Here is a 123795-nt window from a genome sequence, read left to right as displayed (position 1 = left end):
TTTTATCTGAAATTCGAGTGATCCAAATCCGATTTTTAGTGGATTTGATTTCTTCAAGTATATCCAAATGTAAATATGGGTTAATGTCCTTTGACCCGAGTTGAATACAAGATTGGATATAGATCCATCCCTATGCCTGCCTATATCCAAATGACATTTTTTTTTTTTTTGTATGTTATATGTTATTTTTATTTTTTAATCTATCATTTATCAATTATGAGTATTAGGTGCAGTGGTGTAAGTTTCTTTTAAAAAGGGGAGAAGTCTTGAGTTCAAATTATATTTAAGCCACATTTTTTAATAAATTATTTTGTAATAGTTTGAAATTATTTTTACCCGAATCAATTAATTTGGTCGGATTCAATATGGATTTAATGAAAGTAAATAAAATCGGATATAGTTTGAACTAGTAGGATTTGTATTTCGACTTGAATTAAAATTTTGGATATGGATATGGGTAGACGCACATCCAGCTCTAACACAATCGATCTTAAGGCCTAGGTTTAGGGTTTTGTACCCAAGGGATCATCATGCCTTCCTTAGACCGAAGTCTAGTATTTAGAATCAAGGGTGGGTTTATCGGGTTTTTCACCTAAGGGATCATTATGCCACAAATATACATGTAATTTTACAATTCATCAAATTACAAGGTTTAAATCTAACATATGCTGAATATCAAGGGTGGGTTTAGGGTTTTGCACCCAAGGGATTACTATGCCCTGCTTAGGTCAGAGTTTGGTATTCTATCTCATTTGCCCAATTAAAATTTCACAAATATAAAGGTAGTTTTGTAAATAATAATTACAACATTCAAACATAAACATTTATACAATTTTCACAATCAATTTACATTTTTGTTCTATCTAATTTATTTATATAAATCGCATATGATCAAAATAAAATCATATCATTTGTCACTCAATTATTCAAAATTTTAATGTCAAGGATATTTAACAATTATTGAACAACAATAATTAAAATCTACATAATCGTAAAATAGAAAAGGTTACCATTCGACGAATACTAATGGCAACCCAACTTAAAATGATAAATCACCTGCTTAATTTCCGAACTTTATATCCTTAATTACAAAAAAAAACATCATTGATAATGTGCGTAAGGTGATTCAATTTGATCAATCATAGTCCAGACTAATTCTAAGAAATCTAATAATTTCAAATTACTTTAGTAAAATAATTTAGATCAGATTACTTGATCTCCAAAATTAGTAGCACAAAATCTAATAATACAAATTATCTTAAAGTAATTGTTTCTATAATCTTATTGTTTAGTAATCTACTTAGTAATCAAGGATCAATCTAATCCAAATATCATTTAAAATACTAGAAGTTGACAATATGCACCAAGAATTGTCAAAGAAAACATGTATTTAAAACAAGATAAAATCGAAACCTAATTAATTATTTTCCTAAGTCGAAGATCACATGCCCAAAATCCAAAATCCTTCTCTGCTTCTCCTCCTCTCTCTGTCCTCTGTTTTTTTTATATCTGAAGCAGCCCTTAACAACCCAATTATTATTTTTATTAATAAATTTTATTTTCTCTAATGTATTAAATTGAGCCATTCGACAAAGTTGATATTCCAAAGATGTTTTTGCATACCAAAATGCCCTATGTTCTTAATTTTTAATTTTTTCATAATTAAATAATATAACTGTAAGAGGTCTAAACGGCGGATAAGGTCTCAAATTAGGGGTTCAATCCTTTTCTTTGTTGCCCTAATTATTTATAAGAAAGTTCACTTGACCTTAGTCTTTTGTTATAGATTAATTAAGATGACTTAAATGGTCTTATGATTCATTTTGCACTATCTATAATAATCAATACTAATTAATATTATTAACTAATTTCAATTCTGCCCCTAGATTTCTTTTAAGAAATTTTAAAATTTAAAGTTGTCCTAGTTTCTCTAGGATTGCAACTTAAGTGGTCAAGACCCGAACCCACTAGGTTGAACATGACCTTGGGTCATGTCTAGGCATAGCTAGCTTGACTTCTGGCCCCAGGTTCGAGCAACAAAAAAAATGTTTGACTCAAATCGGGTTGGGCACAAGCATAGGTATCAACCAACCCAATTTGCTCGAACTTGAACTTAATAAAATTATAATTTAAAAATATTTCTTATGTTGGTTTCTTTCACACTCATAATTCATATTTCAATATATTTGCTTTTGTTTATCTATATATCAAGACTAATGTGTGATTATTTTCATTAGATAAATAATCAATCTTTGTTATTAATGCTTTATTTTAAATGTAATTCTATATTGTCATACAATGATTATGTTACAATTTTAAATATTTTTCTTTTATTAAAAATTATGATTATTAATAAAAATGATTATTTTAGTTAATCTTATTATTTTCTTTTCTCTTTACATTTTCTTATGATTTTATGTATATAAACTTTTGAAATACATTTTTTGAAAAAATAATTGTTAATTTTAAGTCTTTGACATGCCACTTATCTTTATATAAACCCTTACAAGTATTAAATTACTTAGTATTAATGAGGAATGTATTACCGACCAACTGGTACCTGAGGGTTCAGATTGAGAATAATTTGCCCGAGGTCGGATTGGGCAAGGATGCGGGTTGGTGTTGGTCAGGTTAGGTTTGGGTGCGGGTTGATCCCCAACTTGAGTGTATGACTTAAAACGATTGAATACGGTCCGGATATGAATATGTCCATATCTATATCCGAATTCATATCTAGAACCGATTGATTTAATTGATTTGGGTTGAATACTATCAAACCATTCAAGGTTATTTCAAATAAAATTTACTAAAATGTGGTCAAATGATGACTTGAATTCAAAACCTTTTCACTCCAGTCCAACTCAAAAAATTTATGTACATAAAAAAAGTTTATTTTTCACCCTAAAATTTTAATTTTAAATAGCCATCCATTTTCAAAACCTTGATTTCATACAAAATTACTTTTAGATTTCATGATAAAACTCCATTTGAAAATACAAAACTACATTTAGTTAATATTTTAAATCACAAAAACACCATTATCAAATATTAAATGATAAAATATGATATAAATTAGATTATTTATTTAAAATATATATAAACTTTGTTATTATCTTATGTACAAATTACTTTAATTAATATTTTAAATTACAAAAAGATCCTTAGAATATATTAATATTAAATGTTAAAATATGGTATAAAATATATTATTTATTTAAATTTTGTAGAATAATTAAAAAAATATACATTATACATAAATCCTAGTTTTTTAATGCACGTTCATTTGTACCTAAAATACCCCCATCACATGTCCTTTTCAGTTAGGATTTGAACATGAAATTAGTGTCTTATTGCAGTGTTATAGTGAGCTAATGAATAACGCCTTAAATAAAAATCAATAGAGCTTAATTAATTATTTAATTATATCACTAAAACTTAATCACAAGTGGACCCGTGCCGTGTGATTAAACACTGAATGGTAAAGCACTCGTATAAAATACAAATAGTGATGAGTTTTGTTGTTGTCCAGCTCAGCCAGACACCCCTCAAAAAGAAAAAAGTGATCTTAATTGTTCACATGGCAATCAAAGAAACATCGGTTGGACCAAAACTAAACCATCTTAATTTTGCATCAAAGTTGAATCGCAAAGTAATAGAAAAGGGCAGCTCTTGTTATTGAGAATCGAAGAAATTTGATTTTTATGCTGAGAATGCCATCTTGTGAAGTGGTATCCATGACGCCAGCTGGATGAACTGCACATTCAAATATATAAAATAATTATTAGATTTAATATTACAAAGAATAATACTGAAGTGACCTCAGATTGGAATCTCATATCGCACTTCTTGACATTAAAGTGTAGGAGAATCATAGATACTTTTCTTTGAGATACAAGTTAAATTTTTTTTATAATTCCTATCTACTTTCACGTCGAGAAATGCGATATGTGGTCACTCCAACACGACTCTATTGCAGAAGACACAATAGACTCACATAAGGATTATGAGTCAAACATGATAAATTGACAATGGTATCTTCTCCCCATCCAAAATCCAAAGATCCCAATTCCTAATTCCCCATTGCGAACCACGTGCCACAATTTTGGACCCATAGCAATCACAGGTTTTAGCTTTGGTGACCATGGATTGGTTCAAGTTCATGGAAAAAATTGATCTAATCGATGACACATGTGAAGAAAACAATGCTCCCATTCGTTGGTACCAAAGTTCTATGGGGGTTTTTATTTTTGGAAAAATCTTTTACTGGCAGACCCAACACAAGACACCTTCAAAGGGGCATCTCGCAGGGCAAGGATTCATACCACAAGAAATAATCGTCCCTAACGGTTCCATACATTTAAGGTGGGACCTACACATAATTCTAAGAAAGACTCCAATCAAATCACGTGGACCCACTTCTTAAGTAGCGCAATGTAGCACTCTCTAGAAAGATAGGGTTTTTTTAATGAAAAAAGGTGATCAACTTTTGAAAAATTTACAATTCTGGTTCATTGTTCATTTTAATTACCAAAACGTGAATGATAACGAAGTCAGAGGTTTTTAAAGTGACTAATTGAAAATAATCATTTTAAATATATGAATTGTCACTTTAAACCGGCGAAATAAGCACTTTAAAATTGTCGAATTCACCATCGTTCTGATTTTTTTTTCAAACGAAAACGTGAGCATTCACATTTTGGGTAATTAAAAGAAATTTGGAATCGTAAATAAGTCATTTTCTGCTCATGAAATGACGATTCACCCTAGAATATATTTCATTTACTAAATCTTACGAATAATTGAGAAACAAATAAAAATAGGGTGAATTACTATTTCGTGAGCTGAAAATAAATTATTTACGATTCCGGCTCATTATTTATTTTAATTATCGAAACGTGAACAATCACATTTCATTAAAAATATAATTCAAAACGAAGTAACTATTTCGTAAGTTTAAAGTCACAACTTTGGAGGTTTAAAATGAAATAGTCACTTTAAAAACCTTCAAATTTGTTATCGTTCGCATTTTGGTGAACCAGAATTATATATTCATCAAAAGTTTATCACTTTTACATAAATATCTCATAAAAATAAGTCAAATTACCTTGGGATACGACACTTCCATTACATGGTGAGGTGGTGGCGGCGATGATAATATTTGGATTAGAGGATTCCACACCTCGTTCATCACTTGAATCTAAGAGCACAATTTGAGGTGAGTAACAAGACCCACCACCCCATTCACATATGTCTCCTCCAAAGGGATCTTTCCTCGCTTTTCTTGAAATCTTCTGAATGTCATTGAAGCAAAAACTAATAACACTGTACATAAACAACCCCACGAGGGTGTAGAAATAGAAAGCCCTCCTCATACTTCAAATTTCCAGGCCTCTTCTTGTTTGGGTTTTTCTTAAAACCTTCCCTCTAATTTGTAGCTTTAAAGTGGAAAGAAAGAACAAGTCAAGGCTAGAAGATTAGATGAATCATTAACTGCTATAGGACTCTATTTATGTATACGTATTTATGATAGACATGTTATCTATAGGGGGCGTTCAATGGTCAACTTTTTGGCAAAACATTTTTCAAAACATGAGTTAGAGATTTTGGAATGGGCTGATTTTTGGTGAGGATGATCTCTACGATAAGGAGATCATCATCACCAAAAATCAGCCCATTCCAAAACTTCTAACCCCATCAAAAACAGTTTACAAAAAATGGACGGTCCATGATTTTTCAGCTTGTAAACATGGGTTAGAAGTTTTGGAATGGGCTGAGTTTTGGTGATGATGATCTCTACCGTGAGGAGATCATCATCACCAAAAATCAGCCCATTCCAAAACTTCTAACCCCATAAAAAATGGTTTACAAAAAATGGACAGTCCTCACCGTAGAGATCATCCTCACCAAAAATCAGCCCGTTCCAAAATCTCTAACCCATGTTTTGCCAAAATGTTTGTCAAAATGTTTGTTGCTGAATGGGACCATATATATATATATATATATATATATATAAATTTGTCTCTAAAATACTTTTATTTATTTTTATAAATGATGGCAATCAAAAAACCACTTGTTGAATAACCGAATCGAAATATTACATGATGAGATACATTTGTCCCATTTGTTCCCATTCCCTCATCTCCCTCCAATTCTCTCCACCTTTTTTCAATTTTTTGTTGATGACATTGTCTCTTGATCAGGCATTCTCATATACTAATTGAAAATGACCTAAATATCATTTTCTTCAACTTCTAATAAAAAAAATCTCTAAATTTCTTCTTAGAATCATTCATCTTCAAGTTCTTCAACTATACAGTTAACCATTATTTGCCCCCACTACAAGAAAATCCTGGCTCCGATCCTAATGTCGAGATTATAATTTGAGCGAAACCTTTGTTATGCTCGAAGAGTATCTCTAATTGGATTGTGATAAATAATTCACTAAATTAGAATGTAATAAGTAAAAGTTGGGATGTCAAAAGCAATTCTCTAAATCTTAAGATTATAGATGAAAAGCTTGAGTCAACTACCGAGCCATTCTTCCACACGCTTTTATAATCTTGTCAATGCATGTCATGACCGCTAAAATTCTTTAATTACGTGGAAATGATATTTCTATGGATGGTGCGCTACTTTCTCCAAAGAAACATACAAAGTCAATCAGACAAGCTCATTAATTTTTTATAATACCAAAATACCCTTAGTTTTCAATTTTCAAAGTGAATTTATTATTGTACTTTAACGCGTGACCTATTAATCTATCTAAACAAATTAGGGTGATTTGGACATGCCCAAAAAATCTGTTTTTTTTTTTAATACATTTTAGGTTGACTAGGAAGGCGTTCAAGTCGTTTTCCCTTGGTCAATGTAGAAAAATTGAACTCGAAGTCAAGGGATGCCTCCATAATTTTCAAAACATAGGGGTATATTTCTAATACTTGGCAAACATAGGGGGGCACGTCTAAATCACCCAACAAATAGCAAACACAGAACAATATGTAAGGTGCTGTTAACATGTGCCTTAGGGCACACATTAAGATGCATTGAATACACCTAAAAAGGATTTTTACTCCCTAAAATTCCCTCAAGAATATTTTTTCCTATCAAAATTACCCTTAAACACTTATTTCCAAGGTGTGTCTAATGCATCTTCATATGTGATAGTGACTAAATTAATTGTCCTTGACGACAATTGTTCTCGTAGCATCTGAATAGCCGATCAAGTCATCGACCTACACCCTTCCATAGTGAAATTTGGGCTTAGACCCAAAATTAAGTTGATAAGTGTGATATCATTACTATCAAAGATGTGTCCCAAATATTTGGGGATTGATTGAACGAATCTCATTCCTTCCTTCAATTTGATCTAATTTCATACCTTCAAATAATATTGGTGTCTTCCTATCCATTTTCAATTTTTTGAAGTCCATATTTTTAGTTTGTTCCACCTTAGAGGTTGGATAACATGCTGAACAGTTCATATTAACAAGTATGATCTAAGAATTCCAAGGCTGAGATGATTTGGGCGAGCCATCACAATCTCAGATGCAATTGAGCAAGATTGTCAACGTGATTCATTCATCACGTGACATGTTGAGTTAATAAAAAGTTGGCCTAAAGTAAACAATTAGGGCCTTGGGAGTTATATATATTGATAAAAATAATTAATTTTTAATGATTTGATTAATTATGATATGTATATGATATTATTATTGTTATTATTATTATTATTATTATTTTGATAATCGGGTATCCTTGTAGATGAGTGATTGGGTCTGTATCTGGGCTTTTCCCAGTCCATAGACCACGGTCTTATCCAATGATTAGTCTCGGGGCACGTGCAACTCCCACACATCACACGCATTGCGTAAGTGAGGGTACGACCTCGCGGGTGGCTCATGAGGAATTAAACATCTTGATGTAGTGGACATGGATGCCTATAGATGCATTTTTTTTCGAGATACGAGAAAAATGCATCTATGGACATGCATGCTCCACCATGTTAAGGTATCTGTTGAGGACACTCTAGCACGACTCATGTTTTTAAAGCATTGGCTGGGGAGCTGAGGAGAAATTTTTTTTAGGCATCCGAGATTTCAATGCATAACCTATTTTTACTTTAACAAAACTTTAAGACACTCCTATATTTTCAATTAATTACATGTCCCATTTGTTCCCATTCCCTCACCTCCCTCCAATTCCCCCACCCCCTTTTCAACTTTTGTTGATGACATGGTCTCATGACCAGGCATTCTCATATACTAATTGAAAATGACCTAAATATCATTTTCTTCAATTTCTAATAAAATCATTCATCTGTAAGTTCTTCAACCATATGGTTAACCATAATTTGCCCCCTCTACAAGAAAATCCTAGCTCTAACCCTAATGTTGAGATTATAATTTGAGCGAAACCTTTGTTATGCTCGAAGAGTATCTCTAATTGGATTGTGATAAATAATTCACGAAATTAGAATGTAATAAGTAAAAGTTGGGATGTCAAAAGCAATTCTCTAAATCTTAAGATTATAGATGAAAAGCTTGAGTCAACTACCGAGCCATTCTTCCACAGGCTTTTATAATCTTGTCAATGCATGTCATGACCGCTAAAATTCTTTAATTACGTGGAAATGATGTAGGCGTTTGGATAGGACTCTTTGGTTACTTCTGACTCTTGCAGGGAGTTAGAAGTCGTTTGGATGCGTTTTGATGAACAACTCCTTCGAAGAGTTACTCCGCGCAAGAGCAAGAAATTACTCTTTGTGAAGAAGTCGAGAAAACCTATTTCTCAAAACTCATCTTGCGGGGAGTCAAAATCTAACGGTTCGTTTTACCAAAATACCCTTAACTTTATTAATTTTCTATGAAAATATTCCTAATTCATTTGCCCTTAAATCAAATAAAAGAAATATTTATTAATATTAAAAAAAAAATTTAATTTTGAGTATAATGGATTTAAACACATTATATTAATATTTAATATTTAAAATATTATATTATATTATATTAGTATTTATTATATTATATTATATTAATATTTATAGTTAAACACATTATATTAATATTAATATTTAAAATATTATATATATTATATTAATATTTATAGTTAAAATGTCAAAAACAATATAGTTTGAAGGCATATTATGACACTAAAAGACAGTTTGTCAAATTTTTTTTTTAAAATTTTGAGTATAATGGATTTAAACACATTATATTAATATTTAATATTTAAAATATTATATTATATTATATCAATATTTATTATGTTATATTATATTAATATTTATAGTTAAAATGTCAAAAACAATATAGTTTGAAGGCATATTATGACATTAAAAGACAGTCTGTCAATTTTTTTTTTAATTTTAAGTATAATGGATTTAAACACATTATATTAATATTTAATATTTAAAATATTATATTATATTATATTAATATCTATAGTTAAAATGTCAAAAACAGTATAGTTTGAAGGCATATTATGACACTAAAAGACAGTCTGTCAATTTTTTTTTTAATATTATGTCATACTATGTCAAAAACAGTCTGTCAATTTTTTTTTAAAATTTTGAGTATAATGGATTTAAACATATTATATTAATATTTAATATTTAAAATATTATATTATATTATATTAATATTATATTATATTATATTAATATTTATTATATTATATTATATTAATATTATAGTTAAAATGTCAAAAACAGTATAGTTTGAAGGCATATTATGACACTAAAAGATAAAAAACAGTAACTGGTATAATATAAGGGTATTCTGGTCTTTTTTCTAGGAGTCATGAGAAGTCAGTATGGTTCCCAAACAGACTTCCAGCACAAAAGTACTTCTGTCAGTACTTCACAGAGTTGATTGCCAAACGCCCTTTCTACACAGAATTACTTTTCCAGCTCCTCCATAGAGTACTTCAGCTCCTGTTCTTTGGAAGAGTAGTTCTGCTCCTGATATCCAAACAGGCCCGATATTTCTATGGATGGTGCGCTACTTTCTCCAAAGAAACATACAAAGTCAATCAGACAAGCTCATTAATTTTTTATTATACCAAAATACCCTTAGTTTTCAATTTTCAAAGTGAATTTATTATTGTACTTTAACGCGTGACCTATTAATCTATCTTAACAAATTAGGGTGATTTGGACATGCCCAAAAAATCTGGGTTTTTTTTTTTTTTTTTTTTAATGTTAGGTTGACTAGGAAGGCGTTCAAGTATTTTTCCCTTGGTCAATGTAAAAAAATTGAACTCGAGGTCAAGGGATGCCTCCATAATTTTTAAAACATAGGGGTGTATTTCTAATACTTGGCAAACATAGGGGGGCACGACTAAATCACCCGACAAATAGCAAACACAGAACAATATGTAAGGTGCTGTTAACATGTGCCTAAGGGCACACATTAAGATGCATTGAATACACCTAAAACAGATTTTTACTCCCTAAAATTCCCTCAACAATATTTTTTCCTATCAAAATACCCTTAAATACTTATTTCCAAGGTGTGTCTAATGCATCTTCATATGTGATGGTGATTAAATTAATTGTCCTTTCCACAATTGGTCTCGTAGCATCCGAATAGCCGATCAAGTCAACGACCTACACCCTTCCATAGTGAAATTTGGGCTTAGACCCAAAATTAAGTTGATAAGTGTGATATCATTAGTATCAAAGATGTGTCCCAAATATTTGGGGATTGATTGAACGAAACTTATTCCTTCCTTCAATTTGATCTAATTTCATACCTTTAAATAATTTTGGTGTCTTCCTATCCATTTTCAATATTTTGAAGTCCATATTTTTAGTTTGTTCCACCTTCGAGGTTAGATAACATGGTGAACAGTTTATATTAACAAGTATGATTTAAGAATTCTGAGGCTGAGATGATTTGGGCGAGCCATCACAATCTCAGATGCAATCGAGCAAGATTGTCAACGTGATTCATTCATCACATGACATGTTGAGTTAATAAAAAGTTGGCCTAAAGTAAACAATTAGGGCCTTGGGAGTTATATTTATTGATAAAAATAATTAATTTTTAATGATTTGATTAATTATGATGTGTATATGATATTATTATTGTTATTATTATTATTATTATTTTGATAATCGGGTATCCCTGTAGACGAGTGATTGGGTCTGTATCTGGGCTTTACCCAGTCCAAAGACCACGATCTTATCCAATGATTAGTCTCGGGGCACATGCAACTCCCACACATCACACGCATTGAGTAAGTGAGGGTACAACCTCGTGGGTGGTTCATGAGAAATTAAACATCTTGATGTGGTGGCGCATACATGCCTATAGATGCATTTTTTCCGAGATACGAGAAAAATGCATCTATGGACATGCATGCTCCACCATGTTAAGGTATCCGTTGAGGACACTCTAGCACGACTCATGTTTTTAAAGCATTGGCTGGGAAAGTGAGGAGAAATTTTTTTTAGGCATCCGAGATTTCAATGCATAACCTATTCTTGCAGCAAGTTGTGGACTAAAGTCATGCAATGATTTTGATAAAAGCGAAGATATCCATATGAGTCAGGGCCTGTGTAGATGGCAAAAGTACTTCACGAAATAGCTGAAGTTCTCTGTAAAAGAGATGGAGAAGTACTCTAGGCATCATATGCATTTGGGAACCAAACTCTGCGAAATACTTTTGTGCTGGAATTGTATTTGGAACCATCTTGACTTCCAAAAAAAGTCCATAATTCCCTTATGTTTAATTTATTACTGTTTTTTGTCCTCTAACGTTATACTTGTAAACAAAATTCTATTAATTTTGAATAATAAAAGAATATAATTTAAAAGTAGAATTATTTTATTACTTATTTTACCTTTCCGGGAATATCAAAAAGCTTGTGTTTGAAAAAATGATTGTACTTTTAAACAAGTTTGTCATTTTATAAATTCAATACGCATCGTGCGAAGTGGGGATTAAGCGTTTAAGATGCTTTAGAGGCGCACATACGCATCATCACAAGGAGCATTGAGGAACTCCTTCCTATTTGTTATGTGTACTACAGAGGTTCGATCTAGACCATTCGATGAATGTTCGGGTTGATTGGTGGTTTGAAATGATTTATCGTGATCAATATGGTTTGATCATGCGATGTCTTGTCAAGGAAGTATGACTACGAGTCAAATAAATTTGGCTATGGGTCAACAAGATTTCTACAAGTGTTGGGTATTGGTGTCCACTTCAGAAGGGTATGACCATCCAACAAGAACCTTTAGATGATTATTAAAACAACAATCATGCTGATTTTTCAAAGAGATACATTCACTCTATAAATCTAGATTTTCACACTGAAAATTACATCTCGACGATTAGATGAAATGTTGATCTTAATGATTTGAGATAACAATGGCAACAATTTGACTCATTGATATCACTAATTAATTGGGGGGGAGGGGCCGTTTAGAAAGAAAAAAGTTTACCAAACGAGAGTTATAAAGAAATCCCTTCCAGAGGTTAATTTTTCCTAAAATTAATTTTTAACTGTTCAATTCCGGTATAGTAGATTAAAGTTATATCCAGAACAGAGATACTCGACCCCAATTCTACAACACACATGCAAGATATTGATGCAAATTAGGATTGTTCTCATAAAATTTTGGGTAAGCTAGGATTGTTCTTCCATTTACCCCCACATATGGGTTATTAACATGGAGATCAAAGGCATATATATACGATCATGAGTGGTCTGAAGTGTTTGATAAGTGGATAGAGAAATGATGGTCATATACATGTATATATCGAAACAAAGTGATTGATGGAGCGAATGTCAGCCAAAACGGAATGGTCGTTGTTGAAAGCCGAGGATGCAAGGGAGATTGGTATTTGAACTGTGAACATTTTGCTATAAAGAAGTGCAGAAGCTGGATTGCTGTTTTGATGATGATGCCATCACGTGCACTGGTATCTTCCATGGTATCAGCTAGATGAACTGAAAAAAAAAAAAAAAAAAATTCATGAATCAAGAGGCACGAAAAATTATTGAAGAATAGTGTTGTGTCATCAAGCCAACAAAAGCTTATGTATAGGTAGCCGGCCTTGGCTTATGCATGAGAAATTCGACTTCTCTTCGATTTTGGATTGCGAAAATCAAGTTAAAATTTTGATAAATGGAAAATATTGCACATGCTTTATATGCATATTATACGCCTAACTTCATTCGGAAATATGATGGCAATGGTGAAGGTGATGATATAGTGGTGATAATGAGAGCATGAATTTAAGTTATTTTTTATTTATTTATAAAAGAAGACAAAAGTCGAGGGTAAATCAATAATTTGAAAAATCAAGATGGTATCTCAAAAAAATGTAGAAGGGTATGTCATAATTTTAAAAAAAATGAGGATATGTGTTACACGTTACAACTTACAAGTTCACACTTTATAACATACAACACTACAATATTGTTTTTTCGCTGAATTTTGATGGCATGAATAGAGATATAAAGGGTGTACCGGTGTAGAAATAATTCATTGAGAATTTTTAGATGTAATACATTATTGATGGGCCTATATAGAAAATTACAAAGCTAAATGTGGTATAAATTCATATCTAATCGTAACTTTACTAATCTAATCCTAAAATCTACCTAGGGGTGGCAATGGGTTGGGTTGAGGTAAGGGTATTATGAAAATTTACCAAATCCAAATCCACTTAATAATCGTGTTAAAAACTTAAATCCAAACCCAACCCATTTATAAATAGGTATACCTGACCCAATTCATATATAACCTATTAAATAAAATTCTAATCTTTAATGAAAAAAATAAGTTCCATCTTCACCACCAAAAGTAAAATACCATTATTAAAAAATAAAGTCAAACAATCGTAAACTAAGCTCAATTGTCAAAAATAACTTTCTTTTGATCATATTTTTGGATGCCACAAGGTGATGTGATCAGAAAACTTTCCTTACTAATTTAGTAAGGAAAGCGTTTTTTCATTATCACATTAGACATAATAGCCTTACTTGATAAGATCTTAAATTTTACTGAGGATCATTTTTCCAATTTTTTTTATTTTTTATGGATAAGTTGGACTTGAACCCACAATCTCAAAGTTGTTTTGCAATGTGTCAAATCAATTGAGCTATGGGTCATTTTGCGAATATTAGTAATTAAACACTAGGTACCTCTATATTTTAATATAAAAAATGGAGTAAAAAGATAAAAATAAAAATAAAAATAAAAAATTTATTAAGAAAAATATTTTTTCTTTCGTAAACTAAAACTTAACCATTTATTAATTTAAAATATTTTAAAACACTCTTTATATTTTATAGAATTTGATAAAAAAAAATGTATTGTGAATTCTTTTAGGCTAAAAAAAATTGAGTAATTTAAAAAACCCTTAAATAATTGTAGATATATTTAAAATTACATGTTAATAACAAAATAACTAACCGGGTAATAAGCAGGTTGACATCCAGAACTCAAACTCAACCCATTTAATAATTATGTTAGATGGGTTGACACTATTATGACCCAAACCCAATTAGATTTGACTAAAACCACTAACTTTGTGTTGTTTTCGAGTCGTGTTGATATTACCACCCCTATATCTATCACAGCCTTTTAAACATCACCATTCTCATGTATCACATTATTGCATCATATACTCTAAGAGGGAGGATGTCTTAAAAATGAAGATTGTTTGGAGTTAGGTTCTAAGAACTCCACCTCTGTATTTGGTGTTTTAAAGACCAGTTGGAGATGCTCGAAGGATGCTAATTACCTTTACACCTTTTTTTTTTTCCCCCAAATTCACAATAATGAACTATTTTTCCCCCCAAAAAGTACCCACTAGCTGAATTTACATTTATACCCTCATTTTCAATCTTGAATAGGCCCTAAATATAAATTTGGCTTTGTTTTTTTATTTTTATTTTTTTATTTTATTTATAGATTCGCAACTAGATTAAAAAAAGTGAAATAACATATGTGACTGTAGTACCACCATTTTGGTAAACATAAATAAATACCGCAACCGGTTTGGTAAAAAAAAAAAAAAAGGTTAGGAACCTCTCTGATGGACTTTGCGTTTTTGGGGTTCCAGATGCAACGTAAATAAAATGAGTGGTCCAGAATTCAAATCAAAAGATAAAAAGAAAGAGTAAGAAATAAGCACGATTGAAACTGAAATTACCTTGGGCTCTGACCCATCCATGGATCCTATTTCCATCAAAAGATGTAATAGTGGTATTTGGATGACAAGATGTAAATAGTGATTGGTTACATGCCACACCATCCCATTTACAAGCATTCCCAAAGAAATGTTTCCTCTCTTTTACAAACTCATTGAACCAAAAGCCAGCAACAAAACTCGTAAACAACACCATAAGGGAATAAAGACATAATGCCCTCCTCATATTTTGAAATCTTCTTGCTTCGTTTCTTGAGTTTGCTATGGTTTTTAGTTTGCCTTGCCCACTAAACTATTTATTTATATGTGTAGTCTCAAGTCATAGTCTTAAAATTGATCAATTGACTTAGTCATCTCGACTTGATTGGGCTTTCGAGGTGACTTGTCCCCAAAACGTAATTGAATTAATTAACTGAGTCAACTCATTAAGTTGGCCGAGTTATAAAAGTAGGGTGTTAATGTCTTGATTCAATGGATATTTGAGTTGAGTTAAGTTGTCGAGTTTTAAAAGTAGGGTGTTAAATCTTAACTCTGACATCTAAGATGAAAGACGAGAGTCAATTACTGAGACATTTTTCCACACGCTTTTATAAATGAGTGGCGCTTACTTTGAAATTCTCTCTGTCAAGTGGGGAACGGATTAAATTGCAAAGTCCCTTCAGCATTTTTCTTTATGATTAAGGAACAATGCTGAAATCATGACATTAAAATCGACATGGATTCACACATTGTTGTGTATGAAGTCATGGATGCTTTTCATCGAGATACGAGTGAAAGCATTAATGGTTATGGGTGCACATCCACATTAACAATGTGTGAATTGATGTCGATTTTAATGTCACTCCAGCTCGACTCATAATTAAAGTATGAGTCGTACTACATTGACTTTCACGAAGCTAACGTATAGTAGTACACAGATAATCTTAAATTTCTTTCTTCGAGATACAAGTTAAAAAATCAATGATTCTCTAAGCACTGCCACGTCAGCACTGTGTTAAATGTTGTGTCCGATTAAGTCAGCCCAACATTCTTTAAATTATTGTAAAACTTGATTTGAATGTTCATCCAATTAACTCAATTAAAAAAATGAGCAAATCTACCTAAATGAGTCAACTAAAATTATTTGAGTTTATAAATAGATTTTAATACATGAAAAGTATTTATTTTTTATTTAAGTATTTATTTTTTATTTTGACAAAAATATTAATAACCAAAAAAATTGTCAAAGTTTTTTATTTGACTTGGTATGTTTTTAGATTAAACCATTTTGTAAAGTTGTTAAAAGGGTATTTCAAGTATTTTTTTTAAAGAAATCTTTAAAAGATATTTAATAGGTGAATATTTTATTAAGTGGGATTTAAATGGTCTGTATTTTTTTTTAGGGGACTAATTGGTACATATTCTCAATAAATAGTCCCTCACAGTCATTGTCCCAATTATATAATTTTAAGGAGAAATTTCCCTAGTCAATGCCTAGCCATGACCGCCAAAGTCCATAAATGGTGTGGAAATGTTATTTCTATGGACGGTGCATCACTTGCAGTGAAATAGACAAGCCACTCAACACAGAGCGTATTACATACGTTAACAAGTCTAACAAATGAATAAACACAGAATAATAAGTGATGAAAATGAGATTAATTGACACTAATCATCGTAGTGTCCGGATGGCTGATCGAGTCATCGATCTGAACCTTTCTATAGTGAAATTTGGGATTAGACTAGAAATCAAATTGATAACTGTACTATAATTAATATCAAAGTAGTGTCCCAAATATTTGGGGGATTGATTCTATGAATCTTATTACTTTATTCAATTCGATCTAACTTTGTACCTTCAATTAGTTTCTGTGCCTTCCTATCCATTTCAAAAAATTTCAAGTCAATGATTATTAAGTTTGTTCCACCTAAGAGGTTTGATGAACAGTTCATATTAACAGCCATGATTTAAGAATTCGAGGTTTGATGACGTGATGATCACGATCTCAGATGCAATCCAGCAAGATTGCTGAAGTGGATCATTCATCTAAAACTTGGCCTAAATAATTGGGGATTTAGGTATTATATTTGTTGATAAAAATAAGAGATATTTACAAAAAAGTGATCAACTTTTGATGAATTTACGATTCTGGCTCACTGTTCATTTTAGTTACCAAAACGTGAACGATAACGAAATTGGAGGTTTTTAGAATGATTATTTCCAATTAGTCACTTTAAACATACGAAATAGCCACTTTAAAACCACTGAATTCATTACTGTTTTGATTTTTTATTTATAACAAACGTGATCATTCACGTTTTTTATAATTAAAATGAACAGTTAGCCGGAATTTTAAATAACTCATTTTCAGCTCCCGAAATGGTAATTCACCCTAAAAAATAATTTTTTTTAACGATTTGAATAAATATGATATGTTTATGATGTTATTTAGTGACTAAACATCTTCTTATCCTCCTTTACTATATAAAGATAAATATATTTTAGTAAATAATTTAACTTGAGAAAAACTAATCATCATTAGAAGCTTGGGGCACAAGATGTTAGATAGTACATTTGTATTCAAATCTTTGCATTTTACCAAAAATTGGGAAAGCTAATCATGCATCGAATTTCCTTTACCTTTTCATCGGAGGGTTGTCAATGGGCTTCACTATTCTGGGCCTCAAATGAGTCAATCATAATTAGACCTTGAAATCCTAGCATGAACCCTTGTTAGCAATTTGGAATACGGAAAAAATTCGATTTGTGAAAATTTTGAGTTCTATTCGATTTTGGATTTCAAAAATCCGATCTAAAATTCGGCCAAAAATTTGATAAATGAAAAATATGCATCATATACTTCATACGAGTATTATCCGTTTTATTTAAAAAATTCGGACAATGTAGTGATGTTAATAGTAATGGTGATGATGAAATTGGTGATAGTGGTGGTGGTGATAAGATATTGAGGTTATTGTTTCATTGATTTTTAAAAGAAGATCAAAGTTAAGGGACAAATCAATTTGAAAAATTAAGGTGTAATCTCAAATAAATGTAGAGGGTCATGTCATTATTTTTTTAAAAATAAAAGAGACATTTGTCACGTAAAAATGTGGATTTTTCCAAAATTTTGAAGCATAACCGCTTCAAAGTCGATTTGTGTTACATGTCACAACTTACAAGTTTACACTTTGCAACATACAACAAGTTATAGTATAATTTTTTTTTTCATTGAATTTTATAAAAATTTGTAATAATCATGTTTTATTCTTTTCAAACTTAAAATCCGTGAATTATTTGGAATAATTCAATAATCCAGAGAATAATACTTTTACTGAAAAAATGAAAAATTCGTGAATTTCTCAAGAATTAAATAGGAGATTGCTAACAAGAGTATGAACCTGACCTGTCTATGGTAAGGTAGGGCCAAATTAAAACTTTATGTTCGAATGCGACACACCTATACGCGGGCCATTTTTTAGTTGGATTGTGAGGAATTTTTTCAGGCGTTGGACAGCTCAATGCATCACATCAAGTTATGGACTAAAAAGCCAAGCAGTGATTTTGATAAAGAGAAAATGTCAAAACGAGTTAGACTGTTTGTGCTTTTCAACCTTAGGTGTCATAGCAAGAAAACCCCACCACATATATGATCCTTCAATGAGATGCGACACACCACATTGTGTTAGTTTTAAAAAATTGGTCTGGACTTTGGACTCTATTCAACTATATACTCAATAGAGAGTCTCGAGTTATTATGTAAGGTAAGAAAAGTCTAAGAAAAGAAATGCTAGCCTCGAACAACATTGTGGATGAACATCAATTAAACATACGATTGAGGTTGAAAGATGTATAATGTGAAAGAATTTTTGGGTCTTCCATTCCTTGAGATTCACGAAGCACTTGATTTATTGATCTCGAACTTCGTATTGCAATAAATGATAACTCTGGTTTCCTTCTCCGATGATCCTTCTCTTCTAATCGTATTTTTCTTCAATTTTCACCTAAAAATACATTAGTATTGTCATGTCCCAGTATCAATATTATTTCTGAATTAACTGCTCATTGGGCCTAGGGTTTTGTTTTTGGGTTTTTATCCCAAAAAGTCTCGGTATTATGTAGGTTCGGTTTGCCCCTTATGAATACTTCAAGTACCGCACTCTTAGATGATGTGGGACTAAACCTCTCACTTCGTGTCGTGTTACCTCCAGAAACAGGTTACCATATTTACCCCCCTAGCAAGGCACACGCCCACGTGTGTACGAGACAATCCCTCCCACCACACAGGCATCAGACTCTGATATCATTTGTCATGCCCCGGCCCACAACAATACCAATATTGTCCCTAAGTTAACCGCCCACTGGACCCAGGATTTTATTATTGGACTTTTATCCCAAAAGGTCTCGGTACTATGTAGATTCGGTTTGGTTCTTATGAATACTTCAAGCAATGCACTCTTGGGTGATGTGGGACTAAACCTTTCACCCCGTGTCATGTTACCTCCAAAAACAGATTATCACAAGTATGGTGCCAGAAATAGGATTTTTGACAATCAAGTTAGAACTTTGTAAAAATTGCAGAGTAATAAAAAGAAAATTAGAGCAAGACATTCTTGAATGACTTATGCCTTTAGTTTGAGTGAGAGGAGCCTCATTATTTATAGAGTGGGCTTTTTAATGGGAGTAGTAAACTTAGTTATAACAACTTATCTATATTATTCAATATTTATAGTAATAAAAGCCCATGATGCTTTGATGACAATAAAAACTCACTCTTCATGATTCTTATGACCTACATGAGGAGTGACCTTAAATGCATAACTATTTAAACTTGGTGGTTACTTAGTTCCTAAGTTGACTCAATCGAGTTATGTAGATGCAACTCTTTTGGGCATTATGTATATTTACCTTATAAGGCTTGTGTTACCCGGGTAGCATTGTATGAATTGGTCCACAATGATTAACCAGACTTGTGTTATTATTTGATGAGATGATCCATGAGGTTGAATTACCTTGAGAATTCGATATTTGAGGTTAGTCAAGGTTGTTGAGCAATAGAGGGTTCGGCCAAGGGGGCAAACCATATGAGAGAACAAGGTGGCCGAACCACCTATAGTTTGCAACATGGTAGGAGGTCGGCCAAGGGGGTCATACCTCTTAATTTTTTAACATGGGTTGGATCGAATTTAAACGTGTCCAAATACCTGGATTTCATGACTTTACTAATCCCTATGAAAGGAATATTTTTGACTCCTACATTCAAGGTAATCTCTTGGGAAAAGAAAAACAAACAAAAACACATCCTTAGGATGTTGTATTAAATTCTAAAATATATGTTTTTCTTCCCATTTTATAATATCGTTTGAAGTTGTGCATCAAACATCATTTGAGATTATTAAATTCCTAACACCTAATTAATCAATAATTTTCATTGGATAATAATGGAGGACAAAAAAAATGAAAAATAGTCATGTAAAAAAATGATTTAGAAGTACAATTCAATTTTTGGAGAATATTTGAGATACCTCTTCTGTTTTCAAACTAATAACATGCCCTCGTTGACCTCAACTTTCTCTAATAAACTAGAGAAAAATGTTCTAAGTACTCTTGTTTTAATCATGTATCCAAAAAATGTTGCCTTTACTTCCAAGAATCATGACTATCTATAACATCTTCTATTCTATATATATATATATATATGTGGGTAGCGTTCAAGGGCAAACTTTTTGGCAAAACATTTTTCAAAACATGGGTTAGAGGTTTTGGAATGGGCTGATTTTTGGTGAGGATGATCTCTACGGTGAGGAGATCATCCTCACCAAAAATCAGCCAATTCCAAAACTTCTAGCCCCAGTTTACAAGTTGAAAAATCGTGAACCGTCCATTTTTTGTAAACCATTTTTGATGGGGTTAGAAGTTTTGGAATGGGCTGATTTTTGGTGATGATGATCTCCTCACCGTAGAGATCATCCTCACCAAAAATCAGCCCATTCCAAAACCTCTAACCCATGTTTTGAAAAATGTTTTGCCAAAATGTTTGTTGCTGAACATTTATATATGGGAAATGTTCAGCAACAAACATTTTGGCAAAACATTTTTCAAAACATGGGTTAGAGGTTTTGGAATGGGCTGATTTTTGTTGAGGATGATCTCTACGGTGAGGAGATCATCATCACTAAAAACCAGCCCATTCCAAAACTTCTATATATATGGGAAATGTTCAGCAACAAACATTTTGGCAAAACATTTTTCAAAACATGGGTTAGAGGTTTTGGAATGGGCTGATTTTTGTTGAGGATGATCTCTACGGTGAGGAGATCATCATCACTAAAAACCAGCCCATTCCAAAACTTCTATATATATGGGAAATGTTCAGCAACAAACATTTTGGCAAAACATTTTTCAAAACATGGGTTAGAGGTTTTGGAATAGGCTGATTTTTGGTGAGGATGATCTCTACGGTGAGGAGATCATCATCACCAAAAATCAGCCCATTCCAAAACTTCTAACCCCATCAAAAATGGTTTACAAAAAATGGACGGTCCACGATTTTTCAACTTGTAAACTGGGGCTAGAAGTTTTGGAATTGGCTGATTTTTGGTGAGGATGATCTCCTCACCGTAGAGATCATCCTCACCAAAAATCAGCCCATTCCAAAACCTCTAACCCATGTTTTGAAAAATGTTTTGCCAAAATGTTTGTTGCTGAACGGGACCCTATATATATATATATATATGATTTTCAACAAGGAATTAACTCGAGATTTGAAGTGATGGATTGAAATGAGGTTTAATAGATTATAAATAATTTACTATTGTAGGTAAAAAAAGAATTACCTTACTCCTAGATTCGAATATCGATAAAGATCTCCCTTTTATTCACATAAAAAGTTTTAAATCTGAGAGGGATTTCCAAATCAAGACACTCTGACGATCAAGTTAGTCAAAAATCTAAAGGACTAACTTAGAGAATGAATAAAAAGAATCCTACCTATGTGCTGGATTTCTTATTTATTGGCTCACTAAGTCCATCTCCTTTTTGCTACTTTTTTTGGCGAAAATCTTGCCAAATCCCCCTTATTCTCATTAACCTTCCCAAATTAAGATTTTTCTATTCTTATCCTATTGATTCTGTGTTGATTGACGATTCTTCCTTACATGGGCTTCTTTATAATAGGATACGAGAACATAATCATAATTAGATCCTACAGATCTTTAGTTAGGATACACATATATCCTTATTTTATTTCCATGATCTTCTCTTAACGGAAGGATCACTTGACTGCATTTAGCCAAGTGCTATACTTTAGCCACTTTTTCACTTTGGTTGAATCCCCTTTGTGGATCAGAGAAGTTGTCATGTATGGATCTTGGCTCAAACCACTCATCAATCGAGTTAAATCTTTAGTATAAATAGATAAACATCTGTCTATCCCGACTTAGTTTTCTAATGTGGTAATGACACTAGGGAAATTTCTCATTAGTCCATATCAATAGGTGTAATTATGTACCCCAACCATATTGGTTGAAGAGTTCGAAGATGTCTGGTTTCAGAAAGAGAAATTAAGTGATTTTGATTGCAATTTGAAGACAAAGGCATTTAAGTCATTTTTTGTAGTCTACAAGAGAAGGCCTTATCAGAGGAGGCATGTCATTGGTTTGAAAACTTGGGATTTATCTCATATATCAACCAAAATCATGTTCTTGGAGGATTAGGATGAAGATTAATATTATAATATATTTTGATCATATTAGTTTTCCCAAAATTTTATGTACTTTTTATATAATCTTCTAGATCTTTGGAGGACCGTCCTAAACTCAATGGCTTTCCCATGATTCCTTGAAGGAGAAATTGTTGAGTCGTACAATACGACATTGACAAGTACAAAGTTGGACTCAACTCTTTTCACTTACCCCGTAAGCCCACTCTCCCTCTTGCGGTAACGTTGTCCTAGTAGGTAATATGTGTTTGAAATCTCTAGGCTCATCTTCATGCCTTAATAAATAGTCAAGATGACACGTCGAGTTTGCAACAAGGATTGATGTTGATTTGTGAATCAGTAGTCGGCACTCACCTAGCATGTGCTCAGGTATAAACTTCGTTGATGTCCATGAGAGAGTGGTGCTAAGGGAGTTGAGAGTTGTGGTTTCGTGGCCCTTGAGATTGAGGGACATTGCTCTATGCATAGGGATTATTCTTGCTTTTGATTTGTTGAGACATGAACTTTTACCTATTTCTTTCTAGGACAAAAATTGAATGTATTGAATAGATATCTTCATTTTTGGATTCATAATTTGGGGTGATGAACTAAACTCGATAGTTATATGAGTGAAACAAAACAGCTTATAAATTGGCAGTAAAAAGATTGAGTCTCATTCCCTATGTACAAGAGTTAAACAGAAGTAAACATAAACAGCAGTAGAAACTGTTTACCCCAAGATTGGTTGATTAGTCATCATGGTTTGAAGTGGGGGTTGGGGACACCCTCTGCATAAATATATATGTATGGGTCGGGCTCCATCGACTCATGAGAAAAATACATGATCTCCCCTGTGTAACACATGAAATCCTATGGTTGAGATTTACATGTATCTAGATAACACAAATCTTGATGATACTTATTTTGGAAATAACCTCAACTGTTGGATGTTATGCTTACACAGTTGACATCATGGGTTTTTTCCATGAGCCATTCTACACTAGTCAATGGAAATCCGTTGACTGGTGAAAAATGGCTCATGAGAAAACACATGATCTCAACCATGTAAATATGAAATCTAACGGGTGGGATTTACATGTGTCCAAATAACATAAATCTTGATGACACTTACTTTGGGGATAAACCTTAACTATTGCATTTTATGTTTACAAGGTTGTCATAATGTGTTTTTTCCATGAGTCGTTCTTCATGAATCAACTGAGAATGATTCAAAAAAAAAAAAAACACATGATGCCAATTGTGTAACCATAATATCCAACGGTTGAGATTTATCCTCGAAAAGTATTATCGAGATTTGTGCTATCTGGGTACATGTAAATCCTGACCGTCGTATTTCGTGTTTACACAGGTGAGATCTTGTATTTTCTCACAAGCCATTCTTCATTAGTCACCGGAGCCCAACCCATTTTTTAAATATATTTATTTTCAGTTAACTCACATGAGTCGACCCACGAGTTTCTGATTTGACCAGGCGCGTTGGATATCCTATTCGAGTTTTATTACTATTCGTTCCAGAACTTTAAATTACTCGTAAGAAATTACGAGCCCTCGTTAGAGAAAGTACAGAGCCGAACCGACAATCCGAGGGCAATTTTCTCGTCATTAAGAAAATAATTGGAGTTGATTTTCTAATATTTTCCCCGTAATTAAATTCTCTTCATCCAACCGTTGGATTCAATAACAGAAAATCGTACGGTCTACCGTTGGTACGACCTCACTTTAATGTTTATCTTATGGAGCATATTATCATCTAATTCCCTCATTCTTACCAGTTACCCTTTACCACTGCCTTGTGTTTTCGCTCCTCTTCACGCATAGAATCTCAGACGCCATTAGAGCTCCAAAGAAACTAAAATATCTCAGATTTCGTGTCACAAAACCCTAATTTTCTGGAGAGTCAGAGGTTTCGATCTTATCAGGTAATTCACTGATCTTCTCTATTTACATATACGATCCTTCGCAAGAACGATTCAATCTTCAATCAGAAATTTTATGTTATAAAATCATATTTTTTTCAAACCTACAAGTATCGGATTCCTCAACAAATTTCTGCTTACGGATAGGTTTTTGATTGATCTCTATTGGATCTCTTTTGTGAATCTAGAAAAGTATGGATGAATTACGTAATCTCTTGTTTGAAATACAAATTTTGTTTAATTATAATTAGGTTTGGATTTAGAAATGTTCAGTGGAGTTTTCTGCAGCTTTTATCAAATCAAGAATCAGTTTGATCTCTTTATTTTCCTGTTTATCTGTTGAGCTTCTATATTGGGAGAAACTTGTTTGTTTACGTATTTCTTCTAACTGAAACATTCCATTGGACATTGCAGGATACTCTTGGCAACTTACCTTGATTCAGTTTTATGAAAGAATATATATTTGGAACTTAATGCTCTTTTATATCTTATAAATATTAATAATTCGGTTCTGGAGTCTCAATGTCTCGTAAAAATTGAGGGGAACCATGAACATTGTTAAAGGTGTTGCTGACCTTATTCGGAGAACGTCTAGTGGACAACCGGGAGAATCTGGTCAGTGGTCGCAAGCGGTGAGGTTCTCTGCTCCCTCACCAAAAATCTGCTTCAGGTATTTCTATCGATGCATACTTGCTTAGGTCAGCTAAATAATCAATGGAAATTGAAACTTATCGAAACATTAATTTAGTTTGTCAAAAAATGTTTTTTTATGCATACATTAAGTTAGAAAAATATGTCTTAAGTCATTAAACAGAGTTTGGAATGATATTCTATGCTACTTCACATCAATATGTATTAGAAATGTTTCGAGACATTCCATGATGCTCTTATAATCCCAGGCATTGCTCACATTATATTTTATTTTTATTTTTAATATTTTCCAAACCTCCTTTATTGGGTCGAAGATGCTCTGTTAATTCACGGGTTTGAGAACAAAGCTAAAGTTGATTTTGGATATATTTTCTCTTTATCATGGAAAACTGTGGTGGAATAAGTTCTCTATGTACTGGTTTCTATGTGTATATATTGCGAGACCACATTGAAACTTAACAAAACCCACTTAAGCATACTTGCAATCAGTGTTGGAATAAATTCCGAATGCATCAGTTTGCATTGCTTGACAAATCGATATGTGTCAAAAGTTATTGAAAACAACTGAATTTTACTTGCTTTGTGAATGAATTTGATTGTTTTGTCTCCCAATAATAATACATTTCGGTCAAAACATTTCAAACTGAATGATAAATTTTAAATCATGACTAATGTTTTCCATAATGTCTCCCTTTTCCTTCCCAAAAATCTCGAAGTCAAGAAGCATACACATTAACCATGTTCTTTGGAAAATTTCGTGTCATCTTGGTATTTTTCGGCCGATAAGTTCAGGCTTTTGAACATTCTGAGATGAAACATACATGGAATGAAATTGTTGGAGTGTCTCAGTCTATCTTGGTTCATCTCATGATGATTCAGTCCAAAAAATTTGAGTCAAATTGAAAAACATGCTTTTCCTGCATTTGTTCTCCAGAGTTCAGATTCTTGAAAAGCATGAAGGAAGTCAAATGAATTATTGATGTAGATAGAACTGTTGAAAAAGCAAAACATCTAGATTGTTATGGTGAAAACAATTTGTCAAAATCTACCAAAATAATGCCATTAATTGGAAAGTGAACCTTGGGTGTGGATCCTATATCTTGAGTACGTGACCGTATCCATGGTTCAAAATATCATTCAGTTTCAGAATGTTTCGGTTTTTCAACATTCCGAGACGAAACAGACGAGAATTATTTGTTTCGTTCCTCCCTTCATATCTCTCTCTTTCTCTTTATCTGTAGCGCCCCCAAATTCTTATACAAATCCCCATGATTTCATACTAGAATTCAAGGCATTAAAAACACTACACAAACATGATATTAACACAAATATGATTATACAGTGATAAAAATAATAATATGGCAGCGGAAAAAGAATAATATATAACCAAAGAATATCAGAGTGCAGAAACTAACATCATTTACAACTTAAGATCCACTTACAATCTTCAAATACATATTCTCAACATAAAAGTATAAATATCTAAACCCTAAAAACATCCTCAAGCAGATGAGGATTGTAACTCGTCAGTATATAAGAACTCCATGCACCTCCTCGAAAATTTGCTCCTAAAAAATAACTCCACAATGGATGTCAAAATTGGAATGGTGAAGGATAGTGTGAGTAACAGGAGAGTTACCCAACATGAAACAAATATCTCAAACTAACAGTCACTTAAATATAGGGGAAAAATCATTCTTTTGGAATACATGCAAGTTTTTAGTGTAAATAATGACAAAATGTTCAAATCATATTAGACATTTTTAAATAACTGCAGATCATACCATAACATAGAATTTCGAAATAAATAATAACTGTAAAAAAAATAAACTTCCATATCCGTTATTAATCTACCAGTTCTAATATCAAAATAATAAAAAGAATACTGAGCTTCAAAACCTTATGAAATATTTTGTAACATAATGTAAACCAATTTGGAAAATAAATAACTCATTTCATCAACCTGTAAATATTCCAATTTTAAATCTCGTACTTCAACTTTTTACGAAACATTTCTTAACATAAAGTAAAACAGGTTGGAAACATAAACACAACATTATTTAAAACAATCTACAAGATAAATTTCAATTTTTATAATATAAAATAAAGCATGTTCAATAATTTAAGTACAAACAATGGTAGTGTGTCTGTTAAGAGCATGATAATTATGACTGAATACCTCCCAGTCAGGATTCAAATATCCAGACTTAATTGATGTGAAACCCCATTGTTAGTTCCTGATTTTGTGGTCGGTCGCGGCACTTAACATAGTTGGGTGACCATTTATCCGGCTTGGGTTGGTCGTTAATTGTGACCATAAGAAATAGGTCATTTCACGAAGTGTTACTACGTTCGACTACTACTAGATAGTTAATGATCGTTGACTTGTCATCTTCATTGAAGCCTATTAGGCAAACATATGGTTCCCTAAGACATCTCTACACTTCTCACAACTACTGTCACATCACATAGTTCACCAGTAAAGAATAGAGAGAAAATTTTCAGATCTCAGTTGTGATGTTAATCCCTTATGCATTCCATACTACATAAGAGTTTACCGTCATAACTGTTCATCCTAGGATCGCGTGTCACTTCGGACATGATATGACAAATCATCCCTTAAGGTTTTCATAAGCACTTTAACGGATCCCAAAATAGTTACATATATATACTTTTTCTTTTCGAAAACAAAATGGAAAATAAAGTATATAAGTGTGTGGAATGAATACCCGGTTGCCTACCATGCAACGGCCCAACCCATAAAAATAAAACAACACACATTGCTTCGTGATAACAGAATCATAAATAAACATGCAACCATCGCCTCGCGATAACATAAAGTAAATTAATACCTCAGATATCCACTCGCCACCACATGCAAACAAAAAGAGTCCATACTCTCTTTTAACAAATCAAGGAATGCGATCCTTCCGAAATTCAACATTTAAACCATTTTGTTTTCTCAATTTCAAGTTTTAACCAAATCTTGTATACACTTTGAAAGAGACAAAAGTAAAGTTTTTAATAATTTCAAATATCAAAAATCATTTTGAAGAAAATGACAAAAAAATAAAAAATAGGTTATGTAGGCAATTTAGGACAAAACCATTGACAATTGAGTAAAACTGTGAAAAGCTGGTGAAAATTTGGCTAAGTGTCGAAAAAGTGATTTTTAAAGTTCTTCAAATTGAAATGGGTTTTTCAAGATGAAAGTCTTAATTAGGAGATTTGACTTAATGTAATTTTTAAAATTAGTTCGAAAGAAAAATCCAAGAAGACGGGAGTTGAAAATCTGACAAAAACATCGAAAGTCGCGTTTAGTTCTTGAACCAAAAAATTAGATTTTTATTTATTGAGATTTAGATTTTTAAACCATTTCCATTATTTTTAAATGGGGGTTATTCCCTTATTTTCATTAAATAGCTTAAAGTAAATGGAAACTAAGGTGCTGAAATCGCACAAGTTGCGGAAAAATTGTGATGAAAACAAGTTGAATTGGGGCTTTCAACATAGGGTTGAGCGACCAAGGTAGTTCGATAAATCGAACCCGAGAGTTGGGGCGATAGGTCGGTCAACCGAGGTGGTGGGTCGACCAATCTTTCTCGGGTCAACAGAGCAGAAAGGTTTTTGTTATCTCCTTTGGCGATTTTTGCCCCAAATTCGTACAATTCTAATTTTTTTTTTTCAAAATTGATTTAACATAAAAACACATCAAACAAATAATTCTATACGTGAATTTGTAAAAAAAAAAAAAAGCTTTTCCCTAATTTATAACAAAACATAAAAGGTTTTGAATTGAAAACTACAATGTATTGAAAACTATGACTATTAGGAAGATCTCAAAGTTTCCTACCTTAGACTGAAGGCTAAGAATCCACGAAGAACGCGGGATATTGAGTTGGGTTGAAGTTCCATATCGTATGCTGTCGAAAATCCTAGCTTTTCATTCCACCTCGAAGTTTGCGACGATCCGATCGTTTTTCTCTTCTATGCTAATGTCTAACGGGTCCTCTAAATAGATGAAAACCCAAGTTGAAGATGAAGGGAGGTTAGGGATTTTGTTTTATAAGAAAAAAACGTGAGAATTAGAGAAAGACTTTTGGAAATTTTCGTGGGTTTTAGTATTTATAGTGTCAAAAGGACGTAATGGTCATTATTAGATTTATTTTATTTTAATGGTGCGGATCTAATGGTGTAGTTGGATTTGTCAAATTCCAACTTCTAGAAAAATCTCATATATGTCTGTCCTACAAATTTCCTTGAGATACGTGTTAAAAAATCTGGGGCATTAAACACACACACACACGCACACACACACACAGAGCTAAAGTAGATTCATAACAGAGAGATTAGGGTTTCGTTGGTAAGGAGAGAGATGTACCTGCATGGCTTCACTTGTTGGAGTTAGATCGGAGCTGGAGATCTTATTGGAACTAGGATCGTAAAACCCTTCCTCTCCCTCCTGTTGCACACAGCCAAACCCACTTATAGAGACTCGATTTTGAGTCTATTTGCATTAATTTAATCCCTTTAAAAAATTAATTTTAAGGAAGCATTCAATATTTTGGTTAATATTTGAGAAACCCACATGTTTTGAAACTGATAAAAGACCCCTAGACCTTGGTCTCCTCTTGAAGACCTCATCTTATTGTCTCAGAATGTCTCAAATGTATCGGTTATGTTTCAGAAATGTTTCGGTTTTTTAGGAAATCGAAACATTGGATTGAAATGACATTTTAAACCTTGTCGTATCTATATTTTTTTGGTAAGTAAACAAAATTTTATTTAAAGAATGATGAAAAGGGAGGTCAAGATGACCAACCCAAATACAAAGAGACCAAAACACAACTACTCCTAAGACAAATTACTAACCTACTCCCATCTAACGAGAAGTCTTCAAAGAAAACTCCCTTAAATTTTTTAAAGATTTTTTTTCCTCCAAAAATACATTCAAAATGAAAATACTCAAGTCTTGCAACTGATTCTCCTTTCCTTCAAATATGCGAGAGTTCTTTTCCTTTTAGAGAATCCAACAAATTGCAAAAGGAATAAGGGTTCATAGAATCCTTTTAGAGGCCAAACCCCACGCCAGTGAAACAACAAACGAATGGAATTGTGAAGACAACCAGCTACCCCGAATAATGATAGGAAATGGGACCAAATCTTTTGACACAAAACAATGAATAAGAATATTGTCTGTTGACTCCCCATTCTTCTTACACATGTGATGACTATTTGGTGAAGGATAACCCTTATGATTTAATGTAGCAATCTTTCCCAACGCCTCAAATCAAATGAAATACGATATGACACTCTGGATGGAACCTCCAATCCCCACATAGCCGCAATAGGAGAACTTTTGGAAGTTGGTTGGGCATAAAGATGATAACATGATCACACAAAGAATACCCATCTGGTGACCCTTCCCAAATCTTACAGTATCTGAATAAGAGAACTGGATTTGATGTAGAAGTAATCTTGATCGCTCAATCCATACGTAAAATTTTGTGATGCCAATTAAGGTGTTTGTAGTTTGGTATGTTCTTGGTCGTTATGTTATTAGACTATTGTGACATTAACCCAAACTCTTGTTAATGCTATGATAATTGGATAATGAACGAATAGTTCCACCGAACATTTCCATTTTTTACATTATGACTAGACTTGCATTATCATTGAAGATTGCTACAATTTTTAAAAATATTAACACATAGGGTGTCAATGTGCTTTAAATCATTTTCTTCTTGAAATTAGAAGTGCATAGTTTATTTGCCTGATATCATCTCCACTAAAATATTATATAAATCCAAATTGTGAGAACTTTGAACCATTTCAGAAACAATTAGATTAATTTAAATTATTATTTATATTATATATTAGCATAAGTTTTGATGCATGTTGAGCTTGTAATCTGCTTGAGGTTTCTGCATTATTGGTGTAAAGTCTATGTTGAGTTCAGTGGGGTCTTCTTTGATGACTTCATGGGGAGATGGGACTGGGTTTATGGTTTGTAATCTGCATCAGGTTTGTTGGGTTTTCTTTCTTTTTTTGTACTACTATATCTTTTTTGGTCTCCTCGACCAAGCTTAATACAATTGCATTTACCTAGAAAAAAAAGTTTTGAGTCATTATTTGTGCTATACATATTGACATTGGGCTATATTTGTACTTATGCTAATACAGGTTTTGAGGCATTATTGTATCTTTGTTAGCGTACTTCTATGATTATCATTTTCTTTTATGACCCAACATCTATTTTTTTTCCCTGTAGGTTTTTTTTGTTTTCGTTTTGGAGGGTAATGTCCTTACACTATTAAATAGTCCTCCAAATAAAGCTCATTGAACAAGGTTTATATGTGCTATGAGGTGATTTAATGCCATTACCAGTGGTTTCCTTGATAAGCCTAAAAATAAGCTAGAAGCCATTACCATATAACATATGGCATAATCCTTGTAATCATGGGGTATTTTGGATTGTCATATTTGCAACAAGGGAATATATTTCTGATAGCTTTTTGATGCATAAAATATCTTTTGGCTAAAAAAAGGCATCAAACTGCCTCTTAGTTATGGCACACCTGAAGTTGGTGATATATGGTGCTTCTTAAACTTACAAAGTGTGCTATATAATTTACTTCTAATAATTTATACAAGTTTTATTTGTTTAAAGGTTGCTGTATGTCAGTATTTGTACTTGCTTTTGTGATGGGCATGACTTGGTTAAAACCTTCCACCAAAGTTTTAATGCTAACCTTTTTTTTTTTTTTAAATCTCAATTTCTTAATTGGTTTATGGTGTTTTTATTATCTAGCTGGAATTTAAACTATACTGATAATTTTTCATATTTTCTGTATTGTTTTTTTCAGTGAAGTTGGTGATGAGGCAGTTTTGAGTACCCTTTGGAAGAGACATGAGAATGCCATTGATAAGGTATTTACAGTAATAGCTTTAACTTCTTTTTTTTTTATTGGTTTGGGGGGGGGACGGTGGGATGGCAAAGGATTATTTAGTAAAAATTACAGTGGCCCTAACTGCTTAGTGTGAGTGGACTAGGCCACCTAAGAGAGGAAAAACAGAGAAATAACAGGGGACAACTCCTCAACACCTCATGATCACCATTGAAACTCAGAACACAAAGGACCCCTACAGAGCATACTACCATTCTCCTAAGGACAAATAATCCCACTTGTACACAAAAGAGTCCTTTGAATTCTTCGTGAACTAACCTCTGAATAATATATTTTCTTTTATTGTTATAAAGATCTCCGGCAAGGACCTCTCACTCCCCTCAAAGGTTATTTTATTTTGGTCCTTCCACAATCTCCGACAAATTGCATATGAAAGCTTACTTCATAGGGTCTCTCTAGGACAAATGCATGGCACTCTCAATTGGAGGATATACTAGCCACTGAAGAAGGCATGGTCCAATGAATATTGAAAGGGGAAAAAAGGAGCACACACTGGCAAAGCTTTGTGACAATGAACATGCAAGTGATCCACATATTCCCCTTTTGCTTTTCATGAAGCAATAATTGGAGTGTAGTGCCATTTGCTTTACGTTAGGGTATCTAATAAAATGGAAGAATCGAGTCTCCTAGGATCGTGGCAGTTATATTAGGAAACTTTTGATTGATTGGATGCTTATTTCGAAAGAATTCTATGGTGTTAAGTTACTAGAGTTGTGACTGGAGTGCACTTGTTGGTATTAGAGTTGCTCGTTGCTTGCAGCCAATTGTTGTTTCATTGGTTATCCCCCCCCCTCTTATAGTTTTTGTTTCCTTCTTCGTTTCTTGGGAACTCCTGTATGTTTGCTCTAAATAAAATTCTTTTGTTTCAAATCAAATAGAGATTGTACATAATCTTGGTTTTGGAATCTTGGGCAAGTAAATATAGTTTTTTGAAACTGATTTACATGTGTGACAGATGAGATCAGATCTGAGATTTCTCAGATTTGGTTGAAACTTTTAGAAAATTTCAGAAGTCAGGAAAAGATAGAGATAAACTTTACTGATTTTATTTCATTCAAATTTAAAAACTGCCTTACTACTGAAAACAAAAGATATAAAAAGTCAATAATGCCCTTGTAACTAACTGAAAAAATAAAACGGTTACAACTGATTAACTAGCTAATAGGACTGATTATAACTGCATCATTGCTTTCCTCCTTAAAAGAACTCGACCTCGAGTGGAACACTGGCTAAATTGCTTCATTGACATAATATGGAAGCAAGTGTTGCACATTAAACATTAGAAGTGTTTCAATGCTCAGGTAGTTCAACCTTGTAGGCACTGTCATTGATACATTCCAAAATTCTGCAAGGACCCACTTTACGACCTTTAAGTTTGGTGTATAAGCCAGTTGGCTGCCTATCTTTGGTTAAAATCACCCAAACCAAGTCACCATTGTTAAACACAACTCTCCTCTTATGAAGGTCAGCAGCTGCTTTATATTTGGCATTAGAATTTCAATTTGGAGCTTAACGTGTGCGTAAATGTTGTCATATCTGCAGCTCTAGGGTTGGTCTTCTTATTAGTAGGCAAAGGAGTAAAATCCACAACAATAGAAGGTCTCAAACCGTAAACCACTTCAGAAGGAGAATTGTTAGTAGTCCTGTTCTTTGAAGAATTGTAGGCAAATTCAGCCAAAGGAAGAATGTTCTCCCAACTCTTGATATGCTCACCAACCAACCAACGTAGCAAATTTCCAAGGCTTCTATTGATAACTTAAGATGCCCATCAGTTTGAGGGTGAAAAGAAGTGCTGAAGTTCAAATCAGTCCCAATGTTGCTCCACAAAGTGTGCCATAAATGGCTAAGAAACTTTGCTTCTCTTCGGAGACAGTGGAGGTAAGAACGTCATGTATTTTATATCTCTTTGAAGAAGAGATTAGCAATATGAGAAGCATCCATTGTCTTCCGACAAGGAATAAAGTGCGCCATCTTTGAGAATCTGTCCACAAGCAGCACGATAGAATCATTCTTCCTTTGAGTAGGTGGTAAACCTAATACAAAGTCCACACTGATCCACAACCACGGTTTATTAGACAGTTAAAAGTGTTAAATACAGCCTTGCATTAGTGGCTGTACCCTTTCCCTTTCGACACACATGGCACCTTTGAACATGCTTGTAACATCCCGAGTTATTCTTGGCCAAGAAAAGTCTTTTTGTAGCAGATCAAGAGTCTTATCCCTACCAAAATGACCTAAATTGTGTTGCTCAATAAGAAGTTTCTCTCGTAGAGAGTACTATGTGGCACCCAATCGCAAACCTTTGAAAAGAATCCTATCTTTGAGCATCAAATCAGTGGATTTTCCTTGCTGTATCGTGTGTAAAATAGTAGCAAAATAAGGATCTTCATGGTAATAATCCTTAAAACTGTCAAAACCAGCCACCATACCTTGCATCTCCACCAATAAAGTAGCTCTTTGACTCAGTCCATCAGCCACCTTATTGAGAATACCAGATTAATGCTTCAGAGAGAAGGTGTATTGTTGCAAGAAACTCACCCATTTAGAATGTTGCTTGTGCAAACTTTGTTGACTATACTTGAGAGCTTCGTGGTCTGTATGTAGAATGAACTCCTTATAGGCCAAATAGTAATTCCAATGTTTAATGGCCTGCACTATAGCATAAAACTCTAGATCATAGGTAGAATACCTCATTTTGGTACCATTTAATTCCCACACCTGAAGCATCATAGTCTAATTCAAAGATTTTGTCAACATCTGGGACACTAAGTATTGAAGCCATAGAAATATTCTTCAACAGCTGATAGCTAATTTGGGCTTCTTGAGACCATTCAAAACTCTTCTTCTTAAGGCATTCTGTAAGAGGAGCTGCTATAGTGCTAAAGTTTCTTATAAATCTGCCATAGAAGGTGGTCAAACCATGAAAATTTCGTACTTCATGAATAAAAATAGGTGTAGAGCACTCGACTATAGCTTGGACTTTCTCTTCATCCATCATGATTCCCTTAGAAGATACAATATAACCCATAAAACATAATTTCTCCAATGCAAAACTGCATTTCTTCAAGTTTCCATAGAACTTTTCACTTCTCAAGATGTCAAATAGCTTCTCAAGATGAAATGCTTGACCTTGATTCTTTTTCGATTCTGGTGAACGGATGCCCAACAGGCTTTTTTAGGAGCTCACGTGGTTTGAGGCAAGGAGACCTCCTCTCCCCCTTGTTCTTTGTGTTGGTTGTGGAAGTGTTGGGTTGTTTTTGGAATAGGGCTAACAATCTTGGGATAATCTCAGGTTTTACGGTGGGAATGGATGACTCTTGTGTGTATTTTTTACAATTTTTTGATGGCACAATGGTTTTTTTGGATGCATTTGATGACCGAATAAGATACTTGAGGGGGGGGGGGTGCTTTGTTGATTTGAGGGAGTTTCGAGGTTAATGATAAATTACAAAAAAAAGCAAATTGTTTGGGGTTGGGGGTGATGCGGGGGTTTCTAGATGAGCAATGATGTTTGATTGCCAAAGAGAGGCTCTTCCGACGTTGTAGTTGGGTTTGCCCTTAGGAGTCGATTATAAGAGCAAGTTAACTTGGGACTTGGTGGCTGAGAGAATGGAGAGGTAATTAAGTTCTTGGAAAGCTAGGTATTTGTCAAAAGGTGGGAGGATCACACTTATTAAGAGTACTTTAGCTAGCATCCGTGTCTACCATCCATCTTTGTTTACCATCCCCAAAAGTATGGAGAAGAGATTAGAAAAGCTTATTAGGGACTTTTTGTGGCATGACAAGAATGGGTTGAAGAAAATTCATTGGGTTTCTTGGAAAGTGGTGTGTTAGTCAAAAAAGAATGGGGGTCTAGGAACAAGGGGTTTTAGAGTCTCGAATTGGGCCTTGTTGGGCAAGTTGTTATGGAGGTATGACGAAGAAATGTTCGGCCTTTGGAAGAATAGTGTCAGATCTAAATATGGGGAAAATTGGAATGGTTGAGAAAGTAAAGAGGTCAAAGGGTCGTATGGGTGTAGTATGTGGAAAGGGATTATGAAAGTTGGATTTCAAGAAGTGGTTGAAGTTCAAAGTGGGTAAGGGTGACAGGATTTGCTTCTGGGAAGATTGGTGGTGTGGTGATTCTTCTCTGTGCTCTCATTTTCCTTGCCTCTACAACCTTTCTTTGAAGATAGGATTGGCTTGTACTGCATTCTTGAACTTTGAGGGAATTGAACCTGTGTGGGACCTTGGTTTTAGGAGGGGATTTAATGATTGGGAAATTCAAGACCTTCAAAGCCTGACATCTCAACTCGATCAAGCTCATTGGGTGGCCATGGAAGAAGATGGAAGGGAGTGGACTCGTACTAAGGGATGTAACATCACAGTTAGTTCATTTGCCTCGGGTATGTCCTTATCTACTACTCATCACTTGAATTTTCCTTTCAAAATCATTTGGGGTTCGAAGGCCCCCTTAAAGGTGCGTTTCTTCATTTGGCAAGCGATACTCAATAAACTTCCCACTCTCGATCATCTAATTAAGCGGGGATTCATCACTCCAAAATTTTGCCATCTATGTCTTTTGAATGGGGAGTCAGTTGTCCATGTTTTGATTCATTGTCATTTAGCCTATTCCATTTGCTCTCATTTCTTTAGTCTATTCAATATATCTTAGGTGCTTCCAAATTCGATGCTTTCCTTATTGCAAAATTCAGATCCTTTATTTTCGGGGAGAAAGAAAATCCTTTGGAGGTTTCTTCCTTTCACAATTTCTTGGGAGATTTGGTTGGAGAGGAATAGGAGGATCTTCAAGGGTGTTATAGGCTCTTGTCGGGATGTCATATTCAATATATTGGGGATGTGTTTCTTTTGGTGCAAGATGTACCCCGGAATTCAAAGGCATGTTCTTTGAAGATTTTTGTTTTTAGATGGGACTCTATTTGTAATTCTTAGGTGCTTTGGCTTTGCTTTGTTGGCCATCTCAGCCAACTGTTGTATTGCTTTCCATTTCTTTTCTCAGTAAAGTTTATAATTATAAAAAAAAAGAGGATGCTCTTTAAGACAACGACTGTACACAAGAATATTGTCAAAATAAACCATTGCACACTCCCCTAGAAGAGGCTGCAAGACTTGAGTCATAACCTGTATAAAAGTGCTAGGAGCATTAGTAAGTCCACAGGGCATAATAAGCCACTCAAACAGCCCATTATGTGTTTTGAATGCAGTTTTCCACTCATCGCCATTCTGAATTTTGATTTGATGATATCCACTTTGTAGATAAATCTTAGAAAATATCTTAGCACCTGCCAAATAATCTAGCATGTCACAAGTCTTGGAATCAGAAATCGGTATTTGATCGTTATCTTATTGATAGCTCTACCATCCACACACATTCGCCAAGAGCCATCCTTTTTAGGTGTTAGCAATGCCGGAACAACACAAGGACTTAGACTTACATGAATGTACCACTTATCCAAAAGTTAACCAACTTGTCATTGCAATTCTTCGTGTTCCTTAGTCGCCATTTTATATGAAGCCTTGTTTGGAAGAGAAAAACCCGGAATGAGATCAATACAATGCTGTATATTTCTCATTGGAGGCAATCCAGAAGGTAAATTTGGTGGAAATACGTCTGAAAATTCATCCATATGGTCTCTAACATCTTCAGAAAATGTAGGGGCAGCAACCTCTTCATTAACCACCAAAGTGAATATAGGAGTAGATCCATCGTATTCTTTGAGGAAGCTTTTTAGAGTAAGAAGACCAACAACTTTTGATTTGTTATCCATCTTTTCTTTCATTTTCATGGGAAGCGAGGAGAACTTATGATCTTCCTTCAAAAAAGTATGAGTGTTCTTTTTCCCATTATGGATTGTGTTTCTATCATATTGCCAAGGTCTTTGAGGAAGAATATGATAAGCATCCATTGGAACCACATCACACAATACCTCATCAAAATACTTCTTCTGGATAGAAAAAGAGACCATGCATTGCGTTGTTACTTTTACTTCGCTATCCTTCTTGGACCAAGAAAGCTTGTAAGGTTGAGGATGATCTTTGGTCTTCAACTGCAACTTGTAGGCTATTTCAAGGAAAACCACATTCTCACAACTTCCACCATCTATGATCATATCGCAAACCCTCCCACCAATATTGCAAGTGGTATAAAATATAATTGTTCTCAACCAATCTTCATCATTAGGAATAAGAAGTCTTCTTCATCATTAGTGACATACCTTCTTTGTTTTCATACTCACCACCAAGTTCTTCATTTAGTGGTTATGGTAAATGACTGATCACACGCAGTTTCAACGGTCTCTTCAAGTAATAGGGCTTTACTACCTCCTCCCATAGCCTTCATACAGTCTGAAGAGCGATGTCTCGGTTCTCCACGCTATAAACACTTAAAACCAGTACTTTGAACTGATTTTCCAACACCAACATATCTGAAATTTGGTGCATTTGAAGTCCCAACAGCAGGTTTAGATGCACTGGAACGCTGATGAGGAACATTACTCTTATTTTGTAGTGGGAGTATAACCAGCTCTTACATAAGGCTGAAATAAAGAATTAGATCTAGAAGAGGTTTTTTGTTGTTGTTTTTCCACTATTAGAGCTTGATTATATGCTTCGGAAACTGACCAAAATGTATGCAGATTGAGAACATCCTGAATGTTAGTTTTTAAGCCACTAACATACCTTGCAACCATTTGTTCTTCACTTTCATTCAAATCAATTCGAGCCACCAATTGATAGAATTCTTCGGTGTAACTCTCCACACTTCCAATTTGCTTAAGGTTATGCAATTTTTTTTTTGACAAGTTAAAATTTCATTAGAAAGGGGGACGAGAAGTCCCAAAATTACGAAGCTTATTAAAAAAGAGGGAAAAACAAAGAAAACCATAAAAGCGGCATCTAATCTCCCAAGTTGAGAACGAGATCCCATTGAACAACAAAATCTTCAAAGAAAATGCCCTTAAACTCTTGAAAAACTGTTCCCCAATGGAAAAGTAACCCCAGCACATTAAACTTGAGCTCTTCATAAGATGACTCATTTTATAAAAAATCCGCTTACTCCTTTTCCTCCATAGACCCCAACAAACGGCAATAGGTTCCACAAGATTCGCTTTGAGCGAGGAAAACAAAACCCTGAAAACAGCCACAAGTCGAAAAGCTCCTGAGTTGTATGTGGTAAACAATCTTCCATACCGAAAAGGCTAAGATAATGAACCGACATCCGATTTGCTATATCTCAATACATGGTTTGCATGTAATTGAAAGGTAGGAAGTGATCTTTCAGCTCTTTTTCCCGTCTTGTGCCACTCTCGAATTTTACTTTTGCCTCTCCTTTGATGAGTGAGCTGCAATTGTTCCCACCATGCAGAGGCTCTTCCTTTAGTTAGGCCACTAATTTCACCTTGCTTTCACCGGAGACCTCATAATACTCAAAAATTCTTTCAAGAGTTGATCCAACCAACAAGTTCCTCAGGATTTAGGCTGTCTTGAAACTCCGGAAGATCTACCTTGATATTGTTTTCCCTCGGTAATTATTTTTCCGGTTCATTCCAAAAGGATTCTCAAAATTCAAAGAATTTGAACTGGATGTGTTATCATCTCTAGAATTGGAATTAAAATGATTATGAGGCACTCTAGGTTGCTCCATTGGAGGATGAAGACTTTAGACCAGTTCAATCAAGGCTTGAACTTGCCTCTTTAGTTGTTCCACCTCATTGTGATTATTAGGAAATTGATCCACAACATTACCTTTCTAATTTGCTGCAACATTAGCACATCCCCTACTAGGGCTGCAACCTGGGCGGGATGGCCCATACTCAACCCAGGCTTAACTTGATTGATGGGTGAGCTTGGGTTGAGTTATATAGAACATGAGTTGAGCCTGGGTAAGAATATCTTAACCCGATTTTAATCCTGGTTGAGCTCAGGTTGAGGGTACGAGCAACCTGACTCAACCCGAACCCAATGCTATATACTAATATATAAATATTTTTATATTAATTATAGATTTTTTTATTCCATCTTATTATTATAACTTGTGGACAATTAGTTAATATTAATGTGAACTTTGATTTGGCATGGTTTGTCTAAATATTCTCTCAATGATGGATTTGAGGGTTGTATGCGATTTTATTTACTAGTAGTTTTGTTTATCTTTTTTTTTTAGATATTGAATTTATTTGCTAATCAAAATGAAATTAGGGTTATTCAACGAGTCAAACCCGCCCAACATGACCAAACCACCCAAAATTATCTAAACTTGGGCTAACCCGAACTCAACCTGATTTTAGAATATCAAGCTCGGGTTAGTGACCTTAGGCCCAATGGTCGGGTTCAGTTGAGCTCGGTTGAGGGTTCTACTACTTGGGCTGAGCCTGGGTTTACCCTCCAACTCGCCCAGGTTGCAGCCCCATCCCCTACCACGCTGATTTCTTCCATGCGGTTGCCTATTCATTTCAAATGCTGAAAATAAGCTGTAAAATTGATCAAAATATCAGTTTATTGCCAAATTTATCAATAAATGATCAAATGGATTCAAACTCAGATGACGACGATTTCTGTATTCGAACAGCCAACCAACCAACAGCTGAATCGAATCACCAAAAAAATAAACCCTACAAAATTGAGCTTCAAATCACCAATCGAACTGCAACAGCATAGCTGATTTGAACTCCAGATCACTACTTGAGTCGTGAAACACAATAAGATCGCAATCTTATCTCAGTTACTCGAAATTAACTTCCTAATCTGAGGTTGCAACTGTTTTTCGATTCGATTTGGTTCTCAAGTAGTCTACAAATCGCAAGAGTGAATCCAGATCTCAAACTCAAACTTTGCAACTACATCTATGGGAAAAAATCATCAAAATTCAGAGAATTTCATGTCGCGAAACATCAATCTCTGCTCCAATCGAAGTCGCACATCGCTGAATCTGATTAACTCTTACTTCAATCGATTTAACTTCACCAAATCAGATCAAATTCTGAGCTCTGATACTAAAATGGTGAGACCAGATCTGAGATTTCTCAGATTTGGTTGAAACCAAATCAGATCAAATTCTGAGCTTTGATACCAAAATGATGAGATCAGATCTGAGATTTCTCAGATTTGGTTGAAACTTTTAGAAAATTTCCGAAGTTAGGAAGAGATAGAGATAAACTCTATTGATTTTATTTCATTCAAATGTAAAAACTGCCTTACAATAATCTATTTATAGGCAAAACAAAAGATATGCAAAGTTAATAATGCCCTTGTAACAAACTAACAGAAAACTCTAACTAACTAACTAAAATGAAAAGTCCATAATGCCCTTGTAAAGAACGAAATGAAAAAGTAAAACAGTTACAACTGATTAGCTAGCTAATAGGACTGATTATATCTGCACCAGTGACCCCATGGCATTGGTTTGTATTTTTTTTGGATGGGTAAAGATTGAAACTTTTAATAAAAAGCAACACACAACAGACAAGATGACCACATGAGATACACTAAGAAATAACCAACCCACTAAACAAGAGACTACTCACTCTCTTGATTGCAAATCCTATCCTATCTATACAAGAATCTTCAAAGAGAACACCTTTAAATTCCTTAAAGAATTTACACCAACAGAAAGGAAACCCCAAAGTGATTAGTCATAGTGGCCCCTAACAGTACAGCAGTGATTAGTCAGCCATAAGGATTAGGGGAGAAAGTTCAAAATTGAGAGTGTTCCTACACAATACAACTTTCTGGCTGAGGCGTACCTTGCTGGGGGAGGAAACTGCAACCAGGGATTGCGATGACAAGTGAACTTTGAACAAGAGAAATACTAGCTTCGTTAAAAATCATCCTACTTCAACCCCTAATCCTAAACCTACTTTTCCTTGCCATAAACCTAAATTCTTGCACTAGTAAGCCTAGATTGAGCCCATAAAACCCTGACTCCATACTAAACCTTACTTTTATACCATGGTTGCCCTGAATCCATTTTGGTAGCAGAGCTGGTTCTCCTGCATCAATTTGGTCTTAAAGCTAGTTGTCATGCATCAAGGAGATCTTAGTTTTTTATACTTCAATAAATTATGATGGGATGTGCAACGTTTTAGCTGCTGGAGGTGCTTTTGGGTAATTGCCTGCGTAGGTTGTATTTTATCCTAATTAATTGGTATTTTCTCTGGAAGCTTTCATATTTTTTTACTTTCATGGTGAAATTATAGGTGGAAAAGAGAAGGTTATTTCATGTTTTCCTGAAGCAATTCCTGCTTGTATACAAGAACTGGGAGCCTGTATGTTCTGGCCAGTTGTCAGAAGCTGGTTTGCCTACCTCCACATCTGTCGAGTATCCATCAGGTTCCGATGATATAGTTATTGGCTGCTCTGCTGGACATCCTTCTGAGATAATTCTCTTTCTAACCCAAGAGCTTGCAGAGCTTACTGCTCTTGTTACTGAATGTAAGTTGAGTAATTTTGTCGCTTACTGTAGTGCTTGTTTGCTGATTGTTTCTTTGTCTTTCTTTCTCTGTTCTTTTCGATGAGTACCGGGCATATTGTACAATGGGAATATGGGCAATTACACTGATAAAAAAACAAAGAAAAAAAAAAGAAAGAGAGAATATGGACAATTACGGTCAAAGTTCCCTATAGAGGGAATGTACAGGTCCGCAAAGAATATACAAAATTCTTTGCTTATTGCTTCCTAACTATTCTGTTGATGATTTTACCCTTTGGAAAGTAGAATTTTATTGACAAGGGGAGAAGACCATGAGAATATAAGGAAAATATCACCATAAAAAAGATGATGTCTCTCAAACACAATGTCTTCCCCATTGGGATTTCATTCCTGATCTTAAGTTGGATATGCCTTCTTAATGTTTATTTAATGAGGTACTTTAATTAGAAGAACAAAGTGAAATTTAAAACCCTGTCAGATTTTGTTGGTGCTGGTCTGATGTTAATAACTACACTCCGTCAGAATGGTCAGATTTAAAGGTTTCACCAGACTGTATTATCTGGTCAGTTTCCTTCTGTGAAGGACCAGTGATTCTTTCTCCTTCATTCTTTTATGCAAGAAAGGGTAGTCCTAGTTGTTGTAGCCAGTAGGTGGCTTTCACTTATGTTAACAGAGTTGATTAGTGGAGTCTGCATGTCTAAAAGGATGTTGGTTCTTGTGTTTAGAAGCAACATATTACTTGCTTTTTTGGTGCTCATTCATATCTTTTAGCTGTTGTCTGGATAATTTTGATGCATGGACAACTTCCTTAATGTGCTCTAAGTTGCTAACTAATGTAATTCTAATACTAAAATCATTGGCCTATTCTCTACGTTTCACCATTTTTTGAGGTGTTCCGATTTTAGATTTTTTTTTGTGGGTATTGAAAATTTGGATTTAGTTTTAAATTTACTTATATATTGAAACTTTCAGACAAGAGGTTGAGAAAGCATGTTCCCTCATTGGATTTATTGATTATTCCCTCTTCACAAAACTGTATTTTCCTATATTGGTTGATTGTAACTTCACTGTGAAGTCAATCAGCTCAATTTATTCTATTCTGCAGTAAATTTGCAAAACATGGCATTCTAATTCAGTGAACACCAATGCAGCTCAATCTTCAACAGATTTATCAGCGGCCTCACTCAGCTTGAATATCACTGCTGAAGGATTGCCTGTTTTGGATGCCTTGACAATTATTACTCGCTCTATGCACAATTGCAGAGTTTTTGGCTACTATGGAGGGATGCAAAAGCTTACAGCACTTATGAAGGGTATTCATCATTTCTATTTCATTTGGTTCTTTTCTCGTCTTACTTCTCTTTCCGAGTCTATGTTTTTCATATGTCGTATGGACCTATTGTACCTCTACGAAGTAGTAGTTTCATCATTCCAGTTGCCACAATTAGGTTGAGAATAGTGAATGATTGGACTCTGTAGTCTGATCTTTAAGTTTCTGTGTCTGTGCCTGTTCACGTTACCTTATTTGCGTTTGTTGGTTTTAAGTTTGTGTTCATTAGTTTTAAGTTATTTGTCTTGAGTAGAAAATGTCAACCTGAACTGGCCATCATTTTTTTTTTTTTTTCGGAGCGGGAAACCTGTTTTTAATGAGATCAGTAAACTCGGTGCTGGCGGCTATTGAACCTAGGTCTATGGTACCATCACCCATAGACTTTACCAACTAAGCTAGCTGGCATCTGCTGAGCTGGCCACCATTAAAACCGCCATTGTTTTAATGATTTCATTATAGGTGATGCTGGTTTGTGATTTTTTTTTTTCCTTACTCGGTGATTATGGAATTTGGTTAATTAATCAATTTATTTGACCTATTCTAGCAGGTTAAATATCAAACATAAATAAGCAAATAATCATGCATCCATGACACAACAGATTTTTACATGGAAAACGCTTCTGGGAAAAAACACAGGACCTTGTCCAGAATGATCCACTATAGAATTAATGAGTTTACAAAAGTTATCCACCCACAAGACGACTGATAGACCCGAATCCATGATTTACCACTTTCTTGCTTCAACACACCCTTTGCAACTCCACGATCCAATTCCACGAACTGTTCTTATAACCTTGATCACCACTTGATCCGAATTCACGAACCACAACACTCAATTCCACGAGCAACCCTCGAACAATTTGATTCCACGGATCACAACAACACTTGATTCCACGAGCAAATCAACAAGCTGTCTGGGGTGCGGTTGTCTGATATGATCTCTGAAACTCTCATGAATAAGAATGCAATTTTAGGGTTTTAGAGAGGTTGCCAGGATTTTCAGAGCTTCAATATTCAATGAATTTCATGCCTCTCTGACCTCCTGAGCTATTTCTAGACCTTAGATCTGAAAAGTCCAATTTATAGGCAAAAATTCAGACTTCTAATAAAACTGAAATTCTCTTCTTCCATTGATTGGACTAACCAGTTGATCGATTGATTTTTAAACCTTGTCGATGTATCAGAAAAGTTCATTGATTGATTGGTTTGAACCTCACTTCAAATTAAAACCAATTTTGAACTTTTATTTTTTAAATTCATTTTCTAATCACTTAAGGTATATTGGTCTCTAAGTCACTTACCATCTTAAGCCATAGAATCGAATTGTCTTCAAAATCTGTTGTGACGCTCTTGAACCTTTGACCTTGATCTTCAACTCTTTAGGTGACTGAATAATGACTCACTATTTTGGAAATAGAACAATGCCAACAAATAATTTCCTAACAGTTTGGATTCTGGACAACATCAAAGGCTCCATTTGCAGACCATTTCATCCTTTTTCTGGGGTATATAAAGTCAAGTTTGAACTGGATTGTAATTTATACTTTTCCATCCATGTTTATGAAGTTATTTGAAACATTGTGGATAGCTGGTGAATTTCCTTTAATGTTTTTGATAATGAACTGTATGTTGATATTGGCCATAAAACTAGTCCCCAAGAAAGAAATAATTATCATAATTAGTGGTTGTGCACTCAAGTTAGACTAGGAAAAAACATGGAGCACTTGGATTTGGAGAGAGCACATTTATAGGAGGGACTTAAATAGTCATGTAGGGAAGGAAAGTAGGTGATATTAGAAGGTACATGGAGCACTTGGAATTTGGAGAAAGAAATGGTATAATATGATCCTTGAATTCATGGTGGCATATGGTGATGCGAACAAGTATTTCATAACAAGGGATGGAGTTATAGGTACTAATAAGAGTAGAACCAAAAAAATGAGACGGACTTTTTTTCTACTTTGGGAGGAATGAGTAATCAACATGTAAGACTGTGAGACTATTTCAGGGGAGAGTCTAACCAAAAAAAGTAGGCTAGTGGTTTAAGTGTTCACATTGAAACATGGAAGAGAGGGAGTGGAAATAAAGAATGCCGAGCAACGAAGTGGTGGAATTTAAAAGGAAGCAAAATGACTTTTGTAAATAAAAAATTGTTGAAGAAAGAAATTTGGAGGCAAATACTACAATTATGTGTAACTTGGTCGTTGTATTAAAAGGAATAGTGGAATGAATTCTATGGAATAGAATTACACACATGAAAATTGTTGGTGATTACGTGGCAGAAGCGTGTGAATCAATAGATTCAATAGGTTGTGTTCAATGGAACACTCAAAATCAATTTGAATCAATAGATTCAATTGATAAACAAACAATAGCTCCTCCCAAAAGTACTTTTTGTTCTCTCATTTCTATTTACCAAAAAAAATAAACAAACAATAGCTTGATAGAAAATAAGCATAAAGGTAAAAAGTAATTAAAAGAGAATAAATAATTGAATTGATTATTGATTGATTGATTATTTTGATTTTCGGATTTGGAGCTCCTTATATAGATAATTCCATTATAACAACTTAGAATCCTACTAAAATACTAAACATTAACATTCCTAACCTATCTATAACATAATACTGACTTTCTAATCCTATTAGAGCTCAAATTGGACACTTCTAAACACTTTTAAATATAGTTTAAATAATAAAAACGAATTTGAAATAAATTAAAAACAAACAAGGAATTGTACTCTTAACATAACTATGAAATAGAAATCCTACTAGAAATAGAAATAGAAATAAATCCTAATAAAATTAGGAAGCTACTTAGAATTGTAGATATCTTACATCAGGCCCATTTTCTTTGAAAAAAACTCGTTCTCGAGTTGTCCTTGAAGGCCTTTTTTTTTCCATTCATCTTTCACCTAATCCACTTATAGTGCTATCCGTTCTTTAGATTTAGATTAGAGAATATAATTGACCATAGCATGTCATCAGACAACATAACATTATCATTCATCTTCTTCAAGATATGAAGGGGTTCAATTTTCTTCAACTTGGTCCTCTTGTAAATTCTGACGGGAAAACGATATTTACTAAGATAAACTATAACCAAATCTCCTTTTTCATATCTTTTGAATTTTTTATCCTTATCGACATTTGCTTTGTGTTTTTCATTAGAAGCTTTAAGGTTCTTCTTCACTTGTTCCTTCAATGTGTCATGCTCTTTCAAACTAATCCAATAATGTGACAGATTTGGGAGACTTGCATCGGGCACCAAATCGATGTGGTATCGTATATTCTCCATGAGAGGCAATGTATTTGATAATTCCGAAGGAAGAACACAAGAAAATTCTTCAAGAAGGGGTTGCACTTGATGAGAAATTTGAGTAGGAGTGTCTCGGTTTGCACTACTATTGGGAACACTTGGCTTGTTTTCTTTAAGTCCTCATTGATGTTGGTAGAAACAAAACATGTTCCATTCTCCTTGGCTAGTTAGGTAGCCTTGGTGTCACGGCCCTATTCTTTCGAAGCGGGGTCGTGCGGCGCAAGGGGGTCAAATCCACTTGCAAGCCTGTAAAATGATCGTACACCACACACACGTATATAGCAAACAAGTAAACGAGGCAACACGAGATAAAGTCCGGAGGCAACTTTGTTGATATAATATTGATTACACGGTGTAACGCGTTACAAAAGCAAATAGATGCGTTACAAGCAATTGATGATCCTATGACACGCGGGACTTCCACGGAGTTGGGCTTCAAGGCTTCAACAACGTGGGTGTAAACCGGGGATTGGGATAGCACTGACACCCTTCCTACAAAGTGTATGCTAAGTCTTTACTAGGTTTCCAGAAGGAAACATCAAAAGTAGAGGCCGGTCATACTCCCTTATTACGAAAATGCCACTAAGCTAACAAGTGTGCCCTGGCACGGGGCTGACACGTACCCTAAGCTAACAGATATGCCCTGGTACGGGGGCTGACATGGCTTCATAATGAGCCTTACATACTGTTACATGAGTGCTCCTGGGTAGCTCCGAGGCGAGCTTACACCTAACTCCAGGTGACAGATGATTTGGCCGTTACAGTCTCCCCCACCTATTCTGCAGACGTCCTCGTCGCATTGACCTGGCAAACTCTTCAATCGGCTGCTTGAAAGGTTGTAGGTTCTCTGCACTCTCCTGTGTAGCTTCAAATTCTGGCATGTCTTGTGTGACGAAGTACTCCACGTGCTGCTGCTGCTGTTGCTGAATGGAACTGCTGCTGAAATGACGTCTTCGAGAACTTTGTCGACAACACGCTCTGGCTGAAAAGCTGAATGAGAAGTGGTACGTGTTGGAATGCTGCGCGCGGGATCTCCTTGATCTGCTTGGTACGGCTTGAGACTTCTTGCATGGATGACAGAGTAGATGCTGTGTAACCTGTACGGTAACCAGAGTTTAGCAAACCTGTACGTCCTTGGACTGTGTCTCCTGTAGCCTGAAACAATAGTGTGAGAAGTTAAACACTGTTGGCCTGATATAAGTTCAAAAGTACTCTTGTTGGAGGAAGAGTTCTTCTGAGTGGTGGAATTGAACAAATTCGCCCAATTCGGATGATTGGCATTGGCAAGATGCCTAAAATACTCCAACGCAGAACTGAATCTCTCCGTTGGCCAAACTGATTGACGATGTACACTGCCCGGAAAATCAAGCTGGAATCTAAGTAGTCTGCATGGTCCGTTCCATAACTTCCCTGTGACTCTTGAATCTCTGACGCTGACAACACTCTGAGGTACATCACAATTCTTGCTGACACTCTGACTAAGTGGCTGAGGGGCTTCTTCTGCAACTTGAATCTTACAGTAACCTGATCTCTGACCTAACTCTGAAAAACACTTGGCTGTCCCAAGCTTATCAAACAAGTCGGCACTCTGCTGGATAGGATACTTGTTCTTGATGGTGATCTTCTTCACTGCTCGATAATCGATACAATGTCTTGAAGACCTATACTGCTGCTTGCTCAACTCAGCTAGTCTTGGATGATTCATCCTGTAAGGCCTCTCTATAAGAGGTGTGGCAACAGGTAGCAATTCATTCTGATGATCATTCGACCTACGTGGCTGTAGTGTCTTCGGAAGCAAATTCGCTACCTCATCATCAACTTCTGCTAAAACCTGTGTGGCTTGTATGGGAGTTGAACTATGGTTCTTTTCTTCGGCTTCAACTCTTAAGGAAGCAATGTACGGTTGCTTTCCTTTCTTCAACCCTTTTTTCACCTGAATGGCTTAAATCAAATTTCCCTCTTCCTTGCCTGTGGAGACGGGAACAAAGCTTGGACATTCACCTAGCATGCCCAAGGTGTTGGCAAATGGCATTGGTACAACCCTGTTCTGTCGCATGAAATCCATCCCAATGACAACTCTGAACTCATCGAGCGGAACTGCGAGTAAATCAAGCTTACCCTTCCATGTACCTATCTTGACGGACACTGACTTGGCCGAACCTTGGATAGGAGTGGCTTGGGAGTTTACAGCTTTCATACGGCTTGAACCCTTATCGAGCCGGATATTGAGACGCTTCGCCTCTGCAGGGGTAATAAAGCTGTGAGTAGCTCCTGTATCAACCATTGCCTGGGTGGTCTTCCCACCAACTTCAATATCGACATACATAAGACCCTTCCATTTCTGGCTATTCTGAGTCTCAGATGTCTGCTTCATTGCATTCAAAAGATGCAAGGCTCCCATGTGAGGAGAATCTTCATAATCTCGCCCACTCGTACTCTCGTGACTAGGGTCACTCTGGGAAGCTAATAGTGCAGTCAGTTTGGCTCGCTGTGGGCACTTGAATGTCTTGTGAGGCCCACCACACAAAACACATCCATGCTTGTGACGACGCTTGACTGGCGAGGTACTTCTGCTCTGTGAAGGTGAGGAGTTCCGTGATGATCCCGGACTGGAACTCTTTCTATGCCTTCCATTCTTGCCATTCGAAGACTTCTTTGTGTACTCAGGTTGCTGGTAGTAACCCTTCGATTGATGATGTACATACTGTTGGCTCCCTCCCGCGGGAGTATAATCAGTCAACCGCTCGGCTGCTGCAATTGCAGACGCGAGATCTTCCACATGTTGCCGTTGGAGTTCTGTCTGAACCCAAGGCTTGAGTACTTCTTGGAATGAGAACAGTTTGTCTTTCTCTGATATGTCACGGATATCAAGCATCAAGGCGGAAAACTGCTTGACGTACTCGTGAACTGTACCTGTATGTTGGAGTTGCCTCAACTTTCTACGGGCAATGAACTCCACGTTCTCTGGTAAGAACTGGTGCTTCAATTCTTTCTTGAGGTCCTCCCATGTATCGATGGAACATTGGCCACTTTCCATCTCGGTGTACTTTGTCCGCCACCATAGCTTGGCGTCACCTGCAAGATACATAGAAGTAGTTGTTACTTTTACCTCTTCGGAATCCGGACGAGCTGCACGGAAGTACTGCTCCATGTCGAACAGGAAATTCTCGAGCTCTTTCGCATCGCGAACACCATCGAAGGTACGTGGCTCGGGTACTCGCAAGCGCGAGGGAGAAGCATCACTATTGGTAGATCGTTCGTTACCGACGGCGCGGACCAGGAGACCTACTTTCGTAGTGAATTCTGTAATCTGTTCCTGTAAGACGGCTAGGTTGTCTCGGGTATCTTCCTCGAGGGCTGTCACTCTAGCTCTGAATGTCTCGGATCTTTCCTCCAGCGTGCTCTGGCGATCATCTATTCGTGCAATACCATCAACAATACCGGATAGCATACCTATCTTTTCCTCCAATACCTCGATGAGTTCCTTGTTTGTACGTGGTGCTGGTGTGTTTGGAGCGGGTAGATCCGCGGTACTAGTAGTTCCTCTTACCATCGTTCGCGTGAACTAAATGGAATCTCGGGGGAATAGCTAGGGGGAATACCAACTGTGCTCAAACAACTGCTACTCTGATATCAACTGTCACGGCCCTATTCTTTCGAAGCGGGGTCGTGCGGCGCAAGAGGGTCAAATCCACTTGCAAGCCTGTAAAATGATCGTACACCACACACACGTATATAGCAAACAAGTAAACGAGGCAACACAAGATAAAGCCCGGAGGCAACTTTGTTGATATAATATTGATTACACGGTGTAACGCGTTACAAAAGCAAATAGATGCGTTACAAGCAATTGATGATCCTATGACACGCGGGACTTCCACGGAGCTGGGCTTCAAGGCTTCAACAACGTGGGTGTAGGCCGGGGATTGGGATAGCACTGACACCCTTCCTACAAAGTGTATGCTAAGTCTTTACTAGGTTTCTAGAAGGAAACATCAAAAGTAGAGGCCGGTCATACTCCCTTATTACGAAAATGCCACTAAGCTAACAAGTGTGCCCTGGCACGGGGCTGACACGTACCCTAAGCTAACAGATATGCCCTGGTACGGGGGCTGACATGGCTTCATAACGAGCCTTACATACTGTTACATGAGTGCTCCCGGGTAGCTCCGAGGCGAGCTTACACCTAACTCTAGGTGACAGATGATTTGGTCGTTACACTTGGGCTTTGAATGAGAAGGGTGTAAGATTACTTTGCCACCATTATGCATGAAGGAATAGGTGTTGGCTTTGTCTCGGTATATGATATCATTATCATGAAGTCAAGGTCTTCTCAAGAGAATGTGACATGCTCTCATTAGGACGATGTTACAAATAACCTCATCTTTATATTGCCTAATACTAAAAGAAAGAGAGCACTGACTTGTCACATTCTTCTTGCATTCATCGTCCACCCAACCTATAGAATAAGGTGTAGGATGTTGCGAAATAGGTAGCTTGAGTGCATCGACCATGTGGTTTGAAATTATATTTTCTAAACTTCCACTATTTATAATTAATTGGCACAATTTGTCTTGTACCATGCATGCAGTTCTAAAAAGACTATGTCGAGTTGAAGGACCAACATGTTATACCGACAATAAGTTGCGAATAAGACAACTTCGATGTTCATCTTCTTCCTTGAACCTTTGATCCAATTGATCTTTGGTTACAAAGTTGGTGTTTTTCAACCATGTTGAAGGTGGTAAGGCTCTCAAATGAGGCTCTGATACCACTTGATGTAGCGGAAGCTTGTGAATCAATAGATTCGATAGGATGTGTTCAATGGAACACTCAAAATCAATTTGAATTAATAGATTCAATTGATAAACAAACAATAGCTTGAAAGAAAATAAAGCATAAAGCTAAAAAGTAATTAAAAGAGAAAAGATAATTGAATTGATTATTTTGATTTTCGGATTTGGAACTCCTTATATAAATAACTCCATCATAACAACTTAGAATGCTACTAAAATACTAAAAATTAACATTTCTAACCTATCTATAACATAATACTAACTTTTTAATCCTATTAGAACTTAAATTGGATACTTCTAAGCACTTATAATTATAGCCTAAATTATAAAAACGATTTAAAAATAAATTAGAAACTAACAAGGAATTGTACTCCTAACATAACAATGAAATAGTAATCCTACTAGAACTAGAAATAGAAATAGAAATAAATCCTAATAGAATTAGGAAACTATTTAGAATTGTAGATGTCCTACATCATGATATGATGATATTTAAAAGGTTATTTGAGAAAAAGATCCATTGCAAGTCTTAACAATTAATCAAAAAAAAAAAAAAAACATAAAAAGATATAAAATGCTAGCAAAAAGTGTGGTAACTAAAGCTAAACATAAAGCATTTGATTTGTACAATAGGTTGGGTACAAGAGAATGTTCCTACAAGATGGCATGAACTAGAAATAAAAAAACTAAAGACATTGAGAATGTTAGGTGCATTAAAGGCGAATATGATAGTCTTGGTAAAAGATGAAGATACTAAGGATTGTCTTGGCTAAGTTAATGGTTCATAATATGTTGAAGACTAAAAAAATTCTTGATGAATGAGGAGAAAGTATCGTAATACCTATATATAGAATAACTGAGATATATAGAGCTGCATTAACTATTGGGGCGTCAAACTTATGAGTCATACTATGAAATTATGGGAAAGAGTGACAGAATACAGATTTCAGACACAAAACATAGATATTAGAGAACATATTTGGTTTTATATAATGAAGATTGATCATTTAGGCAATCTTTCTACTTAGAAAAATGATGAAGTTTAGAGGAAAGAGTAAGAATCTCCTTATGTTTTCTTATGATAGACTACCTTTAGAGTTAATTTGGTAGGTATTAGAAAAAAATGGGTCCACAATGGGTATGTAAACATAATTGATGACATGTATGAGAGGCCGTGAAAAGTGTGAGAATAAATGGAAATGAGACATAAGACTTCTTAATTACAATTGTGGCTTAAATTAGGGATTAACGTTGAGTCAGAAGAGATTTAAGAGAGAAAAGAAAAACCTGACTCCATAATTAGAGCTTGGCATATATATATATATAATCGATAATAGAGGATTAGTCATAAATACCCTTACAAAGAAATAAATAAAGAAATAAACTAATATTAGTAGAAACTACAACTAACTATCCTAATATTTCCAATACTCCCCCTCAACCTGGGGCAAATATATCAACTAAACCCAGCTTGGCGAGGTGAGAGTTAATGGCAGAGGGTCCTACAGACTTTGTAAGCATATCGGCCAGTTGATATGAAGAAGGAACAAAGACTGTCTCAAGTGCACCAGATCGAACTTTCTCCCTGAGAAAGTGAACATCAACCTCAATGTGCTTCCTTCTTTCGTGAAGGACTGAGTCAGATGCAAGCATGATAGCAGACTTGTTATTACAGAACAACGACGAGGAACCAGCAATCGGAAATCCCAACTCTGTCAGCAAAGATCTAAGCCAAAGAACCTCACATGTGCCAAGAGCCATAGCACGATATTTGACTTCAGCAGACGAACGAGAAACCACACTTTGTTTCTTACTTTTCCACGAAATAAGGTTACCACCATAGAAAGTACAGAAACCAGATGTAGATCTCCTGTCTGTAATAGAGCCTGCATAATCAGCATCAGTGAAACATGACAAATGTGGCTGAATAGTAGACGAATAAAATAAACCGAGACCAGGACGAGATTTCAAGTAGCGAAGAATACGATACACAGCGTCAAGATGAGAGGTACGCGGAGTATGCATAAACTGACTGACTACACTGACTGCAAATGTCAAATCCGGTCTAGTGTTAGTCAGATAAATCAAACGGCCTACGAGTCTCTGGTAAGATGAAGGATCAGATAAAAGCTCCCCAGATTCAGCATGAAGATGATTCTGATCCATTGGAGAAGAAGCAGGACGACAATTAAGCATACCAGTGTCCTGAAGCAGATCCAATGTGTATTTGCGTTGAGATAACGAAATACCACGATGTGAACGGGCCACCTCTATCCCCAAAAAGTACTTAAGGGGACCTAAGTCCTTAATCTCAAAAACATTACCCAATTGCCTCTTAACCCTGTCAATCCATTGTACATCATTGCCAGTTACTATAATATCATCTACATAAACTAAGACAATTGTATGGCGACCATCTACTCCTAGTCGAATAAAGCAAGTATGGTCAGAGTGGCATTTAGAAAAACCCATAGATAGAATGACCTCAGAGAAGTGCTGGAACCAAGCTCGTGGAGACTGTTTTAGGCCATACAGAGATTTGAGAAGGCGACATACTTTCTCAGAATACTCCCCCTGAAGATGAAACTCAGGAGGGGGGTCCATATAAATGATTTCTGGCAGATCACCGTTTAGAAAGGCATTCTTCACATCAAGCTGGTGAAGGGGCCATGAATGACATGCCGCTAAAGAGACAAGAAGACGAACAGTAGTAAGTTTGGCAATAGGGGCAAATGTGGCACCAAAGTCCTGTCCCGGAGTCTGTGTAAATCCCTTAGCAACGAGGCGGGCCTTGTAGCGATCAACAGTACCGTCTGCAAGATACTTGACGGTGAAAACCCATTTACAGCCAACAGTTCGCGCCCCAGAGGGAAGAGAAACTAGTTCCCAGGTATGATTCTTCTGCAATGCATCCATCTCAATAGTCATAGCTTTAGTCCACTTAGGATCACGTAAAGCCTCAGATACAGACCGAGGAATCCGAATAGAGTCTGTGGTTGCGAGATAGGCTCGATAGGAAGGAGAGAGACCCTGATAGGAAACAAACTGGGCAATAGGGTGATCAGTAACACACCCTCGCTTACCTTTGCGAAGTGCAATAGGTAAGTGAGAGTCAGAAATAGAAGGAACAGGAGTAAATGTAGGAGGTGGTATACCTGAGTTCGAGGAAGAGGGTGGCAAAGTTTGAGAGGGGGGAGGGCGCCGAGAGTACACCTATAGCGGCTTTGAAGAAGAAGGTGGGTAGAACACGGGTGACGGTAGCACTATAGAGTCCTGCAAAGGAAAAGAGTCCTGCAAAGAAGATGAAACAGGAAAAAAAGGAACATTTTCAAAAAATGTGACATCTAGGGAATGAATAAGACGATGGGTGAGGGGATTATAACACCGATAGCCCTTTGACATAGATGAGTAACCCAAGAAAACACAACGAATGGCTTTGTCATCGAGTTTGGTGCGATGGGGAGTTCTATCCTGAACAAAGTAAGTACATCCAAAAACTCTTTGTGTAATGGGAAAGAGAGTGCGATCAGGATGAAGAACATGAAAAGGCACCTGTCCCTCTAAGGTACGGCTAGGAACACGATTCATTAGAAAAGCAGCAGTAAGAACGGCCATATTCTAATAGGACTTGGGAACATGCATCCCTCGTAGAAGACAACGGACGATGTTCATGAGAAGGCGGTTCTTACGTTTCGCCACCCCGTTTTGCTCAAGAGTGTATGGGCAAGTTAACTGATGAAGCATACCATGCGTATGAAGATGGGACCGAATCCCATCAGAAATATATTCACCTCCATTATCGGTCCTAAGAGATTTGACAGTTATGTTGTACTGAGTTTGAATCATTTTTAGAAAATTAGCAAAAATGGGGAGCACCTCAGAACGAGAACGCATTAAATAAATCCAAGTACAACGAGAATAGTCATCAATAAATGTAACATAATATCTATGACCATTAAAAGCCGTAACAGGAGAAGGCCCCCAAACATCAGAATGAACTAAGTCAAAAAAAACATTAAAACGATGCATGCGAGGAATATAAGATGTACGTGTATGTTTAGAAAGCTTACACACAGAGCACTGAAATTTGTGGCTATTACAAGAAGTTTTTAAAGCAGGAAATAATGAACATAAGTGTTGAAAATTAGCATGTCCTAAGTGAGCATGCCATAAGTCTAAAGACTGGGAAGAAAAAGTATGATTGCCGGTGAGTGGGAGGACGGAAGCTGGAACAGCTGTGGGTGGAGCGCCAAACAGGTACAACCCATCCCTCTCATACCCCTTGTCAAAAATCCTCCTCGAAGTCAGGTCCTGAAAAACACAGTAGGTAGGAAAAAATGTTACCGAACAATTTAGAGATTTTGTTATACTACTCACAGACATAAGGTTAAGAGATAGGTGAGGAACATGAAGAACAGATTCAAGAGAAAAGTCAGGGGTCAAGGAGATAGTACCCTTGCTGTGAATAGGGGTAAGAGACCCATCAGCAAGGCGAACCTCTTTATGAGTAGTAGGAAAAATGGGAGAAATAAAATGATTAGACTCACCGGTCATGTGATCAGAGGCACCAAAATCAATTACCCAAGTCAGAGGAGCAGAGCCAGACTGAGAGGCATGAAATGCAGAAGAGTTACCTGGAGGTGCGGTAACAGATGCGACTGTTGAAGATGAGGGAGTCTGAGCTTGAAGCTGATCCCGTACAATAGTTGTAATCTGCGTCTGTAGGTGTTGCAAATCAATAGTTCCAAGGGACGCAGGTTCAACAGAAGTAGATTCAACAACAGCAGCACGGGGCTGTCCCCCAGAAGATCTCAACTGGTGGGGATAAAGTTGAAAACAACGGGCCTTCTTATGGCCAATCTTCCCACAATGGCTACACGTAAGACCATTACCTTTACCACGGCCACGGCTTCCACGACCTCGATTCCCGGATACTTGAGTACGAGAGTTAGAGAAATCCGAATTGACTGCGAGAGTCATCTGATCTGTATCTAAAGTAGGTATAATGGGAGGAGATTGAATCTGAGAGGGAACGATACGGTGACGACGCTCATCACTATCAATGGTCGCAAATGTCTCAAATAAGGACGGTAAAGGCGTGGTATTAAGAATTTGAGTCCGCAGTGCTTCAAACTCAGGACGAAGACCCATGAGGAACTGATATGTCTAATGACGAGCAATTCTCTTGACTACATACTCGGCTGCCTCAGTAGACAACTCAACCATAGACTCATAGTGCAAGAGTTCCTCCCAACGAGACTGAAGAAATCCAAAGTAATCGGCAACACTCTGATTTCCCTATGTAGCCTGAGCAATATCCCGGTAAAGTTCATAAATTCGGGAGTCATTACGAGCATGTGCATATGTTTGAGTGAGAGTTGTCCACAAAGAAGAGACGGTCTCATGATACATAAACATAGTGTAGATACGTTGCTCCATGGAATTAAATAACCATTCAAGAATGGTGCAGTTATCAATTTCCCATTGTTTAAATTTTGGATCAGTGAGTGGTGGTTTAGGAATAACACCGGACAACCAACCAGATTTGCCTCTACTACCCAAATAGAGACGTACAGACCTAGACCAGGATTGAAAGTTACGACCATCTAATGGTGCATTAGTTATATGCTGGACTGAGAAATTTGCCCCAAGAGTTGTAGTAGAATCCTTAGTCTCGTGAGGCATTGTTATTGCACACTATGCACAGGGAGGAATTTTGGATTGAAGGAAGATCTCTCGAGTAATATTGTCGAAGGTCAGATAGTACACAATTACTTGCTGTCAAAGCCCTTTGTTGTTGAAGTTAAAAAAAAATTCCTTGTTGTTGCTGTCGAAGAAATTCACAAAAGAATATCTTCGTATAACCTTAGAAATATTATAGAACTGATCGTAAGGGCAGTTAAGATCTAATGGGTCGATCCCAAGAGTTGTTCAGGGTCTGGAGACTGATCGGAGAACTGTTTGGAGCCTGAATATCTGATCGCAGGGCTTGAAAATAGCATATAAACAAATCGCAAGGCTGCAATCTCTGTCTGCTGGCTTCGTAGGCTTGTGAAGGATCATATAACCTGATCGCAAGCAGTTTTTAGGGCATAAAACCTGATCGTAGGTTTCCTAATGTCCTATAGATGTGATGCAGACTTGATTTGGAGCATACGACCTGATAGCAGGCTGTTGCAGAGCATAAAACCTGATCGCAGGTTTCCTAATATTCTGGAGATGTGATCGCAGACTTGATTTGGAGCATACGGCCTGATCGCAAGCTGTTGGAGGGCATAAAACTGATCGCAGGTTTGCTAGGTAGGGTCGCAGACTTGATTCAGACCATACAACCTGATCGCAGGTTGTAGTAGGACGTAAAACCTGATCGCAGGTTTGCTAATGACCTAGAGTTAGGATCACAGACCTGATTTAGGCCATACAACCTGATCGGAGGTTGTTTAGAGCATAAAACCTGATCGCAGGTTTGATCGAAGAAATTTTAGAATTAAATTTTTTTTTTTTTTTTTTTTTTTTGGAAGAACAAATATGGAGGCTCTGATACCAAGAAGAGATTTAAGAGAGAAAAGAAAAACCTAACTCCATAATTAGAGCTTGGCATATATATATATATATTATATATATATATATATATATATAATATATATATATATAATTGATAATAAAGGATTAGTCATAAATACCCTTACAAAGAAATAAATAAAGAAATAAACTAATATGAGTAGAAACTACAACTAACTATCCTAATATTTCCAATAGAGTCCTTATCTTTTTTGCTCTAGTTTTAAATAAAAAAATTGCTCATATTCAATAGTAAGTCCTTGTTGTATGTTATTTGTATATAACGTAGTGTTAGTTGATGAGACCTAATGATGCAAGATGACGAGGAAAGAAAATGAAAATGAGGGGGGTTAGGTAAATCTGGTTTGGGATTAAGTTAAGGATTTGGGCTAGGATAGGGTAAACTCAAAAGGTAAAATGAAAAGTTTTGCAATTATTGTATTTTTCAACAGGGTAGAGGAAAGGTTTAAGGTTAATGTTTGTAGGATAAGGATTAAAACTTAAGGAAATATGAAAAAAAATTAAGCGTTGCGCTTTGTAGGTTTCAAGAATTCAAGAATAAAAATTCAAGATTTCAAGAAAACAATAAAAATTGGTATAGATGAGAAGGTGATAGAAGACATAGTACCTTGAAATCACACCAAGAATGGTGGAGAACTCACTCCATTGAAGGAAACATTGTTTATTCATCAAATTCTTCGTTAAAAAAAATCTTAATACAATCATCTACATATAAAGAAGATAAATCTAAGAATCCTAATAAACTAAAATACCAAATAAATAACCTAATTATTGTAATTTTCTCTCTCCTAAGTTTCCAAACATTTTATGCTTAAATAAAATACAAATTGAATTTACCAAACTACCCCTAAATATTATATTAAGACCATGGGCCAATAAAACATGAAAATAAGCCCCAAAAACATAAAAATAAAGCCCTAAAACATAAAACTAATTAAAAATACAATCTACTCTTCAAGCTTTGATGTCCCCATCACTAGAAAAGGGTGTGAACAGAAAATTAGAACTCTAGAGAGCAACTTTGTAGTCCAAGGGCCTTACCATAAGTATAGTAAGGGTAGAGTATGCATAATGCAATGGTGAAAGGCGGCATCTGATAGGAGAATGACAGGAACTGCAGTTACCTCATGTACATACTTGCCTATGGTTTGTTGTAGTTTTCATTCACATCCAAAATGAGTCCATGAGCTGTGTGATTGGCATTGAAAAGTTTAGTGTTGATGACTAGATCATGTGTCTGGCATAATTCCCCTGTTGATACCCTGATTGTCTTGGATTCTTTGGTTTGCAAATGATGAAAAGGTTAATGCGGTGGGACTATTTGTATCAGATTGATCAGATTAAGTGAATTCGTTCATAGAGGGACAACTGCTGTATTTTAAGTGAAGATTAGGGTGGGTGTGATCTTACCATATTTACGTGACTGAGTGTCTAGAAGGTGACCCGTTTTCTAGGGAAATCAATGATCACCGTTTAAGTTGCTGGAATTCATGAAGGTTACTCGACATTAGTTTGAATTGTTTTTTCTTTATTATGTATGCCTTAAATGAAAATATCCCTCAGTTTATTCCTTACTATGCTGCTTATATGTTCATATTGGTGTCTTGTATAAATCACGCCATATCACAATATTCATTATTGTTGCATGTCATTCCCATACTATTTTCTCCTCGGCTGGGCTTTGATATAGTGTTATCTTATTGATTTCTTTATCCTATGGCCACTTCATTCCCATTAATTTTGACATGGTGCTTTTCATATAAATTTTTTCTTGAGTTTCTTTTGGCACCTTACTTCATCAAACTGTAGGATGCTTATTTTTTTAACGTTGTGGATGTTGTTTTCCTCAGCTGCAGTTGTCCAACTCAAAAAATTCACTGGGACACTTGTTGTCGATGAGAACTTATCAAGTCTTACAGTAGAGAAGACTGAAGTTTTGCAAAAGATACTTGTACATGTGGTTTCAATAATTTGTAGTTTCATTGATTTTAACCCAAATGTGTATGAGAGGGATCAGTTGTATGCCAATGCTGTGGAATTTTCCCTTCCAAGGGGTGGTAGCTCAATCAATCCATCTAGTGGTCTAAAAAACCCTGTTCCTGGTACATGGCTCCATTGGCATGATAAAGCAATTGTTGCGTTGATGGAAGCAGGTGGCCTTAATTGGTTAGTAGGTAAGGTATGCCAATAACTATTTTTGTGTAATATTTTGATTGGTTAATAGAACAAATATATATGCTTGAATAACCTTATACTTGTAAAATTTATGCACGTCTTCTGAACATGTGATATTTTTTTCTTTTTAATTAAGTGTATTTTAGTTAATAAAAAGGGGGCAAAACCCCCCATTAACGAAAAGGCCACCAGACAAAGAAATGATGAGAGAACTCATTAGCCATAATGCTTTGGAAGTCATCCCTAAAATTGCTAACATACCGTTGACCCCCTGGAATACATTAGCTTCTGTTTTTGACTTTTGATGGATCTTCTGTAGCATTAATTCCTTTAGTTTCTGTTAAGTCGATTGACCTGGTTTCTTTTGAATTGAATGGAGGAGCTTGATTCATTAGCCAACCTAGATTTTTGGGATAAGGCTTTGATGATGATAAGTTCTATTTGCAGAAATAATTCTTTTCTTTTACTGACAAAATAATCAATCTGCTTGATGTACACTTGTCTTCTTAGGAAGGTCTACTTGCAGTTTGTACTTAATATTTTTATGACTGTTCAAATGGAACTAGTGGGCCTCCGATCAGGGTTAGAATTCTGAATTTGTATTATTTAGTGCTAACAAATTTTAAAATGTCGGTACCTGTTTGAGATCCTTTTATTTAGTGTATTCATGAGATATATCTGTCAATAGAAAATGCCAATAATGTGTGGCATGTTTAGATCTATTTATTTTCAAAAATCAATTAGTACTTGGTGAAAACCATACTTTCTCTTGCACTTATTCTATTGGCATCTTTCCTTTTGTTCTGTTAGTCACTGTTTTTTTTCTTTTTAAAATTCCAGAACTGTTGCGTGTCATCAGAAGACTGAGCTTGAAAGAGCAATGGACAGATATATCACTTCAGTATTTGACCTTTAGAACTCTTAAATCAGCGTTATCTGAAAATCCACGGGCTCAAAATCATTTTAGAAGTATTGGAGGACTTGAAGTTCTGTTGGATGGGCCTGGTTTCCCATCGAATAATTCATTGGCTTCAAAGAGTACATTTGGTGATGATAAAGATAGGTAATTTACTGAAATTTAGATTTACTGCAGCATCTGTTCCATCAAAACATTTCAAATGTCACTGAACTTTGAACCATGAATAGAATAGCAATGAAATGTAAAATAGCTCTGAGAAGCAATCTATCTTGATGATATAAAAACTCTATCCAATATTGAACATTTGAGTTGCACCTTTTTGAAGATTTCGTCTTCAAGTGGGATGCACTTTGTGGTAGTTAGTTTACTAATGGACTGTTTTGTGGGCAGCTTGTCTTTGTAGTTTTTTGTTTTCCTTCTGTCTTCTGTTGTTTTCTGTATGTATCGGGGCTACCTCGCCCTCTTCTTCTTTTTCATTAATAAAATCTTATAAAAAAAAAAAAAAAAATCATCTGTCTTAATATCAGTTAACGAATTTGATTGACCACGACCTTACTTCAACAATGTAGTTGTTAAAAATCCCAGATAGCACTGGCATGGTTCATAAATCATTTTTATACCTTGGTTCTATGCTTATTATGGCTGTAGTTCATATCAATTTTGCGGTGTACTGGGGCATCTGGATGAAGAGGAACTGTTGGATGTTTGAGGGCCTTGAGCATTTTCAATTTCTTTTTATCTGGAATAAAGCTTTTCCAGTGTTCAAGGGGTTTCAATTTTGAAGATTTCCCTTTTAGATGAAGTTGCTTTGAATGGCTTCTGTGTAGGGTGGGGCTTGTATGTGCTTGTTGTTTCTTTATTTTTTTCTTTCTTCGCTTTCTTCTTTTCTTTTGTTGCTCTTTGGGAGGTCTCCTTGACCGCCCTGTTTCTCCTTTGTTTTAAACTGTATCAATCAAAATAGAAGAAGAAGAAATTAAATAGCTCATACAATTTTGATCGAGAAGGGGTGTCTGGCTTACTAAAGTAATTAGTGTTATTCTTTCAAAAGATGAGGTATAGTCTTTCATGCTGACTCTCATTATTATATGCTTCTGTCGTATGGGTTTTGTTCTTGTTTCATGATGGGGAGTCTATGCTTTATCTTCTGTTCTTCATGCTAGCACATTTGTATTACGTTGAAATTGAATTTTTTTCTTTTGTGTTATAAAATTTTCCAAGTTTTATTAGTATTTGACAGTTCTAAAATGTGTTCATTTTACTCTCACTTTCATGTCTGAATGTTGGCTTCAATTCCTCTACAGAAATGAAAATCCTTTTTTAGCTATTTTCCAGCTCCAAATTCTTTCTTTGGAAGTGCTAAGGGAGGCCGTGTATCCTTCGGACTGTAACACTATTGAGGGTTAACAATAGTCTTGCTTGCTACTTTTCTTCAAAATAAGAATGCAACTTACTATTTTCCTTCTCAACTTAAATATAAATATGTAAATTATTTTTTCTGCAGACAATATGTATACAGGTAAGGTTGATGTAAAGATCATGCTATACGTATTTAAATTGGTGTCCCTCTTCTTTCTTAAGATTGTTTAGGCCTAATTGGATTTTACTAGTGGATAAGCGCTGGATCTACTTTCATTTTTCACCTTTGAAAGGACCAGCTCCAGATGACTTAGTGACATTTTACGCATATAATGAGAAATATTGTTGTTACGTTTTGTTATACATGTTCAATTGAGTGTCCTTAACAACTGCTCCAGATTTGGGAATTTGAGTAACTTGCAGTTTCTTTGTGAAAATGGAAGAGTGCATAAATTTGCAAATAGCATCTGTTGGCCTGCCTTCAAGCTTCAAGAGTTCGAACAACAGAGGTTGGATTCTTCTATACAGGTTGATGTCCACATTCCAGTTTTGGACTCTGAAAAGGGAATTCATGCAAATATTCCATCAATGGAGCCTGCCGTTCCATTGGTTACTGGTGGTTCCTTTTCCCAATATTGGAATGATTACGCTGTTATATTGAGCAGAGTACTTTGTTCTTTCCTTCTTGGCCTTGAAGATGTTAAATTTCATAGTATCCAAGCATCAGTTGGTCGAAGTGCCATACCAGTTTCTTCAGTATATTGGGAACTTTCTATAAAGTGGGTCATCAAGGTTCTTCTTACTGTGTTTCCATGCATCAAGGCTTGCTCTAATCAAAATGAGCTTCCAAGTCATTTAAGGTCAGGATTTGAATTATTGACAAATTCTTCTAATAAGTTTTCATTAGTAAATTAATGCTTGTAGATTAGTATTTGCTTGGAGTTCATCATTTTGTATTTTAGTTGTACACACAAAGCTGTTAGCTGACCCCAGATTTTTGGGATAAGGCTTTAATGATGATGATGACGATGAAGTGCAGATCTGTTTACTGATGCTTTTTCCACTGGTGTGTCTAGCATGCATGGCTATGGTTACTGGGTTATAAGGCATGGCAGCAGGTGCTGTTCACAGCAGCTTTGCTTGACAAAAAAATTTGAACTGAAATACTGAAGAGGAAAAGCATTTGACCAGGAAAATAATCCTCACAGCTCAAAATGTGATTCCCAAACCAGCAAGTTTTGATTGTTTTGATGTTCTACAAAACCCTAAAAAAAGGTTGTACAGGTTTTGTTCTCCATAAGAGAAAGAGCATCTTTCTTCTGACAACTCCTATATCATGCCCCCATTTTCTAACACTAATCACTAGGTGATGCTCATATGATCTTACCATGAGAATGCTAACTCACTAACATCTAACCCTGGCATGTTGAAAAAAATTGAAATCTCAAGGAACAATAATGTGAAAAATAATAATAATAATTGACATGATAACTATAATCATAGAGGAAACATATACATACTCCCCATGAATAAACAAGACAAGTGTCTTTAAGATGTCTCTCAATTCTGATATATATATAGGGTAGTGTTCCGAGGCCCTAAAGAGCGCCAAACATTTTTTCAATGTATGGGTTAGAGGTTTCATGATGAAGAGATCATCCTCACCAAAAATCAGTCCATTCCTAAACTTCTAACCTCATCAAAAGTGGTTTATAAAAATCAGACGGTCCACAATTCCTCAACTTGTAAACTAGGGTTAGAAGTTTCGGAATGAGCTGATTTTGGGCGAGGATGATCTCTTCACCATAGAGATCATCCTCACAAAAAATCAGCCAATTCTGAAACTTCTAACTCCTATTTTCAAAAATGTTTGGAACAATGTTTGGCTCTCTTTAGGGCCTCCGAACGCTTCCCATATATATATATATATATGCAAGGCCAAATTGCTCTTTCTAATCTATCTATCTTCTTAACAAAGTCTTGAGACTTATTTGATTTGTAAGGCTAAGATTGCGGAATGAGAAGAGACGGGAAGGAGAGGTGAGTTGTTGGCTGATTTGCATGTTTGAAGAAGATGGAGTGAAAAAGATTGAAGATCAAGGTGATGGTTGATTGTTGTTGGTGTTAATGGATAACAACAAAAGAGAAAGAAAAAGAATTAGAAAGAAGACGAATAGCTTGATTGAAGGTGGCAGATTGTTGTCAGGCCAGCAAGTTGAAGAAAGGGTTGAAGAAAATGAAGAGTTGAAGATGACTTTTTATCTATATGAAACAATGGCTTCTCATTAGATTTCTTCTTCATATTTGGCTGCAAGCATCTATATCAAGTTGGGTTGGTTTAAATTTGACAATAATGAAGATTTGGAGATTGAAAAAGAAAAAAAATAATGAAGAAGATAACTGGTTTTAGGTTTTTGCAAATGAAAAATTTGAGATGGTTTGCTAGATAAGAAAGATTAAGTCTAGCCTTAATAAAATCTTACTAAGGGTCATTGAGGTCACCTTGTGGCATCCAAAAACATGATCCGATGCCACAGGGATGTAGAGAACAAAATTCTATGAACTTTGAAGAAAACACAAATTTTAAAGGTTACTTTTTACCGTTAAAAATAATTTTTTGAATTTGGTGGGGGTTCAATAGCCATCCATTTTGAAAACCTTGGATCAAGCCCCCAAAATAATTTTTTGAATTTTTTTTTGGATCTTAGTTTTTCCATGAAATCTAGGGGGCCATGGTGTTGGATTTGCCTATTTTGTAATCCATAAGAGATCAACGACCCTTAGTAAGATTTCAAATCTTACTAAGTTAGTAAGGAAAGTGCTTCTCATAAGAAAATAGTCCAAGATGAAATGAAGATAAATGTAAATATTTTGTTTTTATATGTTGTAAAACTTATAATAATATTATTATATTATTTTATGAAGTTTTTATGGTTATGACACATGGATGGGTAATGTGTCAGCCCTTGAGCTTTAATGGTGTGGCTCACCACAAGTTGGAGAGTCACCACTTTGACTTTGTCAAACTTGATTGCAAACTTCCTTTTTTGTTCATCTGATCTCAACATTTTACAATCGATTTTTAAAATTTTTTTGGATCTATGGGTACGTGTGAATGAGATTAGATTTTCCAGAAACATTTTATAAAAAAGATCTAGATTTAATAATTACTCGTACCTCGAGGTTTCTATCTTTTTTGTTTTGTTTTGTTTTAACTAGTATTTAATCAAGTTGACAGTTTAACTTGAATTACTTTCTGATACGATCTCAATGGTATACCTCTCTTGCCTTGAACCTTCTTCTATAGAAGTTTTCACATTTCGATTGCTAATTGCATGCTTTTTGAGGTTTTTGATGATTCTATATTTGAACTCAAATTTGAGTGTGCTTATTATAGTCTAATCTATGTTTCTCTACTATTTTGAGTCTAATGGTGAAGTCCGTTTTTCTTAAGAATTTTTCTGAGCGAATTTATATGTTTGATTGGAAAAGATATTCAAACTTTTCTCCTTGGGAATTGTGATGAATTTTCAGGTTATTACATTTTGCAAAATCTCTCTGGAGTAGTGATTCCTAACCTTAGCTTCACATGTTCCCCGCAAAGAATCTTGTGGCATGTGAAAATATGCTTAAATAAAAACATGACCCCATATTCTAAACGACCTAAAGATTAGTGAAAACAAAACGTAAATGAAAGCAATAAAAACATAACTGTCTTAGAATACAACCCTGCTCCAGCATAATATCCTCTTGGGCACAAGATCTCTTTCCTTGATTTAAATACCGTGAAACATTTCAAGGACTACCTTGCCCACTTTCCTTGTATCTACTAGTAAGGTTTCAACTTCACATTCTATTGCATTTCGATTGCTAATTGCATGCTTTTTGAGGTTTTTGATGATTCTATATTTGAACTCAAATTTGAGTGTGCTTATTATAGTCTAATCTATGTTTCTCTACTATTTTGAGTCTAATGGTGAAGTCCGTTTTTCTTAAGAATTTTTCTGATCGAATTTATATGTTTGATTGGAAAGGATATTCAAACTTTTCTCCTTGGGAATTGTGATGAATTTTCAGGTTATTACATTTTGCAAAATCTCTCTGGAGTAGTGATCCTAACCTTAGCTTCACATGTTCCCCGCAAAGAATCTTGTGGCATGTGAAAATATGCTTAAATAAAAACATGACCCCATATTCTAAACGACCTAAAGATTAGTGAAAACAAAACGTAAATGAAAGCAATGAAAACATAACTGTCTTAGAATACAACCCTGCTCCAGCATAATATCCTCTTGGGCACAAGATCTCTTTCCTTGATTTCAATACCGTGAAACATTTCAAGGACTACCTTGCCCACTTTCCTTGTATCTACTAGTAAGGTTTCAACTTCACATGCCATTGTGCTTTCATCTGGCAATTCTCTAGGTTCTGACACCTATCACTCTTTAATTATTGGCCATGTCATTTTATAAAGAATCTAAAAGTTTAGCCACACTATTTTGTACACTGAGCACAAGACCTTATTGGATGAAAGTCTCCTTACTCATTCCCTCTTTATTCCTTTTTTAGGAATATGAGGAATAAATGTTGCGTTAGGTCCTTTTTTTCCCCTCATTTCTCCCTTCATAAAAGTCATTAAGCTCTTTCTAAGGTGATCTTTTATTTAACCCCTAGAGGGTTGGCTTGACGGTAAAACCAGAGAGAGGGGTTTCCTACCTCTGGTCATGGATTCGAAATTGGGTGGCCGCCTGAATTCCATTGTAGCATCTTGGGAAACTTCCGTGGGGTTGGCTCATGGGACCATAGGGACTAATCCAATCCCAAAAGGGTGTAGGAGGTACCGTGTTATCGAAAAAAGAAGAAAAAAAGGTTGTTTTATTTTATCCCACAAAATTTGCAGATTGCCATCGATCCATCATGAAAATATCTGGACTTGGAGGATTATCTCCCTAGAATTGTGATAGTCGAGAGCATTCACTACTTTTTCAAACATCCTTTTGAGCCATTCCATCTTTATCAGTATCCAAATGAAGTCTATCTCATCATGAAGTAAGGTTACATAAACCTTTCTAGATATAAAGACGTATCCCATCATGAGTAGAACTTCTCCTTAAGTTCATTACTAGAGGTGCCTATTTATGGCAGTATACAGATTGATGAACACACTTGTTTTTAGTAATTGTTGTCATCTTGTCACTTGTCACCTATTTATTGTGTAACCTCTTGAAGAGTACATTGCATCACCTTGTAATGGATACAGATGCAAGTAAAGTTAGTAGCACCTGATTCTTTTCTTCTTTCAGAAATGAACTCAATTCAGATCTTGGTGCTTCCTGGGTAGTGGTTTTTCTTTACTTGAGAATTAAGTAGCATTGGGCTAGTTTGTACTTGTATTTCTTGTTTCCTACCATGTAAGAGTTGATATGTATCCAATCCATAACTGTAGCATATTATGTGGTTCTTTGGATTATTTTCTTGATGTATTTTATGTTGATTTGCTGCAGGATTTTTGTCAATACTTTGCAACATTACATTCTTTATGCATTCAGAAAGGTTCTTGTTTCCTTGCCAACATTGCTCGAAGTTTTTCGGCAAGAGGGAATATGGGACCTTATCTTCTCTGAGAATTTTTTCTATTTTGGACCAAATTCCGAAGAATTTTATGGAGACTTCAGCTCATATATTGATGGGGTTCCCAGAAAATTTGAGATTTCTTCTGGCTCTAACTCCACAAACAGTTGGTCAATGGCCGGTGAGGTTGAAATTCTTCAAATGGAAATAATTTCATTTGTGGAGTTTGCTGCAACATTTAATGGGAGTAAACATAACTTGGTATGCTCATTCTCCTGCATGTTCATGATATCTTCCGTTTGTGTAAAATGCATTTCATTCTTCATTTAGCTTTTCGTCTGGTGTCAAAAGCATCCTTCCTTACAAGTACATCACTGCCTCGATGCTGGTCAAACACTATTTGCATACTCTTGGTTGACTGTTTTGGAGATGCCATTGAAAATGATTTTAAGTGGTCATCTTAATGTCTAAGCACCATCATTGGAAATGATACTAGGCTTGGACCTTTGTTTTATGAACATCATAGATATGTTTATGTTTTGTTCATATTACGTAAGCCGCCAACATCTCTTCGTGAAGATCAACTGGCTGAGGGGGTGCGGTGTGGAGAGTGGATGCTTAAAATTGGCTGAGATAGGACCTTGTCAGTTGTCTTTTTTTCTTTTTTTTTTTCTTTTTCCTAATCCTTTCTCTTTGCAACAACTTTAAATTGATGTAATGTAAGCAGCTTGGTCTGTTCTTATTTTATAATAAATTGTTTGTTTATTGGATTTCCAATCCATTTCTTTTTTCTTTAAGGCAAATGTTCTTATTAAGGTCTGTGGAGTTAATGTGATATAATTATTCTCATGTTGAATTTATTTATTTTTGGCTATCAAACTTTCAAATAACTCCTCCAACGAGTAGCAGAAAGCTATTGGTCTTCATTTCCACATTCCAAATGATTGTTTATTGTAGTTTGGTGACTTTTTAGTGTGTTTTAACAATTTCCTACATTATCAACGAAAACTCTCAAAATTTCTATCATGAAAAATTTCTCAAAAAATTTCCATCATTTCCGCATTATTTCTATGGACTTTGTTTTAGTTTCCACATTGATCAAATATTTCCATTTCTATGCTGATTGGCCTAATACAAAAATATTTAATACCTCGCGTACATCATCATCATCATGAATGCTTTCTACCAAAACTTTGATGTTGGCTGAATGAATCATGTTCCTTCATTCAATTATGTCTAAAGTCATGTTTTATGTTAATTCAAGTGTGTTCAGATCTGCTTTACTTCCTCAATTCTCGTCTTTTTAGTTCTTCCTCTTACCTTTTTTAGGACCTTCAACTTGCACATACCTTCTAGCTGGGTCTATTATCAATCTTTTTTGCTCATGACCCAATCACCTTGATTGATTTTCCCTTACTTATCATCTATTTGGACTAATCATTTTCACGGAGGTGTTGGTTTGTAATTTTTAGTCTTTACACTCATCCATCTTAGCATGCTCAACCCTGCCGTGCTCAATCTATGAATATACTGCTCCTTGATTGCCAAAATGTAGATACATACAATCTTACTGCCATCTTATATAATTTTCTTTGAACTTTGATTTGGATACATAGCACTCCCTCCGGAAGCACACATCCACTTTAACCATCCAACTCTATTTCTATTGACAACATTCTCTTGAATCTCTTCATCCTTGTAGAAAAGAGCTCCATATACAATTTACTATATTACTCTTGTCTTCCATCTGATCCTACTGGCAATTTGTGTGGTCTGATCATTTTGTGCTCATTAAGTTCTCAAGGGATTTTCTTACTCATGTTTTGCTCTCCTGTTATGGCAGCCAGAATGTTCCGTTTTATTGGATGCCCTTGAACAATCTGCTTGCCACCCTGAGCTTGGTAGTGTGCTTGCGAAGAGCCTCCACCGTATTTTACAGCTTGCAGTTGAGCAAACAGTTGCTTCTTTCAAGACTCTGGATGCAATTTCTCGGGTGCTCAAAGTTGCTCACATTCAGGCCCAAGAATTCAGAAGGGTTGGAAATTTTACCTTACCTGCGGAGAATGGGTTTGCTGAAGGGGTTGTAGCTCACAATTTTCAGAGCAATTGTTCATCTGAGATAGAACAAAGTTGGCTAAGATGCATGGAGACATCCTTGGAGCTTTTCACTGAATATCTCTCGATAACAGATGATGCAAAAAGTTTGGTCTTGCACAACTCTACATGTATTGATTGCTTGTTTGATTTGTTTTGGGAAGAAAGGTTGAGAAAGCCTGTGCTGGCCCATATTCTTGGCCTAATGAAGGTACTCAAATTTACCCGTGTTCAGTTGATTTTTGGTTTCTTCTGAGGCTGTGAAGCAATGCAAGTTAAAATTTCTTTCTTTCTGTTGTTTTATTTTGAATTATTATTTGCAGCTGCCACCATCTTCTGAGGAAGACCAAGTAGCAAAGTTGTATTTATGTTCTAAATATTTAGAAACATTTACTTATGTAAAGGAACGGGAGAAGAACTTTGCAGAATTATCAATTGATCTATTGGTTGGTGTGAGGGATGTGCTTCAGACTGATCGAATGGTATGATCTCTCACATTGACCTTTTTTTCATATATATATATATATAATATATATATATATATATATTCCATCCCATCCAGAATTCTGCTCTTCTATGAGCTTTTTCTATTGTAAAGATGGCTTACTTGGTTGTTTTGACATTCTGATATCCTAAAATAATTTGGTTTTCCTTCAGTACTATCAAGCTTTGTTTCGTGATGGAGAATGCTTTCTTCATATTGTCTCTTTTTTAAATGGTAACCTTGATGAGGGAAGTGGAGAGCAGTTGGTCCTGAATGTCCTCCAAACATTGACATGTTTGCTCACAAGAAATGATGCCTCAAAGGTAAACATTTTATAATTGTTATAGGCACCAGAAGTATGTTGTTCTGCTTCATTTTATCTTCCCTACTAATTAACAGCAAAGTGAATCAAGATGTTGCACCTTAGATGCCATTAGACGCCATGCTAGGTGTTCTTTATTCTGTATTAGGCATTTTTTTTTCTTTTGACAATCATTATAAATTGAATTTACCTTCCTTTGATTACTTTAGGTGAAGCATTATTAGACATTTTCACACTAGTTTGTGAGTTTATGTTTGTTGATTCACTTCATAGGGTACTTGCATGTAGAGGTTTTACTTGATAATCTGGAAAACTTTCGTAGTTAGGGTAATGACCCTACTAGCCTTTGTATTAAGGAGACAAAAGAGAATGTACAAGTATACCCTCATACAATACAAATACCAAAAATGATACAAGCACACACCATAGACACTAGCCCTTTACAACACTTCCCCTCAAATAATGAAATGCCCATGTCCAAGTATGGTCCAACCCACACGTATTTGTGTCCATTTACGGGCCTGGTTGGTCCCATAAATTTCATATATAAAGATATTTTATACTAAAATATATAAAGTATATAAGTTATCGGGTCAGGTTGCTAACGGGCCTAACTTCCAAGCCCGAAGACTGGCCATAAACATGTATCTGGGCTAGCCTGGTCCTCGCTACCCAATACTGAAACGGGTCTAGTTACACTACCCAAACCTGGTCCACCGTACCAGCCAAAACTCAGCCCATTGACATTCTTTATGGTATATATTTAATGTGCACATACATAGGTTACCCAATGCAGTTAGTGTTTCCATGTAATTTGTGTAATCTGGTTAACTTTGCACATTTATCAAAAGGAAGACAACGGATGTACATACTTTATTTTTAATCCCACAACCAATCGCAGAGTTTCCAGATAAGCTTCTGGTGGTGTAAACAACATATAACAACATCTGGAAGAATGTGCTTTGATTCTGACTACCTCTACACTAAACTGGATTTTATTGTTCAGATATTTAGTTGGCTGCACTAATTAGTTGTCTCTTCAGTTTTTTCTTATACAATAATAGAGCATTTTTTTCTCACTGTGCATGATCATCTACTTCATGCAGTATCAGATTTTGTAAACTGATTCAATTTTCTCATAACTTTGCATTGACCTTACTCCTATATTATTTGGTTTCCTATAAGCCTTTTTAAAGGCGAAGGGTCTTTATTTGTATTTTTCCATTTTCTTGTGCTGCGTATGATATTGTGTGTTCTACTTCATTTTTTTTCCGTCTTTTGACAGGCTGCATTTAGAACTCTCGTTGGTAAGGGCTACCAAAGACTGCGGCATTTGCTGTTTGATTTTTGCCAGTCGCAACCAAGTGAAGGACTTCTAAATGCTCTACTTGATATGCTTGTTGATGGGAAGTTTGATGTCAAATTGAACCCTGTAATAAAGGTAACTCCCTAATGGAAACTCTTACTATGACTGGTTAGTGTAGTTCATGATTGGCTGGAGGAGCTTATGCCACTGATACTCATGGTTCAAAGTATCATTTGATTTCGTAATGTTTCGGTGGAATATTCCAGTTTTGGCTGAAACTGGAATGAAATATTGACCCTTAAACATTGAATGTTTTGGATTGTCTCAGAATGTTTTGGTCAAGACCATTTCGGTTCTTCTCCTGACCAAAACATTGCAACAATGATATTTTGATCCTTTCTGATACTAATTCTGCTCTTTTCTGTTCAATACAGAATGAGGACGTGATCATACTTTTTCTCAGTGTTCTACAAAAGGTTTGGAATACCGCTCTCCGAACTATGTTCTTTTGTGAGATTTGAAATGATTTTGAACAACCATTCTATGGTCCTCTATAAATTATAATATTATTTTTCTGTTGTGACTTGATGTCATTCTGAATCATAACATGGTTTATTTTATGGTTGGGCAGAGCAGTGACTCATTACATCATTTTGGGCTCAATGTATTCCAGCATCTGCTCAGAGATTCCATATCCAATCGAGCATCATGCGTGAGAGCAGGAATGCTTACTTTTCTTCTTGATTGGTTTTCCCAAGAAGATGATGATAATGTGATTTCAAAGATTGCTCAACTAATTAAGGTCATTGGTGGGCATAGCATATCTGGAAAGGACATACGCAAAATTTTTGCTCTTCTCCGCAATGGAAAAGTTGGATCTAGCCAGCAGCACTGCTCCTTGCTGTTGACCAGCGTTCTATCTATGTTCAATGAAAAGGGACCGACTGCCTTTTTCGATCTCAATGGGAATGACTCTGTATGCCTTTGCCTGACCTATCTTTTCTTTTCAAATCATACATATGATGTTTCTTTTTATCCTTAACAGAGCATTAGAATAATCACCTCATTTTCTTTCCCTTCTGGATGGGTATGTCATCTTATATTTTTATGGCACAGATCCATGTTGCATTATGTCAACAGAAAAATTGAGCATCAAAAACCTTGTAATTTTGTAAGAAAATAGGAGGATGTCCCCAGACATTGTAAAGAGGAAGCAGATAATAGTGAAAAACTTTCATTAGGAAAAATAATAGTGGTGGGTTGAAAACCTATTTCAGTAGCCCAACTTCCTTTATTTGTTGTTCTTGTTAGTTTGTGATGCATGATGTTAATTTTCGGCCTAGTAATGTCCTTTTGTTGGTTTTTGGAGTTCTGACAAAAGGATAATTTTATCATTTCATCACCTAGATCTTTTCTGGTTCAGTTTTCTAGGGAAATACTTTTCCATTTTTTCTGTGAAGGAAGACTTGCCTTTTTAAATTTAGTGGGTTAAAAAATGGTTATGTAAGTGATTTTGTTTGGGAATTTTGGTTTATGGACATTTAAGCGTATAGAAAACAAGGGAGGGTTGATTAGCTATAGCGATTCAAAGTTTCGTGTTGTTTCAGAATGTTTCAATGGAATATTCCGGTTTCAGCCAAGACCGGAACGTGACATTGAATGTTTTAGAAATGTTTTGGTTGAAACCATCTTGTCTTTTCTCTTGTCCCAAACATTGTACCGAAACAAGATTTTAAATCTTTATTTATTTATTTATCAGAATCTTTCTTCACAACAAAGACAAATATCATAGTCACTAAAGTCTCTGACTTCTTAAAAAAGTCACGATTAAATTGTGACTTTTTTCCTTCATTGCTATAATCACGATTTAATTGCATCTTTTCAGTAAGAAATTTATTTATTTATTAGAAAATAAGGTCCTTGGTTTTTGCCTCCCCCCCCCCCTCTCCTCTCTCCACATATTTATTAGCAATCATTAAACAATTTATCTTGTCATTTTTTTATGGGTAAGCTGGGCTTGAACCCTACCTCCAAGTTGCTTTGCAATGTGTCAAACCGACTAAGCTATGGGTCTAAGCCCACAAGTATATTGTCATTACTAAATAGCGAGGTATAACTGACATGTTTTTCTTATCATTCTTACAGGGGATTGTAATAAAAACACCATTACAGTGGCCTCACAACAAAGGCTTTTCCTTTTCATGTTGGGTAAGGGTAGAACACTTTCCGAGGTCCGGAACCATGGGTCTTTTTAGTTTTCTGACTGAAAATGAAAGAGGATGCTTTGCTGTGCTTGGAAAGGACAGATTGGTGTATGGGGTAAAAGCTTCTTGTCCTATAGATAGTCTTCCTAGTGATTTATCCAATCTGTTCTTTGCTTCATAAATGAATGCATCGCTGTTTTTACATGATTATTTGTTTCTTCTTTTGGCAGTCTATCAATCAGAAGCGACAGTGTGTTTCATTGCCTCTCAATCTTGTGCCAAAGAAATGGCATTTTCTTTGCATAACTCATAGCATTGGGAGAGCATTTTCTGGTGGAAGCCTTTTGCGATGCTTTGTAGATGGGAGTCTTGTGTCATCTGAAAAATGCAGGTGTTATTTATCCTTTGATAACCATCACTCTATTTAAGATTTGGTTTGATAACTATCTACTCTTCACAGCTCAAACTGGTAGAATGAGTTACTGATTATTTTTTCATGATTCAGGTATTCAAAAATTAATGATGCTCTGGTATACTGTACAATTGGAACAAAAATAACTCTACCTTTCTATGAAGAAGATAATTCCTTGTTCTCCATCGATTTGTCTCCTTTTCTTGGTCAGATTGGACCAGTTTATTTATTTAGTGATGCCATTCCTTCTGAGCAAATCCAGGGTATCTACTCCCTAGGTCCAAGTTATATGTATTCATTCCTTGATAATGAAGTTGCACATGCTTTTGATGGCGTAATGCCAAGTGGAATTCTTGATGGGAAAGATGGCCTTGCATCTAAAATCATTTTTGGACTCAATGCACAGGCAATGTTCTTTTCCTCAGATGATGCTAGTTGCTAACTTGATTCTTTGTCTGAGCATTAAAAATGAAAGCTGTTATTTTCATTCTGCAGGCCAGTGATGGCAAGACTTTGTTCAATATTTCACCAATGTCCGATCATGCGTTTGATAAGAATACTTTCAAAGCTGTGGTTATGGCCGGAACACAGCTATGTTCTCGACGTTTGCTGCAACAAATCATTTACTGTGTTGGGGGTGTTTCAGTGTTTTTTCCACTTTTGACTCAGTTTGATTGGTCTAAAAATCCAGAAAGTGGACAAGTTGGAGATACATTGCTTAGATGTGTTACATGGGATCGTCTTGTGGCTGAAGTGATTGAACTGATAGCTTCTGTTTTGGATGAAAATCTTGCAAATCAGCAACAGATGCATCTTCTGTCTGGTTTTTCAATCCTGGGTTTTCTATTGCAGTCGGTTCCTCCACATAAAATTAATTTGGAAGCCCTTTCCGCTTTGAGAAATTTGTTTAATGTTGTGGCAAACTGCGGTAATGTGACATTTCTCTCTATTCTAATTTTACATGTATAATCTTCAGAATTTCTTAATGTCATTTCTTTTTCTGGACTCATGTTTTCATGAAGCTGTTTATCCAATTCATCTTTTGATTTGTATTAATGTTCTTTCGATGTTGCCCAGGCCTGTCGGAGCTGCTTGTGAAAGATGTTATTTCAAATATATTTCTTAATCCTTTTATCTGGGTATATACGGTTTACAAGGTGCAACGTGAACTGTACATGTTCCTCAGCCAACAATTTGATAGTGATCCAAGATTGCTTTCAAGCCTTTGTCAACTGCCACGTGTTATTGATATAATACACCAGTTTTACTGGGATAGAGCAAAATCTCGGTTTGCTTATGGATGCAAGCCTCTTTTGCATCCTATAACTAAAGAAGTTATTGGAGAGAGACCAAGTCAAGAAGATACTCGTAAAGTCCGTCTTCTTCTATTAAGTCTTGGTGAAATGAGTCTAAGGTAAAGCGCCTTTCATTATATATATTTATTGCAGATTTGTATTAAATGTATAATACATAGTGCCTGGGGAAGAGTTCTCTCTATGCAAAAGGTAAAATAAACAAGCAGTACAAAGATAACTGGTGATTTTACCAGAATCTTGGTTCTGTACTCATGTTTGGTCAATGGGCATATCTCCCACATACATTTCTATGTTGTAATTTTTTTTTCTCTTTTTGAATAAGTTCTTCAATGAATGAGAGGCTTATCAGTAATAACTTTTTTCTTTCAAAAACATGATTCAAAGACATTGGGAATCTGCAGGCAGAGTATAACATCATCAGATATAAAAGCCCTTGTAGCTTTTTTCGAAAGCAGTCAGGATATGGCATGCATCGAGGATGTATTACATATGGTTACTCGGGCTGTTTCTCAAAAGCAATTGCTCACTTCTTTTCTGGAACAAGTCAATTTTCTGGGTGGCTGTCATATTTTTGTTAATCTTCTCCAGAGGTATGCCATCTCTATTACGATTTCAGTCATCCAATTCCAAATCTCTACTTTTTTTATTCATTTGGCCAGAAAAGTAAACATGTTGAAAAATTCAGAGCAGTGCAAACAGAGTTCCTTTTTGAAAAATGCAACCAAGTGAACCGTGCCTAGTGGTAATGAGCCAGGTTAAAGTTGGTTTTTGTTTCAAGGTTCCTGCTAACTTGGAAATCCAAAACAGACAGAAACAGATTGATTCATCCTGGAACAACCAAAATGTATTGAAACATCAAGAAATAGTCCATTTAAATTTAGAAAAACTAGTTTTTGGTCATAAAAAAACTCAGAAAAATAATGGAAGATAGAATTGAATATCATACGTTTCACACGATACACATTGAAAATGTTCTGAAACAAATAGTGCATGTCTTTAAACATTCTGCCCATGAAGCGTTTCTTTTACACTACATTGTCACTCCCAAGCACAGACAAAGGACGGTCGCATCAGGTTGGCAGCTGGTGCAAAAACTTTACCTTCTCCTAACATAATCTTGAGATAAAGCAGCTGTTCATATTCAAGAGTGGGTCCCTTTGTGTAATTTATCTGCCAATGAAAAAGTTATGGTGTAGAAAGGTAGTTAACGCAAAACTAGAACAGTGGAGAGCGTTTTTGGAGTCTGCCCAAATGCTTTAACTTGCAATATACTTTTGATAGGGTTGGATGTTTCAGAATTTACTTACTTTTTGGGACTATTCTCTCCAAAAATTAGCCCTAGATTCATCTCCATTTGTACCATACAGACCTGTGTAAAAAATCATGTGCTAAAAATTGTATACAAACATCCCAACCCATGTTGGTCACATGTGGTGAGCTGCAAAATGTGATACGTTTGAATGTTATCATGTCTACCATGGATGCAATTTCTTTCATAGTGATTTTATGTAGATTAATTTGCCAAGTTCTCTTTGGAAAACCTCGGGTCTTCAAGACTATCATTGTCATCCATCCAAGGATGATGATTCAACTCAATCAGATCTATGTGTTTACTACCAATAGGTTCACTTTTATATTTTTATTTTTTTGATCGGTAAAGATAATTTTATTAAGAGAAGGAAAACAAGGGAGGTCGAGCGAACCAACCCAAAACAAAGAGAAGAAAATAAAAAAAGAAAACAAACAACAGAGAAAACAGACAAAGGACTCTCACGACAATAAATAAACCCTATCCCATCTCACAAGAAAATCTTCAAAGAAAATTCCCTTAAACTCCTTGTAAAGTTTACTCCAAGAGAACAAGAGCTCCAAAATAGCAAGAACTAAATCTTCCATCGTAGTCTCTTTCCCCTCAAAAATGATTTGATTAAGATGTTTCCAAATTCCCCCAACAAATTGCGAAAGGAACCAGGTACCAAAGAATCCGTTTAGAAGACGAGAAAGCTCCACCCCACGAAAGCCATGACTCCAAAGTCAACTTAATTGAACTGGGAAAGCAGCCCACGATAGCAAACAACGATAAGAAATGCGACCAAATATGATGAGCTACACTTTTATCAAAGGTGATGCTACGGAACATGATCATGAATCATTAGAGTGAAAGAACATAAAGAAAAAGGTGCGCATTACATGAGATGACAAGCCTAAATGAGAGAGTGGGATATATCCTATATAGATGTCATTGGAGAAGTAGGCCCACTCATAATGGTTAGTTTTCTCAAACAGGGAGTTTCAGGCCCAATTATTATTTATTATTATTTTTTTTATAAGTGAAATTAGGAGGACAAGATGTCCTCAAAGAAGAAACAGATACACTAAGAAAAATTAATATCTCCCTTTTCAAACCAAATCCCACCTAAAGAGCAAGTCCTCAAAGAAGAACCCTCCAAGTCCCCAAATCTTTTGAAAAAGGCTTTGATAATGGTGATGGTGATTTGGTGCGTCATGGAATGGTTTTCTAACAATGTGTGAAGCTTGTACATGTCATTTGAATAAACTATTCTGTGGTGAGGATTTAATCTTATTTGTCATATTTCTTGGACTTGTGTCCGTATGAGTGGTGTGTTAGTAGTCATGCCATCAATCTTCTTCTTTAGTTACTCTGCATGTTGGACTTGCCTAGAGTTTGTGTCACCACAAATCCGGGATATTGGAAGATTGATCTTTGATAAATTGAACTACAGACTTTCCTGTACAAATCTATTAGAATAGAGTGTGATATGACTTGAATACATCAGTAGCAATTATGCATTCTATCGATGCAGATGGATCCTCTTACTGTAGATTCTATTATATTATATTTCTTTTCCACTTGTTACAATAGGGAATTTGAACCAGTCAGACTGCTTGGTTTGCAATTTGTGGGAAGACTCTTGGTTGGACTTCCATCTGAGAAGAAGGGACCTAGGTTTTTCAATCTCGCAGTCGGACGATCCAGATCTCTTTCAGAAAGCCATAGGAAGATCAATATAAGATTGCAACCCATTTTCTCTGCCATATCCGATCGGCTGTTCAAGTTTCCACAGACAGATCTTTTGTATGCCACCATGTTTGATGTTCTTCTTGGTGGGGCTAGCCCAAAACAGGTGGTGTATAACATACGAATCATGCTTCTTACTTATTTTCAGTTGATCTTTAAACGTTTTAGCTGTTCTATCGCCAATGCAAAGCTACCTGTTCAATCTATAGTTTAATAGAAATTTTCTTTGAGAATAATGTGTGAGCTTAATTTCCACAGGTGTTACAGAAACAGAATCAGCCTGAAAAGCACAGGAGTAAGGGAAATAGCACCCATTTCTTCCTTCCTCAGATGTTGGTTCTCATATTCAGATTTTTGTCAAGCTGTGATGACGTGTCTACAAGAGTGAAAATATTAAGAGACTTACTCGATCTTCTTGATTCAAATAATTCAAATATCGAAGCTCTAATGGTATACCTATTGCCAGTGGTCCACTATCTATGCTTTCTTGAATATCTTCTAATTATTTATATGTTTTAAATAGGAACATGGATGGAATACCTGGTTAGCAACATCTGTGAGACTTGATGTGATTAGAAACTACAAAGCAGACACACAAGTTCAAGATGACAGTAAGATAAGTGAGCAAAATCTTGTGAGGAACTTATTCTCTGGTGTTCTTTTCTACTATATGCTATCTGTTAAAGGTGGCTGGCATCAATTGGAAGAGACTGTAAACTTCCTACAACTGCACTTTGAACTAGTACGGTGATATCTTTGGTCATGCATGATTTTTCAATATTTGATGTAGTACAATTTGTGTCTCCTCTTCTGGTTGTGATTAAAGTCTAAGGGACAGTTTGGCTTCAACTGTATCTGTTTCTATATCTGCAGGGGGAACATGTATATCGGAACTTACTACATGATATCTTTGAGGATTTAATTGGAAGGCTCGTAGAATTATGCTATGAGGACAACATTTTTGTCTCTCAACCATGTCGAGACAATACGTTATACCTCTTAAAGTTGATTGATGAGATGCTTATCTACGAAGTGGAACATAAGCTTCCGGTATTCAAATTTTTTTATTTGGGTTTTCTTGTATTCTTAAATTCAGTGAGAGCTTACTTCACCATGTGAAGCCTAATCTCTATAGAATCCTCCATTTCAGTTCAATTAAGTTTTTGCCTATATAATCAGCTGATAAGGTTCAAGTAGGGATATTTGTTTTTTTGGCTTCAATCTATCACCACCTTGTTATGCCTAACTGTCGTTTAGCATGCTAAGGAGTTCAAAATCTCAATTTAGAATTTTCATGTTTCAGCCATATGTATATACTGATTCCATTGGAACTGTCATTGGTCTGTCTTGGTCAAGATGTCTTGCTCTGACATCTTATTGAAACTTAGATCATGTCCAAGATTTGAAATCTTAGTAACTGTTAGTTAAACCTAATGGAACGTTCATAACTAAATTACTTAAGTGAATAAGCATGTATGCATATGCACGCATGAATATAGTGATTGATTACTTTTCTCTGAAAAGTCGTTTAGCAAAAACTCTGAGAGGAGCTAGATGGCATGTTTCACTGTCCAGATTACATAAGTCTCACAGAAAAGTTGTAACTTTCTTGCAGTATCCCGGTAGTAATTCAGATTTTTCTACTGATTGCCTGGAATTCGAAAGTCAGAAAGATCACAGCTCTGCTTTAGTGGAGACCTCTGCGGGGGACCTTGATGACCAACTTTCAAGGTACTTGCAAATTGGTGATATTGTTTTCATTTATATTTCAAGCTTATGCTTCATAGGAGTACTCAATTTGAATCTTTTATATGAATTCTTTAGATACCGATCCTAAGATTTCTTTATGAATCTTTCAGTTTGTATATGATTTAAGATTAAAATCTTTGTATTTAATTAAAACATGAGGCACTTTTTTCAAGTGAAAATAGTGACTCCTACATATGTGTTATTGTTATGTTTTTAATGATTAGATGACATCACTTAAAATGAATGAGAAGAAACGCATGTCAATCAATGCTATTTGAACATTAATTGTGGTAGCTTGTTTAATTTCAAGGATCAGGATCATTGTAACTGTTTTTCCCCTCTTCCTTTCTTAACTATGTAAGTGATGATAATGATTTTGATAATTGTTTTCTAAAAATAATCTTTTTTTTCTTTGTATAGATTCAAATTTAGAATAATGTCCCCATAGAGCATCATTATTGCCTGGTCGATTGTCCTCTCATTATTTGGGTGCATTTGCACGTAACCCTTTACATGTTGAGTTATGGGTTACTGAGTTTCATATATAATTTTGTTTAATATTTTATATTTATTAACTCGTAAAGAAAGAATGTTTACTATCCGACGGCTTGAATCCTATTCAAATCCATTGCTACTCCATATGATTGCAAGGTATGATTTGATTATGAAAATTGTTTCCCAAAGCTAGGGTTTCATAGAATAGAAATAAATAATTCATGCGATATGTTTATGTTAGAGGATTTCTAACATTATAATTAGTAGTATGGGGAGTATTTTGTAATTATGGAAATGTTTTGATATAAATAATGAGAGGGGTTGATCAACCCTATCTCATATCTTTCCCCATAATCTCTTCTCTCTTTCTTCCTCTATTTCTATCTCCTTCTTCTATTATTCCACAGATTTGATCTACAACTTGATATCAGAGCATTGATCCGTTGAAGAACAACATCAAAGAACTAATTTTCGAAGCTTTTTCTGCAACTACTAATGTCAGCAGGTTGGGTTCAAAACTACCAAGGATGGAATCACGATGAATTATATGAAGAGGAAGCTCTTCAAGCAATAGTATGTATGTATGATGATAAAGCACCTGGGCCGGACGGTTTCCCCATTGCGTTTTACAAGTTTGGTTGGGATATTATCAAAGAAGATCTATTGTTGGCTATTAAAGATTTTCATGATACTCAGTGCCTGGACTACCTTTCTAAAGCTGCCTTTATTTCTTTGATTCCAAAGAAAGACAAGGCAAAAGATGAGACCCATTAGCCTTGTTTGTTTAGCCTACAAGATAGCATCCAAGATTTTAGCATCTAGATTAACAACATTTTCTTAATGGGAATTTGTGAGTCGCCAAATTCTTAATGGCATGTTGATAGCCAATGAGTTCATTGATTTGAGAAGAAGATCTAGGAAGTCTGGCCTCGTCTGCAAGATTGACATTGAGAAAATTTATGATCATGCAAATTGGAATTTTTTGTGGCATCTCATGGAAATTATGAGTTTTGGTGAAAGGTGGATTGGGTTGATTAGGAAGTGTGTACCTTTAGCTTCATTACATGTCCTTGTTAATGGTTGTTCGACTGGTTTCTTTAGAAGTACTAGAGGGTTAAGGAAGGGAGTAGGGCTGGCAATGGATCGGTTCAGTACCGGATCAGTACCAATCCGCCACTGATCTGAAATTTTTGACGTGGTCTAGATCCAATCCGATTGAATCAATGATATTATGAATCGCATCCGATCTGAATAATTTCTTAATAAATCCATAATCGTTCCGATCCAATCCGATCAGGGAACTGATTTTCTTCCCAAAACCAAATGAAACATTAACTTTTTTTCTTCCCCAAACACAAAATCGATTGAAACCATAACTCATTTTTTTCCCCAAACCTATTTTTATGGTTTCCAAAGAGAAAAGGGATGAGTGTACCTGTATGTTCTTCAGCAGAGAGCACCAAGATGAACAGTCCACATGTACAAATCATGCATATCATCCTTGGAATGCTTCCCGATCAAGCTAGAAATAAATATAATCCTAGAGAAGTTCGTACCCCATCCTCCTTCGACTGAAAACTCCCAAATTAAGCACAATAAAAATACACCATATCGAACAAAATTGTGATTGTTAGCTGTAGAGGATTCCATCAATGACAGATAGAGATGATCGATTACAGAATAAATCGAGAAATTGAAAGAGAATCGATTAAAGATTGAAAAAGAGGTTTAGGGGATGAAAGACCTTGGGTTTGTTTAGATATGGAGATGTTGTGCCTTGAGCACAATGAATTTTGGTGTCTTGGGAAGAAAAAAAATTAATTTTTTTTAATGAAGAGAGAGAAAGATGGAGGTTAGAGAAACAAATCTTTTTATTTGAAATCTGTCCTCAATGGTGTCTCTCCTTTAGTAAGGCAAAGTGGATTCTATGGAGCCTTACACTGTTTGCTATTTGTTGGGTCATCTGGAAGGAAAGAAATGATTGGATCTTTGTTGGGAAAGAGACTGATGTCAAGAGAACAGTGATTGCAATGTTAGCTCTCTTGTTCTACTGGGGCAAGGCTTTTAAGGTGTTAAGAGGGGTGTTTTTTGAGGATTTCTTTGTAAGATGGGATAGTGTTTGTAATTTGGAGGAGGAGTAACCTTGTCTTGACCTTTTTTTTTAATGTTTCGGTTTTCTGGACTTCTTCGATTTACTGTTATTGGGTTGGATATCTCATCCTCCCTTTTGTACATTCTTACTTTTCTCTCTAATAAAAAATTTGTTTGCCTATCCAAAAAAAATATTTATTATCTATTTTCTTGAAAACCCAACCATTGCATGAAGGGAATGACGGTGGAATATTTATATTTTATAAATATGTATGATAAAACTCGGTTTGGATTAAGGTTAATCCCGAACCGATTCGAAATTTTATCAGATTTTTTAAATCTCAATCCAAATCTGATCCCAATGCCCAACTTCCATGTCTGAATCGTACTTTTCGGATTGAATCAGATCGGATGTCAAATAAAATACCGGTTATCTTAATTTTAATGGATAACGTATGGTATGATTGCTAGGGAAAGTTACTCAAGGATTCCCTAACCACTATGAGCTTCCTTCCCTTATGTTTTAGTTTGGCTACTTTTGTTTGTCTGTTTAAGTAATATTGAGGTCCAAATTGTGAGCATAGTATAGTAGAAACCACTGGAGAGGACTAATCAAGAATTGACGGATTGGATATGTCCAATTAGGTTGATTCTTACGATCTTTTTTCTGCTATTTCCTCTGTATTGAAGTGAATTTTTCTTAGTTATGAATGATTCTTCGTGTTCTATAGTGTAATTTTTATCTTTTCTCCAATTTTTACCATCTGTTTCTACATTTTGTTTGTAATATTTGATACCCTTCCCTGATCTTGAATTATGTCGTTCTTAGAAATCTGCGGGTTTGCAAGCAGCCTATCTCAAATGAAGATGATATAATGGATGAGAAGTGGTGGAATTTATATGACAAGTTGTGGATTATTATTGGTGAAATGAACGGTAAGGGTCCAAGCAAGATGTTACCCAAATCTTCATCATCACTAGTACCATCTTTTGGACAAAGAGCACGTGGCTTGGTAGAATCACTGAATATCCCTGCTGCTGAAATGGCTGCAGTTGTTGTATCCGGCAGTATTGGCAATGCATTGGTTGGAAAACCAAATAAAAATGTAGATAAGGCTATGATGTTAAGAGGGGAGAAGTGTCCGAGAATTGTTTTTCGACTTGTAATCCTATATCTTTGCAAATCTTGTCTAGAACGAGCTTCAAGATGTGTTCAGCAGGTCATTTCATTTCTCCCTTGTCTTCTGGCTGCTGATGATGAGCAAAGCAAGAGCCGGCTGCAGCTTTTTATTTGGTATGATTTCCTCAATGTTTCAAAGTTTTATTTGGAGTAGTTTGTAATTTTACCTGAATCAAGTAAGTTAGCCTCTCATATTTTATAAGAGCGGCAGATTACAAGTTCTCTTATTTACTTTATTTCTCCAACAAGTATGTGACATTCTGCTGCAATTATGGGCAGTTCTTTACTCACTGTTAGATCGCAATATGGAATGCTGGATGATGGGGCTCGTTTTCATGTTATATCACACTTGATACGTGAAACAGTTAACTGTGGAAAGTCCATGCTTGCTACCAGTATAGCGAGCAAAGATGATTCATCTGATGCAGGAAGCAATATGAAGGAAACTGGCACCATTCACACTATAATTCAAAAAGATAGAGTTCTCGCTGCGGTGTGTCACTAACTTATCCGTAATTTTCATTTCTTTCTAATTATGTTTCAATTTGAAACCTATTAAATAATAAAAGAAAGAAAGGCAGTGTGTGCGTGTGTGTGCGAGAGAGAGTGAGTGAGTGCTTGTTCTGGCATTTCTCGGGCACATTGGAGCCTGATACTGATTCAATATATGGTGAAAAGGTGTGGTTGTATTTTGATAATGTGTTCTGGCATTTCTTGGGCACATTGGTGGCAGATACTGATTCAATTTATGGTGAAAAGGTCAAATTTTTACTGAAAATGTTAAATGGTTGCCCCTTTAGTTAGGTGTTTCCCCAAAGGGAAGTTCAAGCTGGGACTCCAAATCTGTTTCTGATCTTCATCTAAATTGCCGCTGAATTGAGTGGCCTCATGTAAACGTACTTTTAATAAGTTGTTTCACACATGCATGCATATAGTTGTGTTTGTACGTCTATCCATGTGTATGTACTTGTCATGTTTCATTCAGGTGCACTATTTAATTGTATAGTGTCACTCTCAGGTAGCTGATGAGGTGACATACATGAAGAATTCAAAATCTGATCACACAAAGCAGTTGGAGGAGCTCCGTGTTAGGATAGATGAAAACTCCTCTTCAGAATCTTACCAGAGGAGAGCTTTTGAAGAGGAGATGCAGAGCAGTTTGAGCGCCATTATTTCTTCAGATGACAGCAGAAGAGCTGCCTTCCAGCTTGCTCGTGATGAGGACCAACAAATTGTTGCAGTAAGAATACAGTTTGTCATTTCCTACTACATATTAAACTATGAAAGTTTATGGCTGTAACCGTATTTTTCATATGTTCATTGTAGTATTGAACCAAAATTTTGATATGCTTCTACAATGATAACCTGTACTTCATTTAATCTTAGAAAAATTAATAATAACCATTGTGTCTTTAACAGGAAAAATGGATCCACATGTTTCGTACTCTGATTGATGAGAGAGGTCCATGGTCAGCTAATCCTTTTCCAAATAGCACTGTGACACATTGGAAACTGGACAAGATAGAAGACTCATGGCGGCGTAGACCAAAATTAAGACGAAATTATCGTTTTGATGAAAAGTTGTGTCATCCTCCACCCACTTCATCTAGCAAAGAGGCTAGCCATGCTTTTAGTGAAAGTAGAACTGGTTTGGGTAGTCATATTCCTGAGCAAATGAAGCGCTTTTTATTGAAAGGAGTACACACAATTACTGATGAAGGAAGCTCAGAACCTGAAAATGATACTGAGCCAAGCATGCAGAAGACAAATGTCCCTCTTGATCCTTTGGATAATCAGTACTCAGAACTTGTGAAAGACTGCACAGATCAAAAGGACATTGTTCAAGATAGAAAGGAATCATCGAGTTCTCCAGGGACAGAAATAAGTGAGGTATGCCTATCTAAATGAACACATACACCTTTTTGGAGAATATGATGTCATTTTTGTTAACATGGATAAATATTAAAACAAAAAATGAGGATGGAGCTATTGTTAAAGTTTTTCGGGACTGAAGCCGATGTGTGAGTGCTTCTCCAAGGTCTTCAAAATATTGGAGTCAATTTCATGGGGATGTTGAAATTGGAGGGTGACCAAACTAACAAAATCAATGGGCAAAAAATGAGGATATCCCCATGGAGGTTGGCCACCATTCTCTTAGATCACATTTTGTTGTTTCCCGGGAGGTCTTCTCTCCCGACCCTCATTCTTTTATAGATGAAGATGGGGCAGCAAAGAGTGGCTTAGAAAAGGTTTGTGATTTTCTTTTATTTTTTTAAACCCTTCTTATAACTATGACACACCGGCAACCCCGCCCACAATTTCTTTTGACGAATAGGCCTTGATATCTTGATCCATGCATAATATCTTGAAAAATGGATACTGATTTTTTACTGCTACTTAGTATCAGCAATAGGTCTGAAAAAGTATCTGATGAAAAGGGGGGGGGGACTTAGATATTTGCCCCCTATCAAAGTAAGGAACCACGACATATATTTTTGGAACAGATTCCATTTTGAGAGATTTGAAAAAACACTATCTCATTGAAAGGTTCTATACATCTTCCGTTTCTCAACGCACTTCTCTATACAAATGATGATAATGGTGATGACTAATTTGATATGTTGCTGATATATATCGAAGAAACTATTCTGTGTGACTTGCTTCTCATGTTCCAGGTACTTATGTCTGTTCCTTGTGTGCTTGTAACACCAAAGAGAAAAGTAGCTGGGCATTTAGCAGTCATGAAAAATGTTCTGCATTTCTTTGGTGGGTTTTTAGTTGAAGGAACTGCTGGGTCGTCTGTTTTCAGCACCCTTCTTGTTTCAAGCAATTCTGACTCTACCAAGCCTGATCAACTTGGAGGTGTCCAAAAGCAGAAGTTCCCCAAATGGCCCATGAATCTTGATGTGGATTATGAGAAAGGCCAGACTGTCAAGAACCCAGTCACTGTACATGAAGGCTTTCTTCAAAAAGAGCCCAAAATTAAACGGCATCGTCGATGGAATGTTTGCAAGGTATGGAACTGTAAAGATTTATAGTAACCAGATTCATTTTTATCTATGATGTTGTTGACCTGATTTTTCTGGTGTCATGTTGTGGTGATAGATAAAATCGGTTCATTGGATGCGATATTTGCTAAGATACACTGCCATAGAGATTTTCTTCAATGATTCAGTTGCGCCTGTATTTTTCAATTTTGCATCACAAAAGGATGCCAAGGATGTTGGAATGCTGATAGTTTCCTCAAGAAATGAATCTTTGTTTCCAAAGGGGAGTTCCAGGGATAAGAGTGGACTTATCTCCTTCGTTGATAGACGTGTAGCATTAGAGATGGCAGAAACTGCAATCCAGAGCTGGAAGAGAAGGGATATGACGAACTTTGAATATCTAATGATACTCAACACACTTGCTGGAAGATCCTATAATGACTTGACTCAGTATCCTGTCTTCCCTTGGGTTTTGGCCGATTATTCATCAGAAAAACTTGACTTTAACAAGTCATCAACTTTTCGAGACCTGTCAAAACCTGTTGGGGCTTTGGATTCAAAGCGGTTTGAGGTATCCTTTCATCGCCTGTTTCATGTTTGCCCATTTCTTCTCTTCAACTGTAATAAGCCAAGTGCAAGCATTGCCTTGTTATTATCTCATCCATATTCTTCAATTTCAATACAGGTTTTTGAGGATAGATACCGAAACTTCTGTGATCCTGATATTCCTAGGTAATCAATGAAATGCTGTTTTTGACTGATTTCTGAATTTTTTTTATAGCTTTCTTATAATTCATTGCAAGCTTGTGTTTCCTAATGCAGTTTTTACTATGGGTCTCATTATTCAAGCATGGGGATTGTGCTCTTTTACCTACTTCGGTTAGAGCCTTTCACAGCTCTCCACCGCAATTTGCAGGTATTGTACTTGTGATAGCTCTGCATTTATCATTTATCATTTCAGTTTCGTTTCTTGTCTAAATAAAATCCATTTTTCAGTGGATAAGCTGGGATCAGCCCACACCTGCCCCTCCCCCTTCTGCCTGATCTGTTGCACAACTTCTAAATAATAACTTGTTCCAAGTTTAAGTTTACTATAGTTCTGTAATCCTTTCACTTTTTTCAAGGCAGCATTATTTCTTCACTGATTCATATGGATATTGGGTCAAATGTTTTAAAAAATATTAAGTACAATTTTAATTTTTTTAGCGTAAGATATCATACTCCTTTTTGCAGGGTGGTAAATTTGACCATGCTGATCGCCTTTTCCAAAGCATAGAGGGAACGTATCGAAACTGCCTTTCCAATACCAGTGATGTGAAGGAGTTAATACCTGAATTCTTTTACATGCCAGAGTTTCTTGTTAATTCAAACTCTTATCATCTGGGTGTGAAACAGGATGGTGAACCTTTAGTTGATGTTTGTCTCCCTCCTTGGGCCAAGGTATGTGAATTTTTCTTGGCATGAACTTCAAGTGTTTTGATAAATCTTCTTATTTAGTGGATTGTTCTATCTTCACTTTTTCTTAAAATGAGTGCCTTCGGAGAATAATAATTTCCTCATTTATGAAAACAAAAAAAGGGCTTTCTGTAGATAAAAATATGATCCCACTGTTAATTTATACTGTCCCATTAGATCAAGTCAGGAGCATAGGTATATGTTCCTTGTATCATTTATGTCTGCCCCACCAGAATAGTGAAAAAGACTAAACAAGGTTAGTTAAAAGAATTGGGTGACATCCAGACTAGAGCTCCACCCTTGGGCTTGGTGAATAATCATCACCATCATTTATTCCTAAATATTTGGATTGGAAGAGTGATGTCATTTTTCTATTCAACTCTATGTGTCATACCTTCTGCCAAGGCGACACATATGCTTGTGAAGTCTGATTAAACTATTGTGGCCTTCACAATGCTAAGCCTGAAATCAATTGCACAGGGTTCCCCTGAAGAGTTCATACACAGAAACCGGGAAGCCCTTGAAAGTGAATACGTGAGTTCCAATCTTCATCACTGGATAGATCTGGTATTCGGATACAAGCAGCGTGGCAAACCTGCTGTGGAGGTATTCTCTGATAATTTAGTAATGTACTCTTCAGTATATGAGAATTGTGAACCAGTTGATATTCATTTCAAATCTATTAATTTATTTACAAGTGATATTGGATTCCAGGCGGCAAACATATTTTACTACTTAACTTATGAAGGTGCTGTGGATCTAGACATCATGGAAGATGAGTTGCAAAGATCTGCCATTGAAGACCAGATAGCAAATTTTGGTCAGACACCAATCCAAATTTTTCGTAAAAAACATCCCAGAAGAGGGGCACCAATTCCTATTGCTCATCCTTTATATTTTGCTCCTGGTTCAATTAATTTGACTTCGGTCATTTCTAATATTAATTCACCATCTGCTGTATTATTTATTGGTTTATTGGACACGCATATTGTCCTTGTGAACCAGGGGCTCACCATGTCAGTCAAGATGTGGTTGACCACCCAACTTCAATCTGGAGGAAACTTCACATTTTCTGGATCACAGGTTGGACATCATTTCACTGGTTTTTATACTGTAGTGATTTGATATCTTTTCCTGGAAGAAATAACTATTTTTTATACTCAACGTAACTTGTCAAACTTTTGCAGGATCCATTTTTTGGAATTGGGTCTGATGTACTTTCTTCTCGTAAAATTGGTAGTCCATTGGCTGAAAATATTGAGCTGGGAGCACAATACTTCTCTACAATGCAAACTCCATCAGAAAAATTTTTGATTTCATCTGGAAATTGGGAAAATAGCTTCCAGGTCATATCCCTAAATGATGGAAGAATGGTGCAGACTGTCCGGCAGCACAAAGATGTGGTTAGCTGTATTGCAGGTATTCATTCTTTTGTATTCATTCTTTTGTAAGCTTTTGATTAAGTGTTACCATGGGCAATATGACTGAGTGTCACAGGAAGTTGAACAGAACTATTTTACTGTACAGTCACACCTTTAGGTTTCTAGTAGCTGCATAACAAGTCCAATTACAAGATTTGCAGTGGAAACAGTTAAAATTTCTCTCTCAAATTGGGGTTGTATATGGGAGTACATGTACATCACTTTCAACAAGATGTGAAAACATTGTTGAGATTGATTATCAAGATGTTGTAGTGGACTAAAAAGCTAAATCTGAACAAATCCATCATCATTTTCACCGAATACTTATTCCAGAAATTTGGGGTAGGCTGAACAAATCTTGTTTGTCCACTCAATTATTTGTAAAGCCATATCTTTGATTATTGCAAGTGTCACATCCACTCTCTCTACCTCAATCCATGCTCTTTTGGGACTTGCTTTTGTTCTTCTTTTTCTTTTCGATTAGTATAAATTTGTTATGGGGTTGAGAAAACCTGCCTTAGTCAAAAGGGTACAACAAAAACTACTATGATCGAACACATCATGGCCCATTTGAACACAAGATTCTCAAAAAATACACCTTTAAATTCTTCAAACACTTTAGACCCAAAAAAAAAAAAAAGTTGCCCTAATATGCTAATGATTGTCTCTTGCAGTATTTGCTCCTTCCTTTCAAATATTCTGTTATTCCTTTCCTTTCAAATTTCCAACAAATCACGAAAGCTATTAATGCCCACAGGATCATCTCTATGCATGAAAGCCTTTATTTGCCAACTTTGGAATAGTAATAAAACGGGCCTAGGAAATACCCAATGAATATAGAACAATAAATAAATAAATAAAAATATAGAACAACAATGGGAAATGAGACCATATCTCCCGAAAAAGGGAAGATTGGATCGGCAAGTGGTCTACTGATTCTTTTTTATCTTTTTTTATAGCCAATAGATTTATTGATAGTGGTCTGCTGATTCTCAGTTAGCCTTACAAAGGAAACAAAAGTTTGGCATGGAGATTCCCCAATTAATTAGGTGGCCAAAGGTGCAGATTTTGTCCAGAGCATCTAACCATATGGATAAAGACACCTTTGATGGAACTTTGTAACCCGAAATTGCAGCTACTGGAAATTCTCTAGAAGATGGAGAGGCTTTAGATGAATAGAACGATTTACATTGAAAGACCTCTCCTGATTACATGTCCATTGACGGTACAATCAAGATGAGAGAGAATTGATTGGTGAGATTAGATATATCCTGGACCTCCCAATCACTAAAACCTCTCATGAAGCCAAAATCCCATGATAGGTCATCCCCACTATGATTCATGAAAGCCTCCACTGGGAGATTCTTTTTAAGAGGATATAGAATACAATACTGGAAATTGTAGAAATAAGGGTGAAACATTTACCCCACCTATCCTCCCATAACCTTACTCTAATATCTCTGCCCACCTATCCTTGCAAAACCTACTAGGAGATCTTTAACAATGCCTATATCTGTTTTAGAACTTTGAGCTTGCAATTTCCTTCTGACTTGCCTATAATTGACCTGTGTTACATGACTCCGTGTTTTATCCTTGTTCACCTGCTTGTTTAGCATTTTGTAACAATGCTACTTCTTGGCAACATTCTGTTTCTATCTTATTGTTGTCCATATTGATGTTTATTCCTTCTGTTTCCTTTTCAGTCTCGTTAATTTCTTATTTACTATGGATGTCTATTTTCTAATTAAAATATATTACTGCTATAGTGACATCGGATGGAAGCATCCTTGCTACTGGAAGTTATGACACAACAGTCATGGTGTGGGAGGTTTGTCATGTCAAAACCACAGAGAAGAGAGTTCGAAATACACAAACAGAGCTTCCTAGAAAAGACAATGTCATCATTGAAACTCCCTTTCATATCCTCTGTGGGCATGATGATATCATTACATGCTTATTTGTTAGTATAGAGCTTGACTTAGTTATCAGTGGTTCAAAAGATGGAACTTGTATTTTCCATACTTTGCGAGAGGGAAGATATGTACGATCTCTTCAGCATCCATCTGGCTGTGCCTTGTCGAAACTGGTTGCATCTCAGCATGGGCGAATGGTTTTTTATGCCGAGGATGATCTCAGTCTGCACATGTATTCCATTAATGGAAAACACATAGCCACCTCTGAATCGAATGGCCGCCTCAACTGTGTTGAACTCAGCAATTGCGGCGAGTTCTTGGTTTGTGCTGGTGACCAAGGACAGATAGTTGTACGGTCTATGCACTCACTTGAGGTTGTGAGAAGGTATGATGGAATTGGGAAAGTAATCACATCTCTAACAGTGACCCCAGAAGAATGTTTCTTAGCTGGGACCAAGGATGGAACTCTTCTTGTATATTCTATAGAAAATCCTCAGCTTCGCAGACCTAGCCTCCCTCGAAATGTGAAATCCAAAGCTTCTGCTACTGGATAGATCCTGCAGCTCAGAAATATTTATAATTAGTGCACGGATTGCACCCGGAGGTATCCAATTCTCATCAATGTTTTGTTTATTTTATTCACATTAAGCACTATTTTGTTTACTTTATTCATGCCTTGAAGAGAGAAGTCTATTCAGTGTTTTGTTTCCATTGTGGTATGGACAGTTCTAATAAACTGTGTACAGCATGTCATTGTACATTGATATTATTAGGTTACTTTTTAACTGTTTATATAATTTCTCTGACGAGACCCTATCATCATTAGCTGATACCCAGGTATGCATGTCGCAAACCACTCTACCAAAAACCAGTTGGTGTTAAGAGAAGGCACGACTATGTATATAAGACGGGCACAATACATGAGCACATACCCGTGACCTATATGGACTGTGCCGCTCTGATACCATGTTGCAAACCACTGTACCTTAAACCAATTGGTGTTAAGAGAAGGCACAACTATGTGTCATGGGTCGAACTGGGGCATGATACTTGAGCACATGACACCCAAGAGGGCAGGCAGATAACACGACATTCAACAATTTACACTTAGACGGACACTTGTATGAGAGATAGGAATACAACACTTAATTTCCTGAAATCCAGGACAGGGAAACTGTACAACATCCTGTCCAATATTTTTTATTCTACCCTTTTTCTTAGCTTTTAAGTTGCATATTATATTTCATTATATTCATGATGCCAAAAGTGATGAACTTTGCAATGTTTTCTAGTAAGATTTGTTATAGTACATGAAGGTGCAATCTCGATGAGGTGGTAAAGTCATTGTGTGGTAGTACTGCAGACCTGGGATCAAAACCACGCCTTCACACACACACACACACGCACCCAAAACAAACAAACAAAAAAGAGTTGTTATAATACCTATGCCTATAATAAAAGCCCTATTTATGTATTTTTATTAACCAAACAGCCACAAGACTTTTAGTAGTTACAAAACTAATTGTATTGTTGAAAAGTAGCACGTTTGTACAACTCAAAAAATTTAGAAACTAATTAATGGTACAATTGGAAAAAAAAATTGTAATGTAATAGCATCCATGTTGTCTAAGGGACCACTATCAGTACCATATCATGTTGATTGGGGTAGACTCAACATATGAAAGTATCATAATACCTTGGATTAATATTGTTCTCTCACAAGGTCAAAATACTCATGTCTAATGATAGGACAGTTTCAATACCCATGCTATCAAAGTTGGAAGCTGGAAATGATTGCTCACTTACTGGGTTATGAATCGCAATCATCATTCACATGTTTGAGATTGTCTGGAAGATATTTTTTAACAAACCATTTAGCTAGATTTTGAACAAATACAAACTACATTCTACTTATTAAGCCAAGCAATCATACACATGTCTGCTTAGATAAGTTACTATATGTGATAATGACATGGACACCTTGCAGTGTCCTAAGATACGAGATATCTGATAGAGCCTTCAAAAGACTAAAGTTAGACACTTCTATACACCTTGTTAAATATTTGAATGATAGGCTTGTTAACAAGATCTAATAATTCACTTCTATTCAAGAGGCTTCCTTTTATAATAGGAACTTGTGATAAGACCAAGAATATGTATGATTTGCAACTTTCATAAGGATATTATCAAGGGATGAATGCTAGCTAGATTGATGGGGAAAAATACCCCAAACAGACCACTTTTGTCAATTGTCCATAAAGATGTAGAGATTGATGGGGATTTGACTCAGAGAAGTATTGGGTAGGTAAAGTGGAGAAGCATTTTTAGAGTATTATGTGGCTTACATATATGGAAGGCTGCGTTTGTTTATCTCCTCATTTTGGAATATTATGTGACTTAGATGTACTACAAAACTTGTCTGTCCCCTCGTTTCAATTAGTGTTTTAGGAAGGCGGGGTGAACGAATCCTAAATAACCAGGGAAGTATATCCTAAATCATTTCATGGTTTTCTTGTTACACTAGAGCTAGCAAAGATCTGCTTTCCATCCTCCTAGAAGGTCTCTCTCTTCTTGCTTCTCCTCCTCATCCTTTCCCTCCTCCCCTCCTACCAACCCCCACACACTTCGTTTTCAAACTCATTAGTTGATGGAGTGCTCATCTAAAATTTAATCAACCTAGTTCGATCTGGGAAAGGTTGAGTGATGCCTCTACTTGCTCATTATCCTGAGTATGTTTTGGGTCTCTCAATTTGTGACTTCCACTTGTAGTGACAAATCTTAGCAATTGAAACTCTAATGAGTACTAATTAGTTTTTAATTTACTCTAATTATCGTAAAAGCATAGTTTGTATAGTGTTTACAATTAGGTAGATCCGAAACTCCATTTTATTTTGGAATAGATTACTCATAGAATGCACTTGGAATGGATAGACCACTCTATGTTAGTTATATCATAATATTGCTAAAAACTGACTGAGTTACTTGAATTTTGTTTAGGAAAGTCATCCGCGATGCAGAACGTTAAGCCGTGCCCATCACAATGTGTTTGGATTCAAATAGTTCTTTTTAACGGCTTCATCTGTGGGGACAACAATAAATTCACAAGATTGTGTAACCAGTACTTCTTAAGAGCAGGAGCCATCATGAACTTTTAACTTCCTATATACATGTCTAACTTCATACATAACCTGCTATTTGTTTCAATAATCATGCTAAAGGTGGGCATATGTTACATCATGCAAGATCTCCATTGTTTCATCAGAGCTTTCTTGAGGAGGTGAGCATGGGACGGGGATTCATGTACAATATGGGTTGGTTGGTAGTGTTATGTATTGTACTTTTTTGGCCATTCAGGCTTCTACCTTTTTCAATAGTAAGGCCCTCATGTACTATATGCTTAATGTCTTATCAACTTCAATCCAAAAAGTATTTTAGTGTCTATCCAGTTAACATGGAATTTCTGGTTGAGATGGAGAATTGTCTGGAATAGCTGTCGATTTTGTTTTCAAGTGAGCTTTCTTTTGAATTGCGCTAGCATCATCTTTCTGAGCACAATAATTGTCATTTTTCTTTTTGTTTTTATATTTTCTTTTCTTGCTCTGCGCTTTCCTTTACATCTATTATTGCTTTACTATGATGTGTGAAGTTGTTACAGCTCAGGACTGCAAGAAGGGACCAAATTGGCATCAGTTGGAAGTTGCAATGCTTTTTTTTGCCAACTAGAAAGTATGTTTGGGAACTGTATATATTTCTGATTCTCAGGTTGTCATTGTTCCACTGCATATTTCCATTTGCATTTCTTTTTTGTTCATAATATACCATGTGAACTCCTAAATGCTATAGATGTTTAAAAAGAAATTTTTTCAATTCACCCAAGTTGTCCTTTTTGCGTACTTGAACACACAGGGGACTCCTATAGTTGCTGACTGGTTTAGACATGCATAGGAAAGAGTTCAACATGGTTTTATTCTTCACCATATTACTGACGGGTTACTTATTGAGATTCCATGTTCTGTATGGAACTGGCTTGCAAGAGTTCCTTCGGTTTCCAGCTTGACTGAAACTGCTTGATAGGGTTTTTTTTCCATTTTTATTAGTGTAATTTTCATTAAAAGGAAAAGAGATTAATACAAAACAAGGTCGAGAAGACCTAGCTAGATAAAAGAAATTAAGTTGAAACCAAAAATAAAAGACGAAACCTAGAGTAGCCACTCCACATATCCTCTGGTACAGAAGCTCCCACCTAAAAGTAAAATCCAAGATTCATTATCTAGTCATCAATGCTTGTTCTATGAGAAGACTCCCTATTATAATCTCTTTGCCAATGAGTTTTATATTTCTTTGTGTACACTTTAGACGGCAAAATCATTAACATTACCTTCGGTCAAGGAGTTTGTCCTACAGAACTTGTTTCTAAGTGAAGTAATGAATGCATTAACTTTTTAAGAAGGAATTAGGAGATAATAGTCTTCTCTAGAAATTTCTGTTAAGCTGTAGCGCAAGGAGGAAGATGTTGGTCATTTGTTTCAGGCATGAAGTTGAAGAGATGGATTCAGTGTTGACCATAATGCAACCCATTGCTCGATGTCAAAGTGACAGAGACTTGGTTTCTCTGAGTGATATCTCAAAGCACAAAAGTTTGGTTCAATATCCTAAGAGATTATGGAGATCGCTCGGTCAAGGATGGATTATTTGCATGAGTTGTATATGTAGAATGACAAAGATCATAACAGCAGTTTCTTCTTTTAAGATATTATTTGAATAGTCTCTCATATGGACAGATACTTGTTGGAATGATTTTAAAAGTATTCTGATGCTTTCTACTTTTTCTTTGGACTCTTACCCTTTCTTTTTTTGCCGTGGAAGAAAGCTAAAAGTGACATTTCTATATGAACATTATTATAGAAGAATCTGTACAAAGCTTCACTAGTTTTAGCATAGTCTTATTCCTAAAGGCTATACAATTCTATTTTTTAGTAAAATTATATCAAATTTCAAGATATCAACTCATCAGATTGGATCAATCTGCATGTGTGTGCATTTCTTAAACTTTGGGAATACTAAATCGTGCCCCCAACTACCCATAGTTGTGTCCAAATTTCATAGGGTTAAAATGTTCTAGAAAGGTCCATGGGATATCATTCTTTCCAAAAAAATTCTCTTGATGTTTAACTCATCTTTGACAACCATTTCTCAATCATATGAAGCAGCTTTGAAATTGCTGCACTACAAACTATAATACTCTTAAGAGTCATGAATTGAAAACTCATAGAAATTGATTTTCTCATATGTAACAATTTAAATTTTTCTATCGAATATATCATTTTATTTCATAGGTTAATATTTTGAGAGACCTGTAATTTCTAGAATATTTGTGCATTATTTCATGTTATATATATTCTGGCAGGGTTTATGTCTTGGAAAGATGCAAGCATTATATCAATGTCAATGATTGTCATCATTGTTCCCCATTTGTTTTACTGTTACCTATTTGTAAAATCAAGACATTGTAACGAAATGGTTGTGAGCTATACAGAGATCATATATTTTATGCCCATGATAAGGTACGCCTTTGAAGAAAGACAGACCCAAGGTGGAAGTAGAGATCAAGAACATCAAATGACCAACAGATGGTAATGTCTTAATCACTGTCATGAAGATTCATTATTGGATGTTATGAGAGCCTCCATTCTCCATTTTCAGTTCCAGACACAGTAAGACTTCAAAATTGGATTTACTAATGGCTCTTAATGAAACACCATCTGCTAGAGTCCATCATGTTTCTAGGGATATGATCACTGCAATGGTGAAGGAGGATGCAATATGATAGCAGCATCTGCCTTCCAATTGATGGGGTATACACTTTTCATCCATTACTTCACATAATTGTTCTGATGAATCTGTTTAAAATATGTTCTCTTGGAGAATTGATTGTGGATATTTGTAGCTTTTAGAGTTCTCTCATGTATTGATTTTTTGCTTTATTCAATCATGATTTGTTATATTGTGATGAATCTTATTTGATAAGAGTAGCAATACATGCATGGTTGAGTGAGTTTGTTCTGATTTAACAGTCATAATTGAGCTTGCTTCTTTGTATCAATGAAGTTATTTGTAATATAAGTTGTTTCAACGTGCTTTTGCTGCTTCTGTAGGCAATAGATGTTTCTTCCTTTTTTTATTATCCATGTACTGAATAAACTTGTTTTGCATCGTTCTAGTGAAGATCCTGGTTGGCAAAAACGGTTCTCACCCAATCTGCCTCAAGTCTTAATGGCTTTCCCTTTTGCATCATCAAGTCCCATGGAGTTGGCAGCTGCACATCTAGTGAGGTGCCATTTTTTATCATTTCCACCTCAAGGCCAGTTCCTGTCTAACTAACAATCTAGTATTTAGTCCTAGGTCAGCCATCATGAGCAAGAGAATTAGGGTGACAATAAGTAAGTGAGCCCAGCCAGAGTGGAAGAGACATACGCCAATGGCTGGATAAGCCAGGATCTTCAATTTGGGGAGCCCAGACCAAGGCATGCCAAGCCTGCACAAGCTGTGATTCGATCCCAAAACCTTGAGGGCAAGATATCTATGCTTTCTAGTTTCTTGAGTGCTCATAAAGAGGTCAGCTTTTAGAGCTCCAATCGAAAGGCTATCTCGTGCACTTGGTCAATAGTTAGCTTATCTAGCCACCTGAAAGTATCTTAATGATTCTCTCATAAGTTTTGCTGGAAGTCCTCTCTACTGGTGCTCTTGGGGAAAGTAAACCTATTTGGAGAACGCTGGTTTTTGGTAGAGTTCTTGAAGGAAATTTGCGTAGTTTCCTTCAAATTCTCTACAACCTCTCACCATTGCATAACTGCAGCCTTCCAGAGTTTTTGCTAACCTGTCACCGCCCAACTTGCAAGTTACATTAGGAACACTCGGATTCCAACAGATGTGCATGGCTTGAAAGAGTCAGTCAGCTACAACAGAAGGAAAATGGACCAAACCTGTGCTACAGCTAAGTTAGGTGGGTTTGACCTCAGCTCAGCTGGTGATCCTTAAAAAGCAAGCTGTGTCGAGTTCTACAAAAGCAAGCATAATGATCAAAAACACACTAGAGGACACTATCAGATCTAGTAAGAGTATTTTGTTAGCAACATCATCTATAGAATGCAAGCAAGCTTAGATTTTTAAGCTATATATTTGAATTTGCAATCTTTTTGTGTTGGATATTTTGAACGCTTGGAATAGTCAATTGAACTACCCCCACGAATTCAACTGTAGTCCTATCCAGCTCATGGCTATCAAAAGATAGGTTGCTGCTCACTCTCGAGGGATCAGGTCGAAGTTCCAATAAGGCGGGATTCTCATTTGGCTAGGGTTCATCTTTCTTTACCGGAAACTCCTTCATCGCTTAGATCTTTTCACGAGGGTTCATAAACTACAGTAAAAGAGCTGAAAAATGAGTGACTCTTGGGTTTGCTAATGGTTACCAAATTGTCGGAACCCCCCTCTACCACTCTTTACCCCCTCTCCTGGCAATCTTGCGGTCTTCTAACGCTCTTCTGGTAAGAGTTGATATTTAAATTGGTTTAACAAGTGCAACTCTTTTAGGTGATGACCCCTACAGTTACGTTTCCTAACCAACAGTTACATTACCTTGGTTAAGATACACAAGTGCTTTGTTGGTTTTGTTTTTCTCTGCAAGAAATTTAACTGAAACCTAAATAAAACACTGGTTTTGATTCTTACTAGTTTTGATGCCACTTATATGAAACCCTTTGAACCAGAATGAACTCTATAAATACCCATTACCATGTTAAGATACACAATTATTTTTGGATAAAAAATAATTATGTAATTCCTCAACAATGAATTATTCAAACAAATCAATTTTTTTGAAAGAATGTCTTAGACAATTAGCATCTAAGTTGCTTGTGGTATAAGAAATTTACTGATAAAAAAAAATAAAAAGAAAAAAGAAAAAGAAAAGAGGGAATAGGACTGCAAAGAGAATAAGGGTAGACTCCAACTAGGACTTTGAGGTCAAGGCCTCGGCTTCTTGAGATTTCATCTTGATCATCTCACCAAATCATTTTCGATGATTGAAAAAGACTAGAGTGACTGTTGCACATGGTTCTGTGTGCACCCACCACATTAGCACGATGCTTAAGTATCACGGTTGTGTTCTTTTCAAGCGAGGTTGTGCAGCGCTTGGGGTGCAAATCTGCAAGAAAGTCTGTCAAAAATATTTCCACACACAAAACGTAGCTAGCAATACAAGATAACAGGAGCAACACGAGAGAAAGTTTGAAAGCAATTTTGTTGATATAGTATGCAAATTTACACTCACGTTGACTTTGAGTCCTCATCAAACTACGTGACGTCCTGCGTGTCATAAATCAGTAATTATTTGTAACATACCTATTTATTTTTGTAACGTGTTACTCCGTATAATTTACATATTATATTGACAAAGTTGCCTTCGAACTTTACCACGTATTGCCCCTTTCTTTTTTATGGCTAGTTACGTTTTGTGGTGTGAGATAATTTTAATAGGCTTGTTTGTGGATTAGTACCGTACGACCTCGTTTCGAAAGAACACGGCCATGACACTAAAGCAATGACTTGAAGTAGCATGAGTAGCACTTGATGAGTAAAAATTCCCACTTGAGTGTGAGGTGACCGAAAAATCATATATGCTTCTGCAAAACACTTTCCTTACTAACATGGTAAGGTAGTTTTGGTCAAATGGATTACCACATCAACAATCTAACAACACCTCCCTCTTAAGTTTCATCGAAAAACTGAGATTTATAAGTAAAACAATTTCTTTCGAGTTTTATCCAGGGTTTTGAAAATGGATAGTTCAGCACAATTTCTTTTGAGCTTTATACAGGGTTTTGAAAATGGATGGTTGCCAAACTTCCACTTAACTCTCAAAACTTAAAATTGAAATTCAACGGTCATAAAAATGATTTTTGGAAGAAAAATAAATAAAAATTCATAGAATTTAGTCCCTTACAACCCTGAAGCACTTGATCATGTTTTTTTTAATGCCTAAATACATGCCACGTAAGCCATAATCTCATAAATTAAAACTTAAAAGATATCTCATTTTCAAAATTTCCTTGGATTGAGGTGTGGGAGGAGAGTTTCATTCCTCCACCCAGGTGCACACGATCTGTTCTTTATTAGTTGAAATGAGATGGAAGGATAAAATAAAGATTAATGATTTTTGACACTACAAGAGATTCATGCACTTAAGATAGTTTGAACTTTGGACGGTAGTCCATGTTGTTCGAGGTAGTCGACAAAACCTTCTACGTCACGATCCATCCTACTCTTATCCCCAAACACCTCCCTCATCTCTTTAGCTTTTGTCCTCAACCCCTCTCCCTCTTTCTTCAACATAACCACTCTCAATGACTCGGCCACTGACTCACTCGTGAACGATCCGTCTCGCTCATCCCTAGGTATCTCCAACCCCACCTTCTTCTCTTCCAACAACCTAGCGTTCAACCCTTGATCGTTCATTAATGGCAACAGTATAAGAGCGCGTCCGAATCCAAGACCCTCAATCACTGAGTTCCAACCACAGTGAGTCAAGAAACCACCAATCGATTCGTGTCCCAATATCCTAACTTGAGGAGCCCAACTCGTGTAAACGATTCCTCTATCACTGAGGCCGATTCTCTCCTTGAACCCATCTGGTAACATCTCCGACTGATCCTCAGTTGATCCAGGAGGATTCCTTAACACCCAAAAGAAAGGCAACTCGGACGACTCTAACCCAAGAGCCAACTCGTTCAGTTGTTTTCGACTCAGTGATGCCTCTGTACCTATAGCAACGTAAACTACAGAGCCTCGTCTCTGTTTGTCCAACCACTCCCTTATTTCGACCCATTTCTCATCTCCTTCGTTATCTCTATCTTGCGCAGAGGGGTGAAGCGATCCTACAGGAATCACAGGTTTCTGATAAAGCTCAGAGAGAAAACTTATCCATTCTGGTTCGAATTCAACACAACTTCTCAAAGCCACGAACTCGCAGTCCCGAATCGCTACACCAAATCGGTAAAAATCCGAAGCTTCCGATACGCTCTCTATAATACCCTCAAAGTATGGTAGCACTTCGTGGAGCCGATACGTTACAACGGAAGGAAAAGGAATCCACTTGGGCACGACAGTTAAATCCTCAGGAGTCAAGCGTGCCTCTTCGTCGCTAAGCAACGCCCATGGAGGACCAATGAAGGCCATATTCGCTGCGTTGAAAAGACTGAAGTAGACACATGGCACATCAAGCTTAGCAGCAATTTCGGGTAACCACTGAGAGGCATAATCGTAAATAATCCAATCTGGGACTGGGATGGAATTTTCTAGAAAAGAGGTTAAAGAGGATTGAAGCCCATCGAAGGCCTTCTTAAGGTGTTGGGTTTTTTGTATTGGGACGTCTGTTGAGGCTTCTGCGTTGTGGGGTAAGCCATGGACGTGTGGTAAAGGAAGGGAAACTAGGTTGATGAGAGTGGAGAGACATGGAGGGATTTTGGGGAGTCTTTGGATGTTTCTTGGAGTGGATATGAAGGAGATACGATGACCTTTTTGAGCTAAGCACTTGGAGAGCTCTAAAAAGGGTATTAGGTGACCTATGGCCAACCATGGAAACAGAACGACGTGAAGTGCATCTTTGTTGTTATCCATGTACGATGGATGTGAGTGAGAGACACATGGGAATCAAACATAGGAAGGAATTGAGCTCTTTTAAACTGGTTATAGCTCTGCTCTTGTGAACCAACCAAAATAATATAATAATAATAAAAATATTTTCTTTTTAGTAATTTTGACTTTCAAATTTGTTAGGCTAATGTTTTTTTAATATTTAAATATTAAAGAATCTCTCCATTTTAAATACCATATCGTCTTCCTCAGAAACTATTTTATACTAATATTATTATATTGGACAAGTCTCTTTCCCATCATAGTTGGACCTATTGACTGGTGCCGGCAGCCCCGATCCATTCTCAAATGAGTCGTGCTGGGGTGACACAAATGGAGTCACAAAGGTGACAAAATGATGTGATGTCGCGTATATTACCGTATATACTTTTCTACGAGATACAAGTAAAAAGCATCTACAGTTATATGTATGCCACCACATCATTTTTATCACTTTTGTGCCTTTCATTGTGTCATTCCAGCATTTTCCTTTTCAAATTTTACACTAAATTATAACCGGTGGCTTAGAGATCTATGTTGATTGGGGATTAAGGTAATTTCCCCTGTCATGGGCCCAAATATGGCACAAAATTTAAGTGGTACCTTGGCCCTTCATGAGTCCAAATACATAACATATGGCATGGATGTCGGAAACAAATAATTATTATAGATTCCTAAGACCAAAGGAACATAAGTTTAATGTAATTGGACCTATAAAATGATAAGGACGTACTAGTTTAAAGATGGTTGATTCGACTGTAAATCTAAATTAGGCATAAAAAATCTGCCGGTAGCTTCCAAAAATGTAGAAAACAACTGACGTTAGTCATAAAGCTTTAGTGATCTCGAGGTATAGGATTGATGGAAGTAGACATCAATATCTTTGGTGTTGACTTGTCCATGAGAAATGAAAGAAAGCAGAAAAGACATTACTAATGACATGATCAATTAGATCAAGAGAGATCTCACTGAGGGGGAAAGAGTAAAGAAGTGGCGGATGGGATCCAATAATAAAGAGAAGATGAAGTCTTGGAGGTTAATATTAGGCCGCGAAGACAACACTCAAAGGCAAAAGGAAGAGCGTGAAACAGAGTCTGGTGGCCAGCTCTATGGAATGGTCAGTAGGCCAGCCTGTCAGACTCGTATCATTTATATAAATTAAAAAAAAAAATTAAATGTGTTATAATTTATTGTAATACCAGAAAAAGATGAAAAACTTGATTTTATTAAATTACAAGCACGTTAAAATCCATATTTTCCTCCTGATAGTGGTAGGGCTTAACTTCTATTTGGTGATGTAAGTTAACTAAAGAATGCAAAAGAGAGAGACACACAAAAACCAAGATAGCACCTTCCTCATGTTGTTGTATAAGATTACAATTTACAAACCTGTTTGGATGCAAGGCCAGGACTGTTCATTTTAGGTGGATTCTTTGAGATGTACTCATTGTAATCAGTCTTCTTCTAGGCTGCTGTTCTACTATTAAGTTTTCTCTTTTCTGGAATCAGCAAACTAATCTTACCGACGTTATATTCCTGAAGAAACCAAACATTTTTTCCATGGGTATTACATGAAAAGTTCAAAATCCAAGTGAGACAACACCATCTTCACTGCCAACAAATGCTGATTCATAAATTAACTTCCATCTGACATATGAAACCAAATGTCCATTTTCAATCATCTCGTTCAAGTACTTATGTGCTTCCTTGAGTCTCCCACTTGAACACAATCCTCTAATAATGACCTCATACAGAGTCGCATTGACTGGAATATTTTTCTTCAACATTTCATCAAATATAGAGAGTGCCATCAAAATGTTTCCTTCCTCACAAAGCCCATTAACCATAACCATGTATGTTGACACATTAGACCCTCCAAAACTCCCATCCTGCATCCTCTCAAACAGACTCAAGGCTTCAGCTATTCTTCCCAATTTAAAATAACTACCAAGAATACAATTGCAAATATCCGTCTCTCGAATGAACCCACCATCATTGATAATTATCTCATTAAAAATCCTCCAAGCATCATCGACTCTACCCATTTGACAAAGCCCCCGACTCACATACCCCACAAGCTCCTCCACTGGAACAAACCCTTTATTCCTCTCAACATTAAAGAACTTAATAGCATCTTCAGCTCGACCAGCTCGACAGAGAGCCTTAATGAAAGATTTATACACGCAAACCTCAGGTACGGCTTTCTTCCTCATCATCTCTTTCAACAACATCTCCGCCTCATCGAGCCTTCCCACACTACACAATGACTTAAAATAAGTCTCGTAGACCATTATCTCGGGAACCACACCTTGACAGTTCAATTGGAAGATAACCCTCCTCCCCTCCTTCAAGCGCACAACATGGGAATCCCCCGAGTGATCCCTTGTCATCAACTTATGGAATAACTTATCCGCCTCTCTCAACATACCCATTTTACATAACCCATAAATGAAACTCCCATAAATACAAATATCCATATTGTAATTCCTCCTAACCAATTCCCTAAGAATTGAATCAGCTATTGTTAAATCCCCATTTCTACAAAAGCACTGAAACATTGTGAGGTACGTAAGGTTATCGGGTCTTAAACCCTCCTTCTTCATCACTCGCAGAACATCTTTCGCTAATAAACATTTATTTTCCCTACACACAGCCCCAATTAGAGCAATATAGCTCTGCTTCTTTAGAACCCCACCACCCATTAAAATCCTCTTAGAAACACTCTCAATTTCCAAAACTTTGCCAAATTTGCAGATATAGATAAGAAAATCAGAAGCATCGATACTTCGATTTGATGACAAATCAGACCCACAACCACAAACATCGTTCCAGACGGATTCGACATCATAAATTCTACCCTCTTTAACTAAACAGTGAATTACAGAACTGTATAACAAATAATCCGACACATTGCCTTTCTTTTTTAAGTTTGATAGAACACTTGTAGCTCTGCCTAACTTATTTAATCGACACAAGCCATCGATTACCAGAAACGAAGTCGCGTAATCTAAGTAATGGGTTTTGGTTAGCATCGAGTCTAAATCACGCAAAGCTCCATAGTTTCTACTGTTGTTGGAGAGATTTCGGATTAATGAGCAGAAATCTTTCATGTAAGCAACATGATCGATGTTTGACGCAGTACCTGAAGGAAGGGTTTGATCGAAACTTACCTCGCTTTGAATGGTGTGTAAAGCGCGAACAGATGTTGATGCTGCTGCGGTAAGAGAATCCAAATGAGGGGATTTTGAGAAAACGCAAGAAGAGAAAAAAGTGAAGGAGAAGGGCTTCATTAGAGCTCAGTTGAGAGATTTACTTAAACGACTTTTGAAATTGAAGCCAATTACAATGTTGGGAATCTGTAGGAATATATTCCCATCTCACCCGTATATTTGACGTACAGTCTTAAAGACTGTTTGAGGCTAACATGAAATGGCCTTGGGCTTAGGATCTTAACAATAAGTTTTTGAGAAACATTTTTCTTATTAACTTCTTGGTAAAGATTTTAAACCTTACTAACATGGTTTTAAAACTCATTTTGACGTCTTAACCAAGTCATCTTAGACAAGTTTCCGATATGTTTGAGACGTCTCGTTCAACAATGAGAAAAATAAACCGTGGGGTTTTAAATCTTGTCCGATACATTGACTTGTCCGTCCATCTTTTCCATGCTCAATATCGAGACAACACAGGCAATATGTCCAAGTCTTGGACAACTTTTGAAACTATGCTTACTAAAGGTCATTTTGCTCAAATGGATTACTACATCAGCAATCCAACACAAAGCCCTCTAAATTTCTTGGAAAGACTTATATCCAAAAAAAAAATGATAATTTAAAAAATAATTTATTTTGAATTTGATCTAAGGTACTGAAAATGGACCGCTACTTAACTTCCACAAACTTTCAAACTTAAAATTGAAATTCAACAATGCAAAAAACCCTTTTGTGGACCCCCACAACCCTGAAGCATTGATCGGTGAGCCCAAAGAAATCTTTACCACCTTAGTAAGGCCAGTCGGACTCTAAGCTTTTAGCCTTTTAAGGGTGATTTACATTGGAACCATGTTTTAGTCAAAAATACGAAGGCCGAAGGAACTGGGCCTAGATCTATACCATAGAAAGAATGCACTAGAAATTGAAAGGCAAATGGGGTTGACAACAGATTGGGCGTTTTACCAAAACAGCCAAAATTAATTAACCAGCGCATTTGCTAAATTACTTTTATAATCTTCCTGAGAATACTATATACTAAAAGATCATGCACCTTAGGGCCATGGAGGTAATTAACCAAAATAACATCTGGCAGAAAACCATTTTCGTCAAAAATTACCATCTATCTAATTCCAAAAACGGGTATTTGATATGGCCTTTTGATAAATATTTTTTAAAAAACAAGACTGATCCAGTAATTTTGGCAAGATTCATGACTGTTTTGGTCTTTCACCTTGCAAGTTCATGGCTGACTGATAACCTAATTTTTTTTTCCTGCAAGCATTCAACAGTTGGAGAAGCCATAGAGTACGAACCATCTGATTTAAATATAAAACGAAAAATGCTGAGAATTTATTCTTAAAGCCCTGTAATAGAATTGGAATCCAAGGAAGAAAATTTTCTTAACTTCCAATTTTCCAAAGATGAGAGATTCAAGCTATGTTTGGTAACACTTCAGAAGTTTGAAGTTTTAAAATCTGAAATCTTATTTTGAAAAAGTTGTTTGTTTATCATTTTTAAAAGGTTCTGGTTACAAGTAGAATTTTAATACATAATGGTCATTTTGACAATATTACCCTTTTGTAATTCTAATAAATTATTAACCGAAAAACATAACTTCTTATGCATAATGAAACTATCCACAAATTTAATTTCAATTTCTAACAAATCAAACACCCCAAAAATATTGTTTTCAAATTGAATTTATACTTGAGAAATTATATGTTAACAAAGTAATACTTAAACAATAAACAATCAATAATTTTCTAGTTGAAAAATATATGATTTTAGGGTTCGTATAAAAATATAGGGTTTTCGAACACAAAACGAGAGAAAGGGGAGAAACCTTGACAATACAAAGGTAGAAAAGAAAGGAGAGATAAAAAAAGTTAAAAATAAGGGTTTTAGGGTTCGTATAAAGAAAGGATAAATTATAGAAATAAAGATTTTGAGGAAGGTATTTTAAGAATATAAAAAAATCAGATTTCAGAAATTTCATCCAGCATCCCTCCATCACTGGTTTAAAACTTCTGAACTTTAGTTTTGAAGTTTGAAATCTGAATCAAAACAAATGGAAATAAAGCTTCTATAATCTGAATTTTAAAGGTGGGTCACCTCCATTCAGACTTCAGAAGTGTTACCAAACACACACTCAATTTCAGTATATATAAATAAAAAAATTTTAACAAAATTATAATATATATTGGATGAATAAAGTATCACTCTTAAGAGAAACACCATAGACAAATATAGAGAAGGCAACCTAGATCCTCCAAAATCTTGGGAACCAATCTGCACTAATAATATTCCACCAAATTTTATTCAAGTAGCAACAAGTCTTGTTATTTACTGTAGTGACAGACTAACAACCATGAACACTAGTAAAAAAAAAAAAAAACACAAACTGTCCACACTACCTACCCAAGTTACCACTCAAAATGATATATTAGTAACCAGTTTTGGAGGCAAATGAAGACTTGGCCTCAGCAAAATCCAACAGAGCTTTGAAGAGGGCATCCTCTTGTTTCACCTGTCTAGTTGGGGTTGATGAATCACTCAATGCCCTGTGGAATGGATGAGAATCAATATCTTTTCCCTTACATTCAAGTCCGGCTTCTTCTTCACTATTTTGACTATCGCACGTTTTAGATGTCACGCTCAATGATTTGTTGTAACACATACTCCCCACAGTTTTTACTGAGAATCTTTCTAATACAAAAAGAGAACAAAGTTATATTTTTGGGATTTTTCGTTGCTAGAAGCTTGTTTTGTAAGGCATCCTTTGGGTCCATGTTAATGATGTCACATAATTTGATGTTCGATCCCCAGTCGGGACCAATCAGCATGAGTTCACCGATTCATTGGGAAAAGGGTGTATACTGTAAGCCCTTAGCATCCTCTTTTCTATTATATAATATCATATCACGACTTAACATAAGAAAAGAGGCTATGTAGTAGCCACATGCTCACATGGTAATTGTTTTAAGGAGCATCAATACATACATAGCTTAGGATGTCAGCACAAGGAAATTCAAGAAAGAAAAATAAATACTACTACTAAATGAAAATATTATAAAGAATACCAACTTATAAAAAAAAATAAACAAATAATTATAGAGCATACCTGAACCAAGAGCTCCATGAATAGTCATGGTTTCAATTGCTTGCAAGTCTTCCACATCCTCTGCAATTTCTGGCGTCAAGGAATGCAAACTTCCTTGGAAAGATCGTTGGTTTTGTACACCTGGATTAAAGAAGCTTTAAAACTTCTATGATCTCACTATTTATGATAGCTCATGTCAAAGTAGGCACTGGCATTGTACATCCAAAATGCCCGCCGTATTTTGCTTACCTTGACCTGTTAGCATACTTGCAACCCCATTAACATCCACAGCACCAATAATATACTGTGAGTCTACAGTAGGCCCAAGCTGTCCCATTCGGAATTGAAGAGATATCGAATGTAGCGCAGCAGCATAAACTGCACTGCTGTGGAAAGGAATTTCAAATAGTCAGAAATCTGAGCAATCAGTACTGAAAGAAGAGGGAACAATTCCAATTTCTTGTAAGTTTTTTGTTCACATTCTTGAGAGTCTTATGTTACAGGGAAATTACCTTCCTTCTTTGCTCCTGGAATTATGTAGCGTTTATGTTGGCTGGTCCATGTGCCAGGGTTGGAATACTTATGTGGTCATTTTTCCCATTTGTCTAGTTAATATATTTTCCCATAAGATTCAATGCTAAATATGATCAGTTGGAGTTTGTCATGGCTTAGAGAAATAAGTTTAACCATATTGGATTGGTTTAAGGAATATATCTGAGGTGGTTCTAGTTGACTAGTACTGTGACCAATTTGAACTGCCTGATTCAATTTCAAACTAGTTCCATATAATATATTTTATTTAAGGCTTTGTGAATCCTAGAAAAAATTTACTAGGAACAGTTTTCTAGACTTCCATGCAGGATCTAGGACTGTAGTTTCTAGATATTTTAGCATAATGTAAGGACAACTGTTAATCCTGTAATTCAAATCCTATCTATTATCCTACTTGTTGGAAAAAAAATTCTGTTAGGTTGGTCAGGATTAAGATTTGCATCAATCAGATTGTTACGTCTGATACTGCCTATGTTATGTGGAGGTTGATGATTGATACTTGCAAATTCATGAATTATCAATTCAATAACATTACAAATAAGAAAACTAAGGAAGAAATACTTTTGTTGATCTCAATAACTATTTACTTTCTTGAGAGAGTTTTTTTACTTATTTTTATTTCATAAAAATCATCATTTTTACAGATCAGGATGAGAAGAAGGATCGGATGCACTTATGGCAGGTGTTCTTTGTGAACCCATATGAATGGTGGGACAACAGGCGAGACAAGGTCAATCCAAGGCAACCAGATTTTCGTCACAAGGATACTTGTGAAGCCTTGTGGTTGAGTCCAACAGATCCTCCATGGGTTACAAGACAGCTCCAACTGTATGACTCCAATATGGCTGCAGGAGGGCATCTGGAACATGGAAGTTCCCAATCTCGTGTGTCCACGTGGAAATACAAGGAATAGGAATTGATCTGTGGTTCCAAAAGAAGCAACAAGAGGGCCATAACACTTGCACTTCAAGGAAGAGAGCTCTACCTTTATTTTTTCGACTATACATGATTGTAGTTATTGACGGAATACAAAGCTCAGAGAATTGTTGCCAACTATTGCTCCATCACCAGTAGATCATGGTGCTTTATTTGTAAGATAGTTACTGTGCAAAAATGTTGATAAAGAAGTGATTTCCAACATAGTTTTGTAATATCTGCTCAATTGTATTGTTCTTTGCTTGGAAACCTCCATTTTCGATCCTATTATATTTAAAAGATTACAATGATAGCCATAGCAATATTACCCTCTGCTTGTGATCTCTATTTTTCTTCTCTAGGGTTGATTCCTGCTGATTTATCTCCATAATGAGATTCTCATAAAAAGTCGCATCTATCATGAAACTTCTAACCTATCATTAATGAGTTGCAAGTATTCTGGACTTCAGATCTGGAAGTCTCAGATCGAGCAGATTTTTTCTGATGTTATCCATAGTGAGTTATTCCTCGCCCAAAAATAAGTTCTAGATTCGTCTTGATGGGGGATCCCATGAGCCTGTTATGTATCCCAAATCCTAATGACATGCAATATAATTGATGATGAAAACGATAGTGGAAAGCTCCATGGATTAGCAGAAAACCCTGTATGCATCATCTAAGAGGTCCAACAATCTCGCAATTGCCTCCTCATCTTTCTAAATTATAATATGTAGAAATGAAGTCTGTTTTGCATTTTTTTAATAATTGATAAAAAGGCATTCTTAAAAGGTCCAAAAATCAATGTTGAGTGAAATGTGAACAAAAGAATAGTGGAAGCTCCATCTGTTTTGATAATGTTCACAAAAAATTCTGATTGGAATTAGTTTCTTATATTGCATTCTGTAGAAAAGATGTGAACAGGGAATGGTTGTACACTCTGAGAATCTTGATCTGAATCAGAGGACACTTGAGAATGAGGATTCAATGCCATAAGCATCTTAGACAATGACTCCCCCATGTCCTGCACATCATCTTTTTCCAAACCCGAGCTTCGAAGTAACTCAGCACCTGGTGTTCCTCTCTCAATCCCAAACCTTCGAAGGTTTCCCAACCGTTTCTCTATAAATGGCAAAACAGCAGTGCTAGAACAAAGTCTTGATGCCATGGGGATGGAATGAACTTCAAGCGAGCCCTTCTTGATTGGGACCCTGGAATTGGGTTGCCTAACAGATCCCAGTGTTGCCCTACAAGGTGCCCAAAAAATTTGGGAAAAGGCAGTGGTACAGGAAGAGGACAGAGGGCAGCAGAAAGATGGGAGAACATTGGCCTAGTCACCGCACTTTCATAAGATGCGACAACTGAATCTTTTACTTCAGAAATTGTGGCCAGAAAACCTCCTGTCAACCAAAATATCAATTACTGAGTTGAAAGCAGTCTCCCATTAACAGCACAAGAAAAACCAGAATAATTAAAACACATTGTAAGCTAGTCCAGATCTTAAGATGGAAAAAAGAAGAAAACTAAAGAACAGAACACTTTTTTATGTACCTCTCCTTTGTAATTCATGTGGGACAATTCTACAGAACAAAAACTGAACCATAACTGAACCACAACTTCAATCCAAATATAATGTTGGACAATGGCTCTGATTCCAATAATTGGTTCTGGGTATACAATTCCGTGGACAACCGGTAGGAAGTGAGGATGGCAATCTAAAACAGAAACTGAATTTGCCAGAGCACAGACCTGGGATCAAATCTTCCCCCTTCACATCGACGATGCCAAAGATCAATTCCCCATGCTATACCCTATTTCTTCAAAAGAGAGTTCGTGATTCAATCTGGGAAGGATTTGGCTTGGGATTCTTGATTCACAAGAGGTCTTAATAATCGATAAGAAGTCGAGCCTATCACTAGCATTAACAATCAGACCTCGAGTATTCCAATCTGTCCTTTGAGGAAGACTGTTGGATTTGTTTATCAGCCAATGCAAGACATTTTCAATCAAATCATTCTACCACTCTCTGGACCAATCATCGTCGTCGTTTCTTCCTAGTGCAATTTGTGGTCCAAAGGTTCTGTCTAATGATACTTTCTTTAAAGGAACCTTCTTTGAATATTTTTCTTTTAGGTGAGAATTAGTTTGTCAATTGTAACTTTGGCGTGTGGTCCATTTCTTTTTTTTCTCGTTGTATTTTGTAGGTCTCTCGACATCCTCTCTTTTATATTTTCTTCTAGTTTAATAAATTCTTTTATCTATCAAAGAGACTGCAAGACACAAAGGCTCCACCTAACGTTGTAAACTGAGAGACACCTATTTCACTCAATTTGGAAACATAACTGGGACCAAACTTTCAGAAATAAGACAACCTAACATGCTAGAATTTACCCAAATAAAGTAATCCAATCATGAACTCCTACATGTCTTTAAAGTCCTAATTAAATTGGAATGTATCATTCTTCCCTGGCTGGGAGAAATTCAACCTTGTCGAACAAGTAATGTCTGCTAGAAATCTCATTGTGCCACGCTTTTGATTCAAGTCTCATGTTCTCTCTTTCGAGTTCGTTGTCCCTCTGAAGACCACAATTTGATAGCAATCTAGAACACTTATGCATCCTTTAGTGAAGTTCAAAGTTAGAAGATAGCCCACTGAAGGGAGATTTAGACTTACAACTCGTACCATAAATTTCTAATAGTATGAGAATCCAGAGATGGGGCTATCAATAACTTAAATGCGAAGCATGGGGTGAGGTGCTTCAATGGCCGAAGCCATGAGAAGTAACTGAAGAAGCATTATGCATGGGGTACGAGAATGCCGATAAGTGAATGACAGAAGAAAAAGAAATAAAAGGATATTTTAAACAATGGGAAAAACATAAATCTTCATAAGGACAAAAATTGTTTACAAACAAAAATCTAAAATTTCTATACCAGCACATGCATGTGAGGCACACCTCACACACAATGATTTAGAAAAGGTGGACATGAACTACATGACCAAAGAATTGACACATCACAGAGATGACCTAGACGAAAAGCCTCAAGTAACTGGGTGTGCATCACTCTCTGTCAATCTGGAGATGTTTCACTGCCAATAGTCACTCCTTCATTCACTGACTGTCAATCTAGAGTTGTTTATGGATTACATTAGTGAATAAAAATGTTCCACCATTAAAAAATTAGATTTACATCACAATAGACTGGATAGGTGAAAAAAAGAGTAAAATAGCCAATATGCACAATGCAGTGTTCAGTGTAATTTTGTATGAAGTAGGAAACTCAATTCTTTCATAAGAAGTTCCATTACCTCAATCAGATGCTTCCAAGTTATAGTAATAATATGTCTTTATTCATAACACCAGAAAGAAAATTGAAACATAAGCATCCATTCCACAGGGCATTGATGGGAATCACACTGTGTAGTATACAAAAATTATCAGGAAAACAGATTATGCAGGTTGGCAGACTAAGCAAGATAAATCAATAAATGCACTATAATATTGCAAATTTTTTTTTTATCAGTGCACTATAATATTGCAATTTAAAAGGAGGATCTCAGCACATGAAACCTACTTCCAGCATGTTTGTAGGAGAGCAAACAAACTAGTCAAACATTTTGCCAAGAGACCTATCTAAAAAAATGCCTTGGAGTGTTTTTGACATTGATTGCAACCAAAGTTTAAACTCTTGTCTCGAGGCAATGTTTTGGTCAGAAGAAAAACCGAAACATTTTGCCAATCCAATGGATTATCTATTGTCCAAACCACATATTATGGGTAAAAAATAAAAGACAATCAGTTTGATGCAACTATTGATTAAATTAGTTACAGTAAAATAATAACAACTTAACAAGAACAAAAATCTTAAATAGATCATATAATGTAATAAACTTCCCACTATTGTTACCTGACTTTCAAGAACCAATTCTGCACTTATAGATAACTATTTGAAACCGTTCATGGAGCATGTTCCTCAACTGTGGAACACAGCTGAATCAAATTTTAATATAATACCACAAATGCTACCTAATTCCATAAGGGACATAGGAATTCAATTTGGCACTTATGTTGCTGATCACAGCTCACTAGTATATAACCACATGTAGACATGTTGCTTCACAAGCTTATGGGTCAACTAAGGTTAACTATGTATATATTTTGTATAAGATGAAGCCCAGCTTAAGTTTTCCTGAAAAGGATATATAAGCCAGCTCAAATGTTTACATTTTATGTCGTAAAATAACAGATCATACAACCTATGAGATTCATGACAAACAAAAAAGAATTGAGTACAAAGTTTGTAAAATAGTTTTCTAGATCTAGAAAATAATGGGCAGAATTGAATTTGTAGAAAATGGTTATTGAAGAATTAACATGCACTACTCTTCAAGCAGATAAAACCGTGAAATGTGAGAACACTATTTGAGTAGGTAAAGTGTCACTTGCCTGTTGTTGATTATTAAACTTCTTCCTCGGTATTGTGCCAATGTTACAATCAGCCCTCTGAAACTCCATGATTGGAGAGTGCCTCCCTTTTAACTCCAAGCAATTTCCCCATTATTGACATGTGGACACTATTTTTCCAAAAAAAAAAAAATTTGAATCCTTGTTTCGTTGTGCCAAAAGAATCCATCTTCAAAGTCCACTCCGCTGTCAACTTGGCCACAACAAAAGAGGAAGATACTTATCGAAAATAATCATTTATGCCCCAATAACATTGAATATGTATAACTGTTAGGCTGGCAGCCCTTTTCCTCCATGACGTCTAACAGTTCAGAGCATCTAAGATCAAGACCTCTCTTAAGTAAACCATCAATGAGAATTTTCCAAGTTACTTCATCAAAATTATACCCGAACTGAAGAAGACTACAGAAAACCGTTTTAGCTTTCTCAATGTCCCCTTCATCACATAACCCACAAACAAGTATCTTGCAGGATTCTAAATGTGGTTGATAACCACGTTCAACCATCATATCCATCAGGGTCGATGCTTCACCGTACATTCCCAACTTGCAGCAACAATTGACGAGAGAGGTAAAAATATCTTCATTAGGAAGTAATTCTTGTTCACTCATGTGATGGGCCAAACTCTGGGCTTCGACCAACCGGCCCTCATTGCAAAGTCCTGCAATGAGGGCACCATAAGTGTTGACATCAGGTATGCAACCATGTTCATCCATTTTCTCCAAGAACTTCAACGCAGTCTCTGTATCAAGTTTTTTCCATACATCAGCAATAGAAGTGCTATTTGCAGCCAAATCAAGACTTATAGTGTTGCTTCTTTCCCTATCCCACTTTTGATTTAAGAGATGCTTGATTAAAATGGAATACGTAACATGAGAAGGTTTGCATCCAGCATCAAACATCCGCTTGAGAACATTGAAAGCACAACCAATTGATCCCAGATTTCCATAACCATCAATCAATGCAGTGTACGTCACAAAATCTGGTACAATTCCTTCTTTTGTCATTTTGAGCATAACATCTTCTGCTTCTTCTAAATTTCCTTGGGAGCAATATGTACAGATAAATGTTGTGTAAGTACAAACATCAGGCTGAAGACCCATGGAAACCATTTGCTCAAACACCCTATGAGCATGGTTAGATTGACCTTCTTTCAACATCTCATTGATGAGAATAGTATAAGTTACAATTGTAGGCTTTAACCCTATCTCCACCATCTTGTCTAGCAACAGCGATGCTTCATGCATTTTCTTTTCTTTGCACAACCCATCTATCAACACATTATAAGTATGTGAGTTCGGCAAGCAATTTTCAGCAAGCATTTTCTCAAGCAAAGAATGGGCAAACTCGACCTTCCCAACTTTGCAGTACCCATCAATTAATGCCGTATATATAACTTCATTTGCCTTTATTTCTTTCTCCGTGAGAGAATTGAACAATCCAAGGGCATCTTCTACCTTCCCTTCCTTACAAAGGGAATCTATTAACATGGAGTAAGTCCATTGATCAGGGACCAAACCATTCTTGATCATCAAATTCAGCAACCTAAAAGCACTATCTAAATTACTCTCCTTACACTGTCCATGAATTAAGGAGTTATACGTGACGAGACTTGGAGACAGACCGCACTCAAGCATCTTACCAAACAATGCCATCGCCTTATGCACCTTTTTCTCCTTACAAAGCCCAAATATCAACTCATTGTATGTGCGAGTGTTTGGCTCACAACCATTTGACGACATCAAATTCAAAATTTCAAATGCAGCATCGACCTTTCCATCCTTGCAATAACCATCAATGAGAGCATTGTAGGTTACCACATTAGGGACCAAACCTTTCTCGGACATCTCATTTAAAATCCTACTTGCATCTTCAAGCTTATTCTCTTTACACATACTATCAATGAGTACAGTATAAGTGTGTACATTTGGCTCGCAACCATTCTCTCCCATCTCTCGATACAAACTTAATGCTTCCAATTTCCTACCCGATTCACAAAGTGCCGATATTAGAACTGTATAAGTACGGACGCTTGGATGGCATTTATCATCAGACATTTGTGAAAACAATGTTAGAGCTTCATCAACCCGTCGAGCTTCACAAAGCCCATGAATCAATGTGGTGTATGAGGCTGCATTTCTACGACAACCATTTTGTGGCATAAGCTGGAAAACCCTAGAAGCACCATCTAAATCTTTTCTCCTACAATGACCCAAGATCATAGAAGTGTATGTAAAGGTGTCCGGATTCAAACCCGCTTGTGATATCTTACTCAAATATAATCCAGCCTCGATGACATTCCCAACCTTGCAGAACACATTGATCATAGTGTTGAACGTGTATATATTTGGAGGGATCTTATCATCCAAAATCTCTAAATAAACAGACTTCATTTCATCGATCATAAGAAATCTTGCTAATGACATTAATAGAAAATTGTAGCATTTAAGAGTGAGCTTAAATTTATGGTCACCATCCTGATTCATCTTCCTCATCACTTCTAATACAAATCGCATCTCTTCGACGGAATCACACAACTTAATCATCGAAATTCTAACATTTTCAGCGACACCAAGTAATCGAGCACGAATGAGGAGATTCAACAGAGATGAATAAGATTGAACATTGTGTTTGTATCCGGGCCTTTGCCCGATCCAATTGAAGAACCCTAAGGCTGTTTGGGGGTCGAGATTGAGATTAAAGAGCTTGGAAACATGGATTGGGGTGAGAGAATGAGCCAATTTCTTCAAAGAGGGGTTTTTCTGCCAACCCGGGCGAGCAAGGATTGAGAGAACTTGGGATGATAAATCGATTGGTTCGGTTTCAAGGGTTAGGGTTTCGGGAAGTGGAGCAATCGAAGAAGAAGAAGAAGAAGAGGGCCTCTTGAATGGATTGAGAAAAATAACGAACTCACCTGGATTAATAATGACTGTCGATCTTCTCATCTTGGGGCATGAGACGCTGGTGAGGAATCCATGCATGAATGTGGTTATGGTTTTAGGGTTTCGGAATTCGGATTGCTCGAGCTATGTAGCCAAGCCACCAAACTCAAGAGAGAACGAAGAGAGGAAGGGCCTGTTCGTTGGGGCTTCTAGAGCTGATTTTTCCTGTTGTTTTGCTTTTAAGCTCAAAACGCAAAATGAACGATGTTTGTTTGGAAATTTTTGGCTCCCAGTCGATTTTAACTGAAGTCCAAAAATAACTTTTACCGAAAATCATTGATTTTCAAGAGCGATTTTTCTATTTGACTTTTGCGAAAAGCTAAATACCGAAAAATGACTTATGTGTAATTATCAAAATACCCTCCATCTTAATTTTAATTTTCAACCAAAATTTTAACTTAAAACCCTCTTTCATTCTTTCGATTTTCAGAACAGAAGCTTGAAACCTATTGATTGACATAGCGAGACGTTGCCTCCCTAATCCTCCTCATAACGATCTCACCTCTCTGATCCTCTAAAATCAATTGATTACAATCTCCAATTAAGCAAAATCGATCAATTACAATCTCTGTTGAATACGCCATCAACGTGATCAATATTTCTCTTTTTTTTATGCTAAATAAAATATTTTTTTAATTACTAATTTTATTTTATTGGGTTAAATGTGTAATTATCTTTTTGGTACGTAAATCATGGAATCGTGTATTTTGTTACGAATCGAATGATTAATTTGTGCATATTGATATCTGACCATCTGATCTACCGTAACTATCAAATCTGATGGCTAATGCAAATTTTATATATGATTGTGTTTCCTTCCTTTCTCATTAGAAGTAAGGGTTACCCTTCGAATTAAGTGAAGATTGTAATTTATGAATTTATGGACTAGATTTCTTGACATTTTTAGAGATAATTTGTTTCAGCAAATTTTTTGACTTGTTAGGATTTCTTAATTATTCCTTATCCATTACTTTTTTCTTTTTTTTAATGAATAATCTAGTTGTCGGATGGCGAGACAAAAAGTAATAGAACCTAAAGTAACATAGTCAAATATTGATTCTACAAGATGGACACCCTATCTTCATAAGATTTGGGTTGATGTATGCGTAAAATTGGTTAAAAAGGGGAAAAAAACCCAAGTATTCCATTGAATATAGGGGGTATTCATCTTTAATCAAACAATTCCAAACAACGATGGGCTTTAATTACACTAAGAAGGAACATAAAAATCACTAGGATGAATTAAGCTAAAAGCATGTAATGGTGTGAGTTACGATACTGTTAACAATAAGGTATTGGCGAGCAATGAATAATGAAACTCTTGATTAAAGGTAATTTTCGATTAGATTATCAAATAGAAATATTACGTTTACCTATTCAAACTTATAAAACAAGTTTATTCATTTTAGAAAAAATAAAACTAACGCACAATGACGTTATAAGGGATTGGAATATGTTGAAGAGTTAGACATACTATTTTGAGGGACTTATGCAACTGAAGAGTATGTTGCAAGCTAGTCTAATCTCAATGCGCGTCCATCTACTAGGTCATCTAGAGCAGTTGAGTATGAGCTTTAGGATGATAATAATAATCATAATGATCATGTGTTTATTCAATAAATGCAACCACCAGAGTCTCAACCATTAGGTTCTTAGCTACCTATCGATATTTCTCTTGATGGTAATGATATCCCTACATTTATTGCACCATCACGTAAGAGATCTAGAGGTAACCTAGATTTCCAATCCCATTCCAAATAATAAAAAATGACGAATGCAGTTATGTTGGTTGAAGTAGTTTCGTCGATGACAAGTGCAAATAGTTCACCACCTCCACCACCTATACTACCTGGTAATATTATAGTGTATTGATTTGTTGGATACAATAACATAAATTATCCCTAATAATAATCGTTATCAGTTTATACTGAAATTATTTAGTATAATGAAAGAATATAGGAAAATTTGGTGTATACTACGAATAAATGAATTCCGTGTTGGGTGGTTGGATAGCGAGATGGAGGATGCTCAAGTTCATTGTTCTAAATAGTATTTGTGTGTGGTTTCGAGATGTTTGTTTATTTTCATATTTTATTGATGGTTATGATTTTATGTCACCCCTGTGGTGGTATGTTATTGATAATACTCGTTTATTTTTTATGTTTGTCGTGAATTGAGTAATATACTTGTTTTGTGGTGAATGTTAAACATGTCTATTTTGTTATCTATATTATTTGATTGTTATAATTTGAATTTATATAATTTGTAGTTATATATTTATACAGACTTATGGATTCCAATGATTATATTTCCATCCATGATAGTACGTCCACCCATGATGATATGTCCAGTAACGATAAAGTTCATGACGTGAATACCATAAATGACGATTTATTGTTAAATATTTTGGTAACAAGTGTCATTGTTACAATACAACAATAAGTTACACATTTATCTATAGGGAATCACATAGGAATTCTGGTTATACTAGAGCAGATTATGTGCGTGACATCATTGATGGACAAGGTAACACATGCAATGATTTATTTAGGATAGAAATACATGTTTTCCTAAATTTGTGTGATATATTAGAAGGGAAGGGTCTGATAAAAGACGAAAAGAAGATTTCGATCCAAGAACAAGTTACAATGTTTATTTATACCGTGGGTCATAATAAAAGGTATATGATACTAAAGGCCAATTTTAAGCATTCATTGAATACCATTAACAAATATTTTAATGTAGTTCTTACAGGATTAATTGAAATTTCAAAGTTTTTTATCGTTCTTCCTAATCTCAACGAAGTCTTGATGTATATACGAACCAATGAAAAATATTGATCATATTTCAAAGAATCTTCTTAATGATTTTCTTTATTTACCGTTATTTCTAATAAAGTCAAATATAATTATTTATATTTGAAATATGTAAATATAAAGACTGTATTTGGACAATCGATGAGACACACATTAGTGCACATATCTCATTTTTGCATCAAAATAGATTTCGATGACACAAGGCATAACACAAAATGTTATGGCCACTTATGCATTTGATATGATATTTACACATGTCATAGCTGGATGAGAGGAATCAACTAATAATTCTCGCGTGTTCGTCGACACTATTGCGAAGCCATCATTACAATTTCCACATCCTACTCCACGTTAGTTTTTTTAAAGTTAAAATAAAATATAATATTGAAAATATTTTTCTTAATAGTTGTCTTCTTTTAAAAAAAAAAATATTAGTTGGTCGATTCTAGATATCCTTTAATGAAAGACTACCTCACACCTTATCAGGGTATAACATATCATTTATAAGATTTTAGAAGAGAATAGAAGTCAAAAATAGATAAATAATTATTTAACTATATGCATTCTTTACTTAAGAATGTCATTGAACGATGTTTTAGAATTTTGAAGGCAAAATGGATAATTTTGAAGTAAATGACACACTATATATTAAAAACATAACGAGATATTATATTGACTTACATGACACTCCATAACTTCATAAAAAAATATGCAATTGTAGATGAAAAATCCATACGTTTCGAAGAAGATCAAATTATAGAAGATGAAGGAGGTGTACCTGAACATGATAATAATGATGATCCTGTATATCGTCGATTTCATGTTACTTTTTTATTTGTTTTTAATGAAAATTATATTTCTCTTTTTGGATAACATTACAACACTTTTTATTTGATAAAATATAACGTGTTTGTAGTATTTATGATACAATATTTTCCTCTTTGTTGTTCTTGTGGCCTAATGATGCAACAATTTACTGCTCATACGAAGAAAAACAATGGGAGAGTATTTTATATATGTATATTATAACAGGTAAATTAGTTGGATCTAAGTTAATACAATTTAAGTTTTCTTATAAAAAAATTCATTAATAGATTGACTATTTATTTTCAGAAATACAATGGTGCATTTTTATTGGTAGATGAAGTAGATGAGCGTGTCTATAATGCAATAATTAAAAAACTTATGCATGACTTGGAGAAGGAAAAGAATATTTGATATTCATTGATAAGATTAAATATCTTACTTATAGTATTCATTTTGATTTTGATTACAATGTTAGTAGTAGCATTTCTCCGCATTTCTCCTTTAATTATAATGAAATGGTTTAAAACATGTTGATATACGTATTATGTGTTTATTTGAATGTTAATATATATGGGACGTTATGTGGATGTTGGATTATGTATTATGCAAATATTTTTTTTATCAAAAAATTTCCAAATGTCCATTTTTAAAAATAGATGTTATCGAAATTTCGATAAAATTATACAATTTCTAAATTTATTTAAATTGAAAATAATTATTTTTATAAAATTTTCATATAAATTTATTATATATATAGGCTAATTATATATTTATTAAGGTATTCTGTTCATTTTTTTTGTGTATTTTGGGTGCATTATCAACATTAAGGGTATTCTTGTCATTTTACTAAAATCCAGCAATAAGAAACTGTCAAACGATCATCAATTTCTGATTTATGTGCTTTTGTAACGAACAAGCTTTTACTGGATGTAGTTTTTCAGGCTTTGAACTTCT

The 123795-nt window shown here is 35.7% G+C and overlaps 4 protein-coding genes across 15 annotated transcripts; 1 reads left to right on the top strand and 3 right to left on the bottom strand.

The window, feature by feature from the left end:
- The first annotated feature begins 24631 nt into the window (after window positions 1-24631).
- Window positions 24632-96832, top strand: LOC147407219 (binding protein). 5 transcript variants are annotated; one of them, XM_086435673.1, is made up of 42 exons: window positions 24632-24787; window positions 25199-25454; window positions 32302-32365; window positions 42597-42831; window positions 43981-44142; window positions 60706-61029; window positions 61871-62093; window positions 63251-63319; window positions 63704-64165; window positions 68810-69137; window positions 70720-71181; window positions 71294-71452; window positions 71628-71777; window positions 73062-73217; window positions 73517-73558; window positions 73714-74058; window positions 75228-75401; window positions 75517-75677; window positions 75792-76104; window positions 76194-76626; window positions 76776-77112; window positions 77416-77604; window positions 79899-80160; window positions 80313-80504; window positions 80578-80796; window positions 80928-81104; window positions 81670-81785; window positions 85219-85325; window positions 85443-85683; window positions 85849-86062; window positions 86588-86809; window positions 86989-87459; window positions 88245-88583; window positions 88675-89127; window positions 89242-89288; window positions 89379-89472; window positions 89790-89996; window positions 90492-90617; window positions 90726-91094; window positions 91199-91430; window positions 93199-93949; window positions 96343-96832. In XM_086435673.1, the coding sequence occupies exons 2-41, from the start codon at window positions 25333-25335 to the stop codon at window positions 93897-93899; spliced, it is 9699 nt and encodes a 3232-aa protein (XP_086291799.1). In that variant the 5' UTR covers window positions 24632-24787; window positions 25199-25332; the 3' UTR covers window positions 93900-93949; window positions 96343-96832. The 5 variants fall into 5 exon arrangements, with proteins under 5 accessions (XP_086291799.1, XP_086291798.1, XP_086291796.1 ...); XM_086435672.1 differs by having other exon boundaries at window positions 85219-85683; window positions 96348-96832; XM_086435670.1 differs by having other exon boundaries at window positions 85219-85683.
- A 5615-nt stretch (window positions 96833-102447) lies between these two features.
- LOC147407218 (UDP-glycosyltransferase 91C1-like) lies at window positions 102448-105218 on the bottom strand. The gene has a single exon (XM_086435677.1). The coding sequence runs from the start codon at window positions 104017-104019 to the stop codon at window positions 102577-102579; it is 1443 nt and encodes a 480-aa protein (XP_086291803.1). The 5' UTR covers window positions 104020-105218; the 3' UTR covers window positions 102448-102576.
- A 143-nt stretch (window positions 105219-105361) lies between these two features.
- LOC147407217 (uncharacterized) lies at window positions 105362-107621 on the bottom strand. Its single transcript, XM_086435676.1, has one exon. It carries the CDS (start codon window positions 107322-107324, stop codon window positions 105615-105617), a length of 1710 nt encoding a protein of 569 aa, XP_086291802.1. The 5' UTR covers window positions 107325-107621; the 3' UTR covers window positions 105362-105614.
- Window positions 107622-109546: 1925 nt separating this feature from the next.
- Window positions 109547-119413, bottom strand: LOC147407216 (Pentatricopeptide repeat (PPR) superfamily protein). Of its 8 annotated transcripts, none has more exons than XM_086435667.1 (5): window positions 116259-119413; window positions 115121-115228; window positions 110596-110732; window positions 110368-110487; window positions 109547-109952 (listed from the first exon to the last, which is right to left on the bottom strand). In XM_086435667.1, the coding sequence occupies exon 1, from the start codon at window positions 119255-119257 to the stop codon at window positions 116510-116512; it is 2748 nt and encodes a 915-aa protein (XP_086291793.1). In that variant the 5' UTR covers window positions 119258-119413; the 3' UTR covers window positions 109547-109952; window positions 110368-110487; window positions 110596-110732; window positions 115121-115228; window positions 116259-116509. The 8 variants fall into 8 exon arrangements, with proteins under 8 accessions (XP_086291793.1, XP_086291792.1, XP_086291794.1 ...); XM_086435666.1 differs by having other exon boundaries at window positions 109547-109948; XM_086435668.1 differs by having other exon boundaries at window positions 109547-109807.
- Between the last annotated feature and the right edge of the window lie 4382 nt (window positions 119414-123795).

This window comes from Akebia trifoliata, chromosome 3 (assembly GCF_017979445.1).
Source record: "Akebia trifoliata isolate Shusen 1 chromosome 3, ASM1797944v1, whole genome shotgun sequence".
NCBI classification, from domain to species: Eukaryota; Viridiplantae; Streptophyta; class Magnoliopsida; order Ranunculales; family Lardizabalaceae; genus Akebia; species Akebia trifoliata.
The sequence above is the reverse complement of the archived record's forward strand: the minus strand, read 5'-3'. Positions and strand labels throughout refer to the sequence as shown.

What these genes read in the sequence shown, in the direction of transcription:
- LOC147407219 (XM_086435672.1), top strand. Translation starts at nt 25,333, where the DNA reads ATGAACATTGTTAAAGGTGTTGCTGACCTTATTCGGAGAACGTCTAGT. An exon ending in GTGTCATCTGAAAAATGCAG is followed by an intron (nt 75,678 to 75,791) that starts GTGTTATTTATC and finishes TTCATGATTCAG; the next exon opens with GTATTCAAAAATTAATGATG. An exon ending in CGGCTGCAGCTTTTTATTTG is followed by an intron (nt 85,684 to 85,848) that starts GTATGATTTCCT and finishes AATTATGGGCAG; the next exon opens with TTCTTTACTCACTGTTAGAT.
- LOC147407218 (XM_086435677.1), bottom strand. Translation starts at nt 104,019, where the DNA reads ATGGATAACAACAAAGATGCACTTCACGTCGTTCTGTTTCCATGGTTG.
- LOC147407216 (XM_086435667.1), bottom strand. Translation starts at nt 119,257, where the DNA reads ATGCATGGATTCCTCACCAGCGTCTCATGCCCCAAGATGAGAAGATCG.
- LOC147407217 (XM_086435676.1), bottom strand. Translation starts at nt 107,324, where the DNA reads ATGAAGCCCTTCTCCTTCACTTTTTTCTCTTCTTGCGTTTTCTCAAAA.